The sequence below is a fragment of the Delphinus delphis genome, chromosome 10 (assembly GCF_949987515.2).
Source record: "Delphinus delphis chromosome 10, mDelDel1.2, whole genome shotgun sequence".
Lineage (NCBI taxonomy): Eukaryota > Metazoa > Chordata > Mammalia > Artiodactyla > Delphinidae > Delphinus > Delphinus delphis.
This window is the reverse complement of record NC_082692.2, coordinates 36,991,397-37,134,584: the sequence shown is the minus strand read 5'-3', so window position 1 is coordinate 37,134,584 and position 143,188 is coordinate 36,991,397. Positions and strand designations below refer to the sequence as shown.

Below are 143,188 nucleotides of genomic sequence, written 5' to 3'. Positions count from 1 at the left end.
AGTAACCTTGGGTCTTTAAGTCATTCTTAGTTTGGGTTTTCCGTTATTAGTAGCAAAAGTGAATTCCCACTGATGCATACACGTAGGGAGAAAATATTAAGTGGAAAAGTAGGACAAAAGAGTGGTTGCTCTTCATGGGTCACAACTATGTAAGCTGTATGTTAGTGCAGAGATCATGAGTGGGGACTCATCAGTGACAGTGTGATGGTGCTGACTGGGTTTTTCCTCTACACCAGTTCAGTTGCTGAATCAGTCAGAGGTTATGCTGAGGTGACAGGTAACTCCTAAATTGCAAGGGCTTAAAACAGCCAAATTTAATTTTCACTCGCTCTTCACGTTCATCAGGAGGCTCTGCTCACTGCAGTCGCTGGGAGAGTCAGGCTGAATGAGAAACTGTGCCAGAGGCAAAGAGCCAACTCTGGAGGGTCTTGCACCAGTAATTAAATGCTCAGGCCTGGAAGTGACACTTTCACTTCTGCTCCCAACTCACTGACCAGAACCAGTCCCAGAATCCCACTCACCCACCCTCCCACACTGAGGCCTCCACGTGCAATTCAACCATGTATCCAGAAGGCAGATAACTGGAAAAATTTGGCCACAGCTGCACTAAGGACTATCACAGATGCATCATGAAGAAACTTCAACAGCATAAACATTCGTGAAATAATTTTTAGAAGCTGTCCTTCCGGATAAAAAAGTTCTATGTTTCTGTAAGCCTTTGTGTTCTCAATTAGATTGTAAATTCTTTGAGAACAAGCTGTGTTCCTACCTTCTTCATTAGCTCCCGCCTGCCTGTCACAGGGCTGAGCCCATCAGAAGCTCGATAATAGGAATTAGTCATAACGATGTCAGCTGACGTGCTCACTCTGTGCTATGCACTGTACACTCTGATCACAGCATTTATTAACACACAGGAGAGGTTCTCTGCACCTTATATAAATTAAGACATTGAATGCTCACACAAAAAAAAAACGCTTTGAGGCTGGTACTGCTATTATTCCCATTTTACAGATGAAGACACTGAGGCACAGAGAGGTTAAGTTGACTTGCCCAAGATCACTTCTAGGAAGAGGCAGGAATGAATCCAGGTAGCTCCAGAGCCCATGCGATCCTGTGATCCTGCACAAACTCTGGAGGGAGTTTGTGCAGGATCAGCAGCAAGAAAAGACAGGCTTCCCGTCTCAGGGACCTCACAGTCTGGTGCCTGCAGCAGGATACTCTCTGTGGGGCCCTGTGGTAGCTGAATGACGGCACCCGAAGGCAGCTCATTGTCTCTGCTGAGCCACCAGGGGAAGCAGTGGGTGTACCAGCCAGGAGGACAGAGTCACAGGGAGACATTTCAGATACTAGCCCAAGAGGTGGGCAGAGGTAAGGAGCAAGAGAGATGGGAATAGGTGAGGGCAGAGACTCAGAGAGTCAGAGCTGGGGGGAGGCAGCAGCAGCAGGAGGAACTAAGGAGCCTAGACACAAAACAAGCATGTTTGTTTCCTTTATCCACAACAGAAATGGCGGTGTGTGCAGGCAGAGAGTTAAGTGCACAGCTGGCTTACTAATTCCTGGTCCAGTTGGCTGTGGCAACAACAAGCGCTCCACATCACAGCAAAAAACCCACGCTCCTTCCGCGGCCTGCAAGGGCTGACTTGCTCTGGACCCTGGCTCTGCCTGGGTCTCATTTCCTGTCCCCACCTCTTCACCCACCCACAGTGCTCCAGCCACTCTGGCCTCCGAGAAAGCCCAAGTGCGTTCCCATCTCAAGCCTTTGCAGCTGCATTCCCTCTGCCGTCATGCCCTTCCCCATGACACGTGGCTCTCTTCCTCCTTTCACTCAGGTCTCTGCACAGGTCACCTCCTTAGAGGGACCTTCTCTGACCACCTTTCTAGAACAGCAGCCCACTACATCACTCTGTAACTTGATTTTTCTCCATAGCACTGGTCATAACCTAGACTGCATAGCTATTTGTTTAATGTCTGTCTCTCCAACTGGAGTATAATATCACGGATGTATCCCAGTGTCTCCAGTGGCCAGGAGGCCCAGGTGCCTATTTACATTTACATTTCAATTGCATTAAAATGAAATGGAACCTAAAGCCCAGCTCCTCAGTCACACCAGTCACATCTCCAGTGCTCAGAAGCCACGTGTGGCTAGTGGCTACCCGACTGAGCGGGGCAGATCTAGAACATTTCCAGCATCCTTTGTGACAAAAATCAGCTAATATGAAGCAGGTGGAAACACTGCCTAAGGCGCACAAGCAGCTTCATACCGAGCGGGTCTAATTCTGAAGGGCTCCCCTTCCCAGCCTCCCAGGTGCTCCCCGCTCTCCCTCCCGCCTGCCTCCCCTGACTCTTCCCCAGTCTGCCTCCTGCCCTCCTGGGTGTCCCTCCTGGATGCTCTCACACCCTCCCAACTGTACTTACTGGATTCTTTTTTTTTTTTTTTTTTTTTTGGTGGCTTCTCTTGTTGTGGAGCACGGGCTCTAGGCGTGTGGGCTTCAGTAGTTGTGGCACACGGGCTCAGTAGTTGTGACTTGCGGGCTCTAGAGCGCAGGCTCAGTATTTGTGGCACACAGGCTTAGTTGCTCCGCGGCATGTGGGATCTTCCCGGACCAAGGCTCGAACCTGTGTCCCCTGCATTGGTAGGCAGATTTTTAACCACTGTGCCACCAGGGAAGTCCCTCAACATGTGACCTTTAAAATTGTGGAAAAGATTTTTTGGTGCATATACTCCTGGAAGCCCTGTGCTGCCCCATGGCACGTCCCCCTCACCTCCTGCCATAAAGGACAGGGCCCCTTGGAGAGCCCTGCTGTCTTCCCTCCCTACCTCCTCTCTGGGGTCCTGGCCCAGGTAGCAGAGCTCCAGGTGGGGGCAGGGCAGCAGGGAGAGAGCAGGGCCCAGGGTCACATGAAGGGAGGAGAGGGGGCATTACACGGATTATGTGCCCCCCACACCCTCCACTGCCCTCCCCCCCACCCCCGTCCCTCCCTAGCCTGCTCTATCCCGATTCTGGGCCACCCGGTCCAGCTCCTCAGACCTGAGCAGGAAGCCGCTTTGTAGTTGTTTCCCTGGCCTTCAGCCTCCCCAGATACTCCCACCTAGAGCCCTGGGGGTGGGGGGGATGCCAGCAGGGACAGCTGAGGGCTGAGCAGGTTGGGAACCCCTCTCTCCCTGCTGCACCATGTGGGAACTTAGGGTCAGGAATTACATTTTTCCAGGGAGGACATTGTCCACAAGCCTTCGGAAACCTCCTGGTTGGAAAGCAGAATAGGCTCGCACGCCAGACACGGGTAGAATTGGTGGAACTTAGTGAGGGCAAGGGGAGCACCACTGGGGGAGGACTGCGGGGGCTTCCCTCCCTGAGTCCCTGAGATACTGAGAGTTGGAGTGTGTGAGGCTCAGTGCTGGGCTGTCCTACGTGCCTTAATAAAGACACTCCACTACCCTGGAGAGCTGGGTCTCAGGGGATACAGCCTCTCTTGGGCCCAGCCTGGGGAAGGCACTGCACTTGCCCCTCCCCGCCCAGGCTACCAGAGAAGCTCCAGAGCACCGGCTCCTAGGACAGGCACTGCCTGGCGTTGCATTCCTATAGCTGGAGCAAGAGGGTCCTCCCTGTCACCAGAGCCTCCTCCTTTGACATGAGAGTGCTCCTTCGCAGGGTAGTCCTCAGGGGGTTTCTCTGTGACATGGGGTCATTCTCTCTCCACCCCACTATAGTCCAGGACAGTAGCAGGACAGACTCAAACCAGAAACCCAGGCTTCCTAAGAGCAGTTCCATTAATTCTCCAGCCTCCTTGCTCATGCCAGAGCTGGACAGCACCTTGGAGAAGCCCCCATTCTACAGACGAGGTGGCTTAGCCCAGAGGAAAGAGGGACTCATGCAAGATCATGCAGTAAGTTAGGTCAAAGTCTCCCTCTAATCAAACTAGTGATAGGGGCTTTAGAAGCATGTGCTGAAGCCCGAGTGTGTGTCTTCCTCCGGCATTTGTGTGCGGGGGGTGTGTGTGCTTGTTCGAATGGGTGATTGTATTCTCCTGTGTCCACTGCATCAGAAACTTGCTTTCTCCCCTCCTTCAGGAGCTTCTGGTCTGACTGAAGTGGGGGCCGTTGAGGAAGCTCCCAGCACCCACCCACCGGGGAAGTGGATATCACCCACCTGCTGGCCGCCGGGCACCCAAACTCCCTACCTCTTCATGGACTCTTCCAGTGTGAGTCTGGCTGGGAGGCAGAGCCCTGACCCATTGTGGAAGCCAAAGGGGTGCAAACAGGCCCCCTCCCCTGTCCCCGGCAGCTGGGCTGTGGGCACACAGGCCATCTTGGCCAGAGGGTGTTTTTGTCCAGGATTTTAGTTTTTACATTAACATGCATGAAATTGATTTAACTTTTTTTGTGTACAGTTCTATGAATTTTAACACAAGTATAGATTCATGTGACCACCATCACCATCAGGAGAAGTGGGGACCATTACACATTGTTCACAATGTGCCGGGGTCCCGACATGCTGCCGTCCGTAGGTGGCCAGTGGCCAGAGGCAGCAGTGTCCCCTGCCTTAGTTGGGCTGCCCCTGGGTGTAACTCTGCCTGCCTCCCCTTCACCAGCCTTTCTTTCTTCTGGCCAGTTTTCCGAGCCTGCCTCCTCAGCCTTCTCATCAATTTAAGAAGCTGTGATGTATCCTCCCAATAAATTCCCTCCTTACTTGAGGTGGACAGTTTTCTTGCTTTTTTACAGTTTGCAATGTGATCCTTGATGAGTTCAGGTGGGATTGGGGTCTGGGGTCTGGGGAGGGAAACTCCCCAAAGATATACAGGGCCAGAGAGAAACGGGATCTTCTGAGATTTCCTGGGAAGATGAGAGCCTACTCCCGGGCCCTCCCTAGGGACTGGTTTCCTGGGCAGTCATTTCAGGAAAGCAGAACTTGCCCTAGCATCCCGCCCCCAACCCCCCCTCCAAAGCCCCATTTCTCTCTTGCCTAGGTCTTAGTGTCCCCCTTCTAGTCCTTAGCCAAGAGACAATACCACCTGCCGTCTCCTGAGTGAAGAAGTGGAGTCCCTGCTGGGAAAATGTGAGGGAGGGGGATTATTTTCAGCTTGGGGGCCCCCTGCAGGCTGAAGCAGGGGCGGTGTAGGGGGCAGTGGCGGCTGCCCAGCTCCTCCTTCCCGAGGTTGGTGGGGGGAAGGTTTCCATGGAAACAGCAGCTCCGGAGTCTCCGGAGATTTGGGGGAAAACTGGCTTTAAAAAATCACTGCACAGGAAGATCAGCTCGGTGGTTTGTGACCACCTAGAGGGGTGGGATAGGGAGGGTGGGAGGGAGGGAGACGTAAGAGGGAGGAGATATGGGAACATATGTATATTGTATAACTGATTCACTTTGTTATAAAGCAGAAACTAACACACCATTGTAAAGCAATCATACTCCAGTAAAGATGTTAAAAAGGGCTTGCCTGGTGGCGCAGTGGTTGAGAGTCCGCCTGCCGATGTAGGGGACACGGGTTCGTGCCCCGGTCCGGCCCACATACCGCAAAAAAAAAAAAAAAAAAAATGGCAAGTAACAAATAATAGATTATAATAATACACTTAATATTTATAACAAAGGAAATATATATGTGATATAAATCGCTAAATGGGAAGATGATTATAAAATATTTTACTATGTTTCAAAAAAAAAAAAATCACTGTCTTTCTTTCAGGCGGGGAGGGCAGCAGAGCTCCGTGGAGAGGAGAGGAGCTTGAGGGTGACAGGGTCCTGGAAGAAGAGCTGGTGCCCCCCTCAGGCCCACTGCTGCCCCCATCAGTTCCTGAACCCCCTCCCCAAGAGGGGAGAACCAGGAAGCCCCTGGTTCTCTCTCTGCATTTCCTGCTGCCCCAAAGAGAGACCTGCCTCCTTCCCTACCCACGGTGCTGATTCCTCACACCACCTCCCTGTTATCTCTCCACCCAGCCCCTCTCCATCTCTTCCTGGTGGGGCAGAGCACTGTCCCTTGTCCCAGAAATGCTCTTCAGTGCCCCCCTCCCTCAAGGACCACAGCTTCCCCTTCTCACACACTGTGAAGATGCCCTCCCCCCGCCAGCTCCCAGCCTCAGTGCACTACCCCCCATTCCAGCCTTGGGGACAGAGGAGACAGGCGTGGGGACTCTTGCTGGGAGTTAATCAAAGTGTCCACAGCTTCTCGTGTTCCTGTTCCCTCCCTTGGGAGAACGGGGAGGAGGGGTGGCCACCAGTCTGTGTGTGACCGATGGAGGGGCAGCATCAAACACGCCAGCCCCGAGGCATGCACAGACATGAAATCAACTGGAACACTCGCTTTTAAAATGACTTTTCCAGCAGTGTTCTTCCCTGGCCAGGGTCCCCCATCTCTGCCAAGAATCTTCCTGAATTCCTGGTGCCACAGCGAACCTTGCCAGCCTGTTCCCAGAAAAGGAAATCACCCCTGTCCTTTCCACATCCAGACCCCATCCCACACAAATAGTCATTCATTCGTTCATTCAACAATGATCAACTCTGTGCTAATTTTGTGCCAGGCTGTGTTCTAGTGCCTCAGACACAGACGGGATATTGACGGTTGGGGCAGGGACAGGGAGGAAGCAGACAAAAACCCCAGCCCTGTGGAGCCTATACTTTGCAGAGAGACAGAGACAGAGAACAAACAAATAAATAAGTAAAACACATCATAAGTCAACTGTGATGAAATGCTCTGGAAAAAAAAAGCAGGAAGAGAGATAGAGAAAGTTTGTGTCAGGGTGGGTGGCTTCATTTTTCAATGAGGTGCTCAGGGAGGGTCTTCCTGAAGGGTGATGCTTGCTCATGACCTCCAGAAGGTGAGAGTGAGCCATTCAAATTTCTGAGGAAGGAACACTCCAACCAGAAGGAACAGCACATGCAATGGCCCTGGGGTGGGGGTGTGCCTGGTGTTTGCAAGGAGTAGCAAGGGGACCAGTGTGGCTGGAGTGGAGCAAAGGGGAGAGGAGTCAGAGATGAGGTGTAGGTAGTGGTGCGGGATGGGTGAGACAGATGCTCCAGGCTCTGCAATCCACTGGAAGTGTACTTCGCTAGATTATCAACAGTCCTCTACCATGCAACCATATTTTGTGCATGCTATGGGGCTCCTAAGCTCAGATGGGAAGGACTAGAACGATGATATCAGCCTTCCCACATTCCGATCATCCCAAGTGAAGAAGCATGGACCTCTGCTTAATTCCCTGTATCCCCCTTCCCATTTGGAATGGGACTCTGAAAGCTCAGTGTGGGTATGTCTGTTGGTCACAATCCAGAGAGGCCTGGGGGCTGTCCCAAGGCCACACGGCCAGGCCTCCTGCCCACCAGTGGGCCTCTACTCTTTATTTTCTCCCTGCCCTCACTGGCACCTGTGGCATTGTGATGCTGGGCGCTGCAGCAGCGTCTGTGTAATTACGGTGATGATTTCACATGTGACTTTCCCTTCTCTTATCATCTCCCAGTGCAAAATAAACCGTTCAGTAAATAATTGACAAAGATGAACTTTTTGTCCTCAGCCGGGCTGGGGGGAGGGTGGGGGATGGCCACAGCCTCCACAGGCAGATGCTGTGAGAAGTAATTGCCCTAGGAGAGGAGGCGAGAGGTATTAAGATCAGATTTGCAAGGTCCCTTCCAAGAGCCCGTGGGCACCAGGCGACAGCAACTGCTGGGATTTATGTTGCTAATTCATCACTAATTAATGTTCCAAATTGGGCCTGACAGGAGGAGAAATAAATGTGGAGGCATCTGCAGAGATAGGGAGACCGAGGCTGGGAACAGAGAGAGACAAAGCAGGGAGGAGACACACAATCAAACACTCAAGTGCTGGAGAGAGATGTTGGAGCAAGAGCACAGGAGCAGAGGTGCTGAGACTGGATTCCAGGTCTATGTTCCCAATGGGGTGTGTGTGTGTGTGTGTGTGTGTGTGTCCACACATGCTCCTTTGCTACCACCCTGGTCCAGGCTGCCATTGTCTCTTGCCTGGATTATTGCAACTGCTTCTACCCCATCCCCTCTCTAGTCTACTCTCCACACAGCAGCCAGAGGGATCTTTTCAAACAAGCCAGTTCAAGCCTGTGTCTTTGTAAACCCTTTCATCTCACCCAGGGTAAAAGCCAAAGCTGTGATGGAGGTTCAGAAGCCCTACACCTTGTGGTTGCTGTTGTCCACCACAGCCGCACCAGCCTCCTTACTCTTTTTGGAACATGCCAGCCTCTCCCGCCTCAGGACCTTTGCACTTGCTGTTCTCTTGGCCTGAAAACTTCTTCCTCCATATGGTCACTCCTCTTTGTTCAGGTCTCTGTTCATCTCCTCAGAGAAGCCTTCCTTGGCCACCCTGTTTAAATGATCAGCCCTCTCCCCTTGCTACCGTAGCGCTTATCACCATGTGACTGTCACTTCTCTCTCTGTTTGGAGTCCATCTCTCCACTCTGAACTGTCAGCTTTCTGAGCAGGGATGTCATCTCTTTTGTTCACGGCTGCATCCCCAGCACCTGGATCAGCGCTGGGCACCAGGTAGGCACTCAGTGAACGTTATGGAAAGAATTCCAGAATTCTGTTTCAGAGAAGGACGGGCAAGACGAGAGAGTGGCGGATAAGAGCAGGATGAGAGGGGACAGGGAGTAGGCCATGTGGGAGCTCCGTCCTTTGTTCCCTTGAGGGGGTCAGCAAAAGTGAGCAGGGACTAAGGACAGAACTCGAGGGTGACCACGGAGAGGGCGACACCTCCTGAGACCAGGCCTGTCCCCAGGCCTCTCCCGAGCTCACTGCTGCTGCCAGTGGCACAGAGATGTTCTTCCTAGGCCAGTTCCTTCAGAAGCCACCACCAGCACAGCACAGGCATCCCTGACGCCTCCCCCTAGTTTAGGAGAGGATGAGAAACCATCCAATTGCTACACAATAGGGGCCAGTTAAGTAAAATGGAGTCTGTCAATAGAGTGGAAAATTAGGCAGGCCTTTAGCAGGCTGAGATGAGAATTCTGTCAAAACCTAGAGCAGTGTATGAAATGCTGTTATGAGACCCAAGGAGGCCGCCACGTTGGAGGCACATGTAGGTCACTCTTCCCACCACGTTTACGGAGCACCTGCCGTGTGCGCGGCACCCTGCGGGGCACCCACAGCCTGGCTGGTAGACCGATGTGCACGTGGGCATGCGTCTGTCTCTAGGAGACAGAGGCCCTCCATCAGATCCTGGGCTGGCCTCTCACCAACAAGGAGCCTGGCAGGCCCCTGAGGCCGCTGGAAGGTTTCTTCCCCACTCAGTGCTGTGGCAGGCACCAGCGCTTAGTCCAGAGCCTGGAGTAACACTGTGGGTCTTCGTTCAGTATTACTACTGATGATTAATACTACGAGGATATCTAGGCCCGTGGTTAAAAATGCAGGCTCTGGGGTCAGGTGGCCTGAGTCCGTATCTTGGCTCAACCACTTACACAGCTCTAAGCCTCAATTTCCCAACGTGTAGATGAAGGCACTAGCACCCAGCTTGCAGCATCCCAGCAATGCACGCACTCATCCTGGCGAGGAGCTTAGTATCGGTCTGTGCTCACTGAGAGCTTAGTGGGGGCATTAGTGTCCTAGGGCTGCAGTTACAAAGTACCACAGACTGGGTGGCTTAAACAACAGAAATTTATCCTCTCACAGTTCTGGAGGCTGGAAGTCTGAGATCAAGGTGTCAGCAGGGTTGATGCCTTCTGACGACTGTGAGGGAGAGTCTGATCCAGGCCTCTCTCCTAGCTTCGGGTGGTTTACTGGCAACCCTTGGCTTTCCTGAAAGATGGTACTTTCACATCATCTCTCTGCATGTGGCTCTTTCTCTGTATGTGACAGTTTTTTATAAGGACATCAGTCACATTGGATTAGGGACCCATCTTATTCCAGTATGACCTCATCTTAACTATATCTGCAATGACCCTATTTCCAAATAAGGTCACATTCTGAGGTACTGGTGGTTAGGACTTCAATATACAAATTTAGGGGGACACAATTCAACCTATAACACTGAGTGTGAGTAGTGGTTACTGGGGTCTGTGGCAGGGGGGAGCAGAGTCCCCTGGGAAGATGGGGGAGGGCTTCTTAAAGGAGGCGGTGCCTGGGGGAGGGCTGGAGGATGAAGAGGACACATCTGCAGGGTGGAAGAGGAAGGGAGATGGGAAGCCTGTCCAGGTGGAAGGCTCATATTAAGATATAGCTGTCAGGCTCCAGAGGAAAGCTGGGCTCTTATAAATGGTTAGAAAGGTGCTTTTAGTGCATGAGGTTATTTTCATACAGTCTGAAAATCAGGCAGAGATTTGAGACATTTGGGAGAGGATGCACACGGCCTTCATGTTACTCTGAACTACTTTCTCTCGGCATCTGACAGCTTCAGTGGCCTTCAGAGTTTGAGAAGTAGGGGAAGGTCAGGCGAGAAGAGGGAGGGCTGGGCCAGACTGGGGCACTTTGGGGGACATCAGAGACGGGCGGGGGCCTAACTAGGAGGTCCTGCTAACTCTGCCTTCCCCTCACCCTCTCGTGTATGTATTTTTCCTGCAGTTTCCTCCCCCATCACCTTTTCCTGCAGTCCCCAGAGGAAGCGAACATGTCAGCATCCCCATGTTGGGTGTAAACAAGGATGACCCTGTCTTCGCTGTGCCGGCTGCCTCATCTTGGGCAAGCAGGCCCCTGCCCCCACCCCCAGCCTCCCAGCTGCAAAGCGTTGGATTTTCTGTCCTGCTTGCTGCATAGGAATGCTGGAAAACCCTATGTGACCATCTGCACAAGAACACCTTCTAACCTGGGTCAGGTGGAAGGGCTCCATTCAGGACGCTTATGGACTCCAGTTGCGTCCATATTCTTTTGTTCTGTCCTTTGAAATTACGTTGAAATCTACCCAAATTATTAGCACATTGGTCCTTTAATTCCCTAACTAGAAATTCATCCTACTAACAGCCTTTCTGTCTTTGATTGGGTTCCCTGGAAACAAACAGTCTCTGAGGCAGAACTTTTCACGCAGGAAGTTTTCTGGGGGAACATTCTAGGGAATGACACCTGTAGGGGAGTGAGAGAGGCAGGATGGGCAGAGGGTGGAGTTGAACGTCCATGCAGATCCCATGGGAGCTCTGGGCTGGGCTGGCCCTGCAGGGATGTCCCAGATTGGGGCAGGGGGCCCTTATGATCCAGTTAGTAGGTGTTTATGCCCCGGGCAGGGGCATAGCCTTGGGTGAGGGTCAGCTGAGGGCAGTGCCTGAGGAGGTTTGCAGCTGTGAGCTTTTAGCGATCCATGCTCCAGGCAGCTGGGGGAATGAGTGCCCAGTCCTGTTCCTGAAGGAGTCTGAGCAGTGCATCCTAACATCCACTCCACTTGCCTTCATGAGAAGCGACACATGCGTGGGGATGTTTATTGCAGCAATTTGTTTAGCAAAAGATTGGACAATGTCCTTCAATAAAAACTCTGTTGCAATAATGATGGTATATCCACACAGTGGAATTCTATGCAGCCAGAAAGAAAGCAGAAGCTACTAGAATATTGATGTGGAACAACCCCCAAGATACAGTCTGAAGTGACAAAAGCAACGTGTAGAGCAGTATAAAGAGTATGCTATCATTTGCATAAAAATGGGGATATGGGAACCTCACGTAAACCTATTTTTGTGTAAGGATAAAATATCTCTGGTAACAGTGGGTGTTTCCAGCTTGGGGAACCTGGTGGCTGGGGTCAGCAGAGAGTCAGACTTCACCGTATACCATTTAATATCTTCTGAATGTTGAAACATGCACTTGCGTTACCTACTTAAATAAGTTAAATTATATTACCTAATTAAACATGTTCCATTAAATACTGTAAAAGAAAGCCACTGAAGAGCTCTAGAAGAAGGGATGGGGCCTTCCAGAACCCAGGCACTAGGGTGAGTAGGGTATTTTGGAGGCCAGCGGAGGCCCAGCCAGGGACCTTCCCCTTGCAGTGAGCAGCGAGGTCAGTGGACCCAGTGAGAAGAGGCAATGAGCATCTCTCTCTGAATCTGTGAATCAAGGCCAGTTCCTTACTGGCTGTGTGACCCTGGGCAAGGTTGTCTAGGTTCTCTGAGACTCAGTTACCTCACCTGTGAAGTGGGGACACCATGGAATGCTAAGCTGGAATGAAAAACAACATGCTAGATGTACAGACAGATGCAGGGATAGATACTAAACATCTACTGTTGAGTGGGAAAAAAGAAACAGAATTAAGGTCCATAGCACAATATCATACATGGAAATTAGAAACACGTTCTCAGGCAAACCAATACTACATATTTAACAAGGATAGACATACATATTCAAAGACACATCAAGTGCATCGGAATGTGTGCTGGTGTCAGGCAGTGAATGAGAGTGGGGGCTAGGGACGAAGGAGAGAAAAGAAAATGAAGATGGGGGGGGTCCTTGCACAGACCCACGAAAGTATACCATGAACTGAGGGGCGAGTTTCCCTTGCCTTGGCCCCATGGTCCCCTCCCCAGGGATGTTGCAAGGGCTTCCTGAGAGAATGTCTGAAGAATGAGCACAGAGTAGGTACTTAAGTAAATCTTTCAAAAAATAGGAATCCTTCCATGGGTGTTTTGTTATCTTGCTTTTCATTTTTTTAACTTCAGTAGCAACACACAAGTCAAAGACTTAGGTGTGAGCATCGGCCCCAGGAAAACAAAAACGACTACAGGCAGTGAGTAGCAGGGCTAGAGTTTATCCCTGGACCACCAGACTCCAAAGCCAGGACTCTTTCCCACCAAACCCACCAACCCTCTCAATCTATTACCAGTGGAAAACCTGAGACTCAGTGGTTAAATTGGGCTCGTGATGATAGAGGCTTGGGCCTTATGGGACTTGGGTCTGGCAGAAGAGGTTGTACACGCTTATCTACAGGGAACTGACATTGTAAGGAGGCATGACATGAGGTCTGTCTTCTCTTTGGCGGCTGTTAGGATTTTCTCCTTCTGTTTGATATTCTGTCAGTGAGTTTCTCTTAATAGCCAAGGGCCATCTGCAGGAAGTCAGTTAACCCAAAAGGTTACTGAGGTGAATTCAGTCCTTTAAAAAAACTACCTTGTCTGGGCTTCCCTGCTGGCGCAGTGGTTGGAATCCGCCTGCCGATGTAGGGGACACGGGTTCGTGCCCCGGTCCGGGAAAATCCCACATGCTCTTCCTACATGCCACGGAGCGGCTAGGCCCGTGAGCCATGGCCGCTGAGCCTGCGCGTCCGGAGCCTGTGCTCTGCAACGGGAGAGGCCACAGCAGTGAGGGGCCTGAGTACCACCCCCCACAAAAAAAAATTGCCTTGTCATTTTTAGACTTTTGTTGCATGATTGTCTTTGCCATTCAACTTTAAATTAAAAAAAATGTTTATGCTATTCTTTTGAAACCAGTGTCTAATTATCCTAGTATCTGAACTTCTTGGGAATTCACATCTGTGGCTTATTGTTTCTGCTGGCTCTCACTACGATGGTTCATTTTTGTAAGTGTTTGGTGAACTTTGATCATGAGATTTTTTTTTCCTAACCTTAATCTGTGGAAATCCTTGGGGACTAAGTTGATATATTTTCTTTCAGAGAGGATTTGCAGTAGGTTTTTCTGGAAGCCAGGGGATGTGGGCTTGAAGCACTGAGTCTCTACTTTTTTTTCTCTTTTTTCTTGCAGGTCAAGTCTGTACTTAAAGCAAGAGTGCCGGGTCAGTTTCCTTGCCTTCCCAGCTGTGGAGCTAATATCAGCGTGTTCCCTCAGGGCAGTCTTGAAGAGTCCCCTGACTTCTCCGAAGTCCCACATCGTTACATATGGTTTATTAAGGATTTGAGTGTTTTATAGTCAGAGAGCCCTTTGGCATGTCTAGTCCTTCACGTTTCTTCAAGTGGCGTATCTAGATGAGAGGTCCAGGACAAGTGCTACAGGGGTTCAGAGCAGGACAGGTCTACCAAAAGCTGGGGCAGTGGCATGTGATGGGGTGAGGGTGTGGGTTATTAAATGAGCAAAGTCCCAGACATCCTCTCCCCCACAGAGTCTTGTCCAATAGATCCAGAGTGGAGCCCATAAATCAGCATTTAAAACCCACTGCCTGGGCTTCCCTGGTGGCACAGTGGTTGAGAGTCCACCTGCAGATGCAGGCGACGCGGGTTCGTGCCCCGGTCTGGGAAGATCCCAAATGCTGCGGAGCGGCTGGGCCTGTGAGCCATGGCCGCTGAGCCTGCGCGTCCGGAGCCTGTGCTCCGCAACGGGAGAAGCCACAACAGTGAAAGGCCCGCGTACCACACAAAAAAACAAACCACTGCCTTCTATACATTTCATGTGATTCTGATGCTGATGGTGTAAGCCGCTTCAAGAAACTCTAGGCTCTAGTAATCAAGGAAGGCTTTGTGGAGGAAACTGGATTTGACTAGAGTCTTTAAGGGGCTAAGGTTAAGAAGACAGAGACAAGGACAGGGAATAGACAGCCTAGTTTTCCAGAATGTAGAGTCCTGTAGCGAGGCAGGGATGTAGAGAGGGCCCAGATGGTGGAGGTCCCAAAATCTCAGAACTAGGATTTTGGGGTTTAGCCTACGCAATCTTGGGAGCCACTGAAAGCTCTTAGGGGAGAAGATGAAGTGACAAGAGCAAAGAGGGACTTTAGGAAACTCAGTCAAGCATCAGGGAGCTGGATGAATGTATTTCTACAGTTACCCACTTACTATGGAGAATAATTAACTAAATCACGCTCTTGGGACTTCCCTGATGGCTCAGTGGTTAAGAATCCGCCTGGCAACGCAGGGGACATGGGTTCGAGCCCTGGTCCAGGAAGATCCCACATGCCGCTGAGCAGCTAAGCCTGTACGCCACAACTATTGAGGCTGTGTGCCACAACTACTGAGGCCCACATGCCTAGAGACCATGCTCCGCAACAAGAGAAGACATCACAGTGAGAAGCCCGCGCACCGCAACGAAGAGCAGTCCCCACTCGCCGCAACTAGAGAAAGCCCACGCACAGCAACGAAGACCCAACGCAGCCAAAAATCAATCAATCCATCAATTTAGTTAAAAAAAAAAATCACACTGTGATTTTAATAGAGTTTTGTTTTTTTAAAAAGAGGAACCGTGACTAGCTAATGCTCAGTGTTCTGGGCTGTCAGCTCCTGGGGCCTGGGGGACCGGCTGAACAGGCAGAGTGACATGACCTCCACAGGCCCCCCCATCCATCTGGCCAGGCCGCATGAACCTTTGGGGATGGGCCCCAGTGGGTTCTAAATGGCTTCCTGAAGATGAGCCTTGGCTCTTAAGAGGAACCCATACATTAAGGCCTGTGTTCCTGCCTTGGACTCTGCAACCCCAGAGGGCAGGCAACTGTCATGTCACCCTTGACCGGAGACCCAGGGTGCTACCACCACAGTGAGGTACGTGATAACGGTTAAACTGTAGTAGTAGGCCATTGTGCTTTCTCAGTGATTTTCGGCCTGCCAGCTGCTTTCACCGACAGTCTCATCTAACCCTTACAACAATGCCAGGTGCTGGGCTCTCTTCCCTCTGTGATGGATGAGACTCAGAGACGTTCACTGACTTGCCAGGGGTCACACAGCAAACCAGCAGAGCTAGGACTTGAACCTAGGCCTCCTGGTGGTAGCCCAGAGCTCTGGCCATCGCACTGCTGGTGGTGGAGGAAATGGTGAGGGGCCTTCTCAGTTAAGGTGCTGCTGACGAGGGCAGTGGTGTTCAGGGGAGTGGGGGGAGTTCTATTTTTCCTGAACACCTGGGCAGGGGTTCTTGCTATAGACACTCTTCATTTTCAAGGATGGTACTTCCTCAGAATAAAGAAGTTTTGAAAAGTGGCCTGGCCCTCCCCCTTCCGCCATGTGGGATGGCAACTGAGCCTCAAGTGTAAACATCCAGTCAGGGGAGAGGCCCTGCAGCTTGGGCAGATCTCCCCGGGACCAAACCCCACCGTCCCAGTGCCTTCATTTCTCCTGGGTAGGAACTCTTTCCTGCTGCCTGCCTCCAGTTCTCCTGCCATTTCAGTACTTTCCCAGCAGAAGCAGAAATCAATGGTTTCTCACAAGTTACAATAATCTCCATAGACCTTAGGTCTAGAACCAGGGGTCTTTCATATCCCAGCGTCTTCAGTTTCTCCCTTATGCAGAGTGACAACCAGGCAAGCTGGGAGCTCCCCTCCCTCAGACTGGGGGCTCCCCAGCATTCTCTCCTCAGTCCAATTCACAGGGGCCGGTTCACAGGGCTCGGTAGACCCTGAATGCACTTGGAGCAGAAAACTCTCCGTGTTATCCCTCCGCCCCGGGGCCTGGAATTTCTTCCTACCTAAGCATTTAGACTGCGCTGGGGAAGCTAGGCCAAGAGTGAACAGTGGGAGATTGTCCCTCATCAACAAGGGGATCGCTGAGTGATTTAACGATAGGGGTGTGAGTGTGTATGTGCCACAGTGAGTGGGCTGACACTGGGGCTGAGAGGCCACCTCTAGGCTATTTCGCCTCCTCTCTGCTGCGGAGCAGGTGCCCCAGACGTGGTGTCCTGTGCGAGAGAGACTTGCCTCTCCGCTTCTGGAGGTAGAAAGGGCCCCTCGGCACCAGCACAGCTCCCACCATTGGCCTGCGCTACCCCTACAGCAGGCGCCTGTCTACATCCTCAGCTTGGCCATCGCAGGGGGGAAGGCGGGGTGCTTCCGGCGCTTCTTCTTTGGTGTGGGCAGCTGAGGAGTGTTGTACCTGTCCTGGACTATCCAGAGTGTGGGGCAAGGCGGGGCCCACGTTCTAATTCACTGTGCGGCCTTGAGCCCATCCATTTGCTCCTTGGGCCCCTGAGCTTGAAGCAGTGGACAAGAGCCTTGCTCCTCAAAGAGTGGCTCACTGACCAGCAGCATCAGCATCGTGCGGGGATGGTTAGAAACGCAGAATCTCGGGCCTCACCCCTGACTCACTGGGTCAGAATCTGCATTTTAATAGGGCCCCAGGGGATTCCTGTGCACGTTCAAATAGGCAAAGCCCTGGATTCCATAGTCTTGAGGTATCCTCCCAACTCTGCTTATAGAAGTTCCTGGAAGGTGACTTTAGAGACTATAATGAAGAAAGCTCCCGGATTTCTCCTTCTGGCTTCAGAGAACTCTTATTTGGGGGTGGGAAAGGCCCTAAACTAGGAAAGGAGCAGCAGACTGAACCCAGGGGTGGGGCTTGGTTCTGGAGTGGCAGAGAGATTTCTCCAGCTTCTAAAATTCCAGAGGCAAGTGGTCTGCCAGGAGTGGCTGTGTTTCCAGGATGCTCACCCACTGCCTTTCCCTGAGGGCAGCTTCTCCACCAATCCATCCAGGACCGGCTGTCACTTCAGCAGCTCAGTGCAAGTGCAGACAGGCCAAGACAGGCCCTTCTGCCTGGCCACAAGGAGGCCCAGGTTGACGGGACCCAAACGGCCAGAGATGTTGCCCACACCCCAGGCCAGCTCAGAGTGCCCCAGCCTTCCTGTAACAGCAAGGTGTGTTTCGGTGGAGGGGAATCACTGCCTTTGAGGAGAGAGGACATGCTCCCCACCCCCTCAGCAGGTCTACGGGCAGCCTGGCCAGCACCTGCAGCCTCTCTCCACACCACCAGGCCAGCTCTGCACCACTCTGCCCTCAACTCACTCTGGGAGACCAGGCTCCAGAGGAAGTTTGTGGGCTCAGAGATGTGTTTCTGTTCCCTGGGGAGAATACTGCTCTCCATTACCCCCTTTCATTCGTGTTCTCCATCACCCCCTTAGGCCACATCTGTACCCCCTGTTATGTTTACCTGCCCTTCCCAGGGACCCATGGGAGCCAGTGATAAGTGCAGTGAGAGAGGTGCCCTTGCAGGAGCAGACAACAGGTTGCAGCCCAGAAGCAGAGGGGTGGGAAGGCCAGATCCCCATGAGATTCTCCGTTTCCCCTCACCAGTCTCTGCAGTAAGGCTATACTGAGCTCCTCCTGTATGCACCCAACCCAGTACTGGGCTCCTTGGACATACAAGAAGGGGCTGTAGCCATCCAGGAGACAGGACGGACTGAAGAAGAAAGCTGGACATCAGTGCAAAAGGATTGGAAACAACCCAAATATGCATATGTAGTATGATGCTTACATAAAGTATGATACACCCATGTTCCTGTTATCTGCTGCTGTGTAATTAACCACCGTAAAACTTAGTGGCTTACGACAACAGCAGTCAGTTATTTTTCCCACATGTCTGCAATTTGGGCAGGGCTCAGCAAGGCAGCTGCGTTCTCTACTGGCACCAGTCGGGACAGATTGATTAAGGCTGGATGAGTCGCTTAGAAGCGACTTCTTCACCCGGCACGTTGGTACTGGCTGCCAACTAGGAGCTCAGCTGGGGCTGTGGTTCCCAGGGCCTCTGCTCCTCTCATGACCCTCTCCATGGACTTCCTCACAGCATGGTGGCTGGTTCCAAAAGCCAGCATTCCAAGAGGACAAGGTGGAAATTTTTTGACTAATCCCGTAGTGTTTAGTGGTCAAGGCAGTCACAAAGGTCAGCCCAGGTTCCAGGGGACGGGGCTCAGACTCCACTTATTGAAGGGAGCTTGTGAGATGGGAGATACTCTTCTAACCATCTTTGGAAAATACAATCTGCCACAACCCATAATGTGGGATACCATTCAATCATTTAGAGATTTTTAATGCATATTATCAAATGAAAGAAACAAGTTGTGAGAAAGAGAAAAGCATGTGCATATTTATGAGAAAAATACTGGAAGGATATATACCAAAATGTAATTTTCCCTCTGTGCTTTCTACTTTGTGTTTGCTCTAATGCATTATCAAACTTTTTTTTTTTGCAGTTGGGCATGCATAATTTTCCTAATTAAAAAAAACACAAACTATTTCTATGTTAAAAAACAAATAATGACACAAAACTCACAATTAGGAAGTAAATGATATGAAACAAGTGAAGGGTCCCAAACAGGAGGGAGTGGGATTCTTTGATGCCCAACTTCTAGAAGGCTTTGATATTCTGATGTGCACTGGGAACCTACGGGGAAGGGTCAGGGGACAAAGCAATTCCCACTTTTATCTGACCAAGAAAGAGTGTGTGTGTACCCACACATGGGGTGTGTGTATGTGTTATATGTGTATCACTGTGTGCACATGTGTTTTGCTGTGTACACAGGGGTGTGTGCTGTATGTGTGTTTCTATACATGTGTATCTGTGTGCATGGTGTGTGTGCTTGCTTATATGGGTGTGTGTGTGTTATGAGTGTGCATGTGTTGTGGCATCTCAGGAAACGTGTGATGCTCACATACACTTTGGGTAATGCTGGTCCAGGCAGAAGTTCTCCTGAACTCCATGGAGGAAGAGGGCATTTCCCCTCGCCTGCATTGCTCCTTTCTTTCTGTTTCTGCCTCTTCTGTTTCTCTGTCAGTGGCTTGACACTGTTTCTTCAGCCCTGGCAGCTCCCAACCCCTCACTCATGGCAAAGATTGGGGATGAGGGCCTCTCTTTTCCTTTCCCACCTGTTCCCCAATGCCTTCTCTTGAGCTCTTGACAAAAGTTGCAGGACTGGGGGCTTCCCTGGTGGTGCAGTGGTTGAGAGTCCGCCTGCCGATGCAGGGGACGCAGGTTCGTGCCCCGGTCTGGGAGGATCCCACATGCCGCGGAGTGGCTGGGCCCGTGAGCCACGGCCGCTGAGCCTGCGCGTCCGGAGCCTGTGCTCCGCGACGGGAGAGGCCACAACAGTGAGAGGCCCAAGTACCGCAAAAAAAAAAAAAAAAAAAAAAAAAAAAAAAAAAAGCTGCAGGACTGGGATAGGGAAAGTGAGAAAGAAGCTACACAGGCAAGGCAGGAGTTAAGAAAGAGACAGAACTTCCCAAGGAAGTTTGACAAATAGCATCTAAATCCCCTTCCAACAGAGACATTCTATGCTAAGTACTTCAAGCGCTTGGTTCAGGTACAGAGACAAGGCTCAGTGACTCCTGGTCATGGTCGTTCATTGTTACAGTATGACTCTTTCTCCCCAACGCTCATAAATACACACTCATCACACACTTGGATTGTGACCACTTCATTATGGACTCTGGGTGAAGCCTTAACACCCAAGGATTAGACCAAGCTTTTCCCCTCCCTAGAGAAATTCCCATATTTTCACACACATACACAGGAAGGTTCCCAGCAACACTGGAAAGGCGAAAAAAAAAAAAAAAGGAAACAAATTAAAAGTCCATTATAATACAAGAATGGATAAATAAACTGTGGCGTAATCCTGCAGTGGAATACTATAAACGGTAAGGATGAAAGAATAAGATCTATGCACATAACATGGATGAATATCACAATACATTATTGAGAAGAATAAGTAACAGAGGAATTGCATACAGTGTGATACCATTTATATATAGAAACATTAAAATAAACCATGTATGGTTTGGGCGTATATACACGTTAAGTAAAAGTATTTTTTAAAGCATGGGAAAGATAACACACTCAGGATAGTGGTTCCCTAGAGGTTACCAAAATATTTTCTCTGGGCGTATGAGATGGGTGGGAGAAGAAATACAGAAGAAATAGACGGGTTGCTAATATTAATATTAACTGTGTTGCTAATATTAATTATCTATCGCTGAGTATCAAATTATCATAAAACTCAGCAGCTTAAAACCACATAAATTTATTATCTCAGTTTGAAATGATCATGTGGATTTTCTTCTTTCGTCTGTTAACATGATGGGTTACATCGAATGCTTTTTGAATATTTAATTTTTTTATTATTTACTTTTGGCTGTGTTGGGTCTTCGTTGCTGCATGCGGGTTTTCTCTAGTTGTGGTGAGTGAGGGCTACTCTTCGTTGCAGTGCACAGGCTTCTCATTGCGGTGGCTTCTCTTGTTGCGGGGCACAGGCTCTAGGTGTGCAGGTTTCAGTAGTTGTGGCTCATGGGCTCTAGAGCGCAGTCTCAGTAGTTGTGGATCACGGGCTTAGTTGCTCCACGGCATGTGGAATTTTTCCGACCCAGGGCTCGAACCCATGTCCCCTGCATTGGCAGGCTGATTCCTAACCACTGAGCCATCAGGGAAGTCCCGATTTTTGAATATTGAACCAGTCTGGCTTTATTCCTGGAATAAACTTCACTTGGTCATGGGGTATACTTTTTTATATGTATTGTTGTATTCAATTTTCTAGTATTTTGTTTAAGATTTTTGTTTGAGGGATATTGGTCTGTAGTTTTCTTCTTTATCTGCTTTGGGCAATCTGACAAGGCTAACCTCATAAAACGGGTTGGGGAGTTTTCCCTTTTCTGTTCTCTGGAAGAGATTGTGTAGAATTGGTGTTTTTTCTTCTTTAAGTGTCTGTTAGAATTTACTAGAGATACCATTCAGGCCAGGAGATTTTTTAGAAGTTTTTAAACTATGAATCAATTCCTTTAATAGGTATGGGATTATTCTGGTTATTTTTTTTTTATTGGGTGCATTTGGTAAATTGTGGCTTTTAAGGACTTGTTTTATTTCGTCTACATCAAAGGTCATCAAACTTTTTCTGTAAATGGATAGATAGAAAATATGGTTGGCTTTTGTGCCATACAGACTCTGTTACAACTATTCAGCTCTGTCACTGTAGTATAAAAGCAACCATAGACAATATATAGATGAATGAGCATGGCTGTGGTATTTGTTTCCCGGGGCTGCCATAACAAAATGGGTGGCTCAAAACAACAGAAGTTTATTCTCTCCCAGTTTGTGAGGTTAGAAGTCCAAAATCCAGGTGTTACAGGGCTATGCTCTCTCTGAAGCCTCTAGGGAAAGATCATTCCATGCTTCTTCCAGCCCCAGAAGAAGCATCATGGTTGCATACCTCCCATCTTTAATTCAGTCTTCACCTGGCCTTCTTCTGTCCATGGCTCTCTGTATCTCTGTATCCAAATCTTCCTTCCTGTATCCACTCCTCTTCTCATAAAGACATCAGTCATATTTGATTTAGGGCCCATCCTAATCCAGTATGACCTCATCTTAACTAATTATGCTTGCAAAAACTCTAATCTCAAATAAAGTCACATTCTGAGGTTCTAGGTAGACATGAATTTGAGCGTGGGGTACTATTCAGACCAGTGGAGCCATGTTCCAAGAAAACTTTAGTTAAAAAACACAGGTGAGGGCTTCCCTGGTGGCGCAGTTGTTGAGAGTCCGCCTGCCGATGCAGGGGACGCGGGTTCGTGCCCCGGTCTGGGAGGATCCCACATGCCGCGGAGCGGCTGGGCCCGGGAGCCATGGCCGCTGAGCCTGCGCGAGTGGAGCCGGTGGTCCGTAACGGAAGAGGCCACAGCAGTGAGAGGCCCGCGCAAAAAAAAAAAAAAAAAAAACACAGGTGGGCCAGATTTGGTCCATGGGCCATGATTTGCTGACCTTTCACCAAGGTTGTTAAACTTATGGACATAGAGATGTTTGCAGTATTCTCTTTTTGATGTCTGTGAGATGGGTGGTTACATTCCCTCTTTCATTCCTGATATTGGTAATTTGCATCTTTTCTCTTTTTTTTCTTTGTCAATCTAGCAATAGGTTTATCAATTTTATTGATCTTTTCAAGGAACTAGATTTTAATCTTATTGATTCTTTTCTATTTTCTTCCTGGTTTCAATTTCATTGATTTCTGTTCTGATCTTTATTATTTACTCCTTCTGCTTACTTTGAGTTTAATTTGTACTCCCTGCTGTCCCCCCACCCAGTGTCTTAAGGAAAAAGCTTAGATTGTCAATTTGAGACTCTTCTTCTTCTTTAATATAAGTATTTAATATTATAAATTTTCCTCTAAGCATTTCTTTAACTGCATGCTACACATTTTCATATGTTTTATTTTTATTTTCATTCAGTTCAAAATATTTTCTTTTTAAGATTTCCTCTTTGATCCATGAGTTACTTAAAAGTATGTTGTTTAATTTCAAAGTGTTTGGAGATATTCCAATTATCTTTCTGTTATTGATTTTTAGTTTAATTTATTATGGTCAGAAAACATACTTTGAATTCGATTTTTCAGAATTTGTTAATGCAAATGTTCAACTTTTGGTATTGTCCCACAGATCCCTGAATTTCTGATCATCTTTTTTTCAAAACTTTTTTCTGTCTGTTTTTCAAAATGAATAGCTATCAGTCACCCAAGTTCATTCATTCTTCCCTCTGTCATCTTCACTCTGTTATTGGGCCCATCCAGTGAATTTTTAATTCAGTTATTGTATTTTTCAGTTCTAAAATTTCTGTTTGGTTCTTCTTCTTTATATCTCTGTTTCTTTGCTGAGTCTTTCTAACTTTCTATCTACTTCAATAGTGTTCACTCTGACTTCTTGGAGCATGGTTATAACAGCTGCTTTGAAGTCTTTTTCTGATAATCCAACATCTGTGTCATCTTGGGGTTGGCATTTGTTCCTTTTCTTTTCCCTTGTGAGTTAAGATTTTCCTTGTTCTTAACATGCCAAGCAATTTTGGATTTTATCCTAGCTATTTTGGATCTTATTTAAATCCTAAGAAGTGTGTTGGGTTTTTTTTTGTTGTTGTTGTTGTTGTTAGCAGGTAATCAACCAAATTAGGTTTAGGCTGCAAGTTCTGCCCTGCCTTCTGTGGGTTGTGGTTCCAATACCAGTTTAGTTTTCAAAGTGTTTGCAGTGCTTTGAGGAACAGTCTCATGTGTGTTCCACCCACTGGCTAGTCTGAAATCTAGGTGGTAATCTGCACTGTAGCTCAGTTCTCAAAGCCTGGATCAGCTGTTTAGCATCAGATCCAGGCATACACAGCTCAGAGGTGACGCCTGAGATTCACACACAGGAACAAGTAATGGGAGAACAAAGAGGAAGAAGAAAGTAGTGGGGATTCGCCCTATGCCCTTGGGATCACAGCTACTCTGGTGAGAGATAAGAGTTTCCCTCTCTCAGAGATTTAGACACCTGCTCTGCTGACTAAATCTCCATCACTGTGTAACCATCACCACTGCCACCAGAGTATTGCCTGGGGGCTTGGGCCAGAAAAAAGGGGAAAAAAATAAAAGCAACAGGGGATGTCCCCTACTCTCAATAACCCATAGGGGTCCCCTTTCCCTCTCCTTGGTCCAGAAATAGAAAGCTTCTCATGGAGCTCTTTCTGTCCACACCCAGTGAGCACTTCTGAGTTTCAGGCTGCCTTTAAGTCCAGGATGGGCAATACCAGAGGGGTGAAACTTGTCATTCTTCCTTAATCCGCCTGCCACCATTTATTTTTCAGAATCCTTTGATACCTGCTCCAAGAATTCAAGATTTATAGTTTTATGCAGTGGGAGACAAGGTGGGGATATGCCTACTCCATCTCCTCAGAACCAGAACTCAAAATCTTATCAAAGAGGAAACATCCACCTCCTTTCGTTGATGTCTGAAACTGCACCATCAGAGACCCCCTTCACGATGGCAGTCATTTTGTCAGTCTACTTCTAAGGACCAGGTTGCCCGTAACTCACCCAAGAACAACCCAAGACACAATCTGCTGCAAACACCCAGGTCTCTCCTCTTCCCCACCCAGGCTCTTCCTAACCCACCTGTGTGCTCACAGGGAACGTTCCCCTCACTTTGAGACAGAATAGGAGAACTCTCCCCTGCTAATGACGCTCCCTGATTGATGGCAGGGCCCGCACGGCAGGAGCGGCGGACCCAAGCCAGTACCTTGGAGAGCTCCCACCACTCTCCTGGGGAGGAGGAAGACAGAGCTGTAAACCTGGCTGACGCTGTGAGGCAGGGCTTTCCACTCTATCATGATTTAATTGCTTGTTTACTTGTCTGTCTCTATGGGTGGGGAACTTCTTCAAAGGGGCCAGAGCCTTGTCCCCTGTTTATCTCCAGAGTCCAGCACTGTACCTGGCATGCCAATAAAGAGATGATGAGTGGATGCATGAACGATGTTATGATCTAATTCTTTCCCCTTGGCCCCTCTTCTCCCAGTCCTTTCTTGCCTCTCAAGGGCTAAATTAATTTACCATTTATTGGGCATCCTCTATGTGCCAGACATTTTGCATTTAATATCTCATTTAATCCCCCAATGGGGGAGGTAGTATCATTCTCTTTAACGAATTAAAAGCTTAGGCTAAGAAACTTACTTGACTAAATCACATAACAAGTAAAATGGAGAACCCAGGATTTGAACCCAGGACAGTTTGTTTCAGTTGTTCATCATTCTTGGTCCTCCCTTTGCTTCTCCAATCTCAGCACCACCCCTGGGGCTTAGGCACCACCACGCCCATGGCAGAGACTGTTTATTATCCCTCCAAATCCATTCTCTTCATATTCCCAATTTTAGCTGGGCATCTGGAGTCACGTAGAATAAAAACTAAATTTTCCAGTCTCCTTTGCTGCTACGTGTGGTGAATATGTAAGTAGAATCGATACGTGCAACTCTGTGGAGTGTACTCGAAGGGAGGGGGCACTCCCTTCCTTGCCCCTTTCTTCTTCCTGTTGACTAGGAAGTGGATGTGACTCGCTGCTGGTACCCAAGCAGCCATCTCTTTCCATGACACAGAAACCATCTACTAAAGATGGCAGAGCAAAAAGACAAAAGGGGTCTGATGATCAGCCCTGGACTGATACACTAAGATTTCTTTTATGTGAAAGAAATAAATGTTCACTTTGATTTAGCCACTGTTATTTGGGGTTTTCTGTCAATCTGAACTTAATCCCATTTAATAACACCCCTTACCTGGATGACCACAAGAGGCTTTACATAGCCTTCCCTCTTCTTTCATTGCAACCTAAGCTATCCTACAAACCACCTCCCCTTTAAACACTACTTTTCTCATGTCTTTCCCCAACTTATAAACTTTAAGTGGCTCCCTATTTCTTACTGAAAGTAATTCCATATTTATTACCCTGACATTCAAGGTCCCACTAGTAACTGGATTCATCTTGTCTCACAGTCTTCACGCATGCTTACTGTGCTAAACAGACTGGTTTCCTTGAGGTCTCCATCACATACTATCTTGGTCAGGGTATGCCAGCTGCTGTCATAAATAACCCCCAAATCTCAGTGACTTATCATAAGCAAGGTTAATTCCCCCTCATGTCACAATCTGATGGGTGAGAGGTAAAGTTCTGTCCCACATAGTTATTCAGGGACCCAGGCTCTCTCATCTGGTAACATCGCTATCCTCAAGTTGCAGACTCCAAGGTTATCATGCAAGAGGAGGAAAGAGTATGGAGAATCAAGCAGAAGAATTTATGGGAAGCCTAGAAGCAGTGCTCATTAGTTTCATCCATAGTCTGCTGTCCAGATCTCGGTCACATGGGCCAACTGAACTGCAAAGGTGTCTGTGTCTGGGAAATGTAGTTTTTCTGAATACCCTAGAGAGAAATGACAGTGCTTTGTTGAATACATAACATTGTCTATGTCACACATGCCTTACTCTTCTTAGCTCTGAGTCTTTGCATATACTTTTCCTCCTACCTTGGAGTGCTTGCCTTCAGTCCCTGCCAAATCCTCCCCATTCTTGGAGGCCATACAAAACCTCTTCCTTGAAGCTCTCCCTGATTGCTCTCTCCCCTGAATGAATAAACCATGGAATTTCTCGAAACATGCAATTTGGCACAGTTTGTTTTTATGTGTGAGGGTCCAGACAGCAGCTAGAGGACACTGAGAAGTCAAAGACAATGATTTATATACACATATTCAAAAAATGTTTGTTGGAAGTGAACGTTATCAGAAATTGTACATATTGAAACCTGATAGGATGCAATAAGGACACAGAATCACTTTGTTGATGTTTTTGGCCAAAGATGCATAACTTGAATCTAATTATGAGGAAAGCAACTGAAATTGAGGGACATTGTACAAAATAACTGGCCTGTAATCTTTAAACATGTTGAAGTTACAAAAGTCAAGGAAAAATCAAAGAACCATTTTGGAGTGAAAGAAGCTTCACGTGACAGAAACATGACAACTAAATACAACACGTGATTCTAGACTGCATCTTTATGCTATAAAAGATATTATAGGGACCATGGTCAAAGCGTGAACAGAGTCTGAGGCTCAAATGGTAGTAATATATTCATTTTAATTTCCTGATTTTGATGGTCGTATTGTGGCAATGCAGGAGAATGCTCTCGTGTGTAGGAAATAGTAACGTATTTGGGAGTGATCGGACGTTAGGTCTGCAACTTACTTTCAAATGGTTCAGAAAATACATAGTTATTTGTAACATACTTCCAGCTCTTCTGTGAGTTTGTTGTTGTCTCAAAAAATAAAATACTTGTTGGAGGAAAATATCAGTAAATCTCCAAGTTCAGACAAAAAGGCACATTTCACAGGCAAGCCTCCTCTCTTGTCCCCTGGGCCCTGCCCTCGGGATTTCAGCCATAATTATCACTGCTTTGGTGTGGGCTGCGGATGGCCCACACTGCAGCCACTCCCTCTTCTCCTTCTCTCAGTGAACCCTAACTTTGCTGGGGCTCAGCAGTGTGCCCAGCCTCTGGCGTGAGTCACTGGTCTAAACCAGGTGTGACAGACCACTCCTCTTTGTCAGACACCGCAGTTCCTGTTCCAGGCAATGACTTGTTAGGTCTTTCAGATCAACCCTTCTTCTAAAAACAACAAAAAGCACTGGAAAAATCCATTTTAAGAAGTAAACTTAAAAGTTTCAAAAAAGATGAAAAGACAGCAGGGAATACCAAGCTAATGTGGGGATGAAATCTCATAACCCGAGAGGTAAGCACCGACGCTGCTTATCCTGAGGTTCTTTGCAGACACTGTTCATTGGGCTTTGGTTTAGGGGATGTTCCAGATGAGAGGCACAGAAGTCAAAGTCCGCCAAGGCCCAGGTGGGGGGATCTTCCAGGAGGCCCCCCCTACATCAAGCTGGAGCCCCACCCCAAAGGGTGCACCCTTGGGGTAAGGGTGCCAGAGGCTGACTTTCCCATACTCCCTTGCAGTTCGGGACGACTGTATGTATGACTCAATCCTAACCAATAAGACATAGGGGAAATCTGCGGGACAAGTTCTGGGAATGAATTTTCTCCCTGATGAAAGGAGAGAGGGCATGAGGGGAGTCCCCTTCTTCTCTCTCCTTCCTTGCAGCTCTGGATGCTGTTTTTGGAAGTTGTGATGTGGTGCTCTAGCAGCCATCTTGTGACCATGAGGTGCACACTGTGAGCATGCTGAAGGTGGCAGAGCTGAGGGATCTGTGAAGAGCCAGGTCATTGACCAACACTGGAACCACTTCCAGACTTTTAGCTCTTTGAGAAAAACCATTTAAAGCCACTTTGGGTCTAGTATTCTATTCCTTCTAGTGGAAGACATCTCTCTTACTTGAGAAAACCAAGTACACACCACAACTGTGTGGCAGGGGGCTTGTCTGCTCTCACTTCCATCACTTATATACGGGCACCCCCTCTGTGAATTCACTGGGATCTCAGGAAGAACAAGGAAGGTGGGGGAAGAGTAAATATCCAAACCCCTCACCCTCATAGGCTCACAAAGTCCACAGCTGTTTATACTCGACCCTCATCTCCTCTGCCACAGGGTTGCTGAATTCAAGGTTAAGAGGGAGATCCCAGTCCCAGTCTCTGTTTCATCTCCCTGCAGGATTTGAATACATATCTGGGGCTCATTTGTTTGCTCTGTGAAGCGGAGAGATTGATCCCTGCTATACCTGTGTCTCAGGGTTGACATTAGGGTTGGCTGAGAAAACCCCTTATCCTGCTTAATTAAGCCTCTTATCCCTTGCTGGTGCTTTTCCTACTTCATCTCCTTTAGTGTAATCCACCCACATCCTGAGGGGTGGGTATTGTTAATACCCAGTTTACAGACAAGGAAACAGAGGTTCACTGAGCTTACATGACTTGCCCAAATCACACAGCTCTTAAGTGAGTTAATACACTTAACTCAGATCTGTCCAACTTCAAATCATTGCCTTTTCCCAGCCCCCACCCCACCTCACCATGATGGGCAGCTTGGGGCTGGGGGCATATATAAGGTCAGAGGCAATCAGGGAAGACTTCCTGGAAGAGGTAGGGAAAGCCAGGCCTCGAATTCTGGGGAGAAATTAGAGACAGATGAAAAGCCAAACACCCTTGAAGGAACTGAGTTAGAGCTTCAGAGCTTGGGAGGGAGGGAGTTCCAGGGAGATGGGGCTGGGGCTGGGAGGGGGCCAGTGGGCATAACTTCGAGGGACAGGGAGTAGAGCCTGAGGCTAAGCACCTAAACTCAAGAGGCAAAGGGCTAGATTACCTCCCAGCTCTGCTACTTACGAGGTATGTGACTCAGGGCAAGTTTTCTAATGTCTCTGTGCCTAGTTTTCCCATCTGGAAAGTGAGTTTGATAATAGTAGATACCTTATTGCTTTTAGCTACAATGATGTCCAGTACTTGACAAGTGTTATTATCATAGCTCTCCCTTTCCCCTCCTGCAGATTTGTTTGGCCAGTCGGGGTGCCACAGAGAGCGCCTGGGTGTGCTCCACCCCTCAAGGCCTTGGTCCTTCTGCTGAAGATGCCCACTGCCCCCAGAACTCCACCAACATGGGCTTCCTCTAACCCCAGCTGTCCTCCTCCCTCCCCTCTTCTATGTGGGAGAATGAGAGAGATAAGAACCAGAAGCTTCAATTAAAACCGAGTCGCTTGAACAATAATGGAAAAGTAATTGAGCTAAATTGAAATGTAATTGGGAAAAAAAAACAACAATCATGGCTTAACATGGATTTAGAAACCAGGTTGGGGGCAGGGGACTTTCTACTCTCTCGTTTCCAAATCTCCTTCTTTCTTCCCCATCCCTCAGGGGACCCCATCACCTCTCAGTCCAGGGTCCCCACAAGCTCCTTCCTATCTTCCCACAGCTCCTCTCTACCCTCATCCTCACTCCCAGGCTTCCTAGACAGTGCTTCTCAATCGGGGCAATTCTGCACACATACACGATCCAAGAGACATTTGCCAATGTCTGGAGATATTTTTGGTTGTCACGATGGACGGTGGGTCAGTGCTACTGGCACCTAGTAGGTAGAGACCAGGGACACAAGGCACAGGACAGTCCCCCACAGCAAAGAATTATCCAGCCCCAGATATTAACAGTGCTGAGGTTGAGAAAGTGCCCTGCTCCAGCTCTCCACCCTGCCTAGGTCCAGCCCTCAACCAAAGGACCTCTAGTTTCCTCTCCCCTCTCCAGCATCAGGAGGCACCCTCTTTTTTATGTGTCCCCTGTAAATTTCAAGACCTTCACCCTCAGCAGAGACAAGGGCAGATGTCTTTACTTTATGGGGACCACTTATCTCCCCCCTGGGGAATTCACCCTGACTTCCTTCCTCTCTTCCCATACCTTTTCCCCTCTCCGCTTCTTCTTCTTTTCTCCCTCTGTCCAACTCCCTTGCATGGGCCCATCTGGAGACCAAGCAGTGGACAGGATGACCTTTCAAGTCTCCCTGCCATCTCTATCACCCAAAAAGCCCTCCACGGCCAGTCCTTGGAGAGACCCATCACCACGCTAGGATGTGGAAGCCAGAAGTGTCCTTAGAGATCATCTTCATGGGTGCAAGGGGAGGGCATGCCCCCTCCAGACTCCCTGCCCCCACTCCAGCCACTGTGCTACCTGGGCATCAGGAGTGAGGAGCTCCCCGTCCTCAGGCCCCCTTCCCCTCTGTCCACATCGAAAAGTGGACCTGCCACCCACAGAAGCAGGGCCTGCCCTCCCCCACCCCTCCATCTCCTCCCATCTCTCCCCCTTCCTGGCCAACTTCTGAGCTCTGGTGTGTGACTCCAGTGGGGGGGGGCAGCGGGGGGGCGGGGAGGTGAGCTGGAGGTGCCAGTTTGGGCTCCTGATAAACTCAGAAGTCAGCCGGCGTGAAATGAAGAAATATGGCTCCCGGTAAATGTTTATTTTCTATCAGAAATTAGCAAACCAAATGTAATTAAAAACAACTCTGTGTGTGCCTGCTCCACTCCCACCCCCAACCCCAAGTCTAGAAAATGACATCTCAAAGTACTGAGTCATAAAGACCGTGTCCTAATTAGCAGGCTGCCCCTGCGGCTAAGGCCACCTCCCTCAGACTCCCCAGGAAGTGGCTGGTACCCCGCAGGGGCCAGACCTATGAAGCCTCTGCTGGTCCCCTCTCTCCTTTGGCCCTCATCCAGGTCTGAAGAGCTTGAACCCTGAGCAGGGCCCAACAAGGTTGGAGGGACAGCAAAACACACCTCTCAGTGAGTCTGATGGGAGAGGCAGGACCCCAACCTCCTCCTCTGCCTGGCAACCACCTGTCCCTGGGGAAGCAGCTGGGGTTGCTCATTGAAAAAATAGCTTTGGGAAATCAGCAGAACCTGATTCCCTCACTTTCTAGCCCTGTGACCTTGGACAAGTCCCTTTAATTCTCTGAGCCTCAGTTTCTCTATCTGTAAAATGAGGGGTTGTGAGGCCCCCCTTGCAGATTCACCAGATGTGTAGTGAGCCCCTACTATGTGCAGGACACATACAAAACAAACATACAAAATCCCTGCTCTCAGGATTTACCTTCTGCAGAATGTGGTAAAGTGTGTAGCACACAGTAGGTGCTCAGTAGTCGAGAGTGTTCTCTCTCATGGTCTCCATTCATCACCAGGCTGACAGAGTAGTCCTGGCAGCGTTGTCACCACCTAGTCTGGGTAATAGTTACCACTCTTTATTGAGTGCCTACTCTGTGCCTGGCACTGTGCTAGGCGCGGCTCCTCCAGTGTGGCTCAGCTCGCTAACGGGCTGGCCTCCAAGACTAAGGCCTGTGCTGCCGCAGGATGGGCACCAGCCCAACTCCCAACGGCCAGCACCTGCAGCTCTTTGCCTGCTCACTCTCTGGAGCAGCCCAAACCATCCTGCTGTGCTCACAAATGACACCTCCTCTGGGAAGCCTACCCTGATTGCTAGAGCCTGCTCGACTCTGCCCCGTGGAATCTGGCTTCCTTCAGCTCTGTGTAGACTCTGCTTTGACACTTGGCACAGACCTCCTGGTATTCGAAGTTCTATTTCACATGTCCAACTTCAGTTCATCATGTGGATTGATTCTTCCTTCCTCCCCCACTTATGCCACCCAAAGTTTGGGGTTCAAATTGTGGCTCTCTCACTTAACAGCTGCGTGACCTGGGCCAAGTGATTTAACTTCAACTTCACTGAGCCTCAGTTTCCTCATCTGAATACCATGGATGATAATAATAGGAATTTATTTCATGCCTGTTTCAAGAAATAAAGGAGATGAGGCAGATAAACTATTTGACAAGTTGCCAGGCACATTGTGAAGGAAGGAGACAGCTGTGCCCTCCTAACTGATAATTCTTATATGGTCTTCCCAGCCCCCACCACTCTCCTGGACTGGCATACCCCTTCTTCTGGGGGATGGACCCCACCTATCCAGCTCTGAGATCCTGGTAGAAAGCATCTATCAGGCACCTCCCCCACCGTTGGCCATAGATGACCAGTTGAGGAGTTAGCCTGTGCCCAAAGCAGGGCCAATCAGAATTCTTCCCTGGGATTCTTCAAATTGAAGCTGGGAGTCACGAGGGAGAAAGCCACAGTGCCTGCCATGTGGAGGAAGAGGGTCTGAGAGACTTCAGTCAACAGGCAGAGAGGTAGAAACCAGAGGGAAAAATGACAGAAAGTTTTGGCAGCATTTGAGTCCTGGGATCCAGTTGTCACCAAGGCTCTCCTGCCTGCTCGGCCCTCCCTTCCCTTGATTATGAGAGATATTCTGAATCCTTCTCATAAGTCCCCCCCTCTCTCCTTTTTAATTTTTTTCCCCCTTAGTTCAGTCATTTAAGCTGGGTTTCTGTCATTTGCTCCCCATCCAGTAGTTCTGGCCAACAGAGAACTCCCAGGAAACCATCGTTCTGGAATCTGCCCGAGAACAAAAGGGACAGGACTTTGTGAATGGAGAAGGGGAGGTGAGAGGGCCTCTGGGCATGTCCTCAGAGTACTTCCTGTTTTCCTTCCTCACAAAGGATACAGTGAAAAGAAACTGTAGCCCCAAAGAAGGCTGATTAGTGATCAAGAAAAACTCCCCAATGCCATGAGCATGAAGTTCAGAAGCTGAGAGTGTATATTTATTGCCATGATAAGTTAGTGGAGGGCAGCATGGGGCGGGGGGCTGGCCATGAAGTACTCTAGAACCTTGACCTCAGGTGGGGTGTCATTGCCCCTTTCTACCCACTGGCCACAACTGAGTGGCTGGGGGCACTCCTGGGAGGCAAGGGGGTGGGCAGGGGCCTCCATGGAGCCAGCCCAGGAGAGGCTGCTGGTTTATTGTCTGCGTATCTTTTCACTCCATTCTCCAGACTGCTCAAGGAAAATTACTTCCCTAATTGGCTCTTCTCTCCAACAAGCTGTAATGAGGCTAAGCTTCATTCCAAGGGTGCTTAACCACCCTCTGCCATCACTGGATGCCATCTGCAGCCCCTGTCACAGTCACTGCCCAAATTAGAGGGGGTTAGGAGCAGGGGGGAAGACCAAATATTCTTGCCTGCACTGGTATCAGAAGCCAGGCACTGCTCTGGTCCTGAGAAAATAAAGGGACCAGGAGACTTGCCCTCAGGGGATTCCAGATTTAAGAAGGCTGGGCGGGAGGAAGAGACACAGCCTTGCCTTAGAGAAGCCCCGGTCTAGGGGGGGAGGTACATCACAGCCCTCAGAAAGCCCCAGTATGACGGGGAGACAAAATTCTGCACTCAATAATTTCCAGACAGGGTGGGGGAGACAGCCCCGCCCTCAGGGAGCCCCAGTCTGAGGGGAGACACAGCCCCACCCTCGGGGAGCCCCAGTCTGAAGAGGCCAGATAAGCACTGTCCTTGGATTAGGAAATACTATTTTTTCCTTGGGTCACTTACCCATTGGACAAGTACTTATTGAGCATCTACTGGGTGTCATGCTGCATTTCCAGCACTGGATTGAAGAAATAAGTCTAAAGAAAAAGAATAAAGGCCCTGCCCTTATGGAGCTCACACTGTATTAAGAAGGAAGCATTACCCACTTTCCCACAACCTCCATTGTCAGACCCAGCTCCAAGTATCTAGACTTGGGCTGCTGCAGGCCGCCTTGCAGGAGAGGCTGGTTTTATTAAACAGGATAAAACTAAACCCCTATAACAGAGAATCCAAAATGCAAGTAAGAGGATTATAATTTCCTCGATGCAGTTTGAGTGCCAGGGTGGTAAGAAGCTCTTCTCTAAAGGGGATGTGGAGACCCTGACTATACGCTCCTAGTCTGCTGGCCTCCATCACTTCCCACCACATCTCACAGAGAGAGCTTAGTCCCATGGTTCGTGGGTGCAAGGGAGGTTGAGAACAATGTGCAGCTGGGCAGCCATGTGCTGCTGGGCTACTATCCCATCACCGAGGGAGAATGGTTTGGGTTGTCAGCTAGCAATCTACTCCAGTATGAGACTTCATTTTCCCTGACATTCAACTACGCAGTCAGCTCCTGGGGTCAACGATCTCATCCACTTTACCTGTGCCCACACCTGGTACAGCACTGGGCACTCAAAATACCTCTCAATTCATATGTTGATTCAGAACTAGGAAGCTGATATTATGAATTCTCTACTGATATGTGCCAAACTCAAGGGCTTAAAACAAGAACCATCTTATTTCCTCTCAATCCTGGGAGTCAGCAATCTGGGCTGGGTTCTTACCAGGGATTCCTCACGTGGCTGCGGTCAGTGGCTTGACTGGGGCAGGATGTTTTCAGGTGAACTCACTTACACATGTCTGGAGGTTGGTGCTGGCCGTCAGCTGGGCCTTGTTGTCTCCAGCGTCTAGCAGGAGAGCTCAGCAAGAAAGCGAGAAGAGAAGTTGCAAGGCCCTTGAGGCTTTAGGCTTGGCCGTTGCCCGTGACTTCTGCTGTATTCTACTGAGCAAAGCCAGCCCAGATTCAAAGGCTGGGGAAGCAGTCTCTGTCTCTTGATGGGAGGAGTGGCAAAGAATGTGTGGCCAGTTAAAACCTGGTTGTCTGGGACTTCCCTGGTGGTCCAGTGGTAAAGAATTTGCCTTCACAATTCAGGGGACATGGATTCGAGCCCTGGTTGGGGAACTAAGATCCCACATCCTGCGGGGCAACTAAAACCCGCACACCACAACTACTGAGCCCGCATGCCGCAAACTGTAGAGCCCATGCACTCTGGACCCGGGGCGCCACAACTAGAGAGAGACAACCCACAAACCACAAATAGAGAGAAACCTGCACTGCAACGAAAGATCCTCACACCTCAGTGAAGACCCCGCATGCCGCAACTAAGACACGATGCAGCCTAAGTAATCAAAGAAAATAAATAAATAAATAAAATCTGGTTGTCTATTGCTGCATAACAAACCACTCCAAAACTAAGTGGCTTAAAACAATGACGGTATTTCTTTTGCTCATGAATCTTCAAATTGGACAGGGTTTGTGGGGACAGATCATCTCTACTCCACCAGCACTTCAAGCTAGGGTGGCTTGAAGGATGGGGGTGAAATGATCTGAAACTCACTCAGGTGACTGGGGGCTGATGTTGGCTCTCAACTGACATCTACCTGGGGCTGCCGTCCTGGACACCTATTTGTAGTCCCTCTCTGCGGCTTGTGCTTTCTCCCAGCATGGAGATGGGTTCCCAGGGAGAGTATCGAGAGTCGGACAGAAAGAGAGTGGCAGATAGATGGACCCAGGCAGAGCTGTATCACATTCTCTTGGTGGAGGCAGTCACAATCTACCCAATTTCGAGAGGAGAGAAAATAGATTCACTTTTACATATATATATATATTTTTTAATTTATTTTTGGCTGCGTTGGGTCTTTGTTGCTGTGTGCAGGCTTTCTCTAGTTGTGGCGAGCAGGGGCTACTCTTCGTTGCGGTGCACGGGCTTCTCACTGCGGTGGCTTCTCTTGTTGCGGAGCACGGGCTCTAGGCACGTGGGCTTCAGTAGTTGCAGCACGTGGGCTCAGTAGTTGTGGCGTACGGGCTTAGTTGCTCCACGGCATGTGGAATCTCCCAGACCAGGGCTTGAACCTGTGTCCCCTGCATTGGCAGGCAGATTCTTAGCCACTGCGCCACCAGGGAAGTCCCCAAAATAGATTCACTTTTGATGAGGAGTGGTCAGGTCCTGGAAGAAATATTGCTGAGGCCAATTTTGCAAAATACAATCTAGCACACACTCCTGATTCTACATCCATGTACCAAATTCCTGTGGTGCCCAGGAGTGCCAAACACAGAGTGAGGACCATTCACACAGAGTCTCTGCTTCCCAAAGGAAGTGAGTCACTTTGAAACCCCAAGCGTGGGAGACTGACAGCCTATCTTCAGAGGCATCAGAAGGGGGCCCGGGGGAGATGGCAGTACTGATGCCTGTCACACCCAAGAACAAAGAGAGAGTTCACATTTCAGCAGGCAGGATTCTCATTAGAACCTAAGAAGGATTTTTTTAAATTAATTAATTAATTTATTTATTTAGGTTGTGCTGGGTCTCGCTGCGGCACGTGGGATCTTTGTTGTGGCACATGGACTTCTTAGTATGTGGCACGCGTACTGAATTGCGGCACGCGTGCGGGATCTAGTTCCCTGACCAGGGATTGAACCCAAGCCCCCTGCATAGGGAGCACAGAGTCTTACCCACTGGACCACCAGGGAAGTCCCCAGGAAGGGTTTTTCTAAGCACAGATTTGTTCTGAGAGACATGCTCTCACTTGCCATCGTCACTGTTCTCCCTTCCTTCCTTCTACATCACTGGTTCAGTAGGGGTAGTCCACGTGAGAGGACAGGTGGGCCAACACACAGCCCCCCAAACGTAATGTCATTGGTGCTCTTTGCTTTTTGGTTTGGATGCATGTCTGGGCAGAGGAGGTGCTCACAAAAGTGTGTTGGATGTGAATGTCTAGACTTGCCTTATTCTCCCACTAGATCATGAGCTCCTGAAATCTGGGGCCTTGGCACATGGCACAGTGCTTTCTACAAAGTATGTGTTTATACATGTTTGATGAATGAACAAGTGAATGAATGAGTGAAAAAATCAATGACTGCTAATTGCCCCCCATATCTTTTCTCACTTTCTTTTACAGTAAAACAAAAATTATAATTTATTGCTAGACACATAGCAATGTAGAATAGAGCATGCGTTTCCCAGTCTCCTTTGTAGCTGGGACGGGCCAGAACTTTGTAGCTAGTTCTGGCCAATGACATGTAAACAAAAAAGTGTGGGATATGTTAACTTCCAGATCACACCTTCGAAAGAGAGAACAAGGCCCTCTTGCCTTTCTCCCTTACCTCAAGCTGAGATGTGATGCAGTGGGGACACCTTGAACCATGTGGACAAGAGAACACCCCAGGGCTGGTGAAGCAATGAGCTAGATGGATCCTGGGTCTCTGACATCTCAGAGCTGCCACCCCAGCCCTTGACTACTTACACTCAGACTATTTTGTGAGAGAGAAATAAATTCCTATTTAACTTAGCCACTGTTACATGAGGTCTCTGTTAGAACATCCGAACTGCTATCCTAATCAATTCAGTAAGAAGGTGAATACATGCATGAGTGAATTTGTGAGTAAGTAAATGACCAACTGAATGAATGTCTAAATTGTGCTGTTATGGTGACAGCAAAATAATAATAATAATATTTATAAAGCTTTAACAATTATGACACTTGTTTACTTAACAAGTAGTATGAAGGGGTCATGGGGTGGTTTCAGGAATGACTCAACAGCTCAAACAATCATTAAGGACCCCAGGTTCATTCTACTTTTCCACTCCACCATCTTCAGAGTGTTGGTTTTTATCATTGTGCTTGGTGCCTCATGGTCACGAGGTGGCTACCACTGTGCCAGGCATCATGAGCTCACACAATCATGCCCACGGGCAGGAAGCAGGATGAGGGCCAGGGTGGTGAGATAGGATTATTCTCCAGAGTTTCCTTCTTTCAACAGGGAGGAAAACCTTTCCCAAAAGCTCCCAGCAGACTTCCTCTTGTATCTGTTGGTCATAACTGGGTCACATAAGCCAGCTCTAGCTGCAAGGGAGGCTGAGAAATGAGTACCTCAGTTTTTCAAGCTCTATGGTGGGAGGTGGGCAAAAAAGAAGGGAGTTACTGTGACATCAGTAACCAGCAATGTCTGCAACAGTGACTAAGTGGGTGAATGAGTGAATAAATGAACAAATACTACGTAGTAAAAATAAATGCTACTATGTCCTCTCAGGGTCAGAATCCAAGAAGGGAGAAGCAGACAATGGAGGGAAAGGGATAGAGATGCTCCTGTTTTGTTTTTTTTTAATTGAGGTATAACCAATTTACAATGTTGTGCCAGTTTCAGGTGTATAGCAAAGTGAATTTTCCATACAAATACATATATCCACTCTTTTTCTCCTTGGGTTTAGAGGAAAGAAGGAGGTCAGAGTTTCTGCAGTCAGAGTGGGTGGAGAGGATGGTAGGCTCAGAAATGACTAGATGGATCCAGAGTGGACAGGGAACCTGGAAGCTGGGCGGGGTGACCCACATGACAACAGGGGAGAGAGAGAAATCCACCCTGGCCTGAAGATGATGTAATTCCTGGAAAAGGGAACAGGGCTCAGTCAAACCTAAGAACCTGGACAGAGCCTGGGGGACAGACAAGGGTGCTGCGTCCCAGATGTGGTCAGTGGCCCTCAGATTAAATGTGTGTTGCAGGAATCTATCCTCTGCTAACCCAGAGAGACAAACAAACAATGATTCTGGCTCTGAGTGATGGTCCTTCATGCCCAATTCTTTACCCTAATAGCAAATAACACTGGAAGTCAGAGCTTTAGGACCCTAAGAAAATCAATCAATCCAAACTCCTTCCATTTTACAGGTGGGAAGATTGAGGCTCAGAGACAGGAACTAAAGAAAGTCCATGGCAAAGCCTGGGCCAGAACCCAGGTGCCAGGACCCCAGTGTCTGCCCCTCCCATTGGGCATTACATCGCTTCTCAAGGCAGAGCCACGGCCTCAATGGAGTGACTCAAGGGAGACAGCCTGGGGTTCCCCAGCCCATTCTGAAATGTTGGAGTGGGGAACAGAGCCCTCACCCCCATTCTGCCACAGCCTTCCCCCCACCATCACACAAGATGCAGAGGGTTGGTAGGGGACAATGGCTGGCCAAGAGGGGGTGACCTGCCTGCAAAGTACTGAGCTCCTGGCCACTGGCACAGTTTGGGCAGGGCTGGAGGGGTATTGTAGGGAAGACTCTGGCCAGCCGTGGAGGGGGTGACCAGAGGTTCTCTTCAGTGCTGAATCTCCAGACTGAGTCAGTTCTCACCAGCCAAGAGGGGCCGGGCCCTGCTCAGGTCTGGTGGCAGCAGACACCTCTGCCAGCCCTGGAAGCTGTCCCCATGGTGACAGGTAGGTGAGAAAGAGGCAAGAGGAGAGATGTCTGGAGGCTTCTAAAGGGGTGACTCTGTGCCAGCAGGGGTGTGGTTAAGGCCACAGCGGAGGGGGCTCCCACAGAGGCAGGCTGCTCACTTCCCTCAGAGACTGGGGGTCTGGACAGAGTGTCGGAGACAAGGACTCCCACCTCACCACCCCACCATCACTTCTCCACAAGCCAGGAGGCACCAGACGCTGCACTTGCCTCCTGCCAGAGTCCCCACCGCGGTAGCAGCCTGTGTGGGGGGGAGATTGACCTGCTCTGCTTCTCAAGTTTTAGACAAAGGAAAAGGGCCTCAGATTCCCATTTCAGCGGGAGGGGAAATGGGGAATTTTCACCACCCTCCTCCCCCATCTTGTCCCCATCTCTGGACCTAGGGTGAAGAGGTGAAGGGACGTCTCTGAGACCCAGTTAGGTCCTGCCTCCCACCCACTTCCACCCTCACTCCAGGAGAGGATGTCCAGGGTTGGCCAGTGACCTCCTGGAAGACTTCTGGGTTTACTATGCTGTCCCCACCACCGGGGTAGAAAGACCAGGCTGAAGAGGGCTTTTCTGATGCCTCTGGGGGGCCATGGAGGGGAGGAGCTCCTCCCCGCATCCTTGTAGCTGCCATCCCCCAAACCCCCAAGTCCACATGTAGCCACCTCTCACTCGGAAGCCATCCTCCCTGAGGACTGTCCCTCTTTCCTCCTCTGTCTTTGGCTCAACACTGATGTCACCCCACCCTGCTAAGACCCCCTGCTTTAGGTCTCAGCCAGACCCCAGTGGGTCCCACTCATCTCCCACCACACCACTGGCACAGCCGGCATCTGCCCACCAGCGCCCCACAAGGACCCTGGCCTGCCCCTTGGCAGGGGTGGGCCCCAGTTCAGGGATTGGGGGTGCGCCTGGGTAACAGGGGTCCCCAGTGCTGGGAAGGGGGACATAGACAGAAAGGTGCTCAGTCCCACAAACAGAAACAGGGCTATGTCGTTGGGGTTCCCATTGACCCCTTTGGGGGAGCCCCCTTTCTCAGGAACACCCCACCCCCTCACTTCATTCAATCCCAGAGCTGGAAGACCCTTTAAGTTTAAAGTTCCCCATCCTGTCCCCCAGTTTACAGGGAAACGGAGGCCCAGATGGGGCTGGCTTACTGGAGGTCACAAGCCAGAATTTGGGTCCAGGCATCCCTGTCCCTCCTCTCAGCGCTCTTTCTACTTCCTGGGCTCGGTCTCTGTCTCTCTCCACCTCTCCTCAACCCCTCTCTCTCCCTCTCTCCCGTGGAAGCAGGACACCTTCTCTGACCCCAGTCTTGAGGCAGAGATCAGCACAGGCCTGGATGCTTCTAGTCAAGGGTCTGAGAGTTTCCAAGGGGCTTTCTGCCACCTGGGTCGGGAAGGAGTCTGGGAAGGGCCCAGAGGCAGTTCTTGCCCATCCCCTCCAGGCCCTGTCCAGGCCACACAGGCCAGCCCTCCCACTCCCCCCGCCCAGTGGGTGTGTTTGTCCACACACTCACCTTGGCCGGAGTGAAGCCTCATTAAATGGCCCTGCATTCATGAGAGGGAGGGAGATGCCAGCACTGCACGGGGGCTGCCAACACCACGGCGTCCAAAAGAGGGCATGCACACGCACTCACCCACGTGCCAACACCCATGCACGCGTTCACACACTCACACATGCACAGGGCTTGGGCATACCTCAAATGTTAGTGTTTGTTGCTGCGAGTAGTGTTATTCTTTCTCCTTGGGATTTCTCTTAGTCAAAACCTGGCTTAACAACCCACCTCCTCACTCCCGATCAATGCAGGCCAATTCTTCTCCCTTTCTTTCCAACTATCTGTTTTTATTTGAATACATCAGCAGGAAAAAGATTTCGAGGCCTAAGTTCAAAGCCCTTTCCCGATCTCTGTGATGTGTAGTTATAAAAATAATGCTAAGAACAGAAAGTGACCTTTATGTATAATCTATAGTCCTTGATGACTTCTGGCTTTTCTTTTCTCGAGAAAATAGATTTTTTTCCTGGTTATTAAAAATAATACATGTGCTTGTAAAAGTATTCAGACAATACAGAAAAGTCTAAAGATATGAGTCAGAAGCATCTGAAATTTCACCACTGAGAGAACGACAGATAACCTGGTGAATATTCTTCTGGACTTAAAAAAAAAATGCACACACACACACAAGTACACACAGATATTTTTATATAAAAAAATGCCAGAGTAATAAGCATGCTCTTTTCTAGTCTGCCTTTCTCTCTCAACAATACATTATAGACATCTCTAAATGGCAGCAGCGACGTTCACTGCGTGGACAGTTGGCACTCGCAGCCTCTCTGACTCACGCTCTACTCTACTTCTCACCACCTCACAGTCGAGAGTGAATTGGTGGGTGTCCTGGGAGGTGGGGACACTGAGAGTGGGGCTCTACTTAGCACAGCATGTGTAGGTGGAATGGGGCCTTGCAGAGTGCTGAGTCCATTCGGCCGAGATTTGGCTGGCCTCAGGAGGCCTCAGAGAAATGGGAAACTCAAAATATTTTTAAAGACCAGAACTACTAGAGAGACAGGGTGATGGATGGAGTGGTAGGATTTGCATTTGCGGGGGGGGGCCTGCCAAGTTGACCTCAGAGCACAGAGACCTGCTGGGTGCTGACAGGGCTCCATGCCCAGGAAAGGTGAATTTGGGAGCAGGCAGTTCAAGAAGCAGTATGGAGGGATACCTCCATGCAGGGTTGGGGTGAGTTCAAGAAGAGTTTCGGCTTTTTTCTTGGATTTATTTATACCCAACCTCTTTCTAAAAAGGTATTATAGTAGCTTTCCACAAAGGACATATGCAAAAAGGTCAGGCAGCTAGAAATAGAAAATCAGGCCCGGGAACAATTTCCATCTGAAGTGAAGGGCCACAGAGGAAAGGGCCCTGCTTTTCCCAGCTCCTGGGGATGAACCGGTGAGAAAAGCAGAATGATCCCAAAGGGGAGGAAGAGGAGAGGATCTGGCTGACATAAACAAACACTGCACCAAAAGTCAGAAATCTTGGGCTTCCCTGGTGGCGCAGTGGTTGGGAGTCCGCCTGCCGATGCAGGGAACACAGGTTCGTGCCCCGGTCCGGGAAGATCCCACATGCTGCTGAGTGGCTGGGCCCGTGAGCCATGGCCGCTGAGCCTGCGCGTCCGGAGCCTGTGCTCCGCAACGGGAGAGGCCACAACAGTGAGAGGCCCGCGTACCGCAAAAAAAAAAAAAAAAAAAAGTCAAAAATCTAGATTCGTCTCCAGGTTCTTCCCCTTCCTAATTGTATGAGCTTGGGTAACCACAGCATCTTTCTGAGCCTCAGTTTCCTCATCTGTAGACACGAAAGTAAAAATATCTGAGTCACCACAAGTGCATAACACAAGACTCCGTTCCTGGAAATTACCTGACCCACCTGTACAATTTGCATTGAGACCCGCCCTTGGATGGGATCAACTTCATGGTGCACACCCTGCATAACTGTACCCCTGGGAATAGATCATCATTAGAGGAGGAAAGAGAGGGAAGAACCAAGGAAGTACGTTTATGGTGCCTGCCAGCCCCTTGCCCTTCTGAAGTGGGTCCACGCACAGTCTCTCTGAAGCAGTGGCCCACAGGCAGCCATGTTTTATATTCATGACCCCCTCCTCCAACCCAGTGGATTGGATCAGGGGTGGCACTTAACCCAAGGGCAAGTTATCAACAGGTTTCCCAGGGATGTACGTATGACCGGGCACAAAATTGTGGGCCAGTCGAGTGGGCTCTTTCTCTCGAGAACTTGAGTCTGTGAATGCTGGGAGCTGTCACTGGAAGGTTGTGAGGGAGACTTAGAGCTGGAGATGTCTGGAAAGCAGAAGTCATGAAAGCGCAGACACTATGAGTCAGGAGAGAACTGCATGGGTAAAAAGAAGCAGATGCTGGAAAGTGGCTGAGTCACGCCAGGGTGGTTAGCGACTGCTGTTGTAACAAACCATCTCTAACCTCAGGGACTTAAAACAACACTTATTTTATTTTACCCCATGACTTCATGGGTCAGGAATTTGGGCAAGCTGGGCTGGGCAATACTTCTGTTCCCTGTGGCATCAACAGAGGTGTTCAGCTTGTGGATGGGCTGGTCTGGAGGGTGCAAGGCAACTTCATGCCCATGTCCGGTGCTTTGCAGGAGACGGCTGGAGGTCTGGACTGAGCTGGGATGGTCTACTAGAGCCCTTCACGCAGCCTCTCCAGCATGTCGGTCTTGGGGGAGTTGGATGTCCTACATGCTAGTTCAGGGCTCCCAGAAAGAACATTCCAAGAGGCCTGAGCTGAAGCTGCAAGGCATCTTCAACTCAGAATGTCGCATTCTATGGGCCAAACAAGTCACCAAGACCAGTACAGATTCAAGGGGAAGGGAATTAGAGTCCTGTTCCCTATAGGTAGGATAACAAAAGATTTGTGGCCATCTTTACTCTGCCAGGTGAGGAGCCATAAACTCCTAAAACTACCTTGAATGCAGAATACCCATCTGGTTTAAGAAATTCATCCCTGTTATGGCTCTTGTGTTTGGCTTTCTGAGAAAGTCTGTCCCCCTCACTACACAGAGCCTCACAGTAGTGCTCCTGTACTTGAGTGAGGTCGAGTGAGTCTCTCTTCCTGGTACCCAATGAGCCAACCCGAAGCAGTGGTGGGCTCCAAGCTCCAGAAGAGAAATCCCAGGTGTGGCAGCAACAAGTTACCCAAGGTGTGAGCTGACAAAGGTGGGCATGGAGCCTGCAGTCTTGTCACCTTTCTGACCCTGTTTGCCCATCTGAAACAAGGAAATGAAACTCTCTGCTCTACCTACCTGTTCCTACCGAGTAACACGATAAAGTCTCTTCCTGTTCTTTGCCTGATCTCCCGGTAGTTCATATCATGACACATCTGCCCTTGATTTGGGATCATGTCACAAACCTTCACAGGGAAGTGAACGTTCCCCATCACTGCCTGTCCCCATGACCTTGGCAAGCCTGTTTCTCCCAAGGAAAGCATAGGAGTAGATGATTGAAATAAGTGGCTTTAAGGACATCCCAGCTGTGAAATTTTAGCATTCTGAGAGGTCTGGGAAAAGGGAAAGGTTGGCACAAAATGATTTGGGGGCAAGTGGGCAGCTAACTGGTGGTGAATAAGGGAGGCCAAGTAGAGTGTAGAGTGGGGCTTACGGGGCCAGGACAGAAACAGAGATTGGGGGTTGGGGGTGGGCAGTACAAGGGTATAGGAGGGATGGTGGGGCTGGGTGTTGAGAAGGGAAAGGGCAGAGTTCTTACAGGTAGTGGATCAATTTTATTCCTCCTTCTTTGTCTTCCTTCCTCTTCCTTGAGCCTTCTAAGTTTTTTTCACCCCTCGTGGCCTGTGCGTACTCTGTTTCCTCTGCTTGGAAGATTCCCTCTGCCCCCCAAAGGCTAACTCCAATCATTGTTTAGGTATCTTCTAAATGTCTCTTCTGCAGAGAAGACTTCCCTGGAGCCCCAACCCAGATAAGACCCTCCTCTTACCTTTTTCCAGAGCACCAATTTCCCTCACAGCATTAATTGTGCTCATAAGGATACATTTCCCAGTGCAATTATGAGCTTAGTGTCCACTAAACAGGAGCTTCCACGAAGGCAGCATTTAGGAGTTAGTTGGGTTGGGCACCAGGCTGCAGGTCCCCACTGTCCACGCCACAGAGCAGGAGCCATGATGTTGGGGCCGAAGGGAAGAAGGGCTCCCTCCAGGGGCCTGAGGGGAAACCCCAGGCTCTCACCCATACCCGCTCCAGGCCCAGCCCACCTGCCGCCAACACACACCGCCTGACCCGGAGCACTAGAACACCGCAGCTTTATTGATTGAAACAACCGCGTCCGCAACTAGAGGTTACATCTGGGGGGTGTGGGGGGGAAAGGGGAACAAAGAGGGGGCAGAGGCTGGGGCGGAGACAGAGAGCAAGGCAAAGGGGTGAGGATGGGGTCATGTGACTAAAACAACCCCAGTCCCTTTCACCCGTTAATGAGGGTCTCCGGTTGTGCTTTTTACCTTGGTGGTAGGGTGGGCCTGGGCATGGAGGGGTTGGCTTTCTCCCAAGTCTGGAGGCCGCAGGGCTGGAGCAGTCCCCTCCTTCCCCTGCCCTTTCTCCTGGGTTGGAGGTAAAGGCCTTGGTGAGCTGGCTACCCTGGGGCAGGAAGGATGCTTGGAGGCCATGGGTGCAGAGGGGCCAGCAGAGTTGTGCTGAGATGGTGATGATGTGAGCATCTGTGGGGGGATGCCAGGAGCGAGGGCATTCCTAGGGGTGCCCCTGGGAAATGAATGCAGGTGACATGAGGGGAGGGGCTGGTGGTGGGCAAGGGCCATCTCTCTGGACCTCAGCTTTCTCACCTGTACAGTGGGGACACTGGATTAAATGGTCTCTAAGGTCCCTTCCAGCTCTAAGGGTCAAGGGATCCCCAGGAAAGAGTGGTCCTTCTGCCCTAACACACACCCTCACACACACACACACTCTTACTCAGGCATACACCCTCTCTCTCTCTCACACACACACACACACCCCCTCTCATCCACGCACACACACAGCAGCACTGACTCAACAGAGAGGGGGTGCTATCCTGCCTTTGGAATTGAGGAGGGCTCCCCTGAACCCAGAAACTCAACCAGTGGCCCTACAGGGACCCTCCAATGCAGGTTCACCCACCCCATTCCTGAGGACCCTGAAAATACCCCCGTCCCCCTTGAGCTGTCCAGAGAGAGGAAAACACAAGGATTTGCCCTGCTCCCCCAGGTTCCTCTGGTCCTTAGGGGGAAGTCAACAGGATAAGGACACCAGGACACATTGACCTTCATTCCCAGCCCAGGCTCATGTGAAGACAGAGGGGAGGGGAAAGAGAGTCCCTTTCATCTGGGAGCCTGGGGGAGGGCAGCAGCCACAGCCAGTGTGGGCAAAGGGCGTCAGCCTCTGTGTGGCACCCAGGCTTGACCTGGGGCAGGAGGGGCCGTGGCCTGGGATGCGGGGTCAGAATTGGGGGCAGGGAGACAGTACCTCTCCCAGTGCAGGGCCCAGTAACATCTGTAACATCTGTACCGGCACCCAGAGAGAGGGATGTTTGACCAAGCTCCTCCTTGCTGCCTGGCATGAGCAGTGGCCAGAGGTGTGACAACCCCAGGACTGTAGTACCTGGCTTCCAAGGCTGGCTCCACCTTAACTGTCTGTGTGACCTGGGGCAAGTCCCTCCCCCTCTCTGGGCTTAACTCTCATTCTTACCATGAGAAGTTAGGATCTCTATGCCCCATCCCAGCACCGACAGCCTGAGCCAGGGGCTTTCACTGAGCATAGGGAGAGGGCAAAGTGAATGAGAAAGAAGAGTCAGAGCTATCCCAGAGAGGGCAGAGGCGGAAGGAGCGTCCCAGGAGCAGGGGGCTTAGTCTGCAGGCTTAGCTCGGCACCCCGGGTGGCCGTCTATGGTTCCAGGGGCAGGACAGCCAAGCTGAGGCTCCCTGTCTCTTACCTGTACAGCACCTGGCCCCAGGAGTCCCTTTGTCCCCCAGACACCAAGCTGGAGGGGACAGGGGTAGAGGACCCTAACACCCTGAGGGCTGACCCTGGACTCCCTGTTTTAAGGCCACAAAATGCCTCAGCCACCCTGACCCAGAGGGTGAGACTGCCACTGGGGAGATGCACTGGATCCAGCCAGGCTGGTCTCCCCCGGGCTGGGGGTCCTCATGGGCCACCAACCAACACATGGACACTGATACCCACTGGCACACAGACACGCATGGCACAGGTGATGCTGACACAGAGGTGCTGACTCATAGGCACACAAACACTGACTCACAAGTCACCCAGGGACACACAAAGACACTCATTCCTTGCAGGACCCCCCACCACACACACACACAGGCTAGCACCCCCCTAGGTGCTCGCATCACACACTGTTAATGTCAGCACACACTGACACCCACATCCGCTGCAGACCTGCTGGCACATGCAGACACACGCAAGGACCAAGGATCTCAGCGGCTCCCTCGGGCACTTTGTTAGCCCAGGTCAAGCCACCCTGGAGTCAGGGCTGCCCCGGTCCCACCCCAACCTCCCTCTGGAAGTGCTCCCTGGTGCTCCCCCACTCTGCACTCTCTGTCCACATGACCATGTCCCCTCTCTCCAAACAGACCAGAACTCAGAGGCCATGTGTATGTGCTTCAGCTCAGCTGACATATGCTGACTCCCTTTTCTGTATCCAGCTCTACAGATGTGGAGGTGAACAAGGGAGAGAGGGTCTCCATTATGGAGCAGCCAGAGCAGGGGACAGATGTATTCAAAGGTCATCTGAGGGCAGTAGGCATGGGGCAGCATGGAGCCCCAAGGAGGAAGCGCTCTGATCTCCAGCACCCACGCCAGCCGGGGCCCGGGGGAAGCACCTGGCAGGTGACAGGCCAGTGGTTCCTACTCTAGGGTTCTCCTGAGGAGCTTTCAAACATTTCTGATGCCAGGTTGCACTCCAGTCCAATTAAACTGGAATCTCTGGAGAGGGCCCCAACCATCGGTGCTTTCTAAAAGAATCTCTGGTGGTTCTATTCTGCTGGGAACCACTGATTTCTATAATCCATTCCGCTAGGCAAAGCCCGTTGAGAGATTTCCATAACAGACCCACTTGTGATGGGCATGAGGGTGGGATGGGGTCAGGGGAGGGTTGGAAGGCTCAGAGGAGGAGCTCACAGTCTAGTTGGGACAACAGACCCTGCACAGATGGGACAATTAAGAAGCAATACCTGCAGAAAAATGGCAGCACGTTCTGGGAACCTGGAGCCACTCATTTCGGACAGAGGCCTTGGCTGGGCCGGGAAGGCAGCCACGCTGGTCGGGTATCAGGAGTCCCCACTCCAGCCCTGGCCTGGCCACCCACCAGCTGTTGGTGATGATGATAACACCAGCCTGGCAGAGCTGAGATGGGCAGCGCTTACTTTGGTTTCCTGCCTGCCTCCTGGCATTGCAGTGCTGCCTCTTCTCTGCAGCTGTCCCCACCAAATGCTCCAGGAGGAGCCCTGTGACACCTCCACCAAAGATGCCTTCATTTCCATAGGGTCATCTGTAAGCTCTTTGTCACCCATAGGGGATAAAAGGTAGAAATTCAGGTGGTAGCAGGCAGCTTGAGACTACAGAATAGGGCTGAAGTGGCATATATGGCCAGCACTCCACAAACATTCATGTCACAAATGAAGATGGACATACTGACCTACGCAGGCACTCACAAGAGACGGGGGTTAGACCCAGCCTCACATATGGATAACTGCACACGCAGATACATATTTGCACACACTCCTGCTAGAGATATACCCACAGTGGTACACAGACAACAGATGGGCCCACACATGCTCACACGTGCACACCCACACAGCCACATGCACACACACGTGATGACTCACCCTGGAAGGGGTTGGGCCTCCTCTCTCCCATGGACCGCTAGGAGGGGGGCTCAGGGATGATGGTGAGGAGGAGGTCTAGGTCCCATCATGTTCGTCTCAGTCTCCCAACCCAGGACCAAGGACACGGAGCCCTTTCCCAGTTTTGGGGCACAAGGCTCAGCTCCCAGGGAACGTGGTGACCAGCAACTGCCCCACACACCACCCCCAGCCCTACAAACCCCTCCTCCTTCACTGACCCTGGGCGGGGAAGGGAACAGCCTATTAGACAGTGCTTTGCGGTGGAGGAGGACAGGGCAGCCCCCTACACACACCCCGTCCAGAGCACCCCTTCATGGCAAGTATATAAGAAATGGAGGTTCCACTCTACTCCTAAGATCAATGTCCAATATGGGGGCATGAAATCATAAAAGCAGGACTTCTCCTCTGCCCCTCTCGGAGCCAAGCCTCACCCCAGAAAATGGCTTGGCCACCACCCATCCCCCCTGGCTCAGCTGGGGGCTGAGGTTAGGCCAGCCGAGCAGGGCAGGGACTGTGTTCTCAGGAATACAGCTGCTTGTGGGGCGGGGTGCAGTGGGATGGGGACGGTGGGGAAGGGGTCAGTCTCCAGACTGTCCGGGCCCAAGACCCTGCGCTAGGTCCCTTCGAAGGGGGCACAGTGAGGGGCGGGATATGACATCCCAGGAATGAATGGGTCAGGGGATATGGGTGGCCTGGGCTCTCCGGCTTCTGGCCTTCGCTCTGGGAACAGAGTTGTGTGCAGCTGGTGCCTCATGTCCTTTGTCGTTCGCAGAGTCAGTCCCGCTTGGCCCTCTATGACCCCGGCCTCCTCCATTCCAGGGGGCCCCAGAGTCCAGCCAAGGGCAGGGCTCCTGTGTCTGCTCCCCTTCTGGCTCCTTCTGGTAAAGCCACGGGGCTGAGCTCAGCCTTGAGTCAGGGACAGGGGAAGGTCAGAAACACACCGCAGGTGCAGCCAGGACAAGGCCTGTGTGGCGCCGAGGTCCCTGGAGTGGTGGATGCCATTCAGGCGAGTCCCGTCTCTGCAGCAAAGAAGATGCTGGCAGGTCAGATAGAAACTTGTGCTTTAATATATCTCTGTGTGTGTGAGCGTGGGTGTGTGTGTGCGTGTGTCGAACAAACGTCTCCGGGGCCTCAGTGCTGGGCCGCTGTCCTTGTTCTCTGCTCATCCTCACAGCCAATGCAGGCCCCCTCACTGGCGGGCGGCTCTGCCCCTGGGCACCCCGGCTGGCATGGGGTCAGTCTTTGGTACGATGCGGACACTTTGGTGTGCCGGGGGCGGGGTGGGGGGGCCACGAAGCGCTCATCATCTCTGCAACGCCAAGAGGAAGATGGCCATGGGCCCCCAGAGCTGTGGGCGGGACTGCCAGGGGGCTCCACTGCCCGGCATCACCACCACTGTGACGGGAAAGAGAAGGGAGACAGGCCAGGGCTCCGGTCAGCTCAGCAGGGCCAGGGAGGGCTGTTCCTCTGCCCCCTCTCTGTGCTCACAGACACACTCGTAAGACATGAGGTGGTGTGCTCTGCCTGCTGGGTCCAAATCCTGGCTCTGTGGCTCACTAAATAAGACACAGAGCAATTCACTCAACCTCAGTGGCCTCAGTTTCCTCGTTTGTAAAATGAGTCTAATAGGAAGAGCCACCCAGAGGACTGTGAGAAATAAATGAGATCACGCATATACAGGTGTTGGTACCTTGCCTGGTACATCGTAATCACTTGGTAAACTCCAGCTGTTATTATTGCAAACATCTGGCCCTCAGTGGCGGAGGGGGAGGGGTACACATTCACACCTGGACACACACACACACACACACACACACACACGGATGTACCTAGACACAGACGCTGCTACTGTAAACTTAGTAAGCTCACAGGAGGGTCTGGTGGTCTCATTGTCCTCCATACGGCCCACAGCCTGAGCCAGGGTGGGGCCCAAGGTGGGTACCAAACACATCAGCAGCTGTTCCCACAGTCACCAGCACATGCATCCCATCACCCAGCCACTCTGAACCCCAATTCAGACAGCAACGCCTCCCCTGACACAGGCACCCACCCACACAGTCCCCCAGAGATTCAGCACCCCCGCCCTCTTTCCATCCTGCACCTTTATTGGGATCCATCTGCTTCCTGGGACACTCTCCCTTCTTCAGTGTGACGTCATCTATGGCGATATCCCCCAGGTAGCCCGAGCCTCGAACCCCCTCAAAAATAATCTGGGGTGGGGTCAGAGAGCAGGGAGCAGGGATGAGGGAGGTTCTGCACCACAGACTCCCAGCCCTTAGCCTCCGTCTCCCTGGAAGGCCCCCCATCCCTGCAAGCTTTTCTCCTCAGCTCCCAGGAGCAAGCCCTGGGCCCTCCTGAGGGCTCCCCGGCTGGAGCGATGGCCCAGGGCCTGGAGAGCTGTGAGGAGCCCTGGGCCCAGCAGACTCACCTGGAAGGGCCCACTGGGGTTGATGGGCACATGCGCCTGCTGCCACACGTTGCCCTTATTGCCACTGAGGGACCAGGCGTGCGTGTCCAGTGCCCCTTTGTTCCGGGACCGCACCAGGAGGTTGAGGGAGCCTGTGGTGGGTGTGAGGAGAGGGGGCAGTGAGGGGGCACCCTCACCTTTCCCCATTCACCAGGCTCAACTCCCTACCACTGCCCGCAGCACAGTCCCCGCTGGGCAGGACATTCTCCCCATCGCAGACTGGCTCGGTGTCCTGTTATCCCAGAGGGGACCTCAGCATGGGAAAGAGAGGGGACAGCAGCAGGGCAGCAGGGCTTCCACTTATCGGGACGATTGGCAAATTCTCTTTCATTTCTTCCTTTCCTTCCTAATCAGCTAATTCCCCCCCCACAGTCACTCACTCACACACACAAACACACCCACACACAGCACCCTTCCCCCCTCTAGACAGGGGAGTTGTCCCAGGACACTGGGGCCCATATCTGAACACAGAGCAGGATTCCCGAAGCACGTAATGCACACGCTTGGTGGTACACGATACATGCAATGATTTCTGGAGGTACAGGAACGGACTTTAAAAATTTAACACTTGGAGGGTGGCAGGTGGGTGAAATGGGTGAAGGGACTAAAAAGGTACGAACTTCAAGTTATAAAATAAATAAGTTCTGGGGATGTAATGTACAGCATGGTGACTATAGTTAAGAATACTGTATTGCATATTTGAAAGTTGCTAAGAGAGTAGACCTTAAAAGTTCTCATCATAAGAAAAAAAAATTCTGGTGATGGTTGGCTGTTAACTAGAGTTATTGTGGTGATTGTTTTGCAATATGCACAAATGTCAACTCATTATGTTGTACATATGAAACTAATATAATGTCCATTATACCTCAGTGAAAAATTTCATACTTATATATATGTTTTAAGAGGTGAATAAAGCTAGCCTTTCAAACCCACAACTTCTCTAATATTGATGCTTAGGACAAAGCTAAGAAAAAAGGAGTGAGTTGATTCAAAGAAAGATATTAGTATATGTGCTACATAGCTGTGGTAAAATGTGAAAATTTGGAGTTATTAGCCTAGGGGTGCTGAGCCCCTTCGCCCACAGACCCAGGGGCCTGGGATTGTGGAGATGCTGAGGGGCAATGGAAGAGAAGGAAGGGATCAGGCCTCGATGAAGAGCACCCAGGCAATGTCATGCCCCCTCGCCGGCTCTTCTAGCCTATCTCAAGCCTCCTATGATATAAAGACTTGGCTCAGAGAGAAGGGGAATCAATCTTAGATGGCACCTGGTAGCTGGCATTTCCATGGCACTGCCCCAGACAAAGCCACACCATCTGTGACACCAGATAGATGGACCCCCAGTGGGGGAGGGCCACCAAATGTTACCTGCCTGAGATTAAAGGAGTTGGCTTGGACCTAGGAGAGCCAGTGAGGCACAAGGACTGGGGACAGCTGGTGCCCAGAGCTGCCAGGTGGGGTGGGAGGGGAGGGGAGAGGAGGGACCAGGACAGCAAGAAACACCCACCCCTTCCCAGCAGCAGACCCAGGCCTGGGGGAGGAGCAAACAAAGGTTCAAGGCATGTGGAGAACCCTCACCAGCAGATGGGGCCCTGAGAGGGCTGAAGCCAGCACCCAGTGGGCCGGGAGATGCCACACTGGCTTAGGCAGGGCCCAAGCCCCAGAGACTTTTGGGCTTCTCACCAGCCCCAAAGGGACCTCCCTCTCTTCCCCTTCCTGAAGATCTTCCCCGGTTCCAATCCCCCAACCTCCAGGGTCCAACCTCCATCTCCAAACCATTTCTTCCTCCTCCACCACCCTGCCCCAAGGACCCTAATGGGGGAACCCCACCTTTTCACTACTCAAACCCAAATTGAATTTCTGCCCCCTTCCCTGATCATCCACCAGCTCCAAGATCTCCCCTCTTCCTGCCAGCGTTTCACAGGGTCAGCCAGGGCCTTAAGGGTGCCTGCTCACTACCTTCTTCCCTATCTTCCTGGCACCTCCAAAGCCACACCGAGCTACATGCTGCAGCCTGGACACAGCCCAGCTTTCCAGACTCCGGGCTTTTGCCTGGGTTGTTCCCACTGCTTGAGATGCCCTCCCCTACTACGTTCCCCTGACCAAATCCTTTTTGTGCTTCAAGCCCTCTCTGAAATGTCACCTCCTCCAAGAAGTTTTCCCAGGCTTGAGCTGGGAGCCCTCTGTGCTTCCTGTGAACTCTGAGACCTTAAACTGCAGTTCCCCATGCCCAGACCACTCCCTGCTCTACAGTGTGGTAGTTACTGGGATTCACATCCTCTCTCCCTATTTGGCTCCTGAGGGAAAGTCCCCATCAAATTCCTATCTGTTCTCGATATTTGAATGCTCAGTGAAGAACTTGCCATCACTGTCATCAGGACTGACTGAAAAGAGGCTTCTCAGGGTAAGAAGTTATCTCAGGGTTCATCAAGCCCAGCCCTCCCTACCTCCCCATCATTCATTCATTCATCTAATTGAGCAGGCACTATTCTAGACACCAGAGACACATCCATGAATAAGATAAAGAACTCTGCTTCCTGAAGCTTATGCTCTTTTGGCAGTAATCACTATAAAGAAAATAATGCAGGAAAGGGATACAGAGGTGTTTTACATGGGGCTGTCGGGGACCTCTCCAAGGAAGCCTGAATGAGGGGAGGGGAAGAACATTCTAGGCGGGGGGAAATATCAAAAGCAAAGGCTTCTAAGGCCTCAAGTACTTAAAGAAAAGCAAGGAGACCGGCGTGCTTGAACTGAGTAGAGTCAGGGGAGAGCAGCAGAAAATGAGGTCAGAGAAGCAGGCAGGGGCAGATCGGTACGGGAGGCCTAGAGAAGATGGTGATGGAAGGGGGCCGAGCAGGGGAGTAACATGACCTGGGACAGGGGTCACCTCCACAGCACCCCTGCTGGACAGTCCTGTCCAGGCACAGGATAGCCCATTCCTTTGCTGGGAAGATCTGCTACTTATAGGATCTGCCTCAGGTGGAATTCAAACCTGCCTCCCAGAAGCTCTCAGTGACTGGTGTTTGTCCCACCTGCTGGGGGCACCAAGCAAGCTCTGGAGCACAGACAGCTCCCTCAGGGCTTTTTCTGCTCCCAAGCACCTGGGCATCCCAGCTCTTAAGGCTTGATCTCCCAGGGCCCTACTGTGTCCAACATGCTCTTCTTGCCAGCTGGGTCTCCCGTGCCCCTCCTGAACTGAGGATAAAATGACCAATGGTCCTGGTTTGCCTGGAATGTGGGACTTCTAGTGTTAAAAGTGGGAAAAGCTGGGGCAAGCCAGGATTGGTTTGAAGTGGTTACTCTAGCTGGGCAGGGAGGTCCTGGTCACCCTCACCCCCACCTACCCCACAGGAAGCTTCTCACGAAGTCCAGACCCAGGTCACGGGTGAATTGGATTGTGTGGATGGCCCGGGGGACCCCAGTGGATGCAGAAGGTTCCATCCCACCTCATTGCAGTTCGTCAGTTCGGCCCGACCCATCACTCTAGCTGTGGACACTTCACAATGAGCCTTTAGGTCCACACTTGCTTAAAGTCACTTCCTCTACCATGTAGCTGAGGAAAACAATGAAGCTTTCTAGGGTCTGTTGAGGCCTGATCACCAAGATGCACAGTTTAGAGGGAAAAGCAAGGCACAGAACAGTGTGTGTAGAATGGAGGGAAACAGAATATATGTGTACTGGCTTCTACATGCTTAAAGCATTTCTGGAAGTTTGCCCCAAAATCTAATACATTGATTGCCTCCGGGAAGGGACTCTAGGTGGCAGGAGGACTGGGATGGGAGAGGGACTCTCCTTATGCACCCTTTTGTACCTTCTGACCTGTGGAAAATACATTACCTTTCCCATAAATATGTAAACAAACAAATAAATAAAATTAAAATTGTCATTTCCTCAGCAGAGTCTTCCATAACCAGCCCCCAGAGTCAGTCGGCTATTCCTTTTATCAGCTGTCTTGGCCTCCGTCCTTCTGCTGCAGACACACATCACAGTGGTCACCAAATCCTATCTGGTGCAATTAATTATTTAATGTCTGTCTCTCCCACTTGACTGTAGGTGCCAAGAGGATGAGGGATTTGTCCATCCTGTTCACTGCAGCACTAGATGCCTGGCACAGAGCAGGAGCTCTGGAAATGATGGCTGAACTGATGAGTTCATTGACTAATGTGGCACTCCTACCAGCGCCATCTCTTCCCAAAGGGCACTCCTTAGGTTCATGGTCATGCTTACGAAGTAGTACTTCCCCTCACTGCTCACAGAGCAGCTCCCTTCCAACCCTGCGTTTAGGGCTTGGGAGAGTCAGACAGACTTGGGTTGCTGTGTGATCTTGGGCAAATGCTTAACCTCTCTGGTCTATATGGTAACACCCCCCCACACGTGGTGGTTGTGAGGGTTAATAAGACCACAGATGCATCCCTAACCCAGGATGTCACCTGGCACCTGGCAGGCACTCGATACATGCAACCTTTTAGCTGATTTCTCCATCCCCTCCAAGGCTCATCCTGGTGGATCCATTTTCTTTGCACCCTCAGAAAGCCTTGATCATCTCAAAACCTCAGACAAGCTGGCTCTGGACTTCCCCCTTGCCCAGATTCTGCTCATATTCCCTATAAGGATCTGTGATTCAGCCAACTTGGGATGCCCAGGCCTTACCCGGGCCAGTCCCCAGCTTCCTGTGGACACCCCTCCCTGCCCCAGCACACACTCGTGCAGCTTACCTGGTCCCTCGACTCACCGATATGCTTCCCGTACATGTGGTAGAAGAAGGAGACGCAGTAGAACTTGGCGCTGGCGTTGTACAGGGGACTCACCAACCTCGCACGGTCCCCCAACTCCCGGGGCCTTGATGTCTCAATGAACATGTAGTAGCCTGCAGGGAAGGGGGAGATGTGCCAACAGCCTCCCCCTCACCCCTCCCAGGCCTCTTTCCATCTGATTCCTTTTGGGCCTTAGTATCAGCTGCCTGAATCCCAGGTGCCTCACCCCACCCCACCCAGTCCTCCCTGCCTCACGGCACAACACAGGAGTCTGGGCCAGCAATTGTGAGTGCTTAGCTCTGCTGCAGTTTCTCTTCTTCCCAATCCTCTAGCAGCTCAGAGCTCTTTCTCTCCTCTCAGACCGGAGCTCCCTGAGGCCGGGGCTGTGTCTCCTCTCAGACCAGGCTCCCCAGGGCTAGACCCCTCCCTGAAGCTGTTCTCCATTCCTAGCAGCAGGCCATGTCCTCACCCTCAGGGGTGCCACTTATGTCCGTGGGGGGACCAGTGTTGGGGGAGCGCTTGGGGTTCTGGGTGAGGGCATTCTGCCGGGTCCAGTCAAAGTTGTCTGTCAGGTCCTGGGTGTAGCCGCAGATCTTCTCATCCTCAAAGTGGCAGGTGTTGTCTGTATTCAGGGCAGAGTTGGGAGGGAATGAAACAAAGAGAGTCAGCCTCCTCAAGTCCCCTGGTCCAGCTTTGCCTTCCTGGTCACCCATGAGACAGCTCCCAAGCATCCAAGCAGCGGGCCCAGGATCCCAGGGCTTCAGAAACCAGGCAATGGAACCCATGACCGATCTATTCCCGGAACAGGACCTCTTCATCTTTTTTGTGCCACAAACCCTTCTGGCGTCTAGTGAAGTTAAGAATCTCATTTCAGAATAATTATTTAGGTGCATAAAATGAAAAACACAGGGTTACAAAGGAAATCAATTACATTGAAATACAGTTATCAAAATATTTAAAAAATAAATTTGTGATATAATAGTAAGTGGGCTTCTCTATTATCTAATTAAATCACAGGATCCAGTGTTAGGTCTAACTACTGTAGTTTGAAATACTAATGAAATGATATTTAGAGATGGCTGCAAAAACTTTTAGGTGATGTGAAAACATTGGATTTCCACTGATGACAGAGTCACAGGTAGTGATTATACCACATTCCTACATTCATCACTGAAGATGTTAAATTTCTAGAAGTTAGGGAAAATAAAGAAGTAATTGTATGCTCTTCCAGGGTCCAGTTTCATGGACCCTCATCCTTTGTAGGGGTGGTCCATGGATCTCAGACTAAGGACCTCTGCCCCAGGGAACAGAGAATGTGGATTAGCCTGGTCTTTCCATTTTTCTTTTCGGGACAGTGGATGGTGCTAAGTGAGGACAAAAGGCCCTGAGTTAGAGAGATGTTCTCCTGACTCCACCCGCACTTCAAGCCTTTAAGCCCCAGAATAAATCCTGGATGCAAATATCTCCAAGCCCAGCCTTGCTCCCTTCTGCTTTTTCTGCCAACTTCTGGCCTCCACACTATTTTCTCTCTGGGTTATCTCTTGGGGTCCCTCCCACCCGGGGAGCCTCTGTGTCCCTAAAGGGAAGGGGAAGCGGGTAGGGGTGTCTCACCTGACAGATTGGGAGAGTTGATGGCTGAGAAAGCAAGCAGGAAAACCAAGTCAGAACCAAGGTGTGGGGCTGTGCAGAGGGTGCGTGGGCTTAGGAACAGGGTCCCCAGAGTAGGCCTGGGGGCCAGAGGCTCCTGGCCTGCAGTGACAGGATAGGACACTGCACATTGGAGAACCCCAAGCTCAGGAACCATGTGGGGAATATGGAGGGGTCCCCTGGGCATGAGATGGGCCCACCTATTCCACCACCACAGCCACCACCACCTACGCTCTGTGTAGTGGATGATGCGGGAGGCCGTATCTCCAGCCCCGAAAGTGGTGTAGGGCGTGAGGCGGACCTCGTAGCTGTGGGGCACTCGAAGGTCGGTCAGGATGTACTCCAGCAGCTGCCCCTTCTCCACACGCCGCACCGGGATGGCCTTCACCATGGCGTTTTGCTGATTCAACTGTAGATACATGGAGTTCCCAGATGCCCGACACCCTCCACCTAACACCAGCCCAGGCCCTGGTGTGACTTTCGGGGGCAGTGCAGGGGGGCAGAAAGAGCAAAGGACTAGGAAGCCAGGCCCTCAGTTTCCTCATCTGTAAGATAGAGCAATCACCCCTTCCATGCCCACCTCCCAGGGCTGTCTTAATAATAAGTGATAGTAACACGTATTGAAAAATTAATGTGTGCTAGGCACTGTTCTACATGCTTTGCAATTATTAACTCACTTAATCCTCAAAATAATGATCCTATCAGTTGGAATAGTATAATTACCCCCATTTTACAGATGAAGAAACTGAAACCAAACAGATGTAGCTTGCCCAAGTTAATACAGAACTGAATTCTAGCTTAGGCAGTCTGCCTCAGAGTCACACTCTTACCCTCCACCCAACTACCCCTTAGTCTGGGCAGAACCACATGCAATTAGACTGGACTCGAGACTCGTATAGTGGCTCTGGCCTTGTGTCCTAGAGACCCTGTAGATGAGACTTAAGCTCATGCTTTAAGCTTCTGATATAAGAGTAGATTCTCTGTTTTGTGAGCAGGACTGGCTTTACCCACCTTCCCCCACATGAACCCAGCAGACCCCTGCCTAATTCTCAGGGCTGTGCCCAGAGCATGGGTTCAAAGGGGACAGGTCCCTAGAGCGTCCCAGCTCCTGTGTCCAGAACACTTTTTCCCTGGCTCTGAAGAGTTATCTCTAAGAGGGTCAATGTGTCTCCAACCCCTTCCCCCTGGCTTGATGAGTATTCCCAGGGCCAGCCTGCACCTGAGCCCCTGTCCCCCTTGGCCCACCTGGCGGACACTGAGTCTGTAGTTGAGCAAAGGGTCGACAGCGTCAGGCTCCCTCTGGGTCCACTGCAGCACGTAGGAGTAATTCTTGGACAGCTTGTGGCTGCGGGTGGGGTTGGGGGTGTCGAAGTAAAACTCCGGGCTGTAGGCTTTGGCTGAGAGGGCCGGGAGGGGGGCACGGGGCCGTGAGGCGCGGGGGATGAGGGGAGACACAGAGAGAGGAGGTGCAGGAGAGGGCGACAGAAGAGGATGCGTGGTACGGGGGGGCGGGAGAGACAAAAAGAAGGAATATTGTGAGGAGAGGAGATGGTGGGAGAAGAGGAGATTGGGGAGAACGAGGGGTAGGCGGGGAGGTGGGAGATGGAGGAAAGGGAGATTGGGAATCCAAGAGGTGGTGTTGGTGAGAAGGGAGTGGAAAGGCCAAGGAAAGGACGGAAAAGAATAATGTGGTTAAGACACAGAGAAGGGATATTAGAGAAAACACAGGGGAAGAGAATTGGATAGAAGACACCAAGAAGGGTCATGGATTTTGAGGTAGAAGGAAGGGAAGAGAGATAGCGGCCAAAAGGTGGGGAAGACAGGGAAAGTGTGGGAGAACAGGGGAGGGGGAAGGAGGTGGGAAATGTCACAGGGGCCTCTGGCTGGCAGGGCTGGGTGGGGTGGGGAGGGGCTGGGTAGGTGGCCAGTGACCTGTGGCCCTAGCCCCCCACTGTGAGTGAGGAGATCCAAACAAGAGCTAAGGGGCACCCAGTCAGTCAGAGGCTGTTGGGAGAGCGGGGGCACAGTAAAATGGGGGACAGGCACACCTGGGGCTCTCCTCTGGGGTGCTGCTTCTGACAGGGTACCGGCTCTCTCCAAGGGAGGAAGAGAAGGGAGTGGGTCCGGCCTTTCCCCTCCACTCTCACCACGACCTTCCCTCCTTTCTGACTCACCCACGCCCATCTGCAGCCCCAAAATGCCCACCTGAATGACGTGAAGAGATGGGGCTGAAAGGGATTTCTGGGCACCGAGGGGCCTGAACCTCTAGAGTGACAGCTCAGGAAATGTGTGCTGGCTGGCCCAGCGTCACCCACGACGTTCCAGAGAAGCTGTTGAGGCGCTTCTTCCCTCCTCTAAGCTACAGCTCAGGCCCCTCACATTGGGCCCTTAGTCAGGAAGAGATTTCCTATCTGCAGCCTCTAGGGCCAAGGACGAAGGAGGAGGGGCTTGAGAAGTGACGGCTGAGATGCGGCGGTGCCCAGGCCTTGAGCGGGTCGGTCTAAACCTGACGTGGACAGGGCTGGAGGGAAAGCGATGCCTGCTACTCAAACAGGTGGAAGCAGAGAGCTGGAAGGGGTGGAGCCTATGCCTCACGTAGGCAGGGCGTAAGCCAGGTGTGAATGGGCCTTTAAAGGCAAGGGCCCATACCTGGTGCTCCTGGGGCTAGAGGGGCGAAGTCTAGGCCTGGTGAAGGGAGCGGGCCTGTTAGATGCCAGGAGCCGGGCAAAGCTAAAACAGGCGAGGCTTAGGCCAAGTCGAGGCGGGCCTCGAAAGGGGAAGGCCTAGACCTAGAGTGGGCAAGTGGAGGGTTCAGGGCAGCGAGAGAACGTCCCGGTTATTTCCGGGAGGCCTGCGCGGGATCTGTACCTGGCATGGGCGGGTCCTGGAAAGGCAGGGCCCTAAAACAGGCGCAGTGAGGCCGGAAAGGGCGGGGCTGGGGTTGGGGCGGAGCCTGGCGCCAGGTGGGCGGGGTTGGCTGGGGCGGGGCAGTCGGGACACTCACCCGAGACCTGGAAGAGGCAGGCAGCGGAGCCCACGTCGTTGGAGATGCTGCACTCGTAGCTGCCGCTGCTGTCGCGGGTGACGGCGTCGAGGCGCAGCTCGGAGTGGTCGGGGGCCTCGGCGGCGACGGGGACGGCAGGCGGCAGAGTCAGCAGTTGCCCTTTGAAGCGCCACACAGCCGAGGAGATGCGCTGGGGGCTGCCTCGAAGCAGCGAGCAGCGCAGCAGCACTGGCCGGCCCAGTGCCTGGCGCACGTCCTGGGAGCTGGGCTCCACCTCCGGCGGGACTGGGGGCGGGGGCGGCGGTCAGCGGGGCCTCTCTCCACCGAGTGGGGTCTGAGGAGCGGCCCCACGGGGAGGCGACGTACTCCCCCCTACTCCCGCCACCCCTCCCCCCACCCCCCAGCATCCTGGAAGGGTCTCAGGGTGGATACATACTTACAACATACAAAATAGACACACTCATACCTCCCCGACCTGCAGATACCTACTCCTTCCCAGCCGAGCTTCCCAGACTGGGCCTCTATTCATGCCTCAAATGGTCCCCTCACCCTCCGTGTAATGAAAAGCAGCATAACGTAGGGATTTACAGCATGATCTCCGGAGCTAGATAGCTTAGGTTCAAACCCCAGCTCTGCCTCTAACTAGCTGTGAGATCTTAGGCAAGTTACTTAACATCTGTGTGACTCGGTTTCCCTATTTGTAAAAATGGGTGAATAACAGAATCTCTACATAGGACTGTGGAGGGCTAGATGAGTTAGGGCATTGAAACACCCAGTGCTTGGCACGCGGTAAGTTAACTCTCGTCATTATACTATCAGAAGCAGTGTGTTCCCTTGAAGGTTCCTTCCTCCTTCAAACTCCCAGTTTCACTTGGCAAAATCAGTTATTTCTTTGCTCACTGGGTCCCTGGGAATGAAGATGGAGTAGAAGTGCGGCAAGAGTCATGGACCTCCATGTCTTAGAGCACGGGGGTCAAGGAGGGTTTAGGGGTATCAGCAGAGGGGTTTGGTTGGACTAGGGTGGGTGAAGGGGTGAAGAGGGGGCAGGCCTGACTGTAAACCGGGAGGGACAGCTCTGGACGGTAGTCTGGGTGGGGCGGTGGGACTCACACTGCACGTTCAGCTGCACCTGGGCCTCGCGGGGGCGCACGTTGAAGCCATTATAGCGAGCCGTCTGGCAGCGGTAGGTCCCACTCATGTCGCGGCTCACACGCTCCAGCCGCAGCTTCCCGTCCGAGGTCTCGAGGGGCAGCCCCGAGGGCAGCAACGCAGCGTCCTTGTCCACACGGGACCAAAGCACAGGCGGCCGCGGCTTGCCCCGCACCTCGCACTGCAGCTCGGCGGGCGAGCCCTCGCGCACGGTCACCACGGCCTTGCCCTTGGGCACGCTGATTGTGGGAGGCACTGCGGGGCAGGGAAGAGGTAGGAGCGGGGTTAGAGCTTCCCCTCACCGCCCCCCCCCATCCCCCAGCCTCTGCTCTGGGGCTCCTGCTTCCCTCCCACTAAGTGCGAGCCTCCTTTCCCATCCCTGATGTTCCACAGATCCTGCAGTATCTTCAAAGCAGAACTCCCCTCCCCAAATCCTCTCCACCTCCTGGGTCTCTACCTCAAGGTCTCCCAACTCAGAAAGAGTGTTGAAGTCGTCCAGGCCAATTCTTTCTATCCCCTTACCCCCAACATTACTAAGTTTGGGGGATTCCACCTTTTATTTATTTATTTGGGGGGGTTCCACTTTTTAAATAGTTCTGCTAAATATCTTCTCCCTCAATCCCTTCCTTCCTGCCTACTGGCCCTGCTCTAGTGAAAGCCTCCATCTTCTCTTTCTGGAGTGTTATCACAGGTTGGTAGCCTGTCCCCCAACATCCTTACCCTTTCTTCAAAAGTGAAAGAATATCTGGGCTTTAGCAGGACACACAGCCAGAATAAAAACTGTATTTCCCAGCCTGCCTTATGGCTAGCTGTGGTCACATGACTAAATCCTGGCCAAGATGGTGTGAGTCTTTAAATGGAGAGGCAGTGCCTCTCTTCCTCCCTGCAGGCTGGAATGCAGACTGATGGCTGCAGCTGGCACTGCCATCGTGGACGAGGGGGCACATGCTAAAGATAACAGAAAAGCAAGACAAGATGGAGCCTGGGGCTCTGAGGATTTGGTGGAGCAGAGCCACTATTCCAGCCTGGACTTCTCACTCTTACATAAAGAAGAAATACACATCTAGCTCATTTAAAGGCACCATTATTTAGGTTTTTTTCTGTTATTCACAGCCAAACCTAATCCAACCCAACACATTGCCCAAATTAAGGGTCTTTTAAAGACTTCCATGGGTCCCATCCCATATCACATCAAACAAATTAAATGTCTACATTAAATATAAATCGTAAATAACTCTACAAGGCAAGCTGAAGTCCAGTTATCTAGTTAGCATAATTTATACTCTGTAAACATTTATACATTTATTGGCTTTAATTCTGCAGTTTTCCCTTTGTATTTTGGAGCCAGTTAATTTTAATTTATTTTTCCAATTCTAAACCGTCTCCACAGGTCCTTAAAAAGCTTCTATGTCCTAGGCATCAAGCTGATGAATGAAATGAAGGAAATGGCCCTGTACCCCATTGATTTCCCTGTTTCTGAAACACCCCAGCTCCCAACCCTTCTTTGCCCCCACAAGATAAAGGGCTGTCCCATTTTGAGGCCATACTGCCCTCAGGCTAAAGCTCAACCTCCTTGGCTCTTCTAACAAGGCCCTTGTGCTCTGGCCTCTGTCAACCCCCAGCCTCATCTTCCTTTCCCATCCTGTGCTCCAGCTGTGGGATCCACTTGTAAGGAACATACTTCCTGAACACAGCAAGTCTCATACACCTTGGGGGCTCCCTGTCCCTCCTCTCATGGGCTTGAGCACGGGCAAATGCTCACATGGAAAATGGCTCCTCTAAGAAGCCTTCCCTGATGACCCCGGGCAGCCTGGTACTCCTCTTGTGCCCCCAGATGCTCTGCAGACCCCACCTTTAGCTCCTGAGTCTTATCTAAGGTTTGTCCTTCCTTTTCCTCCACCTTGCCTGACCCTTCTGCAACAGGTCTATCTCTCTGTCTAGGCAGTGAGCTCTGATGATGGGGCTGTGGCATTCGTGTCTGAGTCCCCAGCTCCTCACCCCAGACATGGCTCTGTGATTTGCAAAATGGATTTGTGGAATCTGTGGAGGCCTAGTCCACTCCCAAAGCCCAGCTCAGGTCTGTCTCCTTCTGGAAGCCTTTCCTGACACCTCCAGCTACACCTGGCCTCTCCCTGTTCAGATGTCAGGATGGGAAGAGCTTCCAAGGCCATCTGGTTCAATGTCTCATAGAGGAGAGACTGAGGCCCAGAGAGTTGAAGAGGCTTAGCCAAAGTCAGCCAGCAACTCAGTGCAAGGTACTGGGGGCTGGAGATGAGATTCCAGAGACCTTCTCCAAAGTCACTCCCTCCAAACTCTTATAATTTTCAAAGTGTAAACCCTTCAGGGGTGGCTGAGAGCAGGTTCTGAAGTCTGGTTGCCTGGGTTTGAATCCCAGCTCCACCACTTATTGATGTGTAACCTTAGGGAAGATTCTTAAACTCTCTTAGCCTAAGTTTCCTCACCTCTAAAAACTGAAGATGAACCATCTACCCCATAAAGTAAATCATGAAGGTGAATGAGATAAATATAAAATCATCAGAACACATAGTAAACACTCAGTAAATGTTGGCCATTATTTCATTATCGTTATTTATTATTATTGGAATAAAGACCCAAATCCTCTGCAAAATCTGGCCCCTGCCAACCTCTCCACTCTCATCTCACTCTATTCTCCCAGCCACACTCTCCTTCTTTCAGTGCACCAAACACTCCATGTACTTTCCTGCCTCGGTGCCTTTGCATATGCTGATTCCTTGGCCTGCTTTTCTCTTCCACCCTCCCTTTGCTCTCCTTTGCCTACTAAAATCCTGCCCCTCCCTCAGATCTCAGATCAAACCTGCTATCTTAGGAAACTCTTTCCTGACTCTCATGCATCACAGTTTGCATTGATACATTTATTTGTGGGATGATCTGAAAAACATTTGCTACTAAGTTCAATGTGGCCTGTTTTGCCCACCACTTTACTCCAGTGCGTAGCATAATGCCTGGCATATAACAGGTGTTTAATAAATGCATATGGCATGAACAAATGATATCCTCCTCGCTGTGGCCTCCCTTTCCCAAGCTGCTGCCCCCACCTCCCCTCTGTGGGTCTCTCCAGCCCCCTCATACCTCCCTGTTGCCCCCCTCCAGCTGCCCACCTGTCTCAGAGGAGATGTTGACCTCGACGCTCAGGTCGGGCACAGGTGCTCCCGGGAAGGAAGCCACACACAGATAGGTGCCGTAGTCGCTGAAGTGTAGGTCAATGAGCTCTAGGCTGCTGGTGACAGCGGGCAACTCAGGGTCATTGCGAGTCACCAGCAGCCTCTTGGACATGCGTGCTGGCTTGCCATTCTTGAACCACTGGTAGGTCACCTTCTCCTGGGGCACTGCATCCACATGGCATGACAGCTTCAGGTCCTGGCCCAGCTGTATGTTCTCGCTCTCTTTGATCACATCTGGGGTGATCTGGAATGTGGCATTCTTCATGGCTATGGGTGGATGGGGAGGGAAAGGTGGCTGGAGCTGGCCCAAAGCCAGGGTTCCCTGTCTCACCACCCCCATCCAGATGCAGCTTCTACCCTCCAACTGGCCTTCCTGGAGTTTGGGGGCTACGATCCCACTCCCAGGAGAAACCATCACTTTTTCTGCTTGGAAATTGTTCTCCTCTCTCAGATGTGTTTCCAAAAGTTAAAAAAAAAAAGCTCGCTGTAGAAAAGTGGGTTTAGTAATCAATACAGCCACTGTTGACCAAACATACGCTATGAGAGGCCCTGTTCTAAGCACTGTATGTGGGTTTCCTCGTTTAGCCCATCCCACAATCTTTGAGGGAGGCATTTTATTTTCCCTATTTTACAAAGGAGGGAAATGAGGCTCAGACAGTTTAATTCACTTGCTCAAAGAAGTATTGGTAAATAGCCAATCTTGAATTCACACTCAGAGCCTGTGCTCTTAACTACTACGCTGCTTTATTTTTATTGTTGTTTTAAACCCAGAATATACAAAATACAAATTTTGGAAAGAGGCACCAGAATGTAACACTGGTTCTACCTAGAGAATGGGACTGAGGGAAATTGAGGGGAAATTTTTAATTTGCCCTTTTGTGCTGTTTAGCTCTTTGCAACAAGTTTGTGTCATAAAAAAAAAAAAAGACCAATACAATCATTTTACATGCAATTACATAAAAATACAGAATTTAGAAAGAAATGGTCTGGCCTCCTTTAAAAATCTAAAAATTGTTTTATGTATGCCAAGAGTTAGACAGAATTCTTAATATTAGGTGCTCATTGGAAAGGACTCTGCTACAAGAGCCATAAATCAGGACTGGGCTGAGTGAAGCAGGCTGTATGTCACCCCGAGAGGTGACCACAAGTATTTGATGAAAATGGCAATCTTATCAACCCAGGTTTTAAAGGGCGTATGGATCAGGTGGAGAAGAACAATCTTCTGATGGGCAAAGTACCATCAAAGGAAACAGTAGTCATTAGATAACCACAGTTTGACTATTATCTTTCTCACTACTTAATCATAATTAAGTAAAAAGTCATAGAGAGCTAGCTTCTCTTAGTGAGGAGAGTCAGGGAGAGACTGGTCAGTGACAGATGAACAAAGAAGAGTGTTCATCAGAAGATGCTCAATTGAATTTGACAGAAGCTGTACTTTACTTTCAAGTGCTAAAGAGCTGGAAACAAGCCTGGATCTTTAAAAAAAAATTTTTTAATAAATTTTAAAACAACCACCTAAAGCTGCACAAGAATTTAAAGTTTCCTCCTTAAAGCAGAGTAGTAAAATCAAGATCTTATCGAGCAGCTAATGATAATTACTGAGGCTGAAATTTAGTTAGGAAAGTATTTGTACTTCTTTATATTGTGCTCCAAGTTTTAATCATTTTTACATTTAGTAATTATCTTTATACTCACTGAAATGCTTTGCTAATAAAGATTTACATATGAGGTATGTGGAAATGTGTGTTATTTTCACTTTAATTCTATTAATCATGTAGAAACCATTGTACAGGGAGAAAGTCAGGAACTTTCTCTTAGAGTCTGGAATGTCCACATTTAGCTTTTTGCAGCCTCAGTTTCCCAGTCTAAAAAAAATCTAGGTAATCAACACCAGCCCTTCCTACTTCTTGGGTTGTTGAGGTTATATTTGAAAATGTATTGATTGTAAACTGTAAATAAAACTTTATGCAAATTTTAGTCCTGCCATCTGCTGGCAGACACCTGAATTGCAGGGAAATCAAAGTGCCTGGAACCTGCCTTCTCAGCCTACCTCCCCTACCAAGGAGAAGCAGACAGGCCCCTTTCCCATTTCAGTTCCCAAGGTACAGGGACCCTGTCTGCTTCCCAAGTTTCCTTCCACCCCTCCGGAGCCACGTACATCGCACCAGGAGGTTGACAGTCTTCTTGGCAGGGTTGCCCACATTGTTGGTGGCTGTGCAGTTGTAGTAGCCAGAGTCTTGGGCCTGCACTGAAGGGATGCTGAGGGTGCCACCCTGGGCCAGGGCACCCAGGGGCAGTGGACCTGGTCCATGGGACCACTGCAGCTGGGGCAGAGGATCACCGCCTGTCAGCAGACACTGTACCGTCACATTCTCCCCAGGGTTCACCACCAGAGTTTCGTTCACAGACAGCTTCAGGGCTGGTGGTGCTAGGAGGACAAGAATGGGGTCTTAGGGGACCAGGAGGCAGGGCCAGATGTGGGGGAGGAGAATCAGGGAGCGAATGGGGGCCGGGGAAGGTCTGCAGGGGGAGAAGGGAAGGAGCAGGCAGGAAGGAGGAGGGGAAACACTCGTGGTGATGTGCTTGGAGTCTAGCATGAGATGGGCACCACCTCCTGGTTGAGGACTCAGCCCAGGTGGGAAAGGGGATGGGTGGGGAAGTGCCTGTACCCGTGGTGTTGGTGAGCCAGAAGGTGACGGCCTTGTCCGGGATGCCACACACGTTGCGTACAGACACCTGGCAGGTGTAGCTGGCATAGTCCTGGGGCCGCAGGTTCTTCAGCTTCAGGACCTTGGTCTCCCCCTGGGCAGTGACCACTGGGGTGAGGGGCCTGCTTGGGTCTCACACACATTCACCAAGCACCAGAGGCTAAAGCAAATTCCTATTCAGGACTGAGCCTGGGGTGGATGGCACACTCCCCATACCCTGGGCTTCCATGGGTCTGAGGGTGTCCTGGTACACACTGGTCAGGACCAGGCCTCAGTTTCCCCATTCTAGGAAATGGAAGGGTAACGAGGGAATCCTGCTCTGTCTTACAACCCATACAAATATAGGGCTGGCCCTACAGGCCATGGCTACATGTGGAGTTCTGACAGCCACCTAGGAAAGCTGCCTCTGAACACTCTCTTGCAGGATGGCTTCATCACCATCTCCTAGGACTGCAGGAGAGCCATGGGAAGTGACTCATCTTTCTACCCCAACTCCTGCTGTTCCTGCTCGTCGTTCCAAAGACCCTGACAGCCAGCAACAGGCAGGGATGACTTGTCTGCCCCAGGAGGTGCCTCTCCTAACTGGCAAAGTTCTTAGAAGACATGTTGCCTTGAGGAGTCTCCTGTCCTCACCACTGCTTCCTGACCTTTCTGTCTCAATTCTGTCTGCCCCAGGTGGTCTGAAGCCCAATCAGAATGCTTGCTTCTGATGTCAGAAGAAACTTGTTGGAGTCAGGGCAGTCCCTGGAACTCCAGATGGTGAGGCTTCAGCCCCCCTGGCCCCCTCCCTTGTGGGGTGCAGGAGGAAGAATGTGGGGTGAGCCATGAGGAGACCAAGCCAGCTGCCGCCCATCCTGACCTGGGTGTAGAGGGGCTCATAGATGTCGACCCCATTGTCCTGGCTGTGAGACAAGGTGTCCAAGCCCCGCTTCCAGATGAAGCGGGCAGGTGGGTTGGAGTTGACCGTACAGCGCAGGAACACCGTCTTCTCCTGGTAGAAGTTGCCTCGAACGTCGCTCACTGTCTGGTGTACTGTCAGCACTGGCTCGTCCAGGTCTGCAAGGGCACAGCCCCAGTGGAGTCAGATGTGTGACCCCCTAGGTGGAGGGCTTGGGCCCCTGGCAGCTCTCAGGGAAAATTAAGCTACCCTCATGGGATGCTTCCAGAGAGCAAGATGCTCTCCCAGCCCTGCAAGCTTGAGCAACCTGTCAGAGGCAGGGGACTGGATGTGTTGGCTTCTCAGCAGTCCCTCCCCAGGGATCTGCATTGGCTGGGGGGTGGGGAGGGCGGGGGTATGTGTGTGTCTATCTTCACCCTCCTATCATGGGATGGAGGAAGCAGCTGCACACTGGAAATCAGGCCATGCCTGCCAGACCCTTCCAGCTGCAATAACTTGAGAAACGACCCTCAGCCCCAGGGTTTGTCAGGCCCCTGGGTGGCTGAAGGGGGACAGAAGAGAGGGCCTGGGGTTCCACCACTCTATCAGGTCCCACTTGGGGCAGGGGGGTGTATTTAATGGATAGGTTCATTGTAGATATTAAGATGGTGGCAGACAGACCTTTGGGCCTGGCCCCACAGCTTCTGGTACCTAGGTCAGCCTGGATGGCACAGAGGCGGATGGCAAGAAGGAAGATAGCCTCTGAGTGGTCAAGGGAACATCCGTGGATGGCAGGCAGGGACTGAGGGCTTCCCATTCAACCTGTAGCAAGGACTGAGGCGTGCCTGGTCCTGCAGGTGTTGGGATAGGGAAGTTTCAGAGCTTCCCTGGGACAAAAGCAGAGACATGAGGTACTGTGGGAAGGACACTGGACCATAATGAGAAGAGGCCTATGCAGTGAGCAAGTCACAAGCCTTTGGTCTCAGCTTCTTCATCTGTAGAATGGGTATAATCCAACCTGTCCTGCCCTCCCTGACCACTTTGCAGGGATGCTGCAAGGTTCATATGGGATTAAAGATAGAGATGGGTGAATGGTATAAGGTAGTGCACATCAAAGGAACATCAGGGATGCCCTTCTCTATCCCGGAAAAGAGAAAGTCTCTACCGTTGTTCTCCACGGAGGTGCCACTTCTCTACCCTTCTCCCCACTCCTCCTTCCCAGCCTGAGCCCCCAGAAGCAGGCCCCTGGCCCGGGTACTCAGAGGCAGACCCGACTCACACTGCACATCCACCCGGATGGACTTGATGGCAGGCACGCCCACGCCGTTCTCAGCCTTGCAGTAGTAGCGGCCGCCCTGCGTGCGCGCGATGCGCTCGATGCGCAGTGTCTCATTGAACACCGATGTTTCCTGGAACTTGTCCGACGCGCTGCCCGCGGTCTTGGTCCAACGCACCTGGGCCAGCCAGGCAGGGCAGAGTCAGACGGCACAGAGGGGGAGGGAGAGGGGGAAGGGGAGGGGGAAGGGGAGGGGGAAGGGGAGGGGGAAGGGGAGGGGGGTCCCCGCCCACCCCCATACTTTTCCACGAGTGCACATAAGGCATACACAGGCCTGCAAAACTAACCCAAACAGCCTCGTGGGAATGCACGCTGGAGGTAGGACCTCTCAGTGAAGAGCCTGGGGAATCTGGGGTCAGGTGGAAGAGGCTTTTGAAAAGGCAGTATGTGCAGTTGTTAGCATCATGGATTTGCGGGCAAGTTACCCGACCTCTCCTGCCTTCCTTTCCGCATGTGTAAAATGGAAATATTACTCCCTTCCTAGGCTTACTGAGAAGACTAAATGAGTATATAATTCATTCCTGGAAAAGTAAGAATTTGATTAAATTTTCGTTATTCCACTTATTAGCTTAGTGGCCTTGGGTAGGTTACTCATCTCCTAGCTTCAGATTTCTCATCTGTGAAAGAGGTCTATGTGATAGCCAGCCTCCACCATGGCCCCCCGTGGTCCCCACCTCCTGGTATTCACACCTTTCTGTACTTTCCTCCCATTTTGTACCAGGGCTGGTCTGTGTGACCAATAGAATTTGGCAGGAGTGACGGTGTGTCACTGCTGTTCTCATCTCCTCACCACCCTCAACTCTACCCTCATGGACCCAGGGGTTACAAAACTTGGGGAAGGCTACATGCAGTTTCAGGACATTCAGACGTAGATCAGAGGGTGCTTTGGAAAAAGAACAAGACCATGAAAATGTTTTTGCTTTTTGTACTTGACATTTTGCAGTTTTACCATGATTTATCTAGATGGGGTTTGTTTACAAATGCTTAGGACTTGGTTTATCCATCTGAGAGTTCATACCATTCTTCAATTCTACAAAATTCTCAGGCTTTATCTCTTTAAATGTTGCCTCTTCTAAGTTTTCTCTAGTCCTTGCAGAATGCCTAAATTTGTTACAGCTTCTCATTCTATCCTCCATGTCTCCCAACTTCCTTTTCACATTTTCCATCCCTTTGTCCTCTCCAGACTGCATTGTAGCTGATTTCCTTGGATCTATTATCCAATTCACCAGTTTCTTCTTTAGCTACTTCTATGGTATTGAGGCCAAATTTTTCTAAAGACTATTATTTTTTATTTCTAGGATTTCTATTTGCTTTTTCCCATATCTTAACTGATCAGGTTTTATAATCTCCCATCTTATAGATTCTATTCCTTCCATTATCTCTTTAAACATTTTAAGCACATTTATTTTAAAGATCCTTTCATATTGCTCTATCATCTCTGTTTTCTCAGATGTGAATTGTTCAATTATTTGGGTCTATGGACTGGCTCTCCTGGCACTGTATTTTTAGATATGCTTTAAAATTTCACCCCATGGGCTTGTATTCAGTAGGAATTATCTTCCTCAGAACTCCCACTTGGGCACTGACAGGCCTGTCTGTGGTGTAGCTTTATGGTTGCCTATGCCCAAGATATATGCATTCACAGGTTTCAACCAATTTGGGTATTTTTCGGCCATGCCCCGCGGCATGTGGGATCTTAGTTCCCTGACCAGGGATCGAACCCATACCCGCTGCATTGGAAGCACAGAGTCTTAACCACTGGACTGTCAGGGAAGTCCCAGTTTTTATATTAGTTTCTCAGCTTAAGGTACCCTCACCACTTGGATAGTGCAAGACACAGACCGGATTAGGGTTATTCCCTCATAGGTGACTCTGTTTGCACCCACACCCTGAAGCAGAAAGTCTGCTCCCTGCTGTGGCTCTGGGCTATGGGGCAGAGATCTTCTGGTCCCCATTCATAGGTGGTATCACTCTTATCAACCTTCCAGCTTTAGGTAAGAAGTCCAGTTCTAGCTCCAGTCATAGATGGGCCTGTGGCCTCAGCGCTTACCCCCCATGTGTGTATTAATACTACTACCCCTGAGGTGAGTACGCAGTTAAGTCCCTCAAAGTACCAGTTTCTTCAGCTTTTGCTCACTACCATCGCTATAGATTTCTTCTTCATTTTAACCATAGAGAGCCCCTCTCTCTTGCTATTAGTTTGGAGTAGGGAATTCCATGCCCACTCATTCTTCCATCTGACAACAAACTGGGCTATGAGATGATACTTGCTCCACCCCTAGACTGGATGCTCCATGACAACAGGAACTGCAGCTGTATCCTCAGGACCCATCACAGTACTTGGCACATAGCAGGTGCTCAATAAATATTTATTGTAACGAAATGAGCAAAAGGCACTAGAAGGCATTTCAGGACAGGTAAAGAGCAGTGGCTAAAGCAAGAATGAACAGGGTGTATTTGGACAGGTTCACTGAAGACGGGGTGTGAGGAGGATGGCCGTGGGACATCAGACAGGACAGGCAGGTGGGGGCTGGATTGTGGGGGGGTGTCTTTAGTTCCACCCCTATGAGCCTGAACTGGGTCTGGTAGGTAATGTGGAGTCATCGAAGGTTTCTGAGCAGGGGAGTGATATCATGTAGCAGGTCTAAGGATGATGATTCTGGGAGCAGGGTACAGGAATGGATTGGAGGGGGAGATGTAGGAGAATGGGAGGCCAGTTAGAGTCTACTGCAGTGGTCCAAGGGACAAGGCTAAAGGTCTGACCTCAAGGGGTAATGAGGAATAGAAGGAGACCCATGCAAGAGACATAAAAAGAAAGGCCTCGGAGCCTGGCTAGGTGTGGGGAATGATATGCGGCTGAGTTAAATATGAGCCCAAGGGTTTGAGCCTAGGTAGCAGGAAGAATAATGAAACTACAAATGGAAATAGAAAATGGGTGCATGGACTCACAGCCACAGCCACAAACGACTCCTACATGTGATGCGCAAGGGGACACACACAGATGGCCAGTGCAGCCTGAGGGAGAGGTGGGCCAGCTGCCTCCCTGGCTTTAGGGAGCATCATGCCTAAAGTCACACCTATGCAAACACCAACCTGAAGACTAGCAGCGTTGTTTACACTTCCAAAAAACAACCTTAAGAAGGAGGAAGCAGTGATGATAGTTTCCGTTTGAAAAAGTCTTTAGGAGTTTTCTTGTCCATCTGCTTGTCTCAAGACCAAACCTACTAAAGCTGTCCCTGTTCCCAAAATTGTCCCCCCAAAAAGGATTTTGCAATCACTGTGCTTCCTAGGATCCAATCAAAACCTTTTCTGTTGCTTTTAAAGGTCACCGCAGCTCGCCAGCAAATTTTACCCATCCCTCCAGCCCACCCTCCTGCCTCCACCTGTCAGCTCTCAGTGATAGCCAGCCAATACTTCCTGCCTGAACCAAACACTTAGTCTGGGACAAAATCCACCCAGATTTTCCAGATCCGCATCTTCTGTTACTTTCTAATAGCTTTGAGTCTCTTAATGTCAAAAGTGTGGGGCTTGCCTACCGGAAGCCTCCTGAAGTAGGAGGAAGTGTACCAAGTTACAGAGAATGCTGGTTCTGGATGTGAATTCTGCTCCCACCCTCACAAGAGCTGGGGACCTTGGGAGTTTACCCAACCTCTCTGAACCTCGATTTCCTCAGCTTAAAATGGAGGCCCTGATGCCTTCCTCACAGCACGGCTGCGAGGCTCCAAAGAGAAAACACTGGAGAAAGTAACGAGCATAGTGCTTGGCGCGTGGTCTGCCTTCAAACAGTGGTTGAAGGTATATATCTGATAGAGCGTCTGCTCAACAGATACAGGGATTGGACCGGAACTGGACAACTGACATTCAGTTTTTGCCCTCAGTCATCAATATTTCCAGGTGAGTAAGCCCACAGCCTCTAGCCCTTCCCCACAGGGTTTATTTTCCAGCTATTTCCCCAGCCCCAGGCTCCTGTCTTCTGCTGACGTGCTGCTGCCTGTCTCTAGTCACAGCTCCCACTGCCTCTTCTGATCCCAGAGCGGGGTGGGGCAGGAGGGGCCTGCTCAAGCCAGGCCAGGGGCTTACCTGGGGCCGAGGGTGCCCGGTGACAAGGCACTGCAGCACCAAGGTGTCCCCCTCCCGGATGGTGTAGACGCGCTCACTGATGTTGTCCTCTTTCACCACACACGCCTGGCCCGCGTGCACGATCTGAGCCTGGGCTGGAGCTGGCGGGAGATGGGGAGGTTTAGACAGGAGGCACCAAGGCCAGAGGGGGTCTGAGGCTCCCTCCTGAGTGTGTCAGGGGGAGGGGTCAGCCCAGACTTCTCCATGACATCCCTCAGAGGCCTGATCCCATCGAGCTCAGGAAAGAATCCTCCTAGGGCCCCGGGCCAGACCAGAAGGTCCAGGGACTCAGGACAGGGGCAATTCCTCCCCATCCCACGGCCCTTGCAAGAGATCTGTGCTCTTCAATGAGCTGAGGACTGTGAGGGGGCTTTGTAATCTGTGCAGAGTGGTTATCACCCAGTGAGCATCATGTCTTAGCAGCCCCCTGTCGTGCAGGCTGCTGGTGCTCTGCCCAGCTCCCTGTATCTGGCAGGTGCCTCCACTCCCAGCTGCTGTGTTAGCTGCTAGGCACGCAGAGCTCACCTGCCCCAGGGAATTGCCCTCATCCAGTGGGAGCTGCCTGGACCAGACATGCCTATAGGAGGTCATCCCTTCCCCAATACATACACACCCCAATGACTGGTGGACATGATGCAAAAGCCCAGCCACCTTGCCTCAAGCTGGGGTGACCACGGTTCTGTTCATGCTCCAGAGGCCCCCTACCCCACCCCAGGGAACAGGCTGAGACTAAGTCAACTAAACCACATTTTCACCTGGCTGTTTCCCTTGTCCCCTTTCAGTTGGTCCTTAGAGCACTTTCTCAGCACCTCACTTGCCTGAACTCACTGCCACCAACAATCCAAGGCTCAACCTTCAGCGAACCTAACTAAGATGGCCCCCAGCCCCAGGGACTGCACGTTCCCCTCACCCAAACGCCTGTTACTTTTCCCTCATTGCTCTCTGAACCTATGCCAGCCTCCTCTCCAAGGGAGAGAAGTTCTCACCGGGGGCCTGGAAGCTCTCACAAGACTTTGGATCCTCCCTAACCTCTCTCACAGTGGCCAGGGCTGGGGGACCAGAGCTGCGATATGGCTGGGGGACCCAAAGGGAAAATGATTGAACCAGAAAAGTTCATGGCCCTCCTTCAGTGTCTTAGCCCCACTGTCCTGAAGGCAAACCAGCCCCCAGCCCACCAGTACTTGGGCTCTGGGAAGGAGGGCAAGGCCCCCAATTTCAAACCTGTCTGCTCACATATGAGGATGGAGGGAGTGGAGGCAGGAGAGCTAATCCAGGGCACGAGGGACACAAGGGGGTGAAAACTCAGTCCTTGCCCTAAAGAGGTGCAGGGAGGTGAGATAAAACCGGTTCATAAAATGTGTAATTTCCTCCGGGAAGCATTCCATGATTGACCTACATCCTCCCTCCTTCTGTATCCATCACTTTTCCAGTGCAACAGCAAAGCATCAATCTGCGTGTCTACCAAATTCAGCATTCTTATCTTTCTGCCTACCAGACCATGAGCTTCACACCTTGGTATCCCCAGCGCAAAGCCTTGAATATAGCAGGTACTCAGTGAACACTGAATGAATGAATTTATAGGAATATGCCATGGTGAAGTTGCTAAGCATTGTTAAGAAAGGTAAAGAGGAGGTGAGAGGAGAGAGACATCACTGTCTGCTGGAGAAAGAATCACAGAAGGCTCTATGGAAGAGGCAGCTTTTGAACCAGCCCTCAGAAAACAGGGGGGCTTCCTGCAGGTTGATAGGGCAATTTTATATTCCATATTACCCGGGGTAAAACACTAGTGATTTTTGGACCTTCATTTTCTCATCTCTAAGATGGAGAGAATGCTACCAACCCTGAGAACTCACAAGGGTGGATGTGATCATCACACAGGATAAATGAGAAGTGCTTAGTAGAACTCTGATGTGTTCTACTGTTGCCACAAATAGCACCTTAACAGAGTCTTTCCAACCAGCACTGATGGGACAGTCATGAACTCATTACAGAGGTGGGTCCACAGAGGCAGCCAGGGCACACATCAAGAAGTTTGTGGGGCAGCCATCTGGGGGGTGATGTAGGCTGTGTTTAACCATGAGAGTCTCTGCAAACAGTGGCAGCTGCTACCAACCCAGAGTCTGAGTGTCCAGTCTGGCTGCCATGGAGGAATGAACCTAGGCTAGTTGTCAGGAGACAAGCTGTGTGACCTTGGGCAAGTCAAACCTCATGGGCCTCAGTTTCCCCACCTATAGGAGGGGAGTGTATTAGATGACTTCTGAGGTCTTTTTTCAACTCCTACTTTCTATGAATTTTATAAACAGCACGTGGGCCCTGTATAAGATGCACCCTGGAATCTAGGGAATGGGTCTGAAACTATCATCCCCTGCAATGAAAATGCTTTGGGAAAGATAGCCATCTGTGGCCAAGGTCCTCAGGAAAAAACCCACCAATGTGTGATGTGTGTGCCAGTTGTTGATAAGCCCAGAAGGCTGCATGGATGTCTGCAAGAGGCCTGGGGTGCCTCTCAACAAGGAAGACATTGATTTAACAGGCTCCAATGGAAGATAAGCTGTAATCTTGGACACTGTGGCTTGCCCGTAGCCAGGCAGTGTTGTAATGAAAGACACTTTGGTGACTGATAAGGAATACTGAAAAAGAGCTGGAGAGCTGGACTTTCTCAGGACCTGGCTAGCCCAAGCCAGAAAAGATGGGGCCTGGCCAGCAGACACAAGGCCTCTGGCCACCTGACAGGTACTCTTCCTCATTGGACATTGGGCTATGAGCTGGCATCATGGGTGATGACATCATTAAGATTATCTAACGCCCTTTAATGACATTAACTCCTAAGACTATCCAACTCTAAAATAGTAGAACCACTTTGGAAGAGATTTTGGCAGCACCTACTCAGGCTAAACAAGGGTACACTCCATGATGCAGGAATTCCACTCCTGGGTATGTACCCAATAGAAATTAGTGCTATGACAACCAAACAATAGGTCTGAGAACATTCATAGCAGCTTTATTCATTATAGCTAAAAACAAGAAACAACCCACATGTCCATCAAGAGCAGCAAGGATGAACAAATTCTGGCATATTCATACAATGGAATATTACACAGAAGTGAAAAAGAGCTACAGATAGACACAACAACCCTGTTGAATCTCACAGCACAGTTTGAGTGAAAGAGCTCAGACATAAAAGAGGAAATAGTGTATGATTTCATACATTTGAAATTCGAGACTGGAAAAACCAACCTTATAGTAACAGAGCTCTAAACAGTGGTGGCCCTTGGGTGGAGGTGGGCAATTATTTACTGGGAAGGGCACAAGAGAAGTTTCTGGGGAGGAGGTGGGATCCCATCTCGTGAGATGGGAATGTTCATAGTCTTCATCTGAGCAGCTGTTACACGGGTGGATGTACACGTAAAAATGCATCAAGGTATTTGCTTTAAGATTTTACTATATCACTTTACACTTCAATTAGATTAAAAAAAAAAGAGCATCCACCCCGCTTTGATGACATTGTCTGTTGATGTTACCCAGCTTCCTCAGGTGACACTAACCATTACAATTACCCACTCCCTTTACTCTGAGTCCTATTTGAGGAGCCACTTCCCATGGCTGACTTCTTCCCGGTTCAGATTTGCCTTCTGTTGCAAGTGCTGCCTAATTGCAAAGCACTCAGACCGCCTTGGCATAGACATTCCAACTTGCCCATCACCCCCGCTGAGTTTCGTTAACATGAGTCAGCCTGCCCCACTCTGCTCACCCCTGGAACGGCTGGAACTGCTTTCCGACCCTAAACCAACGGAGATCCCACCAAGTTACAGACCCCCAAAGGGGTTCTGTCCCACTGAGCCTCAGCCTCTCACTCTACACACCCCAGGAAGTCACTACCAGCGGCAACATTTTCTGATTCTAAAGGCAACCAGGCCAGGGCCTGAGTCAAGAGGCACCATGACATAATCCCTTCATTCAGTCTATCAAACAACAAAAGCAGACCGCTGCCCTGGATGCTAGAGAGACTGTCATGAAAAGCAAACAAAGACCATCTCTGAAAGAGCATTGTTGGGGAGATGGATGGCAAACAAGGAAACAGAAATGAACGGATGGTTTCAGAGTGTGTTAAGTGCTAAGATGACCCTAAAGCAGGGCGTCATGAAAAAAGGAACAGTGGGCAGAGAAGGGATCTGCTGGAGAGAGGTGGAAAGAGCAGACAATCTGGGACTAATTTCTGGCTCTGCTACCCACTAGCTGGGTGACATTGGGCAAGTTACTTAACCTCTCTGAGCCTCAGCCTCTTCATTTGTAAAATGGGAACAATAATGCCTTCTCCCAGGGCTAGTGTGAGGGTTGAATACAATATATGTAAAACATCTGGCCAAACAGTATGTGTTCTGTCAACAAATGACAGCTCCTGAGATGATTAAATAGGAGCAAGAGGTGGGGACAGAAGACCACCCTCTGTGGCCCCCTCTATATCTCAGGGGTGGAGCCGCTCAAAGCAGACACTAAACCATTAGGGATGTTTCATGAACGTGTTCAGAGTTCATGTTGAGGACTGTGCAGGGAGTCGGAAAACCAGAGGGGAGGGATGGAATGGAGCCCTTTCTGAGTGTCCCTCTTACACACTTAACTCTCAGAAAGTTACCTTGTGACTTTTAGCAAGTTATTTAAGCCGTAGTTTTCTCATTTGTAAAATGGGGTTGTGGAGAGGAATAAATAAGTAAACTCAGGTAAAGTGCTTAAAACTGCCTGGTACACAGTAAGCCGTCAAGCATGTCAGCCAGCATTATTATTCCGTAAGTGATCCTGCACTCCTCTTAAAACCCCACCTCCCCAGGGGACTGCAAGGCCTTTGCATGAAAGGACGATGTCTTATCTGCCACAGACGATGAGGCCTGTTACATTCCTGGGGTCCACTGTATATTTGCAAGCTCCTTGCCTCAGTTCTGAGAGCCAGAAAGGGCACGTCCTAGTTAGCCTCCTTTGGCAGAGAAGGAGACTGAGGCCTGGAGAAGGGAACACCCTGTCCACTCACAGACACAGGACAGTAGCAGAGCTGGGACTCGAACCCAGGCCTTCTTCCCACTAGCTTGGAACTCAGTTCACTGCCCTCCACGGACTCCTCTACCCCCGCCTTGTGTCACTAGGGGAGCCCTTTGCAATGCATATTCCCAGGCCCATGCAGAACCACTAGCCCTGACTCTTCAGGGGCGGGCCTCAGAGGTTGTATTTGTAACACGCTCCCTTTGAATTTCAGAGGCGCTGCTGGATTTGTTTATCTCTGCTTGACGCCACGTTGGTGGATAGAAAATAGGAAGGATTGTGAAACAATTTCCCTGCTTCTGGCCTATGAGACTTCTGCTATTTCACTCTCCCAATATTTAGCAACAAACACCACGGAAAAGGAAAACACTGTCTGCCAAACCTGTGCGCCATAAAATGCTCACAGATAGCCCATCGCCAAATAAGGATGCGGCATCTTCTCCCTCTCAGAGTCTCGGCACACAAGAGTATACTATTAAAGGCCCTGAAAAGTCCTGCAATAAACACATCCATGTAACTTGGTTTAATCCAGTGCTTTCCACTTGACCATAAAGCTCTTTCCTAACAGAGTATAATGGCTGTGGAGCCAAGTAACATTCCCCTCCCCAGCCCCTTGGTTGAGAGTAACCAAGCGGCATGAGACATGTCACCAATGAGGCAGCATCCTAAGGAGGGCAACTGAGCAGAAATGGCAAGTCCCTGGCACATGCTTCTGGTCTATCAGCTCACTCCTTTCTACCTCCAAAAGTGTACACCCCAAACCGTAGGTAGGGGTGGGGACTGCCAGCACCCAGGAGGCCCAGTGAGGAAGCCACAAACTCTCAAGGACGCATGTTAAGGCAAATTCCAGCTTGCTCCGTGGCCTTCTGAAGAGAATTCTCACTGGAACCTAGAAGGGGAATTTCATCAAGGACCCCCATCCCCCATCAGAGAATTTTCTCCCCAGCTGCGAGCCAAGGGGGTGGGGGACACTGGCAAAGTACACGAGGATGCAACAGTAGGATGTGGAGCCAAACAAGGCTGACAGACAGCAAAGGGAATGAAAACCCTTGATGAAAAGCCCCATCACATCAGCTTTCCTGCAGCTTTCCTCCCCACCATAAATTTTAAAAGGTTAATCATGACCAAGTGGGATCTGGTGTTCTGCTTCCCCCTCCTGACTCTTTCAGGGGAAGTGTGTCTGCAGGCTGCAGAAACTTCCAAACAGAGCAGAGTGGTGGGAAGGCAAGGAGAGAAAAGAAGAAGGGGGTGCTGCCGACCCCCCCACCTGAAGTTGGTTCTATCTCCCAGTTACTGGATGGCAGGGCAAGTACCATCACCCTAACCACCTCCTGGAAGCATCACTGAGTGTTCCGGGCCAGGCGATATGGAAACAGAATCTGTGGTCTGGTCCTACCTTCTGTCAGATAGTCATTCAACAAATCCTTATAAGTGTGACGTGCTGAGCTTGGTGCTGGGGGTACAGAGAGCTATGGCACTCAGGCCCTGCACTAGGGAAGTGCATAGTCTAGAAGAGGTGGGATAAGAATGATGCCTATAAAGGCCTGCTGAGAGGCAGAAAGGAAACAAGGAGGGATTACTGTGAGCTGGAGTTATGTCTCAGGTCTCCCTCCCATCACCATGATATAACGATCACATAATAATATATACATAATAATAATATTACTCTGCGCAGGCGTTTTATTGAGTGTTTTGTATCTATTATCTTATTTATTGCCCACAACAAGCCTATTATTGTTCCCACTAGTCAGATAAGGAAGCTGAGGCTCAGCAAGTTTAAGTAACTTGCCCAAGGACACCCTGCTGGTTTGGAGTCCATCTGACTCTCTGACTTTTGTGCTAAGCCCCATGCATTTCCAGTTTGCAAGTGCCAGGCACAGTGCTGAGGACACAGGGCTCCAGGTGCAGGACATAGTCTCTGAGTCACTGGTTGGGCCTGTCCCACGTGGCATCCTTAGAAACTACTCCTCCCTCATTCTCCCAGCTCCTGGTACACACATGTTTATCGATCCTTTTGTGTATGTAATGCAAATGGACACTTAATAATTTAGCAGAGTTAACAGTGCTGAAATATTAACAGGCTTTTCTCTTTTAATTAGCTGCTCAGAGAATGGCGGCCAGGGCCTGAAAGGAGGCTCTCAGGGCAGGCGCTCGGCTGGCTCCTCCTGGGCCTCCTTCTGCCAGAGATGATGCTACACACCTCTCCTGCGGACCACAGACCATCAAATGTGTACCTCTCAGGAAAATTAACCCTGCTCTCTGTGCTCTCCACAGTGGGGCTTCGCCCTGCCCTCCCCACAGCCCTGTCTGCAGAGCTGGCTGAAGTCTGCCCTCTGTTTCGGCCGCTGGCCAGGGGGCAGACCAGGTGGCTTCTCAGGAGTTCTGGAGTCTAGGGGAGGTGCCAATTCCATGCTGGGAAAACAAGTTTGAACCAGTCCACGCACCAGTACCACCTCCCTGGCCTCTCCTTAGTGTCAGTCATCTTGAGGGGAAGCATCAGTACACCCTGCCCCGTCCACCTCTGGTCACTGTCTCAGGGCATTAGACCTTGGTCCAGGATGATTCTCTCTCCATCTTCCCTCTTGCTCCCTGGCCTCCCAGCCCTTCAAAGGCACATACGATCGCCTGTTAACTTACCATTGATTCATGGATCCCTTCTGTAACATTTCCTGAGCACCTGTTGTCCTGCCCTCGGCTCTAGGATGCAGAGGCAGTCAGGCACATCCCCCTCCCTGAAGCACCTCTGCCCTCCCCTTGCTGCCGACTCTATTAAAGTCTGCTCTCAGCAATACGTCTTTTTTGCTTACCAAAACCAGATCCACATTCAGCCGACCTCCCCTTTGGCTTCAAAAATCTCTCCCCAGCCTGAGTATGTATGTATCTATCTCTGACCTCCGGGTCCAAGAGCACTGTTACTGAGCGTGGAAAGCAGCCACAGCTGAAAGATCAGGGCACAGGCTGCCAGCCTGTCACCATGATTGAGCATGAAAACAAGCTCTGCTCTCATAGTCAGAGGCAGGGCCTGGTAGGGCTCGCGGGGTCTGCCGCTGTGTGTAAGGCCCGGTTCCATTTTCAGGAGCTGATACTGTTTGCACAGCCTGATGCTTCCGGCAGAGCCTGGCACTGCTGAAAGTGGTGGCCAGTCCATCTGTGCCCCCGTCCCTGGGAAGGTTTGGCACCACTGCACCTACACCCTGGCCCCATCAGAAGGCACACAGGTTTTGAGAGTGCCAGGTTCTACTCATAGAATCTTCACTGTCTGCATACCAGTGGAAGTCTAACCTGCACACAACTAATGAACTCAGGGATGTTAGGACAGGCCACCAGAAAGCCCTCTAAGTGGGGGCTCTGAGGTCCCCTGGGGGAAACTATAAAGGGACTTTCTCCCTGGTGGGCAGGGAGATCAAAACTGTCAACAAATGAGGTGCCCTAGGACAGTGCTAACATTATAGGCAGGACACTCAGGGAAGAGAGATCAGAAAGGCACATGCCTCAAGTTGGGCACTGCTTGAGCCAAAGCTGTAAATGCAAGTCTGAGGGGCCGCCCAGATGGTGTAGTATGAGGGGCAGGAGGTAGGGCTCTATCTCTCCTTTAATAACTATGTGACCTTGGGCAAGTTATTTAACTTCTCGAAGCCTCAGTCTCTTCATCTGTAAAATGGGGATAATACTACATCTCCGCTCTAGTGAAAATAACTTCTAGGTTGTGAGGATTAAACGAGATAATGCACATTTGGTACAGAGCATAATCACTAGCATCTAGTAAGTGCTCAATAAATTTCAGTTCCCTTTCCATTTGATCATATAGCCTGGGACCCTTTGGGACCCTGTTCCAAGGGCCTGTAAGAGGAAAATGTAAAACTGAATGAAGAGGTCTACTTTGGGGGGATGCCAAGAGCCATAATCCCGAGAGACCAGAACATCAATATGGACAGAAAGAGGTAATCACTGGAAGGAAAGCTCTCCCCAGAAGAACATCCAGGATGATGGAGAGAGAGAGGGGCTACCACCTATCAGAGCAGAGAATGGTTTCTGGAACCCAGGACCTGAGTCTGCCTGGCCCAGGGCTGTGGGGCCCATGGACATAGGGTTTCTCATGTAAAAATTTTCTGCTGGGGTCCCGCTACGCAGCCCCACCAAGATCTGCAGTCCTGGAGACCCCATCACTGCAGTTCACTTGGCCCTGGACCCTGGCAGTGGGCCAAATTCTGGATGTGACCAAGCTTCCAGCTGACAAAGCAAACCTATTGAACCAAGCCCATGGGAGGGGCAGGGCTGGAGTAGACACAGCACTCTCATTCAGATTGTTTGCAATAATTGCTGTGTGACCTGGGGCAAATCATTTAACTCTCTAGTCTACAGCCTCAGTTTCCTGCCTGTAAAATGGGCATAAGAATGCTCCCTATTGAGAGCGTTAAATACAATAAGAATAGAATCCACCAATCACAGCACATGCTGCCCAGTAGATGCTCTAGAAGTATAGTTAGAAGGGAGCAGAATAAAACCAAACTCACCGGGCTTCCCTGGTGGCGCAGTGGTTGAGAGTCTGCCTGCCGATGCAGGGGACACGGGTTTGTGCCCCGGTCCGGGAAGATCCCACATGCCACGGAGCGACTAGGCCCGTGAGCCATGGCCGCTGAGCCTGCGGTCCTGAGCCTGTGCTCCACAATGGGAGAGGCCACAACAGTGAGAGGCTCTCGTACCGCAAAAAACAAACAAACTCATACCTAAGGGTGTGTCCACCCTGAGAAGGTCCCCCTAGTCTGAGAGTTGAAGCCTCCAGTGTTAAGCCTCCAGTGTTGAGCCTGACAGGCCCCTGAGTAACCCTGTTTATTGGAGCCTGAGGCTCAGTCACCTGGGCACCAGCGTACCTGTGACCAACACTAGGGATGGGGTACATCCTGGGTGGGACCAGAGACACACTGCCAGGTCCAGGCCCCCAACCCAGAATGCAGAGCCTTGGCCAACCCCGGGCCAGGGAATGGAGGGAGCAGTGGTCTCGCTAAAGCAAAGAACCCTCAAAGGCCCCATGACCCAAAAGCCCAGTGTTTTCCTCCCACCCCCCGAGCTGAGACCCAAGCCTGAAGCACAGGGCAGAGCTTGCAGCCTGACACAGGCCTGGCTGTGGGAACCGAGGGAGACAGGGGGCTGAGGCACTGGACTGGGGCTGAAATGAGCATCTGGGGACCTGGGTCCTCAGAAAGAACAGGATGGTGGGGGGGCGGGGCTTGGGCCCCCTGAAAGAACGGGATGGTGGCAAGTGGGTGGGAGTTCTTTCCAACCAAACCTGCAAGAACTGGCTGGAAGTTCCACTCCAGCGCTTAACTTGACTAAACCCCCATTTCACCATACAAAACAGAGGCCAATAATATTAGGCTCATCGTGTCTCACGTAAACTGTAAAGTTCTGCACAGATCAGGTCTTATTATTATTAGGTGTTCAAAAGACCCAAATATAGCTTCTGGAAGTAAAAACTGGAAGTTAAGAAGCAGGCCATAATGCACCTATTAAACCAGTGAAAATAAATTAAAATGAAAAAAATCCATTGTGGCTGGGCTGCGCACAAGCCCGGCTCAAACTTTTTGTAGCACGGGCCGGCAGTGCGAAATGAGAACCATAAAACTGTTCCTATCCTACGACCTATTAGGCAATCTCACTTTGGGGAATAGGCCCCAAGGAAATAATTTAAAAGGAAAAAGTAATTCACATAAGGATATTCACGGCAGAGCTATTTAGAAGAAGAAATTGGCATCTGCCCAAATGCCCAGCACTGGAGAAATGGTGCCCAAACTCCAGCGCATCAATGCAGGGGGTGTCCTGCGGCCATTAAGCTGACAGGTCTGAGGGCTCAGTCAATACCAGGAGATGTGTGTAGGAGATAAAGTCAGCCAAGAGAGCCGAATGGACCACTGTTTACTGCTATGTAAAAATATATTGACAGGTGTGGGCAGGGAATTTAGAATGAATGGTTAATGTTTGATGGTCACTGGGTTCCGTTTTTTTCCTATGAAGTTGTTTAAGTGGATAATAACAACCTTGAAAGCAAAATCAATCTTGAAGCTTAACAGCAGGTGGGGCCTTAGACACCAGGACAGAAGGACAGGGGACAGAAGGACAGTGTTTCTGCAGAGCTTACCACCGCCACTCTGGCTGGGCAGCACTCTGCCCCCCCCACCCCCACCCCAGGCTACTGTGGGTTCCTGAGCATCACCCCACCCATCTGGGGGTTAGAATTATGGGTGTCACAACCTGACGGCTTGAAACCTCTTAAAGCTGCCCCTGTGTAGTTCCTCCAGGCTGGACCTTCACCCCAGTTCAGGAGGCAGGAGGAGGATTGCCTCTGAAGGTTTAAAAACCAGGGATCAGAGATGCAAGGGCCTGATTAACTTTATGCCTCTGTCCACATCCACTGACCTCAGGAGGACAGCACTTAGTGACCCTGCCACACCCCCAAGGCCTGAGAGCCATTCCTCACCCTCCGTCACTGAAAACACACTGGCAGCCAGAAACCTGGGAGTCATCCCTGCCTTCTCTCCGTCCACATCCCATGCCCAACCCACCAGCTCAACCTTCGGAACTGATCCTGCATCTGACCCCTGAAACACCAACCTGGTCTTAGAAACCACTACCACGATGCCCTGCCTGGATTTTTACAGCAGCCTCCAGAGAGCTCTACCCTGCTTCCTCCCTTGCCTGGCACAGTCTGTTCTCCACAAGCAGCCAGAGGGATCCCTTTACAACATTAGGTCAGACCCTGTCCCTTCTCTTCTCAAAACCCTACCGTGGGTCTCCTCTCACTTTGAGTCAAAGCCATAGCTTTTTCAATAGCCTGCCACACCCTGCATGTGTCCTCCTCCCAGCTGCGGCCGCACTGCTGTCTTTGCTCTTCTTCAAGCAGACCAAGCCCACTTCCACCTCAGGGCCTTTGCACTTGCAGCTCCCCCTGCTGGATTGCTCTTCCCCGGATTTCCAGAGCTCACCCCATTGCTTCCTTCAGCTCTCTTCTGAGACAGGCCTTCCCTGACCACCCTTTTTAAGACAGCCTTCCTGCCTCCACCACCATCACTCTAAATCCCCTTACCTGCTTTGTGTGTTCTTCATACCACTCATCAACACCAGCATATTAAATAGTCACTTGCGGGTTTCCCTGGTGGTGCAGTGGTTAAGAATCTGCCAGCCAATGCCGGGGACACGGGTTTGTAGCCCTGGCCCGGGAAGACGCCACATACCGCAGAGCAACTAAGCCCGTGCGCCACAACTACTGAGCCTGTGTGCCGCAACTACTGAGGCCCACATGCCTAGAGCCCCCGCTCCACAACAAGAGAAGCCACCACAATGAGAAGCCCGCGCACCACAACAAAGAGTAGCCCCTGCTCGCCACAACTAGAGAAAGCCCGCGTGCAGCAACAAAGACCCAGTGCAGCCAAAAAATAAATAAATAAAATTTTAAAATAAATAAATAAATAGTCACTCGTGCATTCTCTTTCTGTGTCCCTTTCAAAAGGAGAACACCCCTGGGAGGGAAAGCACGTTAAATTTCTGAAAGGGATGATCAATCTTTTTTTTCTTTTTTTTTTCAAGAGTCAATTCCAGAAGCATAAAATTTGGGAACATATTTTCTTTTAGCATCAGGTATATTTATAAATTGGGAAATGTAATACTTGCCCCCCTGCTAAGTATTCTCATTATTTTTTTCTTCCATCACTGAAGGGTTTCTCTCCTTTTTTGGCTGAAATTTAAGAATCCACATAAGTGGCGTGCACTGTAGGATCTCAGCATGCCAAGTCTCTGAACAACTTGTAAATGACTAGAAACCCAGTCGGCTGGGGGAGAAAAGTGAAGGACCTGTGGATGGGGGAGGCCAATTGGACCTAAGTTCAATCACAACCAGGGACAGAAAAGTCACTGCCATTAGGAGGCTCCTGGGGGCTAAGGACAGGAGGTGGGGGGCACTGCCTCTTAGGAGGAAAGTGAGGTCTGGAATGGGCAGCCATGTGGGTAGCAGTAAAGGGCTGGGTGCAAAACACACCTGTCTCCCAACTCATAAAGTAGCTCATAGGGAACATTCTTACTATAAATTTCCCCAAGAGGAAGATGGGAGGAGGGGTAGAATTCTGCCACACTTTCTCCAGGACCAGGGTCTCAGCCTTTCCTCCAATATTGTGTCACATGCCTGTACATAGAGCCTCACATGCCACTTCCCTGGTGGCAGCCTCTGTGACTCATCAGAGCAGGCCTGAGCAGACCTGGGCGCTGGAATCACTCACTTAGCAGTGCCTCCTCGGAAAAGCCCCAGGCACTGGGCTCAGAATGGTTTTCCACAAGTTCCCGTTTCCTCTTCACCACAGCCCCCTGAGGGGAGCACTATTATTATCATTTGCTTGCGCACAGGGAAACTGAGACACAGAGTGTACCCTGCCCAAGATCACACAGCCAGTGAGTGACTGGGGCAGGACTTGAACCCAGACCTGTGGCAGAAGCTTCTGCTACGAGCCTGCAGGCCACACTGCTTCCCACACTCCCACCTGAGCGAGAGAGATGACTTTGATATATTTAGTTACTTGCTTCTGAAATTAGACCTCGGGGGTGTCATGGAGCCTGGCAAGTCATGTGCCACAGCTGACCTGAGAGCTGCTAGTCACTGACACCTTGGTGTGAAGAACTTCTCTGGTTACTCTCCTCCCTGGGGCACTGAGGCATGAGGGAAGGAAACAGTGGAGAGCAGGGGTTGGGGGCAAAGCTGCAGGACCACTTGGCTGACCCTTCCCAGAATCCTCCTCTCTGGTTGCCATGGAGCCACCTCTGCAGAGGCTTGGGCCCTGGCGGGGAGCGGAAGACCAGGTGGCACCAGAGAAAGTGATCCAGAAGAAAGGAAGCTGGCCTGTCTGTGGAGGCCCTTGGAAAAGGGGGGGTGCAGAGGCATCAGTCCTGAGACCCTAGGTGGAAGGGAGCCACAGGTGGAAGGGAGAAGTGATTCCCAGGAGAAACTGAAAACACTGAGCAGAGACGGCTGAGGGAGGTGACAGAAGTATGCAGAAGGTTGAGGAAAGTGAGGTGCAGGAGGACGCCTGGACGCTGCCCAAACTGGGTGCTTGGCAGCACTAGCCCAGTGCCCAGCAAGTAGTTGGTACTTAATAAATGTCAGCCAGAGCTATCGTTATCCTAGGTGCTCAAAAGAGACTCCCTGGTGAGGACACCCGTGAGCTCCAGTCTGCTCAGGCCAGGAATGAAGCGTGAGCGCTGTGTCAGGCAGATGCGCTCAGGGCTCCCGCCGTGAGGGGCCCCCTGCCCTGCAAGGGGACTCTCCAAGGTGCCAGCTCCCCTCTGAGCCTGGGCAGTTCTGCTCCTGCGAGGATGGCTGGGGAGGGCTTCAGGAGAAGAAGAGGCCCCCCTGCCACTCAGCCCAGCTGGGGCCACTGTGCCCATGCGTTCAGCCCAGCCCCCACCCTGGCACGGGCACAGCGGGTGAGCGCACGCCTGGCACAGGCCCCGGTGCGGGGAGAGAGGCTCCAAGCAGGCAGCTTTGTATTTTGTGAAAACCACATCCACAACTGAGCTTTCCAGCCAAGCAGGGCCTGCTGGGAAGGGTCTCTCTTCCCATCCCCCTGCTGGGGCCCACCCTCCCCTCCTCAGCCCTCACCCCCAGGAGCCATAGGGAGTACCAGCTGCCACCCCGGCTGGCATGGGGGGCTGAGGGGGATGGCTTGGGCCCAGCTCTGGCCATGCCAGGGTTCCCCGTCCCCCCACCCTGGCCCCCTTCCTGCCTGGAATAAACTGGAATACAAATCAGAGGGAAATGCTTTCCTCTGAACAAATTGCTATGGATTCCTCCCTGTCGCAGGTCAGGGCTTGAAATGGGGGATATTTTCACTCGCCGACTGCTAATAGACTCAGGAGAAGTTTCTGGATCGATGGAGGCCGGGAAAATTAGCCAGGAGCTTCAGGCCAGCCTCAGCCTGTCCCTGCCCCCCACTTCAGGTCTCCCAGAAGCGGTGGTGGGTAGTTATAACCCAGGCTGGACATAGCGCTGGGCTGATGATCCAGAGAGCTGGATGCCCATTCCCGCCCCCTGCCTGGGGACCAAGGCAAGGATGACCAGGGGCTGCCCAGAGGAGCAGTGGGATAAAGGGGGACCCAAAGAAGCCCCCAAAGAGGTCTGCAGTCCCCCCCACATACATACATGACTCCCTGCACATAAACCCATGTTCTTGTGGGCATGATCACATATATGCACACTGTCAGCACACGCATGCCCACGTATATTTAAGTGTGCACAGAAAATACTGATGACGTGTACATGCCCAGCATAGAGAGGACTTGGGGAATGTATTTCAGCTCCGGCTGAGGTACCCAGTGAGAACAGCATATTTCCTGCCAATGGTTCTCCATACACAGACAGACAGAAAGACACACACACACACACACACACACACACACACACACACACACACACACACACTGATCTCCACCAGCAGCCAGGGCTCCCCACCAATCATTCCTTTCACCCCTCAGCCCCGCACCCCTGGCTCTATAATTCTGCAAGGGAGCCTGAAGGAGCCACTGGCTTCACCAGCCCCAGCTTCGCCAGAACGAAGGGCAGGAGACTGTGGGGAGATGCAGCCCACCCTCGCCCTGGACAGCCTCACAGTCCCTGCTCCCTCAGCTCCCGAGAAGGTGAGGGAGTGAGCCAGGCAGGGTGTCGGTGCTTCAAGCAGATTAGGGCATCCCTCAGGGCTGAGCCCTCCCAGCACCCCCGAGGCCACTGTGTCAGTGGGCAACGCCAGGGGCCATGGGGAACTGGAGGAAGCCAGGAGGGGGGGCGAGAACTCACTGTCCTCTGCATGCCCCAGAAGGAGGTGGGTGGCTTGATCTGGAGAAAGTCTCTTACGTCTCCTGCCTGCTGCCCCTGGCACATTAAGCCACACATGCACACGCACGTGTACACATGCACACACTCCTCTCGGTATCCTAGAGCCCAGATATGACTTGGGAGTTAGAAGTGGGAGAGAAGGGTGTATTCAATGGCAGGTAGAGCTTGGAGCGACCCTTCACCTCTGACCACTGGTTTCTGCCTCTGAAAACTGACCAGTGAGGGCCAGGTAACCTCTAAGCCCATTACCTGTGACCTTCCATGATTCCAAGCTGGGCTGCCTGTTTGCTCTGTGGTCTGGGGACTTCTCTTGCCCTCTCTAGGCCTCAGGTTTCTTTTCTAACAACTTATTATATTTGATCTAAGTTCTCTCCTGGCTCTGACAATGCCAGTGCAGTTTTGAACTTCATGGGAGCTTATAAATGCCATGCAGATGTGTCCTTGCTTCTCCTGAGCCCACAGGATAGTACAGGAGAATGAGAAAGATCCAGCTGGAAAGTCCTTTGACGTGGCTTTTAACTTCAGCCTTGGCACCTAATTGCTGTGTGACCTTGACCTTACCTTCTCTGGTCTCAGTCTCTTCCTGCACAAACTCCTTGAGATTCAGGGGCCTCTGGGTCAGTTAAGACCACTGTATCACAGCTGAGCTCACTTCTTACCACACCCTCAAGCTCCAACTCCTGGCCTTCTCTGTGTCTGGAATACATGGCCTTATTCCAGAAAGGAGAGTAAAGCCAGGTCTTGTGATGGCACAGACCTTCAGCTTGCCTTGTGGGCTTATGTATTTTGCTAGAGATAAACTGACCTCCCCAGAGGCCCCCTGCATTTTACTGGAACACCAGAATCCAGCTCCCTCCCCAAGTCTACCCTCTGGATGTCCCTCTCAGTGATGGGATAAGTGCCTTCATTTAGAGTTTCACATAGGAAAAGCCTCAGGGCTAAGGAGATATTCAAGTTCAGGTCAGAGGCCTCAGCTTCTGAATCTTCCTGATAAGAGATTATGTTACAACAAGCTGAAATAAGGTTAGACAATGAGAAGAACTTCCCAACAAAGGATTAGACATTGAGCAAACAGCAGTGGGGTTGCCTGGGCTCATGCGGGTACGGGCTTGCTGAGAGGCAGAAAGATGAGGTAGATCATGGTTTCTAGCACAGTCCCTCAGTTTCTGGTTCCCCCAAACCAGGAGGGTCCACAGAGCTCTCCTGCGGCTGGGACTGAAAGGAGCCACCTGCTAGTGGAGGGAGGTACCAACCAGTGGAAATGAACAACCTCATGGAAATGTGAATGAACAGCGTGTTGGGGTGAGGGGGAGCAAACGAGCATTAGCAGATGGGAAGCTGGACCCTCACATGAACGTCTGGGTTGCCCCAAGCAAGCCTTTCCCCTGCTCTGGTTCTCTGTCTTCTCTAAGGTTCCTTCTGGCCATACTCAGAGCCGCCAGAGCACCCCACCCAACCCGAGCTAGACTGGCAGGGTAGAGTGAGGTGGGGAGAAGAACAGCTGTTCACATCCATCTAAATCCTTTCATTTCAAGAAATGCCAACTGATCCTGAGGTGGGGATTTGTGGTAAAGACTGCTCATGACCTATCCAACTTCCATTCTCCCCTTCTATCTAAATAAACCCTGATATTCTCTTAGGTGAGAATATGTCCATCTAAAAGGCTACATTTATCAGCCTCCCTTCATCTAAGAATGGCCAGTAAGGGACTTCCCAGGTAATCCAGTGGTTGAGAATCCACCTTCCAATGCAGGGGACACGGGTTGGATCCCCGGTCAGGGAACTAAGATCCCACGTTCCGCAGGGCAACTGGAGCCCGCACGTCGCAACTACAGAGCCCTCACGCCACAACTAGAGAGAAGCCTGCATGCCACAACGAAAGATCCCGTGTGACACAACTAAGACCCGACTAAGCCAAAAAAAAAAAAAGAATGGCCAGTAAGATGTAAGCAGACATCATTGGGAGGGGGCTTCTGGAAAAGCTGACTCAACTGGTGAATGACTCAGCCTTTTAAGTGTTCCTCCCTTCTTCCTGCCTGGAATGTGTCACGATGGCTGAGCCCCAGCAGCCCCTCGGTGACGTTAAGGCAAAGTGCTCTAAGGCAGGGGTTCCCAAACTTTGCTGCACATCTGAATCATCTCGGGATCTTTCTTTTAAAAAAAAAAAAAAAATGCTGATCCCTGGTTCTCACTCCCAGACATTCTGACTTAGTTGATGTGAGGTATGACCAAAGCATCACAAATTTTAAACACCCCCGGGTAATTCTCATATGCAGCAAGGTTTGAGAAGCACCACTGTGAGGAGATCAGAACAGCAAGAGGAAGGGAGCCTGGATCTCTAGTGACCAAGGAACCACCAGAGCAGCCGTGGATAGCCTACTTCTAGACTTAAGAAAGTCACTTTAATTTGTTGGAGACTCTGTAGTCAGGTCTTTGGTTCTGGCAACAGAATGTGATTCCTAACTGCTATAGGACTGAGGGTCCTCGTGCTGCTCCCATCAGCAACCCATTCTCCACAGCACAGTCTAGGGAAAAAAAAAAAAAAAGGTCAGATCCTGCCCTCAGGAATTTCACACGGGGGGCAGTAGGCAAGTACCAGACTTGGTATCGGGCAGGCTTGAGTTCAAATCCTGACTCCACTACCTGCTAACTTCAGGGGCTTGGGCAAGTCCCTCCAGCTGAGCCTCAGCTTCGCCATCTGGAAAATGAGGACGCTGGAAAAGCCTGCATTCTCCCGCACCACTGCGAGCTCCTTGGGGGCAGGTATCCTTCAGCCCTCCCTGCAGTCACAGCGCCCACCTCCCTTCCAGACACTTAGCAACTGCTCATTAAACATTTGCTCGGTTTACATTTGAATTGAATTGCTACGATGGGGCCCCGCTCTGAAATTTTCATTTTCTCTAAACCAAAAAGAGAAGAGAATAAACAAAAGGGCCACATTTCAAAAAGGTAACAGAATTTACCTATTGAAAATCAATGAAAACAACATTTCTGGAGCAGTTTCTTTCGGTCTCTTTAGGTTCAGGTCTGGAAATTCCCTGGCTAGAAGCAGAGTGAGAGAGGCTACTCTCCCAAGCTCCTGACCTTTCCAGTTAGACTACTAAACTAGAAAGTCCCCTGGCTCATAATTTAAAAAATGGTAAGTGCGTTTTTTTTAAGACCCGAGGGTCTAGATGAGCATGGTTGAAACAAAGCTTGGGCAGTGACCTGGAAAACCCAGAAATGCCCTCAGAAAGCCCAAGGGAAGAAGGCATCTGTTTGGGCCTGACTCATTCAGATGCACTGTCTACACCAGCTGTGCCTGAGAATCAACTGGAGAGCTTCTGACCACAGCTGCCTTGATGCCACCTGCAGAGTTTCTGATTCAGGAGGTCTGGGGGTGGAGTCAGGCATCTGTTCTTGAAAAAGCTCTCCAGGTGGCTCTGACATGCCCGCCGGGCTGAGAAACACTTCTCTACGCAGCTCCCAACCCTCCAGATAATCAAAGTCAATCCCTGCTGAGTTTCTGGGACTGGAAAGGAACCAAGAAGAGCCTGGGGTGGAATCTCCAAAGCTGGCCAAGCAGTGGCCTCACACCGGCCCTCATCTCTCTCTCTCTCTCTCTCTCTCTCTCACACACACACACACACACACACACACACACACACACACACACACACTGAGGTCACCCACTCCTGCAGCCCCAGCTTCCCACAGGCAGAAGGCCCGGGCTGGGTAGGGGAACTGCGGTTCCAGCCCTCCCTGGCCTGCGACATTTCTCAAAAGCGCAGCCTGCACCTCCTGCTTCCACACGCCACCCACACCCAGGGCTCCCTACCATCTGCCCGCCATCTCCTCTGCTCTCATGAAACAAAGTCCACATAGACTGCCTTAGAGTTTACGAAGTGCTATCACTCTCGGCTCCTCTGTAATCCCAAGAGGTGGGAGCGCCTGAACCAGCCTTCCAGACAAGGACACTGAGCTCAGAGAGGTGAGGCTCCTAGGCCAGGCTCTCTCAGAGGCAGCAAGCTGACCACTGACCCTCCCACCCAAGTCTTTCCATTTGAGTCCAATCCTCTTCCCCGTCTGCCCTTGCTGTTCAAAGAGCAATCTGTGGGCTAGCAGCGTCAGCATCACCCAGGAGTTTGTTGGAAATGCGCAATCTCTGCTCAGCTCCAGACCCACTGAGTCAGAATTTGCATTTTCACAAAATCCCCAGGGGACTCCTTGGGAAGTCCCCTTGAGAAGGAGCCCCGCTCTGTGCTGCAGCCGCATCCCCACCAACCTCCCAGTCCCCAGATGGCCCTTACTCTGTCTCCTCCCCCACCTCAGATGGCCCTTCCTCCCATGGACTCCATCCCTTCCCTGCCTTTCTGGTCCCTGTCCCCTCCTGGGTCTCCTCCTACCTCCCTGATGCCACCTGCTCTGTCTCCTCTTTCTCCTCCCACCCCCAGGGCATTGGTCTCAGCCCAGTCTCCTCTCTCACTCTACTCTCTCTTCCTTGGCAATTTTATCCCACCTCGTGGTCTCACCTCACATCATTGTGTAGACATAAATCCAGATGTGCAAGTCCACCACTCAGAACAGATCTCTCCCCTGAGCACCGCCGCTCATGTCCATCAACATCTCTCCCAGACATCCCAGCACCAGAATCCCATGAAGTTCAAAACTGCACTGGCATTGTCATTCAAATAAAACTATTCACCGAGGCCTTGCTAAGTGCCAAGAACAGTGCTCAGGGCTTTCCAGGTATGGCTTATTGCATGCTTATCACAAACTCATCTGACAAGCAGAAGAGCCACGGCTTTGAAAGCAGATGTAATTTCTCGGGCTCTCACAGCTGGTTCAAACACGGGTTCCTTACCCAGAAGTCCAGGCATTTAATTGCTTCACTCCACTGCCCCAGACCTGTCTGACTTCCCATGGCCTTCACTCCATCTCATTGCCATTGTGTGCCAAGCCTCTCAACACCAAACTTCAGAGCCGTTTTCAGCTCCCATCCCTTGCCCAAGCTCTGAAATACTGTCAGGACCCAATGATTGTACAGTCTCACTTCTCGCCTTTTGTAACAGTCTCTGACTGGATCCTTCCTCCATCCCCAACCTCCTACAGTCTATGCTCTACATGGCAGCCAGAGGGATTCTATTAAAAAGGTGTCAGTTCATGTCTGTCCTCTGCTCAAAACCCTCCCATGGCCCCCACCTCTCTCAGGATAAAATCCAAAGTCCTGGGCTTCCCTGGTGGCGCAGTGGTTGAGAATTTGCCTGCCAATGCAGGGGACACGGGTTCAAGCCCTGGTCCGGGAAGGTCCCACATGCCGCGGAGCAACTAAGCCCATGCGCCACAACTACTGAGCCTGCGCTCTAGAGCTCACGAGCCACAACTACTGAGCCTACGTGCCACAACTACTGAAGCCTGCGCGCCTAGAGCCCGTGCTCCACAACAAGAGAAGCCACTGCAATGAGAAGCCTGCGCACCACAACAAAGAGTAGCCCCCGCTCGCCGCAGCTAGAGAAAGCCCGTGCGCAGCAACGAAGACCCAACGCAGCCAAAAATAAATTAATTAAATAAATTAATTAATTAAAAAAAAATCCAAAGTCCTTACTTAGCCTTCAAGGCTGCAAACAACCTGCCCGCATTAACTCTCTAACCCCACCTCCTACTCCCTTCCCCATGGCTCACTCTGCTCCAGCCATACTGGACTCCTCGTTGTTACTAAGTAGTCCAGGCATGTTTCTACCCCAGGGCCTTTGCACTGGCTATTCTCCTGCCTGGATCACACTTCCTGCAGACATCCACGGGGCTTCCTCCCTCCTCCCTCGGGCATCTTCAGGTCTCTGCTCTGGTGGCACATACTCAAGGAGCACTTCTACCCCCAACTAATGGGTATGAACTTGAACCACAGCCTACCACACCTTGTCCCCTTAGCTGCTTTACCCTTATTTTATAAAATTCATCACCATAGAATGCATTACTTATTCACTGACTTGTTTACTGCCTGTTTCCCCTCAACTTGAACTTAAACTCTAGGAGAATAAGAGCATGTTTATTTCATCAAACATCTCAAGTGCCACTTACAGAGGCTTCACTTACATGTTTGTTGGTTGGCTGCAGTTCTTGTACCCACTCCCTCCTGTCCATTCTCACAGTCACCACCCTGGATCAAGCTCTCATTACAACTTCCCCAGACAACTTCTGGATCTCATGACCAGTCTCCCTCCGCCTGACCGCAGCCTCTTCAAACACACAGCTGCACGGCTACCCAGCCTGATATGAGGTACCTGGGCTCATATCAACCCATTCCCCTGCTCAACACCCTCACAAACCCAAGATTCCAGCCTACTCCCCACAAGCACAGGCTTTATAATCAGCAAATCTGGGTTCAAGCCCAGCTCTGCCCCTTGGACAAGTAACTTCATCCTTCTGAGCCCTCAGTTTACTCATTGGTAAAATGGGCTGATGAGTGACTCTCTCTTAAGGGATTATGGTAAGGATTAAAGAAGACAATACATATTCCTTATCTCAGCCTGGGCAGCAAATGTTAGCAGTTTTTATTATTATTCCTTTACTGTTCCAACTCTAACCGCCCTGACTCCCTTTCAACCTACGCTCCAGCCCAAATCAACGACTCACAACTCCCCCCACACACCCAGGTTCTTTACGCTCCATGCCTTTGCCATAATGAGTCCTCCACCTGGGATGCCCTTCTCACTCCTTACTTCTATGCCCTTCTCCTCTACTTCTGGTTCAAATGCCCCCTCCTCTACCAGGCCTTGGAAGTAATTTCCTCCCTCTTCAAATTCCCACAGCCCTTTATCTGCCCTTGTCACATGGCATTTATCAAGATCGTCCAGGAACCACCATCGTGTATGTGATTCCTCTCCCCTTCTCCTTGAGAGCTTCTTATTTATCTCAGTAGCCCTGTCAATGCTCAGAACAGGGCCTTGCTCAAGGGAAGTGCTCAGTAAATATTTAATGAATGGCAAGAGGGACACCATACTGTTTTCCAGCCCCAAAATCAGAAGATCCACTGGGATCGAGTCTACAAGCCACTTCTTACCAGCTGTGTAACCTTAAGCAAGTTCTTAAACTCTTAGAACCTTGGTTTTCCCATCTGTTAAATAGGGACAATAGGACCCCCTGTTCTGACCTCTCAGAATGTTACGGAATCAAAGGAGGTAGACACATGAAAATGCTTGGCAATGCACGTGGTACTTACACACCTATAAGATATGGTCGTCATAACCAACGATTCTCCCCTAAAAAGTTCATTCCTATTTGCCCAAAAAGATGCCTGAAAGAATCATCATCGAATGCAAGGCAGGATGTCAAGTGAGTTTTACTTTCTTCCTTATACTTTTATGTTTACTCTGATTGTTTTTGCAGAGAACACGTGTTACTCATAGACTTGGGAAAAGGGCGATTGCGTTGCTTAAGAAAAAAGATTCATTCCTTTGGGTTAAGCATTGCTTTTGCCTTCCATATCAGCATTTAAATGCAATAGGGGCCCCTTAACACCTAGTATCAGCCGTCAGCAGATGTGTGCCTGCAAAGCAGGGTCTCTGACTATGGGCAGGAAGATGCAGAAGAGGGGCCATACCCAGGTTCACAAAGAGGCAGCTCTGCCGAGGCACAGGCCCCTGCTCTGCACACAACCCAGCCAGGCCCCACCAGAGAGCTCTCCTCCAGCCTAGGGTTCAGGAAGTGTGGCTTTGGCCACAGGCGAATGCCCTGGGACACTGGGGTGGGGACACAGGAGGCGGAGGGCGGCCTGGGGCTTCAGAAGGCCCTAAGGAGCTCCCGTGGGCCCCAGGCTAAGCTCATCCTACTGGGAGTCTTGAGGCCAAGGGAGCCCAGGAAAGGCAAGAAGCAATGTGACAGCCAAGCCCTCCCCCTGCTGGCCATTTCTGGAGTGGCAGTGCCAGCAGCACAGGGCAGGGTCCCCAGACACACACCCTCACACCTGGAGCCTAGTCAGGTTCAGGTGTCCAGAGGCATGTCAGAGCTGGGGAGCGCTCTTCCAGTACTGAGTGGCCCAAGGTCCCATCTCCCAGGCCCCCTGTTTTTGCCAGGTGGGGCATCTCCTGGCCCATCCTCCCTGAGTCCAGCCACAAGGAGATGAAAGGGAGGAGTGGGGGAGAGGAAGGCAGACGAAGGGGAGGGGGGAGGGTGTGGGGGAGAGGAGGGTCCTCACACTGCTGCCTCTGTCTCACTCCTCCCAGGCCCACCTGCGCCTCCTGGGCAGCGGGAGAAGCCATGGCTGCTACCACTGCCCGGATTTCCACTCCCGCCCCCAGGTATTGATTTCCTGCATCATTCATTTGTTGGCCTTGGCAGCTGTGATTAGCTCCCTCCATTCTCCCTATGGAGCCCTCACCCGTCCCTCCATGTTCCAGCAAAGCAGAGCTAATACCAGGCTCTAATCGAGGCTTTGTCACCCTGGCCCCAGCAGCTCACAGCCAGGCCTGGCCAATTACAAGTAGGCTCTTGGCATGTCCCCAGCCCGCCTCTTGAGGGTGCCTTCCTGGCTAGCAAATTCATCCTCTCTAACCACCCCCAGCCCCATTCCCCAGAGCCCCCTTCCAGGCAGGAAGCACAGGTTTGCAGCCTGCAGTGTACGATGGGACATCATGGGGCTCTTGACCTGAAGGAGGACTCTCTGGCCCGACGTCAGGCCTGGGAGCCCTCAGACTAGCACAGGGGTCCACTTAAACTCGGTGGGGCAGGGGTGCAGACGATGCTGACAAAGCAAACAAAACAGCCTGGATTTGTGGGCGCAAGGCCCTCTTTCTCCCTCATGTAGTTTCTATAACTGAGAAGGAAGAAGGGACAGAGGCAGGGATCTTCTTGAGGACATTTAGAAACCCCCAAGCCTTCTGCTTGCCCTGGGAGGCAAGAGTTTTCTGATGCGATGCCTTCCTTCTCCAGGGGACAGCCAGTTTCAAGGCATGGGGTAGAAATGCCAGTGAAAAATCCCAAGGGCGCCCACACTCAGATCAACACCCAGAAGACGGCACTGGGAGACACACTTCCTGAAATTCTCTCTCTGCACCCCTCAGAGGAGGGAAAAAAACCTGACTTGGTGATAATTCTGTAAGCTATGTTGCTCCTGTCAAATTATTCAACATCTGTCTTCATGTTCCCACAAAAATTAGCATAGGATAGTAGTTTCTGATGACACCTTTGGTGAAATATTTTGACTTCCACCAGTAAGTTGCAAACAACCTGTCTTAAGGATAATGTCAATTTGCACTCCTGCATATTAAATAATCCAGGGGTTTGTTGTGTTTTTGTAAAGGAGAGGAGTCCCACTGACCTGCCCCTGGCTGGAAGTCCAGCAGCTATGGAAGGAAGAGAGGAAGCCAGGATGGAGGAGGGGGTGTTTTCTGATGCTATCCACACATAGATTATTCCTCCTCCATCACCTAGCTACTGTCTTTGCCCCAGAACTAGGCGTCTGGGGCCAGCCCACCCCCCTGGCTTGCCAGAAAGCAGATTACAGGATCCACTGGGAGCACAACAAACTGGGCCAGGAGATTGGGAGGTAGGAGGGAAGAGGGGACAGGCTCCAAATGGACCATCTGGTCCAGTACTCAGCTCCTGTAGCATCTGTGCCCCCAAGAAGAGCAAAACCACCTGACCAGACTGACAGCGCCTCCCCAGCCCTATTGTAGACAGCGGACCTCAGAGACGACAAGAGCACACTCAGAGGGAAGCCAGGCATAGGGCTCCAGGCACCTGCCTCCCACCAGCCTCATCAGAGACCCACAGCCCAGGCCAGATCCTGATGGGTTTATCCTACACAGCCTGCTCTTCCTCCCTCTCCTCAATTCAGCTTCCATGTCAATCTGCCCCTCCCTCAGCCACACAGGCTGGGGTTCCCTCCCTCCGGCACACTTTTTCTTTTGTGCCTTGAGTAAAACCTGCCTCCCTTCTCACTGCCAGGGAAGCTGAGGTCCCCTCCGGCTGCCAGCCTAGGACTCCATGACTCTCCCTAAGCAGAGACTCTCAGAGAGACCCCACTACGCTGCTGGAAACCATCCTAGACAGGGTTCTTGGAGAGAAAGAATTTCAAGAAGCATTTCCTCAACTTCCCCCCAACAATGGCCCTTCATTCGTGCAACAAGTACTTGCCAGCTCCTGCTGTGTGCCGGGCACCGTGCTAGGTGCTGACATACAATGATGGGCATGAGTGGCCATCCCTCACCCCTACACTCTACTCTTTCTCAAACTGCTTCATCTGCTTTGGGGGGCGGGTGGAGCAGAAGAACTAGCTCACCATATGATTTCTTTTTTTTTTTAAGAACTAATATTTTTTTAATTAATTAATTTATTTTTGGCTGCGTTGGGTTTTCGTTGCTGCACGCGGGTTTTCTCTAGTTGCGGTGAGTGGGGCTACTCTTCATTGCGGTGCACGGGCTTCTCATTGCGGTGGCTTCTCTTGTTGTGGACATGGGCTCTAGGTACGTGGGCTTCAGTAGTTGTGGCTTGCGGGCTCTAGAACGCAGGCTCAGTAGTTGTGGTGCACGGGCGTAGTTGCTCCGCGGCATGTGGGATCTTCCGGGACCAGGGCTCAAACCCGTGTACCCTGCATTGGCAGGCGGATTCTTAACCACTGCGCCACCAGGGAAGCCCCTCCCATACTATTTCTTTAACCCAGACCCGGTGATACCATAGTTCTCCCTTCTGCTATATCTGGCCAAAGCGTCTAGCATCACAAGGAACTCGGCAGCCTCTTGTGGTCCTCCTCCTCACTAGATCCACCACTCTCCATCCACCTCGATTAAGACTTCTCACCCTGCAGTTCCCCTGAGGCCTTCCTTGGAGTAATGCTCTCAAAGGGCAAGTGGAAAGAATGTTACCCAAGAGTTCCGGGTTGGCCCCAGTGCACAGCAACACACCTTGATGAGCTCTGAGTGAGAGCAGCTGGGACCCAGGCACACGAGGGAGTGGAGAAAATACAGAGAAAGGGGGACTTACAAGCCAACGGCTAAATCCTGGCCCCAAAGTACTCTGAATCAGTGTCCACAGAAACTACTGCCCCACCCCCTGCCTTCATTGCTGAGGTTTCCAGGCTAGGCTCAGGGGAGCCTCTTCAAGATGGGTCCCATGCAGCCCCGGATAAGGTTGAAGAAACTGGAGGGGATAGAGAAGAGGAATGGCCAGGAGATGGGCCTGCCAGATCTGCCCAAGGGCACTCAGAGGGAGGAGCAGGGTGGAGGATAGCAGCAGAGGCGGAGGGCTCCCCATCGCTCTCCAGAGCCCCTGGGGTGTGGTGAGAAGGCAAAGACCTCAGCAGGTCCCTCCTTAGGCCACCTCTTAAGGAGACAGTGAAGCTGTAGGGAAACCTTGAGGAGAAAAAAGAAAGAGGACCCCCCAGTACACCCTGATGTCTTCCCCTACCCTGGGGAGGCCAAGGCCCTTGGAAGACGCTCAGTGGCCTCCTCTCCACAATGCAGCCTCTCTCAGTCCCTGCTGCATTCTTCCTCCTTCTTTCCCTTTCTGGCCTATGTAAAGAGCCAGGCAGTAAGAGACACACAAACTAATTAAGAAGCAGAGTTTGGCCAGATGCCTGGGCCAGCCTCCCCAGGGAATTAAGCCCAAGCCAGCTAGCTGTGTAGAGCCAGGAGGATGTCACCTCCCAGATACCCCCAGGACACCCCTCCCTCTTGCCAGGCTCAGGGAGACAGGCCAGGCATCCCCAGAAGGAAGCATTTAGCATCTGCACTTGAGGCTGGCAGCTGAGGGACAATGCCTCTGCCCCCGCCCCCTCAACAGAATAGGTCAAACCCTCTCCCGGTCTAAAGGTGAATAATTAGGTCCTCAACCCTAGAGAAAGAAGGAAAGAGAATCTTCCTCACTCCAGCTACACATCATTAAAAAAGTGACCTATACAGACCACCCTGCAGTTAGAAGAAGGTAAAGTAAGGGCCACCGGGCCCCAAAGACTTTTTGTGCTGTGGGTCAGGGCATTGCTGGCTGCCAGAACTCAGAGGGAAAGTCCCCGAGAGGGATGAGCCCTCGTCCTCCTGAACGGATGATGCCCACTCCCGGGATCTTTCTCCCGGAAAACCCACGAGGGAGAAGGAAGAAGGGGTAACCAGAGTTCCCTGGGCGCCTGAGAGTGTGGGTGCGGACGCGGGAGCAAAGCTGCGTGGCAGGAGGCAGAGTTTCGACACGTAGCCTGATGGGTGCGTGCAGTGTTTGCTTTTCTGGGGACTGTGGCTGAATGTGTGCGCGCAGGCAGAAGGAAGGTGGGGCTGGGGTTTTGTAGCTGGGAACCGGGGACAGGAAGAACTAACTGGCTCAGGAGAGGTCCGAAAAGGGATTCTGGGGCCTTGGGAGCCGGATCTAGGGGATGCCTGCATCCGCTTGGGCTGTCAAGAAGCGAAGCAGCGAAGCCCAGCGAGAGCCGGGAAGGCGAGCCAGCCGCCGGGCCGCGGTACTGACAGCCGGCTCGCTCGCCAGCCGGGCGCAACTCCGCATCGTGCATCGCTCGGCTTCCACTCCGGAGGCCGAGCCAGGGTGGGATGAGGTTTCGGTGCAAGTCGTTTTCCCAGCCCCCGGTGTGCGGTCTGTCAGGGTCTCCCGAGCCAACTGGGTGCTCTCAAGGGTTCCGATTCACTCCCGCCCCTGGCAGGGTTTGGGAAAGTGGGTACTACCTCCCCCTGGCATCCCTGGCTTCACGCCAGACCCTACAACCTGTCTCCGTGCTCTGAAGCAGCTAGCTCGATCTCCTCGCTCTCTGGAAAAGGGCGGGGACCCGGGCATCCACTCCAGAGTCCGAGCCGGGGTACCCACCAAACCCGGGCAGCGCGCACTTTGCGCCTTTTGCAAAGTTTCCGCGCGGTGCTAAGCCGGCATGGAGCGGGACGCGGGCTCTTACCGTAGACTCCTTGTCCCTGGCAGTGTAAGGGGATCAGCGCCAGAAGTAGAAGGCAGGTCACCTCCATCTTCACGGCCCGTGCTTCATCCCCGCGAGGCGGCACAGCCCGAGAGGCGGTGGGGGGCGCCTCCGCCGGGGCCCTGCGATGCCCCTTGCGTCTTCCCCTTCCCCGAGAGGCGACGGAGGGGGCGGCGGCGGCGGCGACGGAAATCAGGAGGCTGAGGAGTCGGCGGTGGCGGCGGCAGCGACCTGGGTTTCTCCTCCGGCGGGGCCGCTGCCCGCGTGGGAACGCAGGGGGCGCTGGCCCGGCCCCGGGTGCCTCGGCGCGCCCGGCGCAGCAGCCAGCGCCCCGGCCCGAGAAGTCCGGCCGCCGAGCCTCTCCGGGTTCCCAGGGATGTCCGCTCGGGGTTCTGGGCGCCAGGGACCCCTTTGCGGAGGCGAAGGCGCTTCGATCCAACAGGCCACCGACGACTGACAAACTTGTCGTTTCCCCGCCCAGCGGACGCCCCTCCGCGGAGCTGGGGCGGGGAGGCCGGGGCTCCGCTGGGGTTAATCCGCTGTCTCCAGTTCTGCGGCTGGTGCTGGGGGCTCAATGGCCCGACCCAAGGGGGCCGGGCTGGGCGTCCTCTCGGAGGCGAAAAGCCTCGGCTCTGGCCCTCCTGAGCAGGGGAGAAGCGCGGGCTAGGCTCCGCGGAGGGGCGAGAGTCACGGGTCCACGGGTCCGCGAAGTTAGCCGAGCCACCGAGGAACCCCGGGGAGGAATCGCGCCCCAGCGCCCCGCGGGAATCAGGAGAGCAATTCCATCCAAGAGAGACCCCAGAACGCGGGGAAAGAAGGAAAGTTTGAGTCGTTTGAAAAATATTCGCGCTCTCGCCAAGGCCTGGGCTGCGGCGCGGGAATCGCTCGCCGCCTCTGCTCGCCTCGCTCCGCTCCCGCCGTCTGGCCGTGGCGGTGGCGCTCCCGGGCTCGGCGCTCTCGGGAGAGCCGGGATGCGCCGCGACCCAAGTTGGTCGTCCCCGTCCCCGCCCCCGCCCGGCGGCCTCCGCCGGCGGGGGCCCAGAGCAGGCGGGGCCGGGCCGGGCTGCCGGGCGCGGCTGCAGCTGGGCTCCGGGCCGCGAGAGCGCTCCGCTCGCTCGGCAACTTGGGCTTCGCTGTGCTGCTTTTTCCCCGCTCCGAGCTTTTCATTCCGCGCTCCCCCCGCCTCCCCCTCTCCTCCCTCCTCCTCGCGTCTTCTCGTTCGGTCTCTCGCTCTCCCACCCTTTGTCGCTCGCTCTCCTGTTTGATTCCCCTCCAGTTAAAAAAAAGGAGCCAATTAAAGGCAGCGCAGCTCGCCGGGTCCAGCCTCTGTCCAATTTCCTCGCCTCCCCCAGGACCAATTAGAGAAAACAAAACAGGGCTGGGGGAAGCAGACTGCCTTTCTCTCTCTCTCTCCCTCTCTCCCTCTCTTTCTCTCTCTCTCCCCCCTCCCCCTCCCTCTCTCTCCCCTCCCCTCCCCCTCTCTGCACCCCCCCCCTTCTCTCCCTCTCTCCGCCCCCCCATCCCCCCAGCAGGAAAATGTCAGAAAGCAGAAATGGATCCATCTATCCCGAGGACAGAGGCGAAGAGACGTGGGTTTCGGCGCGGGCTCTGCAGCGCGCTCGCACACTCGCTCTTCGCCCGCCCTTGCACACCCAGACCGGCTGCCCGAGCCGGGTGCACCGATCCCAGTACTCTCGCTGGGCAAGCACGGCCGTTCGCCCCGGGGACTCTAGCCTAGCCTGCGGGGCACTGCCCACTTTGTAAATGTTTTGTACTTCTGGGGGGGCGGGACTGAAGCGGGGGTCGAAGGGAAAGGCCGGGGGCCGGGGCGCCCGCGGCTCTTGGGGTCCTGCAGGCTCGCGAGCCGGTCGCCTGCTGTGGGTCTGCAGGGTTGTCTGCGCGGCCCTGGAGTCCCTCCGCCCCTGGCCGAGCCCCGCCCCTTTCTAGGCAGCCTCGGCCTCTCCCGGCGTCCGGCTTGGGGGCCACCGCCGGAGCAGCTGGCTAAGCCCGGGGCGAAAAGGGTGCGATCAGAGCTCCTGCCCTTGCCTCGGCCCGCAGGTTGCCAACAGGTTTGTCCGCAGGACCCCGCAGCCAGAGCTTCCCCAGGCCACCTTCCATTATCCCCAGCTCGCCCCTCTCTCCGTCCTGCCTCCCCTCAAGACCTCAGGCGCCCCAGGGGCGCCCTCTCTTTCAGCAGCCAAGCCAGGGTCCAGCTCCACCTGCGGGGTCCCGCACTCCCAGACTCCGCTACCTCAAACCGGCCCTCCGAGAGCAGGGATGGGGAGAGTGCTCCTCCCAAACGCCGGCAGGGAGAGGTAAAGGCTAGGAAGCAAGGCGGGCGGCCTCCCCCGCACCTCCGATCGCTTTCCTCTACCCAGGTCTTGCTAATCTCACCTGCTCCACCTGTCGCCGTTATTGATCTCGGCGTGTGCGCAAGGATTGTATTAGGGCTGCCCGTGGGAGCGCGGAAAACCGCAGCAACTAACAAGCGGGGAGATTACAAGCCCTCCTCCCCCACCCCCCGGAACTGCGTAATATCTTGGTTGTGATGGTGGTCCACGACTCTAAGCATTTGTCAGAAGTCAAAGACTGTATACCAAAAAAGACTTTATTTTTCAGTACTCAAATTAAAACAAAATTAAAAAAAAAAAAAGCCACCCCTTTCCCAGGCGCATGTCCTGCTGGTTCCCTCCTCTCCTGACCCTCCAGGGGCTAACCCTCACAGGAGCACGTGCCCCCAGCTTCGCAGGTGGGGTGGCAGGAATGGGAGGTGTCTAGAGAAATTCCAGGCAGCATGGGGGGGTCGTGCCATCAGGTAACATCTCAGCTTCCTTCTGTCCATCTCGGAAAGTCCGAGACCATCGGAAGAATCTTTTTTTTTTAATTTATTTTATTGGAGTATAGGTGATTTACAATGTTGTGTTAATTTCTGCTGTACAGCAAACTGATTCAGTTATACATATAACATCTTACGGAAAAACCTGAATGAACTTTCTGACCAACCCAATACATACATTCTTATTCATATTCTTTTATCGGAAGAATCTTATTCTGCAGCCCACCCTCCACTTGACCTCTCCTCTTTCAACCCCTCCTTTTTTTCCTCTCCTTCCTTACCTGTGGGTCCAAGGCTGAATAAGGTGAACCAGATCCAACTTAGTTTTGGGCACCCAGCAGATGCCAACAGAAGATTTGTTAAATGAATGAGTGATTCCCATCATAGGCCAGATACCACAGACCTAGGATACCCTCAATGCCACCATCTTTTCGACGCAAATTAAAACAAAATTTAAAAAATTTCACTCCCCACTACCGCCCCCCCAAACCAAAGAGAAAAGTCCATTTTCTGCCTCACAGAGATACAGAGCTATCAGGCTCTGTATCTTCCCACCAACCTCCCCCACCCAGTCTGAAAAGGAAGTGGCACCAATTGAGGGTGTGATGGTGAGTAGCTTCTTTTATTGTCATCTTTCTCCCATTATTCAAAAATCGTCACCTCCTCCAGGAAGCTCTCAGGGAGTGATCACAGTGATTCCCACCCTCCTTGGCTTTGCCCATTTTGAGTTGAATGGGCACTTGTCCATGTAATTGGAAACTGCCTTCCTATTTTTCAATTAGCTAGTCCAACCCCAAATAGTTAATTGATCCTCTTTGGCTTTGGGGTGCATTACTGGTGAACAAGGAACCCCACTGACTCAGCTGACAGTCACTTGAATTTACCATCTCTGAATACCGACACTGGCCTAGAGAGAGAAGAGTTGCGATGGGGGAGGGATAAAAGGGAGGGGGAGCAGAGAACCAAATTCTAGCCAGGCTGGGACTGAACATTTGCTATAGCTAATCCACTTGTGAATACTCTGCAGCTAATTGTATGCAGTGTAAATACCTTGACAGCCTGCTTGCGGTGCCTGTAAATTCAGTCATCTCCTCCACTAGGTGTGCCTTGCCTGTTGCCTCTGACAGAGCCCTGAGTCTGACAATGGGAGGCAGCCTGGAGAAGGAAAAGAGCACTAGGCTTGGGAGCCATCTGTCCTGAGCTCCAGTCTTAACCTCTCTAGGCCTCAGGTTCCCCAGCTGTAAAGTGAGTAGGGTCCCTATTTCAGAGAGTGGTTGAGAGAAGCGAGTGATAATAGTAATAGCTGACACCACATGCCAGGCACTGTTCTAAGCCCTTCACATGTATTAACTATTTAATCCTCATAACAACTATGTGAGATAGGACTGTTATTCTCATAGAATAACATAGAAAGATTCAGTGATTCACGCAGCTGCTAAGTGGCTGAAGTGGGCTCTGCGGCCTTGCTCTTTCCCACTGTTCGGTACAGAAGAGACGTAAGGGCCTAGGTATTTAGTAAATATTTTCACAAGAAGTGTTCCTATTCTCTTCTCGAATAGAGAACAGTCCTCTGGGCCCCAAATTGGGCTCTTGGGGGGTGGGGGATGAGAGCTAGACCACTGGACCTGAGGCATCCATGAAGCGGACCACTGGACACAGGCTGTCTGGAGGCTCGATGGTCAGCACCCAACTGCCAACTCTTGGGTTCCACCCATGATATTCTAAGAAGAACCCCATTATTTTGCCCTAGAGAAAGCCCAGCCTGCCACCTCCAGGAAGACTAAGTAACTAGCTGCTGAGTGGGGGGGGGTACGTGAGAGGCCAGGGAACCAGGAGCCCCAGATCTCAGCCAAGCAGTGCAGCTTCGGGCTTTTGTTGTGAGAGTGCCTTACTAGAAAGCTCTCCCGTCTCCTCCCGCCTCTCGCTCACTCGCTCGTCTCCAGCAAGGCAGAGCCTGGGAGAGGAAAAAGGGAGAGAGAGAGAGTCTTTGCGGGAATAGCGTCATCACCTTGCAAGGGAAATTGTCTCTGAAAATCGTGCAGTGAGAGGTATTGATTCAATCTAGGGGCAAGCCACTTTCTGGTCAGGTAGGGGAAGGCTGGCTGGGAGGAGTGAGGAACGGGGAGAGTTATGACACCACTGAAAGACCAGTTTATTAATTCCAGCTCTAACAAATAGCCAATTTAACAGTTCCAGCTGCTAATTAGTAAGCAGTTAACTCCTGTTATAAATCGTGCTGCTCGAGACTAGTAATATTGCAATCCTGCAATGACATCCTCAGAAAGGAAGGGCCATAGAGACTTCTGTTGTTCAAAGGGTCTGTAGCCCCCTCCACTGCCCCCTCACTCCATACCCCCAGCAGGTTCTCTGCTCATGGAATGCAGGATTCAGAGCAGGGACATATGGACCTGACCATATGTTCACCACTCATTCATTTAAGAAATACTTAATAGGCTCCTGCTATGTGCCAGGCACTACCCTAGGCACTGCAAATTCAACGTGAACAAAACAGACAAGAACCCCTCCTCTCATGGAGGTGACATTCTAGTGAAGAGACAGACAATATAGTCTATAAATAGTATTTAGATGGTAAGGAAAATACCAAAAGCTAGGAAGAGGAGCAGGAAATGTGAGACCTGAAATGTTAGAGAAGGTGTCCAGAGAAGACCCCATTGACACTTGAGTCATGACCTTAAAGAGAAGAGAGATCAAACCGTGCCGATGTCCGGGGGAAGAACATTGCAGGGAGAGGGGGCAGCAAGTGCAAAGGCACTGCGGTGGTGAGGAGTGTTTGGCTGTAGCTGAGTAGATGAGGGAAGAGTAGTAGGAGCTGAGATCAGAGAAGTTAAGGGGGCAGGTCATTTGGGTTTTGCGTTCATTGCAGGATGCTGGACTTTACTCTGAGTAAGATGGGAGTTATGACAGCGTTATGAAGAAAAGAGGGACAGGATCTGACTTTAATTTAGCAGGCTTGTTCTGGCTCTGTGTGAGGAATTGATTGAAGGGGGTGCCACAACATCCCTAGCACCTGACACGGTGCCTGGCACTCAGTGGGTGCTCAATAAATACTTGTCATAAAATGACAAACGAAAATTCATGGGGCTAGATTGTGAGAATGGGAACCATGATCACTTTTGAAAGTCCAATTTATTTGGATTCTCTTGTAAATTATTTTACAACCCTACAAGGGTGCCTGCGCATTTGAATTTTTCAAGGAGTTCCACATCCACCATCCTACTTGGTCCTTAAGTGAAGACATGTGGCCCTCACCATTTTACAGATGTGAAAACTGAGGCAAAGAGACATTCACTGACTGGCTTAACAGTGTGTTACTAAAATACCAGTCCTAGAACGGTGGGGTTGGGGGATGCAAAAGAGACAGGAGTCTCTCCCCCGCATTTCTGGCCACTGTCATGATTGCACCCTGCCTCACTGTGAGATCTTCCCTCTCTGGCTTCCAGATTCTCATTTCCGCAATAAGCAGATGTGCCTCAACTCCAAAGCGTTATGAGCTGTGTCAGAGACCTGGATGCTACCATTTCTCAAGTGAGGGTCACGTGGTCTGTCTCAAGCTCCCTTTGTCCACACTAATGTTAGAACAGGGGAAGTTTTAACTTTTTTGAGCTGACAGTTCAGTGGACCAGAAGTAATTTGGTTTTAGCACCAGCTTGGAAACACATGGTCTTCCCACTCTGAGGAGGCGTAAGGAGCACTGATTTACCCAGCTCCACTTCCCCACGGGGTGGGTCTAGGAAGGGGGTGAATAGGCTGGAAAAGTCAGGTTCTCTTGACTATTTATTCATTAATTCAATAAATATTTATTAATCCAGGCATTGTGCCTGCATCATACTGAGCATCCTGGGAGACATCCAACAAGTAAAGTCCCTCAGGAAGCCCCAGCCTGAGGAGACACAGCCCTGCCCTCAGGGAGCCCCAGGCTGAGGGGAGACACATCCGTGCCCTCAGGGAGCTCCGGTCTGAAGGAGGAGACACAGCTCTATCCTCAGGCCCCCCACCTGGAGTGGGGAGACTGCTACTAAAGGTTCATAGATCCTGGCATAAAAAAGGAGCCAGGATATAGACACAGGAACAGATACACTGATAACAGCAATAAACTACCCACTACACGGGTAAATGCTAACGGCATAAGGAACAAGGACAGCACGCGGTGTGGTTACTCTGACTCTTGGCTCTACTGCAAGATTGTTTCATACCCCTAAGCCTGGTTGCCTGCAGCCTTCCAAGTCTCAACCAAGCCCAAGGGAAGCAGCCTGGTGTTTTATTTGGGTGTTTCTCCCAATGCAAATGTCTCTCTGGGCTCCTGGGAACCCGGCCTGCTTGAAAGCGAAACTGTGAAGCTGGCAGGCAGCATCAACACCCACTGGGAGGAGAACCCACTCTCTCTGGGGGCCAGGCGCCACCCCAGCCAGAAGCCTCATCCCTGCCTCACTCCACTAACCTCCCTAGGAAGACACACCTGGCTAAGGGGGCGGCAGAGCATCTGGAGACCAGCTCCTCTCTGAAGGCCCCGCCTGTTACTCTGGTCTCATGGATGTCACCTCCCACACCAGGCTTAGAGTGGCATCTGTGCGGTGTGCTCGGTTTCCACATGTGCTGTGAGCTCAAGGGCAGGGTGGGTGTCCTTCTCCTGTTTGGATCACTCGTAGATAGCACCCTGTGCAGGACTGAGCATATAGCAGCCACTCAATGTCTGCTCATTAAAATGAACTGAGTCGGGTTACCCTGACTGAAACAGAAGTAGGCTCTGGGCAAGACCTGAATTATCAGGATAAGGGAGGCCCAAATTGTCCAGACAATGTGTAGATTAGGGACAAATAGACATAGTGAATATATAAGAAGACATGTTTGAGTTATGTGCAGGCCAAGGGGAAGCAAATTCTTAGGGAAGGGAAGTAGGCAAGTGAGGGACAGAACGTTCTGGGAAAATCATTGTGTACACAAGTGGCAGGGGATGTGACCCTCCACTGCTGCCTCATTCTAGGATGCTTTCTAGGAGGGGAGGTGTGGGTCAGGTGAGTTTCCTGAAGTGGGGGGTGCGTTCTGCCAGGCTGAGGGTGGCTCTGTCCTCTGGCATCTGCCCCCAGGGCACCAGTGAAAGGCATCAGATTTCGCTGAGCTGGTCTTTCTCACCTTCTCCAGGGCAGCTCTTCGTAAGCGGGATCAAATGTCCTCAGGCTTGAAAAAACAGGCTGGGATATGAGGGGAAGGGAGGAAAGGGAGGAGGGGAGTGAAGCTGAAGTTACGGGAGGGGCGGGGGCCAGGGCTGGGCCCAGGGCCAGGGCCCGTGATTCTCCCAGGTCCCTTTCCGTTTAAGTTCTCCAGCAAATTCCTTTTCCTTTAACCATCACCTCTTTTTGAGCCCTTCAAAGTGGTGCTGGAGGTGAGGCTAGCGAGAAATCTGGAGCAGAATGATCGCAGGCACACACACGGACAGGACCGCTGCGTGGCATAAACTCCAGGGGGCGCTATTCACATAGAATATGACAGGAACGGCGCCCATCTCCCACCCCCAGTGGGTGCGACATGGAGGCCCAGCTGCAGCTCCCTCCGCTCTGTCCCGACCCCAGGACAAGCTGATGTCATCCTACTCTGTACCTCATACCCACCCCGACCCCCTGCACCACGCTCCTTCTCTTCCCAATCCACCGCAGCCCCCAGCCCCTCTGGCCCCCAGCACGATGCGCTAGGGGATGGGAGGGGTCCCGGGCCGTGTCCCACAAGCTCCTTGTTCCAAACACACTACAAGCCCTGGGGACTCGCTGCCTTTTTGATTAACTCGCCTCATTATCTGGCCCTCCCGGCTCTCCTTGGGGAACCGACACTTCCCGGGGGCCTTTGGGAGCCACATCTGGCCCTGAGTAAGCGTGGAAGGGGGACCCCGAGGGACCTTCCCACTCAGCCCTTTGAAAGCAGTCTAGCCCCACCTCTCACCGTTTCCACCCCCTAACCCAGGGCTTATCTGAAAGAGTAAGTAGACAGTCGCATAAGCATAAAATGCTCAGCCTAAAGGCCACTTGCCCTCACAACCACCCAGTAGGTAGGCAGTTTTATCATCGTTTTAGAGATGAGGAATTAAGGAACAGAGAGGTTCAGTTACTCCCCCAAAGTCACACAGCTAGTAAGTGGCAAAGCTGGTTTTCCAATCAGAGAATCTGGCTCCAGAAACTAGAGTCTATACTCTTCTCCACTACTTGGTGCTGCCTCTCACATAGAAGAGGGGCCAAAAGCTGACATAATACAGCTATGCTGGCCAAACACACAGCCTCTGGCTACTAGTATTTATATAAGTTTAAATCAAGTCAAATTTAAAATTCAGTTTCTCAGTCACACTAGCCGCGTTTCAAGCGCTCAACTCAACAGTCACACATAGCCAGTGACTACCGTTCTGGACAATGCAGATAGAGAACACTTCTATCATCATAGGAGTTCTGTAGACGGCAGTGCTCAGGAGTCTTTAATCTCACCCCAGCTCTACTGCTTACTAGCTGAGTAACTGTGGGCAAGTTACTTAAACTCCTTGTGTCTCAGTTTCCTCATCCAAAAAAATGGTGATAAGGATAGTGCCAACAGGGGCTTCCCTGGTGGCACAGCGGTTAAGAATCCGCCTGCCAATGCAGGGGACACGGGTTCGAGCCCAGGTCTGCGAAGATCCCACATGCTGCAGAGCAACTAAGCCCGTGCGCCACAATTACTGAGGCTGCGCTCCAGAGCCTGCGAGCCACAACTCCTGAAGCCCGGGCGCCTAGAGCCCGCAATGAGAAGCCCACGTACCGCAATGAAGAGTAGCCCCTGCTCATGGCAACTAGAGAAAGCTGGCGCACAGCAACAAAGACCCAACGCAGCCAAAAATACATAAATAAAATAAATAATAATAAAATTTTTTAAAAAAAGATGAATAGTGCCAACTTCATAGGGCTGTTAGGGGGATTAAATGAGGAAATGCATATGAAGTGCTTCATACCGTGCCTAACACATAGTAAGCATTCTAAAAATTATTTTTTTTAAAATTATTTATTTATTTATTTGGTTGCACTGGGTGTTAGTCGTGGCAGGCCGGCTCCTTAGTTGCAGCTCACAGCCTCCTTAGTTGTGGCATGCAAATTCTTAGTTACGGCATGCAGGTGGGATCTAGTTCCCTGACCAGGGATCGAACCCGGGCCCCCTGCATTGGGAGCACGTAGTCTTATCCACTACGCCACCAGGGAAGTCCCTAAAAATTATTTTTATTATTAGGAATTCTAGTCCAGTCCTTCCTTTAACTCAGTAGGTAGTTAAGAAGCAGAGAAATCAAGGAATTGTTTCAAAGCCACACAGCAAATTAAATGCCAAAAGCTAGGGCTCCTGGTTCTTTTTATCACGGCCTAATGATACCACTACATTTGACCCTCTCCAAAGTGCTGGGAGGCAATTAAATGAGGTTTCATCAACCCCATTTTACAGATTAAGAAACTGAGGCACAGAGAGGGTGAAGTAACTTCTTCAGGTTCATGATGCTGTTTAGTAGCAGAGTGGGGAATTATTACTCTTCAGTGTTCTGCCCCCAGCTCTATTCTCCACTGTCTGTGCAACTTAACATGTGAGTGTGTGTGTTTGTGTTTTTTATTTGTTTACCATGCAGAGCACAGGGACCTTTGTCCCCTATAGATAGAATATAAATCATATAAGTAATATTAATATGGTCTCAATTATGTAAAAGCTGTATATAGAATAAAGGTGAGAAGGACAGATAGTTCCGTTTTAATGATTATTGTGGGTGATGGAATTATGGGTGATTTGCATTTCTGTCCTCATATGCTTCTATTTCCCCCATTTTGTTTTTGCAAGCAGTATGTATTGTTTTTTTTAATGTAAATTTATTTATTTATTTTTTGGCTGCGTTGGGTCTTTGTTGCTGCGCGTGGGCTTTCTCTAGATGTGGCGAGTGGGGGCTACTCTTGGTCGCAGCGCGCGGGCTTCTCATTGTGGTGGCTTCCCTTGTTGCGCAGCACAGGCTCTAGGAACACGGGCTTCAGTAGTTGTGGCTCACAGGCTCTAGAGCGCAGGCTCAGTAGTTGTGGCTCACGGGCTTAGTTGTTCTGCAGCATGTGGGATCTTCCCGGACCAGGGCTCGAACCCGTGTCCCCTGCATTGGCAGAAGGATTCTTAACCATTGTGCCACCAGGGAAGTCCTAAGCAGTATGTATTATTTTCATAACCAGAAATAAACAAATGTGATTTTCAAATACATTAAAAAAAATAATAAAGTTCTTCCAGTGTTTGCTCTGTGGTCTCCTCTGCCCTCCAAGCAGTTAGGGGGTCTGACCCAGGGGTTGGCTTTGCCTGGCCAGATTTCCTAGCAGAAAGGAGGCTGGTGTTGTGCCTCTCAGCTCAGTCCCCTTCATCCACAGGCCCTCAAGTTCCTCTGCACTGGAGTGGGTTTGAATTTACTCAGCAACATCCACATGCAATAAATGTCATACCGTTTTATTTTTTCAAGTCAAATAAATTCTGACCCCAAGTCTCCCCACTTGCCAGAGTGCTGAGAAATCAGCCTTAGTTATGTGTGGGGGGAGTCTCCAGGGTCATAGGAGAATCTGGGACCCAGGAAAGAGGCCTTGGGCCTTGTGGCTGCCATGGTAGTTGACTCCTGTTGCCTTGGCTCCTGAACCCTGGACCAGACCTCAGTTGGCCGGCTGCCCTGGACAGGCTGTGAGAGCTCTCCACAGCAGCCCTCTCAGTGACCACATCGGGCCCTGGAGACCCTCAGGGCCTCAGCACTTGTCATCCAGCCTCCACACGTATCCCCATCTGGCACTGCAGGCCAGAGGGACACAAGGCCCCAAACAAAACCCCCCAAATGTCTGTCCCTTCCTGGGCTGGAGAGGCCCTTCTAGTCAGTCACTTTTTCCTCATCGCTTGTCTAGTCTACTCTTCACTCCCCCGCAAAAGACCTCTACTTCCAAACCGAACTGGATGGGGGTGTCCCTGTTGCATTGATAACAAAACCCAAAACTCCTTGAGGCAAGAAAGACCAGACCCAGACACTGACCTTGGTTCCTTTCTTGGGATGGAGGAGGGGGAAATGTCACTCATTATTCCAGGCGAAATGGGAAAACACAAAATAACATTTCAGTGTAGATCCTGGCTATACAACTCACGCCTGAACTTCAACTGATGACTTCTTAGACCTCTCCCTGCCAGGTCAGGCAGAGGAGCATTTATGCGCCAGGGGGTGTGGAATGGAGTTCTGGATGTCCCATCTCCCCCTCACTATGACCCTGGGCGGGGGAGGGCATGACTAGGGGGAAACCCAGAGATTGGAGTCCGAGACTAAAGTGCTAGACCCAAAGTAGGTGCTCAGTAAATACTTCTGTTGTGGATGAATCTAATCTGGGCACAGTCCTTCACGTCTCTGAGCCTCAACATCTTTATCTGTAAAATGGGCATCCATTCATTCGATAACTATGTCATGATTACCAGACACTGTTCCAGGGACAGAGGTTGTACCAGTGAACATGACAAAGTCCCTCCCTTCCATTTTACTGGATGAGACAAACATAACATTGTTATGTCAGCCCATATCCTATTATACTAACTTCACTGCCCTTGGGCTGACTTCTAATTGCCTTTGCCCAAGGCCTTCTTTGCCTGCCCACATAGTGGCCAGAAGAGCTAGGAACCCCCAGCTCCCCGGGAGCAGCCCTCAGCAATGACTCACAGAGCTGGTGCATAAACACCCCAGCTCCCTCACCTCTCAGGCAGGATGTCCCCAAGGTATGTGTCCCATACTAGCTCCCAGAGTTCCCCAGCAGGGTTGGGCTCCAGTCCCCCTCCCTCTGCAGTAACTGGATAAATAACTGCACCCTTTATTGGCTGCTTCCCCTCCCCTGTATCACTTCCCCATCCTCCCCTGGGTGTTTCCTGGAGTCACTGAATACTATTGCCCTCAAATCCTTATCTTGGGGTCTGCTTCTGCCAATCCAAGACATCAGATTATGATTGGTGCTATCAAAACAAAATTCAAGTAGGACAAGAGAGTGGAGAACAAGGGTAGGTGCCACTTTAGACAAGGTAGTCAGGGAAGGCCCCTCTGAGGAGGTAACGTTCAGTTCAATCAAGGACCTGAGTGAATGGAAGGAGGGAGACAAGTGGATACCTGGCAGCAAAGGTGTTCCAGTCAGAGGGAACAACGGGTACAAAGGCCCTGAGGTGGAAACACCTGGGAACAGAGGGATGTTAATGACACCTGCCCAGTAGCTTGCAGAGAAGGATTCCTTGAGATAGTCTGTGTGGACTGGAAAGCCCTGGACACATATGAGACATTAGGGCTTTTTCAATTCCCTCTCTCGAGCTGGCAAGCTCTCTTCAGGGAATAGCTCAGCCTCCTGCCCCGTCTGGGCTGCCGGGCTCCGCACCTCCACCTCTGTGCTCACCCAGCCTCTCTGACCTGGAGCAGGGCTTGGTTTTTCCAATAACTCATCAGTGCAGCTTTCGTCATGATTGAAGAAACAAAAGCCCCAGCAAGAAAACCCCGTTCAGAGGCATTACGGGTTATTTATAAGAGAAGGCAAGGCAGCCTCTGCACTGGGGGAAGTCTGGGGGAGGCAGGAAGGCCCTCTGGATGGGGGACTGGGATACCTTGCATTTGCCTGGTGCTGGCCACCAGTGCCCCTGCCCAGAGCAGAACAACCTCTTCTCTCCTCCCACCTGCCCCGGCCAAAGCTGCCATGAGTCACCACTGCCCAAGCCTCTTGATTTCCTCCCACCCACTCATCCAGTTCTTGGTCTATTCATTTATTTATGTATTCATTTATTCATTCATTCATTCAAACATGTATCGAGGCCTACTATGTGCCAGGCACTAGGTGGTGTTGACATTTCTGGAGCGTAGGCATGAATCAGCAATTGTGTGCTGGAACAAGCTCATATGTGCTCACAGCTGACTGTACATATCTCTTCTCAACTGCTCCTTCAGTAGCATCACGTCGGTAGCTTTAGGTCAGCCATGGTGGGAGAATTTATATCCCGGAAATTGGCAAGCGGTACAAATCAGGGCCTTTTCCCCAGAGAGATGGTTGTTAAACATTTACTAACCCACCACTATACCAGGCCTCGGTATACTGGGCCACACAAAGCTGAACCCCAAGAACTTACAGTCTAAACCAGAGAAGGACATTGACCCAATTTCCAATGCAACCTTTAGCCCACCCAGGTTCGTTGGCCTCAGAGCCACACAGGACTCCTACAACAGTTGTCTTTGCAACCTAGGAGTACCAAGAATAGAGAATTTAATTCTATCATGCAAGACTTAAGAAGGCGTGATAAAGGAGGTGAATTTGAGCTGAGCCTTTAGGGATGGGTGAGATGTCGCCTTGAATGGAAGGTGGTTTTTTTTTTTTTTTTTTTTTTTTTTTTTTTGCGGTACGCGGGCCTCTTACTGTTGTGGCCTCTCCCGTTGTGGAGCACAGGCTCCGGATGCGCAGGCTCAGCGGCCATGGCTCACGGGCTCAGCCTCTCCACGGCATGCGGGATCTTCCCGGACCGGGGCACGAACCCGTGTCCCCTGCATCGGCAGGCGGACTCTCAACCACTGCGCCACCTGGGAAGCCCTGGAAGGTGTTTTGAATGGCGGGAGCAGTCTCAGCAAAGTTTCGGAGGAAGGGTCAGGTACAGTGTGTTCACTCCACTTAAATAAAAATGCCATGGCAGGGTGCTGCTCCCACCTATTACCTTCCCAATCATACAGCAAAAGTGAACTGCTTTCTGGAAGGAAAAATTGATATTGCAAGAGCTGGATTATTAGGGAGAAGCTGCTGGTTGGATACCGAGGGATGAGGATGCCCCTCCTCCTTCCTCCTCCATTCCTTCTTAAATATTTACAGTGTGTGAAAGGGGCAGCCAAGAGGCCACCATCAACCCACCCTCAACACCACCGCCATTGCTACCACAGTGTTCGTCATGGTATATCACACCCCAGGCTGGCCCCACTGTCACCACTGACCCCATCATTACTTCCCATGTGGCTCACTGGCCCTGCTAAGCAGCTCAGACAGACACACATGCTTGGCTTAAAGATATCAGGATAGACACCCAAACAAACTCAAATGCTCCCAGTACTTCAACTATCTCCATCCCACATAAGAGGAAGCTTCTCAAAGATTTAATACTTGCCACCTCCTTACTCTGGGAGATAGCTGAGTCTCCCCCAGACATATACACACATGCATATGTGCAATGGCAAGTGTACATCAGGATGCAGCACCGTTGATGCCAAACCATTAGGCAGGTGTTGGGGAGACTACAGTCCATTAGCCTTAACAATCCCTCCTGGAGCTGGCGGCGATGCCTGACCCACGTCCTCCCAGCTACCCTACCTGCCTCACCCCACTTGTCTGACAAGGAACTGAGCTTCCTACTAGTTCAAGGCAGCTTCCCCATCACTGTCCCTGGTCTGCTGCCAGCGGCATCCCAGGAGGGGAGGCAGAGCATGACTGTGCACTGCATCTGTAGAACACTCCACAGTCCTCAAAATACAGATTCGTATTCGCTCATTTAATTCTGGGAAACCTGTGAGGTGGGGATTGGTGACCCCAGCCTGCAGGTGAGGAAACTGAGGCTCTGAGTGACTCGTCCAAGGAGAAGGTAGAACGAGAACCAAGGTGCTCTGATTCAGACATTCATTCCACAAGTGTTTGTTAAGTCCTAGAGGCTGTGCTAAACCCTGGAGATTCAATAACAATAACGATAATGGTGAGTAATAATAATAATGACTAAGCTTAATGGAGTACATGTACAACACCATCTCAACCTTCACCACTTTAAGACGTACCACGTTTGCACCTGCATTGCAGTGGAGGACACGAAGCATCGTTCCTGTGCTGAAGGAATTCACTGTGAGCCCCGGGGTCTCTCAAGGTTGGCCCAGGACCTCAACTCTCCTAGAATGACTGAAGGAGAAGTTCTTGGGTGGGACACAGGAATATATGGCGAATGTATTGTTCAAAAATATCCAGGGGTGAGCAGTACATGCATTAAAGCACGGGCAGCAGAGGGGCCCCAAGGGCACACAATTGGCCAAGGGTCTTTGGGGACGGTTTGTCAGCGTTCCCCGGGCGCTTGGCCCGCACCTTTATCCCTTTCACGCACCCCCTGTGTGAGCTCATCTACTGCCCCTCCTCTGATCACCACCCACAGCATGTATGAGGTCAGGGGCGCTCCCTGGAGTCAGACTGCAGCTTCTTTCCTGTGTGACCTTGGACAGGTTACCTCACCTCTTTAAGCCCCCGTTTCCCTGTCTGTAAAACAAAGCTACTAATAGTATTAACAGTAGTTTCTTCCAGATTGCTTACTTTGTGAGAGGCACTATTCTGAACTCCTCATACGTGTAAATTCACATAACCTTCGAATGTCCCTGTGAGGTTGGCTCTTAACACCAGGCCTAGCGTGTTACATGCGCTTAGTAATCGTTAGCTGTTATTAGCTGCATCTTCAGCTCCGGGCTGCTCTGAGGCTGCCCATCTCTCTGCTTAGCACTTACAACCTCATTCTTCCTCCTGCATTTCTCCTCTCAGTGAATGGCTCACCATTTCCACATCACCCAGGCAGACACCTGGGACGAAACCCTGAACTCCTCCTTCTTTAAATCCACATTCAAGTCCTGCAGCTTCTACCTCCTCCCACATCTCTCACATCCATCTCCTCCATCCACTTCCTCTTCCCATCACCACTACTTTTGTGGTGTGACCCTGCTCATTTCTCACCTGGATTATGCAAAGGCCTCCTGATAGCTCCTTGCTTGCAACCTACACACCCTGCAAACCACCCTCTTGCTCTGCCTGAGACTTCCGAATTGCAAATCCACTGAAAATCCCACTGTGACTCACCACAGACTCCAGGATCAAGTACAGACTCTTTAGCTTAGCACACGGCGCTCTGCAGGATCCGGGCCCTGCCTTCCCACCCTCTACTCTCCTGACACACTGCAATATGGTCCGTCCGGTCATGCCAATTCATTCCTCTGGCCCTTTGCACATGCGGTTCCCACAGTCTGGAGTGTCCTGCCCATCCTCCTTTGTCTAACCAGTTCCCCACATCCCTCATGACTCAGCTCAGGCAACATCTCTTCCCAAAAGTCTTCCTGGATCTCTATTAAGTTCTCCTCCTCCATGCTCTGAGAGTATAATCTTTAATACAATGAAATTATAATGACTTTATCTGTGTGTTCTCTCACCAAACACAGATGTCACCTGGAGGCAGATGGTTAAAATTAGAACAGTCACCATAGTCAGACGGCCCCAGTTCCACCACTTACTGATTAATTTCAGCTCCACCATTTACTAGCTGTGTGATCTTGGACAAGTGACTTAACTTCACTCAGTCTCAGTTTCCTCGTCTCCAGTATGAGGCCAATGATAGTACTTACCACATAAAGTAGTTGTGAGAATTGAGATATAGAAGGAAAAGTGCTTAGCACAGTGTCTGGTGCAATCCAAGTACTCAATAAACGTTAGCTATTAAGTTACATACTGGGTGCAAGGCATCCTGGGAAAGTGAGCTCTGGCTTCTACTTAGGGGAAAGGCAAACACACAAGATATGAAGTCCCAAACAAAGGACGAAGGTTTAAAGGCCCTAGGCAGCCAGGAAGAATAACAAATGCCCACTACAATCCACCTCCTGACTGCCTAAGGTCAACATACACCCTTCTTCCATTCTTAAGCTCATCCACCACCACCACTACCACCAAAACCTGCTTCCACCTAACATAATTATTCCTCACTAATGAAAACTTACCCTTTTGCCCAAAGGGATTCAACCCAAATTCATATTGGTAATTACACCAGGATAACTGGCATGTCCATTCTCTTTCCAATTCCATCATGATCCCACGCCGATATCCTATAATCCATTCAACAAATTGCAAATATAACCATCCAGAAAATCCCTATATACAAATAATAGGGAATGGGGATGGGAGAAAAAAGGGAAATTTTTAAAAAGCAGATCAATATATCCATCACAAATGGGGGTGAGTACAATATGGGTAGAAACGATAGTTCTTGTTTCTGCATCTACTCACAAGACCATAGCTGGTATTTGTCATCTCATCCCATGTCCTCACAAGTACCTCAGTTGGTCATGGTTCTTTATGTAAAGGGACAGTTGTAATCTTCCATCTGAAGAAGGCTGAGCCTTTGATGGTGTTGCTTGTTTGGGGTCGCTCTGGTCTTCCATTAACTTTTCTTTTTAAAGAATTTTTTTTGATGTGGACCATTTTTAAAGTCTTTATTGAATTTGTTACAATATTGCTTCTGCTTTATGTTTTGTTTTTTTTTGGCCCCGAGGCATGTGGGATCTTAGCTCCCCGACCAGGGATCAAACCCGCACCCCCTGCACTGGAAGGCGAAGTCTTAACCACTGGACCACCAGGGAAGTCCCCCTTCCATTAACTTTTATCACTTGATGTAGAATTACTAGGAGATGCCCCATATACCTTCCTGCCCCATTGTTTCCCATTGGTTATTAAGGTCAATCACCCCAGTCAACACTATAATCCCCCTTTTAGCATGAGAAGCCAAAAGGTCTTGGTGACAACCCCACTTTTCAGTTCAATGGAACTATTTTGTCCCCTGCTAGAAGGATTCCTATCGTGGATATTCAGACTTCTAAAGTAGCAAAGTCTGGAGTCATGCGGCTGGAGAGCAAAAACCTTACAAATGGGTATTTAGGTAAAAGAGTGAGAGATCTGGGTTGGAGACATGAATTTGGGTTTCATCAGTGCATTGAAACCATGATCAGAGATGGAGTGCCCCAAATAAGCATGAAGCTGAAGACAAGAAAGGAGCTAAAAACAAGTTTCTGGAGAACATTGCCTTGTAAGAGTTCAGCAGGGGAGGCAGAGAACTTGGGAGCCAGTGAGGTTGGGTGTTCTTTCTACTGAAGTCCAGCTCTCTCTTTAATGAAACTCTGCGCAACAGAATCCCATCCAAGGGCAGGCATGTCACGCTCCTTGGATAAATCTCATGTCCCTCAAGCCATGCTGTAGACCTAGTGTTACAATGCAGCAGTGTCTTATCTGCGTTTCTAGAAATTCTCTTTCTCAAATCCCAAGTCTCAAGAAAAGTCAGTCAAGAAAACTGAAAGATGGGAAAAAGTATTATAATTCTCCTGCGAAAATTAAAGCTTCATAATCAACAATAGAGATGTTACTGGTTTGAAGGGATCAACTGATGATGTCAAGTTGAAAGCAAAAGCTGAAAACCCCAATACATGGAGTTGAATGTTAAGGTCAATGTCTCTGGGAATTTGGTCAGGAGCTCATAGGTGGGAATTTTACCATCTAATCTGTCAATCTTGCTTGTAGCTGTTGCTATTATATCAGTGTATGTTGGGAGTCCTGTCTGTTCCCAATGGTGAGTCATTCTCACAAATAAAATAAATATTAATAAGTTTATATGCATAGTATATTTTATACAAATCCTCTGAACGATATTCCAAGAAATAAGCTTTGGAAGAAAAATAAGCCCTTAAATTGGCAATTTGGTATTTGTAGTCCTGTTAATTTTGCTGGGATCTGAATGTTACATTCTGCAAGTACTACCCAGTCATGATCACTGGCATCTTCCAGTGCTTGAATATTCTCTGTGGAAGAAATGCAAAGAGAAGGAAATAGGAATGTTGTACAATTCTCAGACGCAAAATCAGATACTGATCTAAAATCTGAATGAGCAAAGGCAATATCAATTTCAGTGGCAAAAAAAAAAATCAGGAAAAGCAGACAAAACACTTTCATTGTTAAACAAAAAATGAGCTTATATGAAGCAATGTGCATCCTGACACTCAGATTGAAGGTGCTTTTGGACATTTGCTTGACAATTCCAACAGTGTCAACACAAAGGATTTTTTTCTATGTCTGGAATATTTGTTGCAAAACAAAGATCAAAATTGTCAGGTCAATTAATGTTTTGTGGGTTTAAAAAACTTTTATTTTAAGAATAAAAATTTTTAAATATTTGTGTCTTTCAATTTTTAATGAGTTTTGTCATTAATTTTGGGTTAATGTTCCTTTCTTTTAATGTTTTCTCTTTCAAATGTCTATATCCGGAAGGCAGCAAATCTACGTTATTGAAATATATAGTCTTGGGGCTTCCCTGGTGGCGCAGTGGTTGAGAATCCGCCTGCCAATGCAGGGGACATGGGTTCGACCCCTGGTCCAGGAAGATCCCACATGCCGTGGAGCAACTAAGCCTGTGTGCCACAACAACTGAGCCTGCGCTCCAGAGCCCGCGAACCACAACTACTCAGCCCATGTGCCACAACTACTGAAGCCCACACGCCTAGAACCCATGCTCTGCAACAAGAGAAGCCACCACAATGAGAAGCCTGCACACTGAAATGAAGAGTAGCCCCTGCTCACTGCAACTAGAGAAAGCCCACGCGCAGCAACGAAGACCCAAAGCAGCCAAAAATTAATTAATTAATTAATTAATTTAAAAAGCACTTTATTGCTAAAAAATGCTGACCATCTTCTGAGCCTTCATTGAGTCATAGTAGTAACATCAAAGATCACTGATCACAGATCCCCATAACAAGTATAATGATGAAAAAGCTTGAAATATTGCAAGAATTACCAAAATGTGACAAAGAGAAATGAGGCAAACAAAGCCTGTTGGAGAAACATCACTGATAGACTTGCTCCACGCAGGGTTGCCACAAACCTTCCTTCAATTTGTAAAAAATGCAATATCTTCTTTATCCATTCATCTGTCGATGGACACTTAGGTTGCTTCCATGTCCTGGCTATTGTAAATAGTGCTGCAATGAACATTGTGGTGTATGTCTCTTTCTTTTTTTTCTTTTTTTTTTTTTTTTGCGGTACGCAGGCCTCTCACTGTTGTGGCCTCTCCTGTTGCGGAGCACAGGCTCCGGACGCGCAGGCTCAGCAGCCATGGCTCATAGGCCCAGCCACTCCGCGGCATGTGGGATCTTCCTGGACCAGGGCACGAACCCGTGTCCCCTGCATCAGCAGGCAGACTCTCAACCATTGCGCCACCAGGGAAGCCCGCATGTCTCTTTTTGAATTATGGTTTTCTCTGGTTATATGCCCAGTAGTGGGATTGCTGGGTCATATGGTAGTTCTAGGGCACATATATGCAATGGAATATTACTCAGCCATAAAAAGAAATGAAACTGAGTTACTTGCAGTGAGGTGGATGGACCTAGAGTCTGTCATACAGAGTGAAGTAAGTAAGAAAGAGAAAAACAAATACCGTATGCTAACACATATATATGGAATCTAAAAAAAAAAAAATGGTTCTGACAAACCTAGGGGCAGGACAGGAATAAAGACGCAGACATAGAGAATGGATTTGAGAACACGGGGAGGGGGAAGGTTAAGCTGGGACAAAGTGTGAGAGAGTGGCATGGACATATATACACTACCAAATGTAAAATAGATAGCTAGTGGGAAGCAGCTGCATAGCACAGGGAGATCAGCTCGGTGCTTCGTGACCACCTAGGGGGGTGGGATAGGGAGGGTGGGAGGGAGACGCAAGAGGGAGGGGATATGGGGATATATGTGTACATATAGCTGATTCACTTTGTTATACAGCAGTAACTAACCCGATATTGTAAAACAATTGTACTCCAATAAAGATGCTTTAAAAAAATAATAAAGTAAATTAAGGAGAGAAAAAAACGCAATATCTGTGAAGCACAACAAAGCGAAGAGCAATAAAGTGAGGTGTGCCTGTAATAATGAACCATGTGTTTAACATTTTTTTTTTTTCTTCTTGCGGTACGCGGGCCTCTCACTGTTGTGGCCTCTCCCGTTGCGGAGCACAGGCTCCAGACGCGCAGGCTCAGCGGCCATGGCTCACGGGTCCAGCCGCTCCGCAGCATGTGGGATCTTCCCGGACCGGAGCACGAACCCGTGTTCCCTGCATCGGTAGGCGGACTCTCAACCACTGCGCCACCAGGGAAGCCCTAACATTATTTTTTTAAACAAAAAAACCTCTGAAACGTTTAGAAACTATTACAGAAAAATTATTCACCGTTTATTTATGGTCACTCATTTTTAAAAACACACAAATATACTGTTATGCAAAGTACAAAATACAGAATGATTTCAGGAATTTCCAAGAATTCTCAGGATTCCAATTTCTTATTTCCAAATCCACCAAATTAGTAGCTGTCAGGAATTCGGAAACACTGCAGACTAGTAGGATCAACTCTGGTCGGGAACACTGGATATACCCAGGCTCAGCGGTGCTGGAATGGCACGGAGAGGGCAGTCTTGCCCCATACCAGTCCCAGGTAAGCTCCACTGCAGGATGCTAAGCCCACCAGCCCCCTTCAGCCTGCAGTGACCTCATGCCCAGCACTCCAGCGCCCTCACCAAACTTGAAACAATCTGAACCCTGGGTCAGCCTCTCTCTTCCTTGATCCCCAGGAGAAGAGAAGAGTAACATTTACCTTCCTCCTAATTTTGTCCTTTTCAAATGTCAACAGGGAAGGGAGGGGGCTCTGTTCCTCTCTCAGCTCCACACCAGCCTTCCCAGCAGAATCCCTCACTCCACATCTCCTTATCTGTTTATATGGGGTGGGGGAGGGGTGTGAGTGGGGGATGCCCCCTGAGATCCCTGGACGATCAGGGTGACTCAGGGGCAAATAAGGCCACCCCTGTTGGGGTGTGGAATGCTGGGCACCTCTCCTTTGGGCTTCCTGGAACCCAGGAAATGTGGAAGGGGATGAAAAGCCACACAATGAAGAGAGTGTCTGGCTCTTTGCCTCAGGGTGGACAGCAGTTCTACCCATGGATGCATCCTGAAACCCCAAGACTTAATGGTTTAAAACAATACGTCCTTCATTTGATCACAACTCTGTGGGTCAGAAATTCAGACAGGTAGTTCCCTGATTGTCCAGTGGTTAGGACTCCACGCTTCTGTTGCAGGGGGCACAGGTTCGATCCCTGGTCTGGGAACTAAAACCCCGAAAGCCACTCAGCCAAAACAAACAAAAACCAAACCAAAAAAAAAGATAGAAAGAAGGAACGCAGACAGGTTACAGCCAGGACAGCTCGTCTCTGACCCGTTTGATGATGTCTCCTGAGGCTGGAATGTCCATGGCCTCTCCATTCACAGGTTGGAAACCTCAGCGAGGAGGGCACAGAGGCTGCAGGCTGGCTGGAGTGACCCAACTGGGTCACTTATCCAGGTTCCTTGGTTCTCCTCTATGTAGTCCCAGGGCCTCTCTCTCCTCAGGCGGCTTTTCCACGTGATGGTCTTTCCTGAAAGGTGGCTGAACTTCTAATGTAGTGGTTCAGGGTTCACAAAAGTTCTAACGTGGAAGCTGCCTAGCAGTGGGGTGCTGGTAACTGGCTCTACAGGAGAAAAAAGAAAAAGGAAGGAAGGGAGGGAGGGAAGAAGGGGGGGAAGAAAAGAAGGAAGGCTCCTGCTTTGTAATATTTGCCAATCTCCATAGGGTAAATATTTCCATCAAGACTAACTTTAAGCCACCAACTTGAGGTCAATCAGTCCATAAAATTCCTGAAGATTTAACAATCCGCTCTTGCAAACAGGTATGAGCAAGCTCCAGCGTACCAGGGCTGCCAGGCCTCCTTAAGGTTTAGGCCAGGAATTGACCCAAAGCACTTCCACCATATTCTATTGATTAAAGCAGGTCTCAGGCCAGCCCAGCATCAATGTGGGTGGGAGGGGAGTACACAGGCCATGATTCCTGGAGGTGTGTTTCATTGGGAGCTACCAAAGTAACAGATTACTAGGGACAATAACACTGATCACAGCTGTCATTACATTATGCCCACGGGTAAGAGATGCTTGGGCCAGGCATCTTACACATACTACCTCTTTTCAGCCTGATGAGGTAGGTGTTATTAACCCCATTTTAAAGGTGAGGACCCTGAGATCAGAGAGGGTGACAGAGTCTGTAACTTCAGATCCTATTTGCCTCTAGCAGTGAGGCATCTCCTCTGCAGGAAGGTAGGGGCATTACATATATTATATAAGATGTTACGGAAAAACCCAAATGAACTTTTTGGCCAACCCATAATTTTTGGATGGTATTGAGGAGTTCAAGAGTACTGGGGAGCACAGGAAATCAAATCTTATTAAATGAGTGTTCATCAAGTCTGGGAGCCTGGTGGGAAAGAACTTGAATGAACATAAAGAGGAAGGGCAAAGAGAGTAACTCACCAAAATCCTAAAATGTTAGTAATAACACAGCCATCGAGCACTTACTTTGTGCTAGGGACACTGATAAGAATTTCGCACCTGATCTCATGTGACCCCTACAATCCTGTATGGGAGGCTCAGTGGTTACCCCCATTTTACCTATGAGGAAACAGACTCAGAGAAGTAACCCGAGCGTGTTACTCTGCTCAGGCTGCTATAACAGAATTCCATAGACTGGGAGATTTAAACAACAGAAATTTATTTTCTCACAGTTCTGGAGGCTGGAAGTCCAGGATCAAGGTATCAGCTGGGCTGTTTTGCAGTTAGGAGGCCTCTCTTCCTGGCTTGCAGACAGCTGCCTTCTCAATGTATCCTCACATGGCCTTTCCTCCAGGTGCAGTTGGGAGAAAGAGAGAGAGAGAGAGAGAGATCTGGTGTCTCTTCCCCTTTTTATTAGGACACCAGTCCTATCAGATTAGGGCCCCACCCTTATGACCTCCTTTAACCTTAATTACCTCCTTAAATGCCCTGTCTCCAAACGATCCATGGCCCAGAAAATGTTAAGAATCCCTGTTTAAAAGCAAGTAAAAGGCAGTGCTCTGCTGGCATGTGGTACCCAAAGAGGGGATACTGGCTGAGAAAAGACACAAAACTGGTTACAATGAGCTCCTGGGTGAGGATGAGGGTTTGGGGACCTGGTTCTTATCCTGAAGGCTGATGCTGCCACCCCATGCTCCACATCCTCGTCAGGGACCACGAAGCTGACCCAGACCAAGTATTCTGACCTGGTGGTGCTGGTCAGTGAGCAGGGAGGATTGATTCTAAAGGCAAGCCCGTCCACCCTTGATCCCTGTGACTGCAACCTCGGCCTTCACGCCAGCTCTTCACCCCCTTCCCCGCCACGTGTGGGCAGGCCGGGCATTGCCGGGAGCCAGGTGCCTGCCGCACCAAGAGGCAATTTATGAACCGTGGGTATTTTGTCTGTTTGCTTGAAAGCACAAAAATTTGTCACTTGTGTGGGTAATTTGCTGCTAATTACGAGCTTACAATCTGCAGATAAGAAAATCAGGGCCAACGTGCGCTTCTTGAGGAAGAGGAAAATTACCCCAAGTAGTGTGTAATTATACACTTAGCGGGCACCGCACTCCCAACCCTCACCCTTCCCACGGAGGGCTGACAGTGTAGGGTGAGTTTGCATCCATACCCACTGGAGCTCCCTCCCGGGGAGGGGAGGGCCCACCTGCTGCTGCTGTGTCCCGAGACACGGGGCCACTAGGCCTTAGCCCTTCCCTCCTCCACTGAGCAAAGAAGGAAGGAGAGGAAAAAGAAGTCAGTCACCTCCCTCAGGGAGCATCCAGTCTGAGTGGAGAGATATAGCCTCTGCCCTCAGGGGCTCCCAAGTCCAATGGAAAAGACACAGACCAAGACCGCAGGTAGACCCCAGTCTAATGGAACAGACAGTTGCTGCCTACAGGGCCCAATTCTGATCGGGAGTACGGAATGCCTGCCCTCCAGGAACCCCTGCTCTGACATCAGGGCAGACGTCGGATCATGCCCACGCCATCAGGGAGCCTGCCGGAGAGGCACAGCCCACCCCTACCCCCCCCCCCCACCACCACCACAGTGGAGAGGAAGTGTTCTTGCCCTTGGGGAGCTCTCTGATGAGGGAGGCCTAGGCCCTGGCCTTGGGAGCCCCCAGTTTCATGGGGGGAGACACAGTTCCTGCCTACTAGCGTTCTGATTCTGATGGAGGAGACATAGCTGCTGCTGTCAGGAAGCCCTTGGTCTGATGGGGGAGACAAGCCCCTGTACTCCGAGTACCTCTCTATTCGATGAGGAGACATAGCCCCTGATTTCTGGTTGTCTCTGAGCTTCTGTTGGTCCGTCTCCGTATAAAAGGAACAATTTGACAGTGAGACTCAGGTTAGCATGCTAATCACCCTGTCCTGCTGTGGAAGTTGGGCCTCAGCCCCCAAAGCCTTCCTGTAGGTATGCCTAGCACCCTCTCCCCCAAGTCCCTCACACCTTTCAGATTCCCTCCAGCCACCCTCAATGATGAGTTAGGTGATCCTAGAAAATTCCTCTCCCTTTCTTTCTTCCTGATCCCTTTTATTTGCTGGCCTAAATCATTCATGACTTGCAATAAAGGCCTCCATGGCCCCCTCCCAGCACCCTGCAGAAAATATTATTTAACAGAAAGGTGACAGTTATGTAATTTAGTCTCGGTCTCCATTATTGATGAATTTGACCATGAAATATTTAGGCTCCTCCATGTTCTGCTGCACAGGGTCTGACAGTAACAGTGTCACATTCTGGTTTATCCTCATGGAAGATGTGTCAATCAGAATACCCTGCTTCATCCACCCAAGGCTACACCCCGCTCAGCACACACCCCAGCTCTCCCCACTAAGGGCTCCACCCAGCACTGACAGTAAGGGTTCTTTTGTGCTCCAGGGATCCACTGTCTCACCTCCCCACCAGCAAAATCTCCAGAGTCCATGGAAGGACCTGTGAATTCAAGACAGTCTGAGATGGAAGAGAAAGAGGGAGGGAGGGAGGGGGGCAGGGAGGCAGGCATTGTGTGTTAAGCATCTCTAAGTGCTGGAACTGTATTAACTCATTTAATTCTCCCACCAACCCTATAAGGTAGGTATTATTATGATCCATTTGCATTTGAGGAAATGGAGGCTCAGAGAGGTAAAGACACTTTCCTAAGTTCACCCAGCTAGCCTCTGGCAGAGCTGAAATGGAAAACTGATCTAGCTTGCAAGCCTCTGTTCTCTGCACTCCACTATGATGGAAACAGACTCTGCCAGAAGACAGACTGTGCCAGAAGGCATGGCTTGGGCAACATAATACATGCATTCAGTGACTCCCAGTCCACGGTTCTTTCTGTTCTGGATCCTAGTTCTTGGCTGGGAATTCCAGATGGAGTGAGAAGACAGGAGAGAAGAGAAGATAGGGTTCCTCTCCTCAAAGGATTTCCAGGCTGATGGGGGAAACAGTGTCCTTGAGGAATCAACATCACTAGCAGGAAGCCCAGCCGATTCTGCTGGCCCAGGTCGGGGTAGAGCTGTAACTGGGGAAACTGAGGCCTGAGCATCATCCTCCTGCCCTGGAAGCTGGAGGGAAGGACTTTGAGCCTTTTAACATGGCACGGCTCTGTAACCCTCTGGGGGTGCTGTGCCCCCGAAAAGTCACTGAGAAGAACTTCTTCCTCCTGGCTCTGCAGGTTGACTGTCTGTCTGTCCCCAGCTGCAGGTGATTGATGAGCAGCTCTGGTGTGATGTTAAAATATGCGTTAGGCTAATCACATGCTAATTAAACAGACCAGGTCATTATGGCTGCTCAGGGGCCCATCTGTGCTCAGGGGCCCATCTGTGCTCCGGGGCATCCCAGGGTGGCTGGCAGGGCTGGGGGCTTCAAGACACTGAGAAGCCAGACTTCAGGGCAATGAACAAGGTGACCCTCAGAGGGAGCTGAAGGGTCATCAGATTAAAGAAGGCTGGCAGGTATTTCAGTACAAGGAAGAGCTTTCTAACCACAAGTCACCAGCTATTAAATAAGGGTAATGACCTCCCTGTTGGTGGAGTTAAGCAAGCAGATAAATAAGGATTCCTGCAGCACCTGGTGGAGAGAAGGATGAGTGAATTCTGCAATTGCTTCCACATCCAAGATCTGGGGTCCTTATGATATAGGACAAGCCCCTCTCGGTTTTCCCGCCACTCCCTCAGCCACCCCCTGCCAAGGAGAGGCATCCTTGGCTTCATGGGGAGAGTGGGAGAGGGGATGCCTACACAGGCAGCAGGAAGGGGTCTGGAGATCTGCTTCTCCCCCACCAAACAAGGACTTGTTGTGTGTGCCCTGGGGGCCCCAGAACTCTGGAAGGTGAGATGGGACCCATGGAGATGTCCCCGCTTCTCAGCCCCATTGCTGTCCTTGCAGGAGAGAGATTTCTGCCGGGGTCTGGGGACGGGCTTGCTTCATTTCATCATCTGGTGCCTTGTGTGTAAATATTTCATGCCCCCTTTGAATATTTTGGGATGATTATGAATTCCTGATGTGATAAGAGCCTTGGTATATATGAGATGCAGTCAGCTGCCGGGAGGGGAGGCACAAGGGAAGGCAAATCAGATAAATCATTTCACGCTCTGAGCCCAGAGTGAACCAGCCAACACCCACACATCTCTCTCCCCAGCCACCAGCTACATGCCAACCACATGCCACCCAACTTCCCACCTACATACCACACACATGCCAACTACACACCAGCACACATGTCACCACGCTCCACCCACATACCACCACATGCCACCAAATGGCAATTGCACGTCACTCATACTCCAACCACACACATGCTTAGTTCCTGACCCTGGTAATCCTCGTCGTCATCGTCACCACCTCCCATCCACCCCGTGTGTGATCATTCCCAGAGGACTTCCATGGTCCAGCATCTTACATGAGGTCAGAAGAGCAGGGATCATGACCTTGCAATAATTACAGCACAGAGAGGTGAAAACACTATCCCAAGGCCACACTGTACCAAAACCAGTCTTAGGCAATAAAAAGTTCTCATTTGCTTATGTAACAAAAAATCTTTCATTTGGTAATTAAAATGTCCAGTTCATTAAGGGGAAAAGAAAGGGGTGGGAGTGCAGATGAAACAAGACTGGCTGTGTGCTGACAACAGCTGAAGCCGAGAAATGGTCCATGGGAGTCCATTATAGCATTCTCTCTACTTGGGGATATGTTTAAAATTTTCCTTGATAAAGCTTGTATTTTTTTAAAGTCCAGTTTACGTCTTTCCAGAGAGGTACCTACATACAAATTTGAAGGCTCTTCCTGGCTGCCCGCCGCAGGTGTCCAGCCCCCACTGTGGGAAGGGGAGGGATGTGTTTTACTTGCTTCTTGTCTCTTTCCCCATTAGAGCCCTCTCTCCCTTCCTCCAATCGCCAGGCCATTTCTGCCCCTCCAAGTTTGGAGGTGGGAGAGGCCTGGACCAGGAAAGGTTTGACTTGCCTGGTACTGTCTCATACTCTAGTGGAGGTCTCCCAGGTCTCGGCATGTGAGCAAAGCTGCCTTTTCCTCTCACGGGAAACTTCGTGGGTTTTTTGTTTTAAATATTTATTTATTTATTTATTTGGCTGCGTGAGGTCTTAGTTGTGGTACACGGGATCTTTGTTGTGGCGATGCAGGATCTTTAGTTGTGGCATGCTGGATCTACTTCCCTGACCAATGATCGAACCCAGACTCCCTGCATTGGGAGCACGGAGTCTTAACTGCTGGACCACCGGGGAAGTCCCTTCATGGGTTCTTTAAAGACACCCCCCTGCTAACTCACTGCTGGGCTTTCTCAAGTATCATTGTTACCTGACGTGGGTGTGGCACTCCCCACCTGTCATTTCATCTGCCATCAATCTCTGGGCATCCGCTGGTCCATTCCTTTAGAAAGACTACAAACCAATCCCAGTTGGCTCCCAGATGCCCCATGGGAAATTCTCAGTGTCCTTTGTCCCTATAAATGTTTTGTCCCTATATCTGCCATCAAAGTAGGTGGCCAGGCATAGCTTCTAGGTTTCCCACATGGTGTTCTCTCCGTGTTTGTGTCCAAATTTCCCTCTGTAAGGACATCAGTCACTGGATTTAGGGCCTAGTATTGTTCACATCTGCAAAGAGCCTATTTCCAAATAAGATCACGTTCACAGGTATCCTCAATATATCTTTTTAGGGGACACAAGTCAACCCACAACAACCAACCAGAAAGAGATGCCTTGTGAGCATTTGAGAATGTGGGCTTGGAGCTTGGAACCGACGTCTTGAGAAAAACGGCTCTGAGGGTGGTGCCAGGCTGGGGTCAAGGGGGAAGGAGGGTCTTAGGTACTGTTCTCCTAACCTTCTGAATTGGGTTCCACAAGATGTTCTGAAGGGAGACGTGAAAGAGAGGGGAGAGACTCTGTGACATAGCAGATCCACCTGGAGAAATTCTATCATGAAAATATTGAGGGAGGGGTACTGAGGAAAGATAGAACAGTCTCACCGGGGCCAGTGGGGTGGGTGTTCAGGAAGAAAAAAATCACAAACAGCTCCCACAACCAAAGCCTGAAATGTCCACCATTTGTTACACTTTGTACCAGAACATCATCCCCAACAGACTGTGATTTCAGAGTGGGATCGTTGAGATAGCACCTATAACATGCCAGACACTGTTCTAAGTGCTGGGGATACGGTAGGAAACAGAGCAGATAACATCTCTGTCTTTGTGAGGCTGACAATCTATTAGTAGGACCGCATATTAACTCGTGTTTTAATGAAAATTCACTACTCAGTTCACTTTCTGGAGCAACAGAAAACCCAGAGAAGAGCCTTTAGAGAATGGGACACAGATCAAGTCAGCTTTGATCTTGGTGTGATGAAGGAGATAGCTGTGGTTCAGAAGAGAACCAGGCTGAGAGTCGGGAGACTGGCTGATAAAATATGAGAAGTCTTGGGCAAGTTACTTTCCCTCTCTGTGCCTCAGTTTCCTCATTGGTAAAGTGACAGGACTACAGTAGGTAATATGTCGGGTGTATTCTAGTTCTGACATTTTCCAGGTCTATGAGCCATTTGACAACTTCTGGTCCAGTTCTCTCCTCCCCATTCCTTTTCCAACTTTTCAGGGTCCCTTGAATCTGTCTTGCAAACTCTGTTTCCCTCCTTGGGATCACTGCAGATGCCTCCAGAGTTAGATGATTCCCTCTCCCAGATTCCAAGCTCTCTCCACCCTTTAAGAGGTGAGGCCAAGGGGTAGACTGTTCTGGGTCTCTTCTCCCTCCAGAGAAAGCTTCTGGGCCTGGGCAATGCCTCCAGGAAGAAGACAACTCCCCAGATCCTGCCAGTGAGCTCAGATGCATTCAGTCTGCTGGTGCCCTGCCTCCAGCCCATGCTTTACTAGATAAATGGGTGGAATCTGGCTCCACCTTCTTGCCCACCCATTCCTCCACCTACAAGCTACCCTTTGGGACGTTTTCCATCTTCAAAGTCTGGCTTAGCCATTCACAGAAAGATGCTGGAGATAGGAGGAATCCAAGAGATCATCTTGTCCAAGCCCTTGTTTTACAGTGAGGAGACCAGAACTCAGAGTGTTTGAGTGACCTGATGGAAGTCATTCAGCCAGTGGACCACAGGTCTGTCTCCAAAGCTCTATAATGTAGGCTTGGTCTCAGTTCCAGCTTGAGGAGGAAGAGTCTCCCCAGTGTTTGGGAGACCATAGTGTGTCCACTTTAGCCCAATCCTAGATACACTGGCTCTTCTCAGAATGATGCTGGCTTGTTCCTAAGCTAGGCTAAGGGCCTGGGTAAAGTGACCCTCCTTCCAGCCCAGTCTCTTTCCCTACATAACCAATTCATTCAACCCCTCTTGAGCAGGTCCTGGGTCTGTTTTCAGAACCATCCTCCCACCAACTCTTTTCTGTAACAGGGGCTGACCCCTGCCAGGGTACGTTTATCAGGCTCTATGCCAACTGGTTTCCTGCTGGTTTGGGCTGATAGGAGGCACTGGTAAGCAATTGGAAGGCAAGAAGTAGGGAAACGCCAGGGCAGTTGTGCCCCTTCTCTCTGTACCTCATCTGGCATCTTTTGCAGCTGCTGCATCTCCTTCATGGCTGCAACTCCTGCCCAACAGGGCTACTGTGGTTCCCCTAGGGCCTGGAAATAACCTTCTCCTTTTGTCTTTACAGACTAAGGGTAATAGCAGTTTCCTACTCTCACTAATCTCTGAGTCACCTCACCATCCCTTGTTCAGCTTCTCTGTTCTTCCACCACTTGTAAGACCAATCCCCTGTATTGAGTTCCTCCTGTTTGAAACATCTGGAGTGACTTCTGCTTCTGTTTGGACTCTGACTGTAAGCCCTCTGGAGCCACTGTGCTAGGTGAGAGGAAATGAGCCTTTCCACCCAGAGCTCCCTTTGGTCCTCTCTGGGCTTCCCTTCCCACCATAGTTCATGCATTCATCCAGGCAGCCAGTCACTCAGTTAATGACTATTTGTTGAGTCCCTTCCACGTATCAGGTTCACGGTTCCTAAACTGTGAGTCAAGGTACCTTGGGACACCTCAGTGAATTCATAGGGGCACTGTGGGATATTTAAAATTTTCAAAGAAAACGCAGCAACATCTGTTGTATACCACACAAGCTACTAGTTTGAGGTAGTTCTCATTCACACTAAACAGTAGATTGTACTGCATTTATTTCAAAAAGGTGATATCTTCAATGCCTTCCTTGGATTCAATTAATTTGCTGGAGTGGCTCACAGAACTTAGGAAAACAGTTTACTTACTGTTTACCAGTTTATTATAAAAGGATATGATAAAGGATACAGATAAACATCCAGATGGAAGAGATGTGTAGGGGGCAAGGTGTGCGGGCAGCGGCGCCAAGTTCCCATGCCCTGTCCGTGCACACCACTCCCCCACACCTCCATGTGGTCACCAACCTGGGAGCTCTCCAAACCCCATACTTTTAAGATATTTATGGAGGCTTCCTCACGTAGGCAAGATCCATCATTAACTCCATTTCCAGCTCCTCTCTCCTCTCTGGAGGATGGGGGAGTGGGGCTGAAAACGCCAAGCCTCTGATTATGGCTTGATCTTTCTGGTGACCAGCCCTCATCCAGGAGCCCACCCAGAGTCACCTCATTAGAACAAAAGACACTCCTATCACCCAGGAAATTACAAGGGTTTCAGGAACTGGGGACAGAGAGCAATATATATTTTCCATTATCTCACAAGATACTTTGTCCATTTTTAAATTGGATTATTTGATCTTTTTGCTATTGAGTTGTATGAGTTCCTTATACGTTTTTGCTATTGAGCTGTGTGAGTTCCCTGTCAAATGTATGGTTTGCAATTGTTTTCTCCCATTTGTTTTCTTATTTTTGAGTTTCGGGAGTTCTCTGTGTATTTTGGATAACAGTCCTATATCAGATATGTCTTTTGCAAAAACAACAAGGTCATATCTTTGTGAAGATAGGTTTTCATCCATGTGAAAATCAATGTAGAACAAGAAAAGAGGAAGTGGGTGGTGGTGTCCAATCTGATTTCAAGGTTTGAGAAGTTGCGCAATGCAGAACAGGTTCACACATCCTACTAGTAAGCAATTGTGGTTAAGAGTAAAGTTAAAATTTTCTTTCTTTTAATTTATGTGTGTTATTTCTTCAAATGGCTACTAAGTTGTTAGGACATAGATACTTATTAAGTTGTTGGATATAACTACTTAATAAATGGAAGTGTTACTATTTCTTTTGATCTAGGGGCATCGTGAAAAAAAAATTAAGACATTAAGGATACCATGAGCCAAGAAAGTTTGGGAACATCTATTATTAGAGAACAGGGATACCCACACTAAAGATAAGACAAGGTCCCTTTACAAGAGGTAAAGGCAGATGTATTAGTTATCTATTTTTTTTAACATCTTTATTGGAGTATAATTGCTTTACATTGTTGTGTTAGTTTCTGCTGTATAACAAAGTGAATCAGTTATACATATACATATATCCCCATATCCCCTCCCTCTTGCGTCTCTGTCCCACCCTCCCTTAGTTATCTATTATTGTGTAACAAATTATCCCAAACTTAGAATCTTAAAACAACATACATTTCTTATCTGGGTCAAGAGTCCAGGCCTGGCTTATCTAGGTGCTCTGCTCAGGATCCCACAGGCTATGTCAAGGTGTCAGCTGGGCTGCATTCTCATCAGAGGCTTGACTGGAGAACCATCTGCCTCCAAGCTCCCTCAGGGCAAATTAATTTCCTTGTAGAGGTGGAACTCCATGTGACTTGCTTCTCTGAGTCCAGCAGGAGAGTCTCTGACCTCAGCGAGGCCTCCAGTCCCTTTTTAAGGGCTTTAAACTAAGTAAAGTCAACCCAGGATAATCTCCTTTTTGATTAATTCAACTTCAATTGATTTGGGACTGCACAATCCTGTAATCCTTGACCTAGTCTATTGATTATAAGCAAATCACAGGTCCCAACCATACTCAAGGGATATGACTCATGAAGAGGTCATCTTAGGGTGTGTCTGCCACAGAAGGAATTAAAGAGTTACAAGGGTGATGATTGTTACAAAAGAAAAAGTACAAAGTGCTATGGGAAGGTAGAACACAGTCCTGGTGAGGTAGGGACAGTCTTATGAAGAATGATGTTTGAGCTGAGACCTGAAGGTCAAACGGGAATTAAATAGGCCATGTGTGGAGTAAGAGTGCTCCAGGAAGATAAACTGTCATGTGCAAAGGCCCTGGGGCCAGAGAAATCTCAGTGAGTTCAAGAAACTTAAAGACTAGTGTGATTGGCACATAGAGAGGCAGGAGAAGACTTGGAGCCAGAGAGATAGGTGCTTTCTTTATGGTTACCAAGCAGCCAGTTGTTGCTGAAGTTAATACAAGCATCAATAAAACCACAGCCACACACAAAACACAAACAATGGCTACTTCTGCAGGGTCTGTTCCTAGGGAGGGGCACAAGGGTGTCTTCTGAGGTGTTAGAAATGTTCTCTCTCTTGCTCTGAGTGGTGATACATGGATGTGTTCATTACTCAAAGTTATTGTCTTAGACTTAAGTTTAGGGCACTTATGGTATATGTTATATGTCTATAAAGCCCTGTTACATAAAAGCAAACCAATCATAGCTACAGGGTAGTTCCACAAGTGCACCAGCTGTAGACTATGATCTGATAATGGCCAGGCACCTTCAAAGCCCTGGTCCCCAGGGAGGAATGAGCTGAGATGCTCAAGGGCTTAATTTGGTCAAAAAAAAACGTACTCACCAAGCACCTTCTCTGCCCTACTTGCATCTGGCCATAAGGAGGCTCAAGGTTGTAGAAGGCTCTGCCCATGCCCCCAGGGGCTCACAGTCTGGAAGGGAAGACAACTCCAGAACTAACTGTAATAGATGGCAGAGGGAATTTCTGGTAAGTACTATAGGCAAGGGCCCAGGAAGAAGTGGTTAATTCCATTTGGGGCTCTGAGAGGGCACTTGAAGGGAGAGGCATTTAAATAGGTCTCTGTCAGATGACATCAGAGAACCCTAGCTGTTCCCCAATATCATCTCTCCCTTTCTTCTGGACTAGATTTTTAGCCAGGCACGTGATTCAAAATAAAGACTAAATTTCCTATCCTTCCTTGCAGCTGGCCAATGCGAGATAAGTGGAAATGCAGTGTAGTACATCTGGTAGCCTTCCTTAAAAGCAGTCACACATAACTTTTGCCCTCTTTGCTGCCGAGAACACAGAGGTAATGGCCGGAGCTCTAGCTGCCATCTTGGAACATGAGGATGGGAACCACAGCCTTGAGATGACAAATCAATAAACTGAAATGAGCCTGGGTCCCTGAGGACTTTATGGAGCAGAGCTCCACCTGGACTTCCACATGAAAGAGAAGTAACATCTATCTTGTTTAAGTCACTATTATTTGGGGTCCCTGTGATTTGCAGCTAAACCTAATGCTAACTAATAAAGCGAGTAAGGGGAATTCCCTGGTGGTCCAGTGGTTAGGACTCTGTGCTTTCACTGCAGAGGGCATGGGTTTGACCCCTGGTCAGGGAACTAAGATCCTGCAAGCCATGCAGAACGGCCAAAAATTAAAAAAAATAAATAATAAAGTAGGTAGGAATCGAATGAGTAGAAGTCGGGAATGGGGTAGGGAATGGCCTTCCTAGGTGAGGGACAAATGTATGTGACTGCCTGGTGTCTTCTGAGAAAGCTGCCACACCCAGGGTGATGCTTGCACAGAGGGTTCAGGGAGCAGAAAGTGATTACAGGGAGATGAAGGGGAAAGAGTTCATTGGGACCAACCTTGGAGAGCTCACATACGCCTTCCTGAGTAGTCTGGACTTTATACTCTGGTTTGGTCTTGGAGGGTGGGTGGGAGATACAGCAAGATGAGAGGCAAAGAGTCCCTGTGAGAGGGCCGAGGCTCAACCCAGTGGGGATGGTGAGGAGGGGTTGAAGGAAAAGATATGCAGGACGGAACGCCCTGGATCCACATGGTTATGGAGGGGGCTGTGTGCGGCTCCCAAGTTTCTGGATAAAGGGACTGAAGGGGCTGTGGTGCTGGTTGAAGGTTTAGGATTTGCAGAGGATAATCTAATTTGCAGACGAAGATTCTAACAAATTGATAGAGACAAATTAAATTTGAGGTTCCAGCATGAGCGCCTAGTGGAAGTGTCCAGGACACAAAGGGAACTGCCGGCTGGGCGTCCTTGGAGAAATATCAGGACAAGGGATAGGGATCTATCTGGGAATCAGCCTGGTGGCAATAAAAGAGTTGAAGAGGATTGAAGAGATCATGGCGGTGGTTGGGAGGGGGACACGTGGTGCCAGAATTGAACTCTGCTGGGGATGGTATCTCAGAGGGGCTGCTTGCATTTAAGGGGAGGACAGAGGGAGGAGTGAGTGGAAGAAGAGGAGGTGCCAAAGAGGGAGGAGGAGAAGTGAATGAGCTCAGTGTCAGCAAAATGGAGAGAGTGAGTTTCAAGAAGGAAGTAGATGGATACCAAGTGTCAATGTTGTGCAGAGGGGTAGGCAAACCCTGCCCGCAGAAAGTGGGACCTACCCAGGGTGACACTGTGGAATGGGGAGGAGAGGGAGGGGAGCAGACTCACCTTGAGAAATACAGACGCCCCCTGCCACGCCTGACCCATCAAGCTTATTTCCTGCACTCGTGGCAAACTGGCCAATGGCAGCTGCCCTGGCACAGAAAACAGCTTGGTTGTTTAAACATAAAGCCCATTTTAGAATTCTTTTGTGGAGTTTACTTTTTTTAATGCAATGTCATACAGTCTCACCTATTTGGCAGAGAAATGTTTCTAAATTAACATATTATTCCTCACCCTGACAAAAGCTTCTGTGACAGGCGTGACTTGACAGTGTATGCACAGGACAGGGCATGTACAAGTCAGGAGTGAGAGTCCAGTGTGTGCATGCATGCATGCACACACGTGCACATGCACATGCACGTGTGCACACATGGACATCCATCTGCTCAGGGTCAGTGCTCCAGCAGGCCAGGCCTGGGAACTGATTTGGACAATCACACCCCACCATGCGCTAGTGCGTGTCTTGTTATAGATCAGTGGCTTCATTCACTGTGCTCCAACCAGCCTGCGGGCTCCTAGCGACCAGCACAGTGGCTTCTATCACCTCTTTCCCATGTCCCTCATTACCCGGTGGTGCACCTGGGAGCAAATCCAAGCACCTGGGAGCAAATCCAACAACAAAGCACCCCGAGCCCCCAGTGGTCCTCGGGGACCGCTCAGATTTCCCCTGACTTGATGCTGTGATGCTTCCTTCTGAGAGACTTAGAACTAGTCCTCCAGAGCCCCTAGTGACCCGCCTACCCCTTCCCCTCAATTCTTCCACCCACTAGAGGAGAGCTGGAGAGACAGGTGTGTAACTGATGAGCCAAGTGGAACATGCAGGGGCCACAGCTCAGCTGTAAGGCCACAGCATCCCCTGCGATCATTCTCTCAGGCCCCTATCACAGCTCCACAGATGACCTACACTCACAGGAAACATTAATAACAATCACACTAGCCTCCCCTGCCCCACACCCCCAAGACCTGAGAGACCCCTGCACCATCACCTGGAGGCTCTCACACCCCTGGCTCTGCCTTTCACTTCTCCTCTAGACCCTACAGACTTAGACAAGATTTAAACACCTCCGCCACTTCTATAATAATAACAAATATCTACTGAGTGACACATGTCCTAAGACCATAATGTCCTTAAATCCTTCAACAACCCTGTGAGGATGATGCTCTTATTATGTGCATCTCATTTTGCAGGTGAAATGATATAATGTCTGGGATGGGTTTTAAGATACTTGAACAACAAGTACAAGAAGGGAGGGTGGAGTCGATGAAACAAAATTAGAAAAATAATAAGTTGTAGAACCTGGATATTGTGTACATAAGAGTTCATTATTGCAATTCTCTCTTTATGTCTGGAAATTGCCATAATTAAAAGTAAACTTATAAAAATAAAGAAGCAGAAATGGCACATAGTACATGCTCATTAAGGGCTTTAAGTATGTACTATCTCATAAGGATTAAGTGAGTAATGTATGTAAAGAACCTAGTATAACTCCTGTACTCCAGAAAAGGGCGGGAGGGCTGTGGTTTTCCTAGAGCAGGCCCCTCCTGCTGTCCTATCACCCTGTCCGGTGCCCTTACCGACAATCTCCTACTCCTGGACAGGCCTCCGATCCTGGTCTCCACCCACCAGCTCCATCCTGGAGGGCCCTGCAGCACTGCCATCGCCCTTGAAATGACCGAGTGGCTGTAAATGATGTGAGTACCCGTGTCCTGTCTCCCCGTGTCTCCGGGAGGCCCCTGAAGCGGGCACACAGGAGGCAGGAACAGCCTCTCTCCTGCATCCATTCAGCAAATATTTGTGGAGCCAGAAGCCACCGTGGGAACGGCAGCCTCACGAGCTCGGGAGGCCGCGGGCTGCCTGGGGCGCAGCGTGCTAACGTGAGCCGGGAAGCAGCCGGAGGATCGTGACTGCCCAGGGTCCCGGGAGGCCGGGAGACCCGCGGGACCCCTCGTGTTCTCTACAGGCCCCGCAGGCCGCCCCAGGCCCGGACACAGGGAGTGGGGCGGGGGCTCCCCTGCTGGCCCCTCCCAACATCCCAGACGCCCAAGGCAGAGGGCAGCCTCCTCTGGCTCTAATTTTAACCCCGAGGAAGGTGCCAATCGTTCTTTTTCAAAGCTGTTTCAAAGTGACTCTGATAAGCAAATTGCTGGCAGCCCTGGCGGGTGATTATTCCTGCATTAATCAGGGGGAAATTATGCCAGTTACTGATTAACTAATTACAGCAATCAGATCGTCTGGGAGAACAGGGCACAAGGAGGAGGCCAAGGTAAACACAACCTGGGAAAGGTGAAGGAGGCAGTTAGGGGCGGGGGCAGAGGGCAGAACCCATGGTCTCTTCCTGCCTCCTCTTGCCCAGCCCCCCGCCCCACCCCCGCCCCCCACCAGCTGAGCTCCCGGGAGGCCAGAGTTGTGTGTCCAGGCTGATGGGGGAGGCGGGGTCCGACGTCTGGGAATTAGTGCTCCTCTCCCAGGTTCTGCCAGTTCCCCATCTGCTGAAGGACACGGGAAGCCCCTTTCTGGTACAGGAGGCTACCCCACCCCGCCCGTCTGAGGGAGGAGACTAGAGAGCGGATAGTCAGGAGTTGGCGGTTAAGACAGTCTCAGGGGGCTTCCCTGGTGGCGCAGTGGTTAAGAGTCCGCCTGCCGATGCAGGGGACGCAGGTTCGTGCCCCGGTGCGGGAAGATCCCACATGCCGGGGAGTGGCTGGGCCCGTGAGCCATGGCTGCTGAGCTTGTGCGTCCGGAGCCTGTGCTCCACAACGGGAGAGGCCACAACAGTGAGAGGCCCGCGTACACCAAAAAAAAAAAAAAAGACAGTCTCAGGGACTTCCCTGGTGGTGCAGTGGTTAAGACTCGGCGGTCCCAACGCAGGGGGCCCGGGTTCGATCCCTGGTCAGGGAAGTAGTCCCACACGCATGCCTTAGCTAAGAGTCCGCATGCTGCAACTAAGACCCAGTACAGCCAAATAAATAAATAGTATTAAAAAAGACACAGTCTCAGAAGCGGGGAAACAAGTCACAAATGAGGGTGAGGCGTGGCAGCCAGGGCTTTGGAACACAGAACCCTGAAGTCACCAGGTCAGCCTGGTATAGGGTCACCCGCCCTGTGACTCCCCTCCCCAATCCAGGAAAGAGAATGAACCCCATCCTGCCCTCCCAGCACTCAGCTGCAGAGCCCACTAGGCACCTGAGGAGATGCATGGAGAATCCTTCCGGAATCCCCTGTGCTCACTCCCTGACCTCCTGCCTCCCAAATGCTTCTACTCATGATTGTCTGGGGTATCGGGGTGCAGGGGCAGCGGGGGGAAGGTAACCAAAGTTGGGCCCTGGTTCAGAAGTTGGCTGACTGCTACCTGACTCAGTACAGTATGTGTCCCTTAATGAGATGCTATTTCTAGACATAGCAGAAGCTGGAGGACAAGGAGGGGCAGCCATTTTCTCCCCAAGGCTTCTCATTATGGGGAGGGGGTGAGAGGCTTGATGACCTCTGACCACAGGACGCTGTGGAGGAGCTGCAGGGACCCAAGGAGGCCACTGCTGGCGTGTGTGTGTGTGTGTGTGTGTGTGTGTGTGTGTAGTTCAGTTAGGGTCATCTACAGGCTGGATTCACAGGGTTTCCAGGCTTAGACTAGGAACTTGCTCCTCTGCGTGGGAAGCCTCTGTGTGCCCCTTCCCCAGGGTTCAGGATGATTTCTCTTCCTGGGGTGGCAGATCAGGGAACGGGTGCCCAAGGATGGGGGGTGAGGGTTCCCTGCCCCAGTTTCCCTCCAGTTCAAGTTTGAGGCCATCTTCTTTGTTTCCCGGGCAGGTCACAAGGGTGCAGCTCAATGAAGAAAGCTGTGCATATA

At 50.7% G+C, this 143,188-nt stretch overlaps 1 protein-coding gene across 1 annotated transcript; it reads right to left on the bottom strand.

Moving 5' to 3' along the window:
• Positions 1-49,598: 49,598 nt before the first annotated feature.
• MDGA1 (MAM domain containing glycosylphosphatidylinositol anchor 1) lies at positions 49,599-102,959 on the bottom strand. The gene is made up of 17 exons (XM_060021297.1): positions 102,678-102,959; positions 73,873-74,012; positions 69,736-69,910; positions 68,439-68,635; positions 67,541-67,673; positions 67,030-67,299; positions 64,809-65,138; positions 61,630-61,923; positions 60,520-60,804; positions 58,761-58,912; positions 57,747-57,924; positions 57,480-57,503; positions 56,338-56,490; positions 55,847-55,981; positions 51,079-51,209; positions 50,752-50,860; positions 49,599-50,045 (listed from the first exon to the last, which is right to left on the bottom strand). Exons 1-17 carry the CDS (start codon positions 102,742-102,744, stop codon positions 49,954-49,956), a joined length of 2,865 nt encoding a protein of 954 aa, XP_059877280.1. The 5' UTR covers positions 102,745-102,959; the 3' UTR covers positions 49,599-49,953.
• Positions 102,960-143,188: the final 40,229 nt, after the last annotated feature.

Coding starts and splice junctions, on each gene's coding strand:
- MDGA1 (XM_060021297.1), bottom strand. CDS start 102,744: ATGGAGGTGACCTGCCTTCTACTTCTGGCGCTGATCCCCTTACACTGC. Junction 74,013..102,677: donor CCAGGGACAAGGAGTCTACG/GTAAGAGCCCGC, acceptor ATCTCCCGCCAG/CTCCAGCCCAGGCTCAGATC. Junction 60,805..61,629: donor GGTGCAGCTGAACGTGCAGT/GTGAGTCCCACC, acceptor CCCCGCCCCCAG/TCCCGCCGGAGGTGGAGCCC.